Raw genomic sequence first — 144,179 nt, forward strand, 5'->3', positions numbered from 1 at the left:
ACGAGGCTACAAGACTGTTTTGCTAGGACAGACTGGGATATGTTCTGGGATTCATCCGATAGCATTGAGTAGTTTACCACAACAGTCATGGGCTTCATCAATAAGTGCATAGACGATGACGTCCCACAATGACTATAAGAACGTATCCAAACCAAAAATCAAGGATTACAGGCATTATCCGCGCTGGGCTAAAGACTAGAGCTACCGCTTACAAGAAACGGGACACGGATGAATACAAGAAAGCCCGCCTCTGACGAGACATCAAACATGCAAAAGGACAATATAGGAGGAAGGTGGAATCCTATTACACCGGCTCTGACGCTTGTCGTATGTGGCAGGGCTTGCAGACAATAACAGATTACAAAGGAAAACCCAGCCATGAGTTGCCCAGCGATAAAGAACTCTCAAACGAGCTAAATGCCTTTTATGCTCGCTTCGAGGAATAGAACATTTCGCCTTGTGTGAAAGCCCCTGTTTTTTTAGATGACTGTGTGATCTTGCTCTCTGTGGCCGTTGTGAGAAAAACAGGTTAACAATCACAAGGCCTCTGAGCCAGACGGAATACCAGGGCACGTTCTCAAAGCATGCGCAGACCAGCTGGCAAGTGTCTTCACAGACATTTTAAATATCTCCCAGTCTGTAATCCCAACATCTTTTAAGATGACCACCATTATCCCTGTTCCAAAGAGCTCCAAGGTAACCTGCCCAAATGACTATCGCCCTGTAGCACTCACATCTGTAATTATGAAGTGCTTTGAAATGTTGGTCATGACACACATCAACACCATCATCCCAGAAACCCTGAACCCACTCCAACTGACATACCACCCCAACAGATCCACAGATGACACAATCTCTATTGCACTTCACACTTCCCTCTCCCACCTGGACAAGAGGGGAAATAACTACACTAAATGATCAAAAGTATGTAGACACCTGCAAGTCAAACATCGCATTCCAAAATCATGGGCATTAATATAGAGTTGCCCCCCCCCCCCCCCTTTGCTGCCATAACAGCCTCCACACTTCTGGGAAGGCTTTTCACTAGTTGTTGGAACATTGCTACGGGGACTTGCTTCCATTCAGCCACAAGAGCATTAGCGAGGTTGGGCACTGATGTTGGGCGATTAGGCCTGGCTCGCAGTTGGCATTCCAATTCCCAAAGGTGTTCGATGGTGTTGTGGTCAGGGCTCTGTACAGGCCAGTCAAGTTCATACACACCGATCTCGACAAACCATTTCTGTATGGCCCTCGCTTTTGCTTCCGAGTGGCGCAGCAGTCTAAGGCACTGCATCGCAGTGCTTGAGGAGTCACTCCAGACCCGGGTTCGATCCCAGGCTGTGTCACAGCTGGCCGTGACTGCGAGACCCATGAGGCGGCGCACAATTGGCAAGCGTCATCCGGGCCCTTGTCCCATCGCACTCTAGAGACTCCTGTAGCCGGGCGTATGCACTCTGACACGGTCGCCAGGTGTACAGTGTTTCCTCGGACACATTGGTGAGGCTGGATTCCGGGTTAAGCAGGCATTGTGTCAAGAAGCAGTGCGGCTTGTCTGGGTCGTGTTTCGGAGGACGCACGGCTCTCGGCCTTCGCCTCTCCCGAGTCCTTACGTGACTTGCAGCGATGGGACAAGACTGCAACAACCAATTGGATGCAACAAAATTGGGGAGAAAAAAATATGTAAAAAAAAAAGAAGATATAAAATAAAATACGTTAAAAAAATATATATATGACTCGCGGGCCGGATTGAAATGCCTGGCGGGCCGTACTTTCCCCCCCCCCCCCCCCCGGTCTAGAATGTCATTGTATGCTGAAGGCGATGAGTCAGCCTATAGGACGGAGGTCAGAGACTTAGCAGTGTGGCTAAACTGAGCACCTGGGGGAGAAAGGCCTTGGTCAGGGAGGTGACCAAGAACCTTAAGGTCACTCTGACAGAGCTCCAGAGTTCCTCTGTGGAGATGGGAGGACCTTTCAAAAGGACAACCATCTCTGCAGCACTCCACCAATCAGGCCTTTATGGTAGAGTGGACAGACGAAAGCCACTCCTCAGTCAAAGGCACATTACAGCCCGCTCAAAGTTTGCCAAAAGACAACTAAAGGACTCTCAGACCATGAGAAACAAGATTCTCTGGTCTGATGAAACCAAGATTGAACTCTTTGGCCTCACATCTGGAAGAAAACTGACACCATCTGTACAGGGAATCATGGTGGTGGCAGCATCATGCTGTGGAGATGTTTTTCAGAGGCAGGCCTGGAAGACTAGTCAAGATCGGGGGAAAGATGAGTGGCGCAAAGTATAGCGAGATCCTTGATGAAAACCTGCTCCAGAGCGCTCAGGACCTCAGACTGGGGCAAAGGTTCACCTTCCAACAGGACAACGACCCTAAGCACACAGCCAAGACAATGCAGGAGTGGCTTCGGGATAAGTCTCTGAATGTCCTTGGGTGGCCCAGCCAGAGCCCGGACTTGAACCTGATCGAACATCTCTGGAGAGACCTGAAAATAGCTGTGCAGCGACGCTCCCCATCCAACCTGACAGACCTTGAGAGGATCTGCTGAGAAGAATGGGAGAAACACCTCAAATACTGGTGTGCCAAGCTTGTAGCATCATACCCAATAAGACTTGAGGCTGTAATCGCTGCCAAAGGTGCTTCAACAAAGTACTGAGTAAAGGGTCTGAGTTCTTATGTAAATGTCTTATTTCCGTTTTTAATTTTTAATAAATTAGCAAAAAAATCTAAAAACCTGTTTTTGCTTTGTCAATATAGGGTAGTGTGAAAATTGATGAGTAAAAAAACAATTGAATACATTTTTCGAATAAGGCTGTAAGGTAACAACATTTGGAAAAGTAAAGGGGTCTGAATACTTTCTGAATGCACTGTACATACGCACACACACACTTTTACACTCACCATTGGCTGCTGCTACTCTGTTCTTTATTTTACTCTTATTATCTATCCTGATGCCTAGTCACTTTACCCTGCCTTCATGTACATATCTACCTCAGATACTTCCTACCTCTGCACCTTGATCTGGTACTGGTACTCCCTGTATATAGCTCCATTCTTGTGTATTTTATTTTAGTCCTCGTGTGTTACTATTTTATTTGCATTATTAATTTTAAACTCTGCATCATTGGGATGGGCTGGTAAGCAAGCATGTCACGGTAAAGTCTACACCAGTTGTATTCCGCATGTGAGCATTTTGAACGAAGAGACATTTAGGAGCCAAATGAGCCAGCTCTTTTACCTGAACGGAGCCAAATGAGCCCACTCTTTTACCTGAACGGAGCCAAATGAGCCAGCTAACCAAAAAGACTCTGAATGACAATCACTACCATGTATCCTCACATGCTGACCACACCGCTCGCATCACGAGCGTTGCAAAATAAATGTACACATACATGTTATTCAATCATTGCACCCACACTCAGTGATGCCAACTTAGCAATTTTGTTGCTAGATTTAGCAACTTTTCATAGTACCCTGGCAACTTTTTTCAAACAGCACCTAGCAACAAAGTTAGCTACTTTTAAAAATGTATTTGGAATTTGTAGCAACTTTTGAAAAGTCACTCAAAGGCTAAAATGCATGCATTTTCCCTCTAAATGACACAAAACCGATTTTCTCTGTTACACACTCAGTCACAACACACGTGCCTGGCTGCAAAAGTGCATTGTGAGTGAAGTCAGCAGCAGGCGCTCAGCTCGTGCACAGGCAGCAGCAGGCGCTCAGCTCATGCACAGGCAGCAACAGGCCAGCAGCAATTTCAGCAAATTGCAAATCATTGTTAGCTGACTGCAGCAGCAGTAGTATGCGTTCGACGAGACAAACCCAATGAATATAGTTGGTCACGAATGTTTGATCTTGAACAGAACTTACAATCAACATGTCTCAATCAAAATTGTACAGCCAGAAGTACAGAAAAGAGTGGGAGTCTGCATCTGAATTTAAAGGGTGGCTGAAGCCAGTAATTGGGGATGATTGTTGGGCATACTGTGCGTACTGCAAATCAGATATGCTTGCAAAAATGTATGACATCAAAAAACATTGTGCTACAGCAAAGCATATAAATAAATCAAAACCGTACAACCCCACAACGCAGTCTACATTACCACAGTTGGTTAAGAAAGTGGATAACTGCAAAAGCGCAGAAGCTACTATGGCAATGGCCATTGCGGAGCATTGTTCGCTGCTAGCATGCCACCATTAGGTATGGCTTGCAAAGCTGCCTTTTCAGATTCTGTGGCAGCAGCAAACTTCCAAATGCACCGCATCAAGTGCACAGAAATTATTAAAGGAGTACTGGCTCCTTATTTTCTCAAAAGGGTAACATCAGATGTGGGGGATGAGAAGTTCGGTCTCCTTCTGGATGAGTCCACTGATGTCAGTGTCTTGAAATACCTGGGTGTGGTGATTCGGTATTTCAGTGCTAAAAAAGAACCGTTGTGTCCACATTTCTCGGGTTGGTTGAATTGGAGGGGGGCGATGCCAGATCAATAGCAAAGGTGGTAGTTGAGTTTCTTGAAAAGTGTAACCTTAAAAAAGAGAATCTTCAGGGTATTGGCACTGATAATGCGTCCGTGATGACTGGGGTGCACAACTGGGTGCACAACATTTTAAAGGAGGAATGTGCATTGCCCAATTTGGTACTCATCCGCTGTATGTGCCATTCTTTACAATTGGCTCTCAGTGCAGCATCCAAAGAAACCATCCCTAGGAGTGTTGAGTACTTAATCAGGGAAACCTATAACAGGTTTTTGATTTCCCCAAAACGGCGCGAGGCGTACAAAGCAGTGTATACCACCATTAATTGTGTCCAGAAACCCCTACAGATCACCAAAGTGTGTGCCACACGTTGGCTATCGATTGAGCCTGCGGAAAGAACTGAAACTCCACTTTGAGGTGACCAAGGCCAGTGAGCATTGCTACATGGCGGATGTGCTCCACGCCATGTACATGGACAAGACCAACTATGTCTACCTGACATTCTTGAAATCAATCCCTTTCCGACGTACAAGTTGCAGTGAAGTAATTTGAGGGAGAGCAAACAGATCCTGTCAAGCTTTTGGACAATCTGGTACACCTCTTAACATCAATTTGCAGCAGAGTAGTCAACCCTATGGCAAAAATTGATGTCCTGAAGGATGCCATTGATGGACATCTCAGTCCATCACCACACCTTGGGTACCTTTTCGAGAGCACGGTGTACCAACTCAGTCTTGCACCAGAGGACAAAAGGTAATTCGGAGACAGTGCATCAACTACATTGTTGCTTTAAGCAAGGAGCTGCAAGCAAGGCTCCCAGACAACCTTGAAGCCTTGCGAAACATGGCCTTGTTCAGTGTTAAGGAAACGCTAAAGCACAATAAAGGCACCACTGAAATGATTAAAGTAGCTGAGCTACTGGGGTACCAGCCCCAAACAATTGATATGATTGTTTCCCAATGGAGAAACATCCATTTGTTTAGGTGGGACTCAACTGAAAATACAGTCCAGTTTTGGAGTGAAGTCAATAACTACACGGACTCTTCCAGGTCAAATCCATTTGAAGAACTGTGCAAAGCTGCACTCGCTGCCCTCTCCTTGCCACACTCAAATGCGGAGGTTGAACGGCTGTTCAGCCAAATGAGTGTGGTCAAATCAAAGTTAAGAAATAGAATGTCACTGCACACTCTCAGCTCCATACTCCTGGTGCGGTATGGACTGAAGCTAGCTAGTGATACCTGTTATCAGCATAAACTACTAAGTGAAGTTCTGCAGCAGTTTGGCACCACAGCAGCATACAGCTTTAAGGCCACTCCATCCTCTACTGCTGGTTCCAGCTCCGTGACAATGCAGTTGGACAGTGAAGATGAAGAGGATTTCCTTCCCAATCTATGATTCATCATATTTACAGTACGTATGCAAGGAGTGGACTTTCTGGAATTTGCGGAGACACACAGCTGATGGTGGCAGTGTGTACTGCAGTGTGTGCAAGAACAGTGGCAATATCTGGAGGAAACCATTGAGCAGCTAGCCAGCCAAGCAGCACAACAACCTGGAGAGAGCTGGAGAGAGATTTCTAGAGCACACATCATTATTTGAGTTAAGTTGCTTGTTCAATAAGATAGCATATATACCTTGTTATTAGCTTGTACCTATAATTGCTGATCAGTTAGGTAGCATGTTAACTAACTACCAATACACTGCTTAAAACTATAATTGTTCAGAATGTGTAGGTTTACTAGTTAAAAAGAAAATAAATCAAATGCATTTGTTCAATAATGTGTAATTGTTCAATAATTCAATGTGTTGTGTTTAAAAATAAAAATATCTGATAATATAAAATGTGTTGTGCTTTTATTACTTTTACAAATAAAAATCTAGGATAATAAACAAACAAATCTAAACTAACAAATGTCAAATCATATTTTTCGCCGAGATGGCCAGTCAATTTGAGTAACGTTATTATGTATTCTACGTATGTCACGCCCTGACCTTAGAGATCCTTATTTATTCTCTATGTTTGGTTAGGTCAGGGTGTGACTCAGGTGAGAGAATCTATGTTTTCTATTTCTTTGTTGTTTTTGCCTAGTGTGGTTCCCAATCAGAGGCAGCTGTCTATCGTTGTCTCTGATTGGGGATCATATAATAGTTGTCATTTTCATGTTGTTTTCCGTTTAGTATCTGTGCCTGACGGAACTGTTCGCTTTCGTTTTTGTATTCGTTATTTTTGTTTGAGTGAGTCTTGACAATAAAGATCATGAACACTTTCCACGCTGTGCTTTGGTCCATTCTTCCTTACGACGACAAGCGTTACAACGTAATGATGCAGTTTTACGTTATTGCGTCATGACGTCATCACGCAATGACATCACAACGTCATTTAGCAACTTTTAGTAACAAATCGACCTGGCTCTAGCAACTTCCCCTGAAAATTTGTTGGCAACACTGCCCACACTGCTCGCGTGCACCAACAAGCGTCTGCGTTGCCAAGCGCTAAATGGAAGTCAGTTCTATTTGTGACGCTGAACGCGGTGCAAGTCCTGCCTCTCCCATCTCCTCATTGGTTTATAGAAGCATATACCCACGTGCCATCTCCCAATTGATTATACCCACATGGGTGATTGAAAGATGAACTGAGGTCGGTCGGTTGTGGTAATTCACCTTATTATGAAAGTTAGATGCCAATCGCCATATAAAGTCCAAAGAAGAAAAATCCTGGAAGGAGGAGAGATGACTAGAAACAATTCGGTTGACCTTTGTATGTGTGGATTAATTGTCGGCGTAGAGGACCTTGTGCATTTCAGGTAAAATAACAACTCAACGTTTATATCTCAGGACAAATTAGCTAGCAACTGCAAGCTAACTAGCTAAATTGCCATAAATGTTTAATGCTTTTCGACCTGTCCCCAAATCAATATAATTGGTTCAGAGTTTGTTTTGATGATTTAACCTGCGTGTCGTGATCGCGTTTGGTGTGGGGGGATAAAATCATTTTACGTGCACGCATCAAGTTTGGCCATGGTGTCAGACTCTTCAACAACGTACTCATTCCTTCTCCAAACTCTTGACACATGGCCAAACTTTTTACACTAGCGATATTGTAATGGTTTGGACACAAAACACTCTTACCGTGTATCTCACATACCCCAGCTTTACGAGAAACTCATCAAGCATCAATAAAACCAATAGGCTTACCTCCTTCTATCCATCCACCTTTCGGGTCAAGTGATGTGCATCCACGGCTCCTGGAATGTTCCGCCTGAGAAAATCTGCCTCAATTTCCGACGAGACTCCAGAGATTACACTTTACACCTGCTCTGAAAATCAAGGCTCTCCACTTCATATGATGATAATTCACATGATGACTTCAGTGTTAACTTGTTAAGCCACAATGCCTTTTCCTTCTGCTCTTTCGACACACAGGAAATGAAAACCACTTCTGGTCACTCTGACCGACTCCACCTTTCCTACTGCCTAGAAGGCAAGCATCCCGGAGTCGCTTCTTCACTGTTGACATTGAGACTGGTGTTTTGCGGGTACTATTTAATGAAGCTGCCAGTTGAGGACTTGTGAGGCGTCTGTTTCTCAAACTAGACACTATAATGTTCTTGTCCTCTTGCTCAGTTGTGCACCGGGGCCTCCCACTCCTCTTTCTATTGTGGTTAGAGTCAGTTTGCTCTGTTCTGTGAAGGGAGTAGTACACAACGTTGTCCGAGATCTTCAGCTTCTTGGCAATTTCTCGCATGGAATAGCCTTCAATACTCAGAACAAGGATAAACTGACGAGTTTCAGAAGAAACTTCTTTGTTTCTGGCCATTTTGAGCCTGTTATCGAACCCACAAATGCTGATGCTCCAGATACTCAACTAGTCTAAAGAAGGCCAGTTTTATTTTTCTTTAGTCAGAACAACAGTTTTCAGCTGTGCTAACATAATTGCAAACGGGTTTTCTAATGATCAATTATCCTTTTAAAATGATAAACTTTGATTAGCTAACACAACGTGCCATTGGAACACAGGTGTTGTGTCTGTGACTATCATTAAATGTGAAGACTGTTATTTATGTTTATCAAATCAATTCTCTACGTGTAATTATTATTACGTGATTAAAACTAATCATGTAACTTTAATTAGGAAGTGGGGGCACCACAGATTTTTTTTTATAGAGTCTCTAATTCCCGAATCGACTCTTCAGATATTTTCATATCTTATCAATTAGTCTTCCATTAAATGATTATTAATTGCTACCTCATTAGTCTCATTCCAAAAGTTGTAAAATTCTTGGTTATCTGCACGAACCCTAGTTTCCATAATGAATCAGTAATATAGAAATTGGTTAATTATTTATTTACTAACTAAGAAAATAATCAAAGAAATACATAAACAAACAGTAGATATTGGTTACTAACAATGATAGAAAAGTCCCTAGTGGGCTAAGCCGATATGACGGCTTGGTAGACAAAAGGAAAGGGGTGGGGACTGAGAAAGAGCGGGAAAGACAAAATAGAATTAGAATTAGAATTAGAATTGAATTGTTTCATATTACAGTGTAAAGCAAGCAGGTTAAAGAAATAATCTAAAAATAATGATTATCTTTGTAAGTAAGAATCTTCAATGGGCTTATAGTAAAATAACACTAAAATAAAATAACACTGCATTCATGACAAGTTGGAAACTCGGAACTTCTGAGTTAAAATGAACATACTTTATTTGCATAGAGCTTCATATTGGTTGATTCAGATACTGTCCAATTGGGGAACTCAGGTATCGTCTTTCTACAATGAGTTTCCAAGTCGGAAATTGTTGAGTTTCCTAGTTCCGACATATCATGAATGCTGCATTAAATCCACTCTCCTCTGCCTATTCTTCAGCAGCTTTATATTAACCTCAGACTCTCAACTTTAAATGGATAGTTCACCCAAATTACAAATTAACATATTGGTTTCCTTACCCTGTAAGCAGTCTAAATATGACAGCTTTCCATGCTTTGGCTTAGTTTCACTGGCACTGTTTTGAAATGCCATTGTTTCAGCATTTGTGGCACAAATCCCATGCAAGTCATGGTACCTATATTAGCCTTTTTTGTGCATCATATCCAAATCCTCCTAAAGTATCTTAAATTGGATTATGGAGCTCAGAAACATCACTCAGATGACATGGACTTAATGAGAGAAAAATGCTAATATAGGTATCATGACTTGCATGGGATTTATGCCACAAATGCTGAAAACGTTAGCACTTGGAAACATACCTTGTATGCCATACAGAGTACATTGACTGCTTACAGGGTAAGGAAACCAATATGTAATTTTGTGTAAGTTGGGTGAACTATCCCTTTAAGGAAAGATTTGATTTGTCTCAAAAGTAGCCTACTTACTAGTTATTGTTATCTGTTATTCACTCTATATTTATTCCTAGTGTCACTATTTATATTTCTGTTTAATATTTTTTTACTTTATATTTTATTTCTGCATTGTTAGAAAAGGACCTGTAAGGAAGTATTTTACTGTTAGTCTACACATGTTGTTTATAAGGCATGTGACAAATAACATTTGATTTGATTTATAGTAACCTGACTCATAGGCTCTAAGAAGCTTCATACATATGGCCCATGTTCTACTATATGTTTTTATTTGGACATTTTACAACGTTGCACCCTCCTGAACAAGTCCTATGTATGTGCCACATGTGCACCAATTTCCTCTGGTGGCCAAAGCTCCAGTCGGAGGGATGAAAAACCAGGGTGGGAGGAAAAGGCGACTGTGCTTGAATCCGAAAGTGCAGCAAGTGATGTGTATGATAATGAATGGAAGATAGTGAAATCAAAGAATGGAACAAAACAAGCAAAAGTTGTAGTAGAAAGAAGACAAGGACCGGTCCATTAATGCATTTCTCATTGGGCTGTGTTTTTAGGACAAGGAGATTCATTTGGGAAATCCATTTGTAATATTGAGGACTGTGAAGAAAGCAGTGGGAAAGGTAGATCCAATCAAGGTGACTAGAAGTGGCCTTGTTTTGGTTAATTGTGTTGACGAAGAACAAAAGAAGCGTTCACTGGATCTGGCAAAATTGTCCATGTCAGAAGAAACATGTATTGGATATAGATGATGAGTACCTTAGTCAGAAAATCCCAGGAGTGGTCAGTGCACGTCACCTGACCCGTATGGTAAATGAAAGGAAGGAGAAAAGCCTGTGGATATTATTGTTGTTTGAGGAGACTCTATCTGAATATGTGAAGCTTGGATATGTGAGGTATGCGATGGGATCAATTGTGTACAAACCATTAGTGTGGGAATTGTAAAGGATATGGTCACGTGTCAAATGTTTGCAGACGGGAGAAGTATGATATTGAATAATCTGTGAATGGAAAATGTTGTAACTGTGGTCATACTCTGGACTTCCTTGAGTGCCCTGTTAGGGTGAAGGAGGTCGAGGGGTCAAGGATCAGGCTGCGCAGCAGATCTCCAACAGTGTTGAAGATATGGAGGTAGATGCATTGCAACCAGTTGCTAGTGTTTTCAGTCAATCGAGTGATCTGGATACACTCATTGTGAAGAAAGTAGATTTTGTGGCATTTATAGCCACAGTGATTCATTGTACAGCACAAGTGTCTAACAAGTCCAAGAACCTGGATATCATTATATCTGCAGCAGAGACATTTTTGAGGCTCCAAGACTTCACAGCAGAAGCACTACAAGGACTTTTGTCGCTAGGAAATGTTCCACCCTCACAAGAGGCTTATGAGACTGTGTTGGAACCTGATTAGAATATGTTTTTTTTACAGAAAAGCAGGTTGATTTTGTTTAGCTAATTTCTATTTTGGTAGTTTGTGTGATATTTTCTTTATTTTTACCCAAATGTTTTTTGAGATCCTTATTATCCACCCACACAGTAGGTGGCGGAATGCACATTTAATTGCTGCGAACGCCATTATACCATAGCAGAAGCAGAAGCGGGAAACTTCCCCAAAAAGGAGGTTGTAAGTCCAACATGATTGTGTTCAAGTGCTTTAAAAGTCAGAACAATTCTTCAACCAATAAGTTTTTAGCTATCTAGATAAGCTAGCTAATGTTGAGAATAATACAGTTAGCTAGCTGACTTAGAATTGGCAACATTATGCTCAACCACCTACAGGCTTTGGTTTTTCCATTTATGTTTTGAGGTTGGACTTTAGCAAGTATAGCTTGTTAGAGCTTAGGGAGCACCGATTGCTGTCACCTCGTTTGGTGTCACCTAATCAGTATGTTTTACGCCTGTGCTGGTTGCCGTCTCGTTCGTGGGAAAGTGTTTCACCTGTGCTGGCCCAGGTGCTATTTAAGAGTGGCTGTCCCAGTGCTACTTTGGTTGTGAGAGAAGTGGCGCGTCAACAACATTAGTTAGCGCTCCCTATTTGATTTCTAGAAAAACTGATTTTGTTTTACTGCATCTTTTTGGTTTGCTTCCTGTCTTTTAAGTTTGGTGTGCTTTAATTTTGCTTGCCTGTTGTTTGACAAATTTGTGGGCACTAATGTGGGCACTAATGGTGGGGGTCTTTTAGGTTCCAATTGTTGTTGCTATGCAACTTTCAGTGGACACCCCCATGAGTGTCTTTCAGAACCCCTCCTAAAACCCAACCTGTTTCGTGTCGGTTGTTGTCAGTGACTCTTTGTTAGTTCCCCCTTCTGTTTGAGTGACATTTGGTTTTCCTGCTGGGGAATGTAACAAGCCACAATAAGTTTGTAATTGTCAAACTGATTTGTTGTAATTTTTTGGGGTTGAAAATGGGAATGGTCAGTGGTTAAATGTCACAACTTGGCAACTGAGGTAACACAATTTCTCAGAGTTTCCCACTTGTAATTACAATTTGGAGGGTCGTTCAAGAGAAACTATCCATTTGGAACTCCGTACTTCCAATAACTCCGACAGCACTCCCATACCAGAAAGTTTGTAGTAATAACAGCGACAACTCGAGAGTCCTATCAATCAACAACAATTCAGCTTTATTTAACATAGATTAATCTCTCTACGTAAACATTAACTTGTACCATAAAATCTGTCGGGAAGGAATTGGATGCGTGGGATAACGAGCAGCAGTAGTTCCGTTGTTTGGGTTTTTCATCACTGATTATTTGGACAAATCATGGTTTCTCAGGTGTTAGCATCTTTTGAATTTCGGAAGGGGAGGGGGCATTTGGCCTGTAACTTGCAAAAAGAGAGGGTGGAGCTCTCTTAATCCCTTCTCTTAACACGTATGGACCCAGAATTTAATCGAGCAGCTGACCAATTACGTGAGACTTTCTTTCTGGGTTAACCAAGATTAAACATATGTACATCATTGTATTTTGGGACATACAGTATGATAGCAGGACACAATGCATATACAGACAAAGTGGACGACCGAGAGGACAATGTCCTGTGTAGCTAGCTACTAGACAACACCATTACATTGTAGCTAGGTAGTCCATCAGCAGGACTATCATTTTTATATCTGAAAACCTGTAATTCTTCCCCTATCTAATTTGTTAGTTATATTTTTTGAAGATTACATATAGCATGGTGTTTAGCTCGCTATCTATGAGTCAATCGCAGCTGGCTGAATTTGGCTACTTTACTGCTTGGATGCGGCGGGGAGACCGCTTCTCCTCAGACATGGCGGTGAAAGCTTTGCTGAGAACCCATTGGCTATCGAACACACAATGGAGTGAGGCATGGGTCTTGATGGCCTGGGAGGTTCTCTGAAAGAATAGTTTGGTTAGCTGCTACCAGCTACTCCTCCTTGCTCTTTGTACCGCTTTCATTATCATGCCCATTGGCATTAGCCCCATTAGAGCTAATCTTCCCCTCGGCCGTCAGTCTACGAATGCAGTCGAGGGGGCCCTTCCCTTCGAGAACCGAGGGGTTTTGGTAAGACCCACCAATGCGGTCCCACAAGGTGAAGTACTGGCCGTAGTTGACGTTGAAGAAGAGGTGGTGGTCCGTGTGGTGAGCCGCCCCGTTGACCACCTCCTGCAGTGGACCGGGCATGCGGTAGTCGCCGTCGTGGATAGACACGGTCCAGATGTTGACAAAGATGTAGAGGACCAGGTAGAGCACCTTGTGCAGGGGGAAGAGGAAGGGGTAGACATGGTAGGGCATGCTCGACAGGAAGCCATCCAGCGGGTGGAAGGCGTGGCTGGCGAACGGCGTGGGGATCTTCAGCACATGATGCTTCTTGTGGAAGTGCTGAGGGGAGGGAACATGTCACAGAGATGATCCATTCAAGTGAAGGGATTCAAAAAAGGAACTGTATTTAAAAAACATTTGCTGAGGAATAGATAACATACAAAACATAAAACCTACTGTATATGGATGTGTTTGATCACATTCAAGTGTGCCAGCTATTGAGGATAGGACCAGCAGACGATAACACACACTGTACCGAAGATATAGCACTGGCTTTGTTCTACCTCTGTACATTACATACACAAGAACTTAGCAACAACATGTATGCCAAGACGTGGAGGGAAAACGGTTAGATTGTTAACCAACTTTAAGACAATGTCAACTGCCTTAATCTCAGTAAGATAATTAGTTGACTTAATATACAGTATTTGTCTGTCATGGTGGACTGATTTGTAATACTGGGCATCTCCAACATCACATCTACAGCAACAATCCATGTCCAATTGACAGTGAAAGGACCTACCCAGTACCACACATTCCCATTGGTAACAAGACTTTGTAATGCCCACCTTGTAAATACATCTGTGGTGAAGAAACCGATGAATCCAATAGATGCACCCATCCGTGAATAACACAAAGGAAATCATGCTGAGAAGCAAAAAGGGCCAGTCTGATAAAACAAACCACCATTAGTATCAAAATGACAATCCCGTTTGACAAACATTCCAGAACGTCTGAGCGTCAGTGAACGCAGCGTTGTCTTACCCATGGGAGATTCTTCAACGTTGTCATAGAGCTTACTGTATCCTTTGACCTCAATGAAAAATAACGCCACGGTGGGGATACTAATAATGGGTAGCGAGGTCATGGCATGTCTGATCTCCCGCCACACCTGGTTCTGAGGACCAACAATGATATATGATCAATTTTCATCAAGAGAACACTTGGGAAGAAAGAATAGTAAACAAAAAGCAAATGCCAACTCTCAAGTAGTAACCTCACAGTATGTTAATAAACCTAAGTTGTTTGTCGCAGACCAACTTCATACAACTATTGTAGCCTGGTCCCAGATCAGTTTGTGCTGTCCTACAGGTATTGCGACATTAAACAAGATCTGGGACCAGGCTACAAGTATTGAGTATAATAAAGAAGGACATACCTTTAGAAACTGTGGATGTTTCATGAGGTTGTGGTCAAAGATGAATTGGTAGCTCAGCCAGCCAAGGCCCAGGTAGAGGACCGCGATCCCCAGGTTGGTGACTACCAACAGGCTAATGATCTGGCGCAGCGCTGTGTCCTCGGGCCATGACAACGGGTACACGTAGGGGGTGAGGACATAGTGGTCGGCAACGTTCAGCACGAGATCCATGTCTGAATCAGTCAAGATGATAAGCAATGGCTTTGAGCAAAGCCTTCTATGCTCCGGTTAGAAGACTCCTCTTAGACTCCTCCTCTCAAGGAGTTAATCCAACCCACACATCATAAGTGACAAACAATTCTACTACATCTGCAAATTCCTCACTTATCAAAGCCAGAGAGAAGGCTTATCCAGAGAGAATGCTCTGGTTTTGATAAGTTAGGAATTTGCATGTGTAGCAGACAAAAATGTGACAAATGAATTGTGGGTAGAATAGACTCCTTGAGAATTACATGTAAACTGGATATGGCTTATAAATAGGGTGGGTAGTCAACTAGTCACTGTTAGATCTATAGACTATCAATTATAGTTTTTTCATACAGATACAGTATTATGTTGTAATAGAACTAACGTAAATAACAGTATGATAAAGGGTAAGGCCTAGTAATGTAGCTCTTTTTTTTTAAGCAGTGACATCTGGGAATGCTACTGATAATGCTTTTTTAAAGCAGTGACATCTGGGAATGCAACTGATAATGCTTTTTAAAGCAGTGACATCTGATAATGTCTTGAGGTAAACTGCTAGGTAGTCTTTTACTAGGCAATCTTTTAAGTATGCTGGCACCACCAAACGTTTTCCAGGAATGGGAACGCTTAACTGGGTACAGGCCTAGTCATTGTAGATTCTTGGTATTCCAGAAAGATGATAGCATGCATCTGTCTCCCATATGTTCGGTAATTTTGGAAGATGTATGTTATCCCTTTTTTCATTTAATGGAACACCAAGGCTCTAATTTGGTAGTCTATTCCAGACGGTTAGAGAAAAAGTGCAACATATAGAAATGTGTAGGATCTAGCAAACCTGCGCATTACAGCTAATATATTTAAAAGTAATTTTGAAGTCTCAGTCCAATAGAATGCATTAGTGTTAATTAATTAGTCTACATCAGGGATGGGCAACTGGCGGCGGTCTACGGATCAATAATAATAATGAAAAATTAACTTACTGTTGAGAGGTAGAATACACAATCTGTAATTTCGAAAATTGGTTGTGCATCAGCAGTTTTTCTCTTTTTATGTCAGTCACTCAATGTCAGTAAAACATTTTTAGATTGGTGAGTTAGCTTGCTTCTAGACTGTCTAAACTTGTAGTAATCATGGTTGAATTACCAACCGGAGCGCCCCCATTGATAATCAGATATTATATTAAAAACTGCAAACATGTGTAGAATTCAAATCAAATCAAATCATATTGGTCACATACACATGGTTAGCCGATGTTAATGCGAGTGTAGCGAAATTCTTGTGCTTCTAGTTCCGACAGTGCAGAAATATCTAACAAGTAATCTAACAATTCCCCAACAAGTACCTAATACACACAAATCTAAAGGGGAGAATGAGAATAGGTACATATAAATAAATATATGAAAGAGCAGTAGCCGAGCGGCATAGGTAAGGTGCGATAGATGGTATAAAATACAGTATATGCATATGAGTAATGTAAGATATGGAAACATTATTAATGTGGCGTTATTTAAAGTGGCATTGTTTAAAGTGACTAGTGATCAATTTATTAAAGTGGCCAGTAATTGGGTCTCAGTGTAGGCAGCAGCCTCTCTGAGTTAGTGATGGCTGTTTAACAGTCTGATGGCCTTGAGATAGAAGCTGTTTTTCAGTCTCTCGGTCCTAGCATTGATGCACCTGTACTGACCTCGCCTTCTGGATGGTAACGGTGTGAACAGGCAGTGGCTCGGGTGGTTATTGTCCTTGATCTTTTTGGCCTTCCTGTGACATTGGTTACTGTAGGTGTCATGGAGATGTGTCATGGAGGGCAGGTAGTTTGCCCCCGGTGATGCGTTGTAAAGACCGCACCACACCCTGGAGAGCCTTGCGGTTGAGGGCGGTGCAGTTACCGTACCAGGCTGTGATACAGCCCGACAGGATGCTCTCGTTTGTGCATCTGTAAAAGTTTGTCAGGGTTTTGGGTGACAAGCTAAATTTCTTCAGCCTCCTGAGGTTGAAGAGGCGCTATTGTGCCTTCTTCACCACACTGTCTGTATGGCTGGACCATTTCAGTTTGTCTGTGATGTGTAGGCCGAGGAACTTAAAACTTTCCACCCTCTCCACTGCTGTCCCTTCGATGTGGATAGGGGGCATGCTCCCTCTGCTGTTTCCTGAAGTCCACGATCATCTCTTTTGTTTTGTTGACGTTGAGTGAGAGGTTGATTTCCTGACACCACACTGAATGCCTCACCTCCTTCCTGTAGGCTGTCTCATCATTGTTGGTAATCAAGCCCACTACTTTTTTGTCATCTGCAAACTTGATGATTGAGTTGGAGGCGTGCATGGCCACACAGTCGTGGGTGAACAGGGAGTACAGGAGGGGGCTGAGCATGCACCCTTGTGGTGCCACAGTGTTGAGGGTCAGCAAAGTGGAGATGTTGTTTCCTACCTTCACCACCTGTGGGTGGCCTGTCAGAAAGTCCAGGACCCAATTGCACAGGGCGGGGTTGAGACCCAGGCCTCCAGCTTGATGATGAGCTTGGAGGGTACTATTGTGTTGAATGCTGAGCTGTAGTCAATGAAAAGTATTCTTACATAGGTATTTCTCTTGTTCAAATGGGATAGGGCAGTGTGCAGCATGATGGCGATTGCATCATCTGTGGACCTGTTGGGGCGGTATGCAAACTGAAGTGGGTCTAGGGTGACAGATAAGGTGGAGGTGATATGATCCTTGACTAGTCTCTCAAAGCACTTCATGATGACAGAAGTGAGTGCTATGGGGCGATAGTCATTTAGTTCAGTTATCTTTGCCTTCTTGGTACAGGAACAATGGTGGCCATCTTGAAGTATGTGTGGACAGCAGACTGGGACAGGGACTGGTTGAATATGTCCGTAAATACACCAGCCAGCTGGTCTGCGCATGCTCTGAGGATTTTTCTCTCTACCGCATGGCAAAATGAGTAGAATTGCATGAAATGGGTCATAATTTTTATTTATTTTTTCTCCGCTGTGGCAAAATGTGTCGAATTGCAGCAAACTTGCTTTAAAACTGCCACATTTTCTCTATGCCCCATGGCAAAATGTGTAGAATCAAGAGGGGCGCAGAGAGGGCACATTCGCTATGTAGGGCACATTCAGGCACATTCGCTTTGTGACAAAATCATAAGTAGAATTGAAAAATGCGAGGGAAATTCATTTAACAAATAATTTTATTCGGTACATGGGAATTTAACTGCAAAAGTATGTGCACTATGTCATCATGCCCAGCCTTTAATCCACAACAAATCAATTAGATGGAAACACATCTCTGGTGGGAAGTCACATTTATACAGATTTTAGAATATTCACATGAAAATCTGTCGCAAATTGGATGGAAACCTTGCTAGTGTGTGGAAATATTAAAAAACAAGAAAATCTCATTTTTTACTGTGTTGCCCCATAAACAGTGAATAGTAAACTAGAGCAATCTCTAAGCAAAGGACTTTATAAATATGAGACTGCTCCTGAGCATGTTGACAACAAAGCCAGTTAAAATAGTACCACTCACTTCTGTCCATGCACTCCCTCAAACATGTCCACTTGGAGAGACTGAGGAGGCTCTGATCTGAGCAGGCAGAAGGGCTGGCAGGTGTCCAGCCCCCTAGAAACCTGAGTCTAGCAACCTATCAGGTCACAGAGGGCACTGGGATTTTGAGGGGCAGGTTAATGAACCCCAGTCTCTCTGGCGCCATCTGGGGATGGGTGGAGTGAGGTGTGAGATGAATAGAGAGACAGCACCACTGGCAGTGGGAGTTCTCTACAGCATCAATGGTGTAAAGTACTTAAAGTACTTAGATAGAGAACATCCCTAGTCATCCCTAGCTTCTGATCTGGCGGATTCACTAAAAACAAACGCTCCGTTTGTAAATTATGTCTGAGTGTTGGAGTGTGCCCCTGGCTCTCCATAAATAAACAAGAAAATGGTGGGGTCCTGTTTGCTTAACATAAGTCATGTGAAATAATTTTTACTTAAGTACATTTAGGCAATTACATTTACTTTTGATACTTAAGTATATTTAAAACCAAAAACTTAGACTTTTACTCAAGTGGTATTTTACAGGGTGACTCACTTTTACTTGTCATTTTCTATTAAGGTATCTTTACTTTTACTCATATGACAAATCGGGTACTTTTTTCCACTACTGTGCAGCATATAACACAAAGAAAGAATTCCACCCGCCAGAATGTCAACAAAGTCTGCTGGGAGCCAACTATGTTCCACCACCCTGCCACTTCAAGTTGAATTTTGGCTACCACATAGAGCCTGAAAACACTGTACAACAGAATGGCACTTGAAAAGGAAAGAGACAAGTTAATCCACCGGATGGCGATGTAGGCACATGATATTCTTCATTTCCTGTCAAAAATAAAATCAGATCACAACTTTGAGGAAGTTTGGTTGAGGTCATTCAAATTAAAATAATTGGAAAAGTATCATAAAAATAGAAATGTCAAATTACATTTAATTCTAAATAGCCTATTTGCTCGAAACTGATGTTGACCCTAAACGACCAAGCCAGCATTAAATACTGTAACTACACCTTTCTGTTGAATCAGTCCTACTGAACACTTTTAAAAATAGCAATTAAAGTTCACACAGACACAAGACTGTATGCCTCCACTGCAGGTGAGTGTACCATTTCCTGCGGGGGTAGGTGAATCCCAGTAGGTGAATTTCAAGTTGGCCAAGGATGTGGAAGGAAGTGGCCCCTTCAGTGGCAAACATACACACCACACGCACATATGCACAGTCAAATTCATGACCAAAATTTATTGAGTGCAAAATAATATCATTCAATGATACGTACAGAGAGTCTTTAGAATAGGAACATAAGTCAATTTCTTGTTGATCTTGGAAGACTGCTTTTTCCATATCTGTTATATTGCAATCTGTGAAAAATCCCAGCACAGATACATATAAATACAAAAATGTGTATCATTTAAAATATCTTGTTAGAGTAGCAATTGTATTACAGTATAAGTAAATTCAAAACAGGATAACACCTAAGTCCCCAAAAAGTTTGACATATTTCAATATATTTAACTAACATTATAAGCTACATAGTGTTTCTAACAATAATGCTATTGCCTACTCAACCTTTCCTCAATCACATTTACCATCTCACTTTTCTGTTATCGTTCTACAGCACCAGCAATGCTCAACTCTACATTTCAAAATGTAAACATTGAAGTACTGATACATTAATAGAATGCAATTTGTTTTAACATGATTTGTGTTCAGTTAACGAAACAACAGAGCCTTATTTTATTAATGATTCAGTTCTACTTCACATCTCATCATTTTCGCTCTCCGTCTTTTAAATCGGTGTCCTTCAAAATTCAAAAGGCACTCTCACATCTTAGCTACCTTTGTTGCAGGTGCATGGTAACAATTGAAAAAGTAACCTGCACACTGCTCTTGCTAGTATCACTGCTCTTTATTGAGCTTTACGTATCGACCTCACGGCCTTTGTCAAAGCTTAAAAAAGAGCAGTGATACCTAGCAACAGCAGTGTGCAAGTTTCTTATTTTTTCTCAAATCTGCATCCTTGCAAATCTCTCTCATGCCCTCATACCCAATGCTCGAAATCTTACCAGCCAAGAGCCAAAACACACACAAGTTTGTGCATTTGTGTGTGTGTGTGTGCATAATCTCAGACCAGCTTGAGAATTGACACACCAAATTTCATAAGGCAATTTAGGCATACTTTTAATATTTGTCAGTAGTACAATATTTCATGACCTTGTCTGAGATTTGACGCCGGTACTGTAGACCAAGCCAGTCAATCATATATCACACAATCACTATGGCAGCGATGACCTCTATTAACTAAGGATTAGCTATGAGGGTAGTACAGTATCATATCTCCTGGATAATCATAACATTAAGGACGTTCATTATTTCGTCGCTGGCTGACATGCCTGCTTCTAACATTTAACAAAGAAAAGAACATGCAATGATAAAACAATATTCCATAAAAACACACATCCTGCAATTTTACCAGCAACTGCAACAAGTAATTCATAATAGATGTAGGCTATCACCCAGATAAAGTAATTGCTGTATATTTGCTATAAAGGCTATTTTCTGTCTGAAGAAAAAGTGAATGGACAGAACGAGTACATCACTAGATGGAACCATTGCAGACAAAAGTTACCCCTATCCACAGATCTGAGATCATCGTTCCCTCGACTTATCCTTTGCTTCACCACTAGGAGTTACAAACCAAAAACTGACCACGAATCTGAACTTTCAGACACTTTTGCAGTATGACCGTATAGACGGTCTGTCTGTGTCTGTACCAAGACTATTTCAAAGCCTTTATCCATCCTTATCCATCCTTTATGTGAGTGGCGTTTGCCCTCACGTGTGCTCCTTGAGTGCCATGTCCCAAAGGTTCACAAATAGAGCTGCAAAATAACCCCATCTGTCGCATTTCCTTCCCTCTTCCTCTCCTTTCCTCCTGTACTTAGACAAAGCTTTCCGCTTTGAGGACACCCTGCTAGACAGAAGATTCACCAAAAGGGGAAGTTTGTTTTGGCTGAACTCAGCATGGCTCAGCTTAACCCAGTTAGGCCCAGTTCAATCCAGTTAAACACAGCTCAGATCAGTTTTGTTGGATTACAGAAAGAATGTCCAGATGGGGGGTTTCCAGCCCTGCAGCCTCAGATAGATATGGAGTTGCCATTTTGCTGGTTGGGGGGTAGACTGAGGCTGAGACTGGGACCCAGGTTGAAGTTGGGCTGGGGGTCCGAAGGGGTTAAGGCTACATCATTGCGATTGGGCTCAGAGTCCGTGGTAAGGTTGACGTCATTGAGAATGGACTGGGGTTCAAGAGAGGTCACGTCCAGTTCATTGAGGTTAGCCACGCGACGGAAGACGAAGTGAAAAGGTGCAGCCTGGGGTCGACTGTGGAGCTCAGCTTTGATCTTCTGGGGGTATGTGTCAGGGGCTAGCTGCTGGCTCGAGCCCTCAGTGAGCAGGAACAGAGCGTAATTCTCAGGGTCGGGAATTTTGAATTTGTAGGCACAGATCTGGCAGACTTCCTCTGTGGTGGCGTAGGGCTGCACCTGCAGGGTTTTGGCCGTGCAGCCGCTGTCCAGCTCCTGGAGCGCCACTCGCAGGTAGTTCTGAGGTAAATGAAAACGATAGGGTTGTTTAGATGTATTTAGTCAAAGGGACTAAGAGTTAAGAATTACGTTTGTGTGTGTGTGTGTGTGTGTGTGTGTGTGTGTGTGTGTGTGTGTGTGTGTGTGTGTGTGTGTGTGTGTGTTACCTGAAAGTCGTCTACAGAGGGTGCAGTGCGCTGGGTGGTGCGGCGACGGTGCCACTGGTGGAGTGTGTTGCGTGTTTCAGAACTGAGTACACGAGCTGCTTGCTCCTCTTGGAAGTTCCTAATGAGGGACATGGCTCCGTACGCACTGGTCAGGTAGTATCCACCTGAAACAACACAGGAGAGAGAGGGTGTCAAACATCGCTGCAGCCTGACACTGCTGCAACAGCGGTCAATGATTGACACTCAAGATTTAGTTGAGTTTACTTGAACATTACGATCTACAATAACATGGAAGAAGAAAGGGAAGATTAGGAAGGACATACAGTACACATAAAGCAGATGTGTGTGTGTGTGTGTGCTGTACCTTCTCCATTGAGCAGAGAGGGGTCCAGCAGCTCCATCATGTAGAGGATCTCGTTATCTAGTTGAGGCATGTCACACTGGGCCAACACATAAGTCAGCATGGGCAGGAAGTCATCTGCCCCGTACAGACGACCTGAGACACACACAACACTACAATTAGAAAGAGAGAGAGTGTCGATGTGTTTGTGTGTGCATACATATGTAATTGGTCTTGTATATGCATGTGTCTGTACACTATGTACCTGAGTTGTCCTCCATGATGGTATAGATGAGTTTACACACGCGCAGCAGCATGGTCACTTTCTTCTCAGGGGAGTAGAGTTTACACATGGTGTGAAACTTGTGCCGGATCTTCTCTATGGCGACTGGATCTGGAGGGAGGGCGTCAGTCACGCCCATTTCCTGGGGCTGCCGGACCTTGGCCAATGAGAGGTTCTCCTTAAGCTCCTGCCACGCCCCGCTGCGGACCTGGAACTCCTGGAGGGCCACTCCCACCACACCTTTAAGGGGCTTCAGGACAATCTTATGCATGGCCTTCTCTAGGACATAGTCTATTTGGGGAAAGAGGGAGAAAGAGGGAGAAATACTATTATTTTGACAGCAAATACTGATAGGCACCATCCACTCTGTATGAATTCATTGCAGGAAGTCTTAATAGATTCTTGGTAGTAGTAGGAGTGGGATTCAATCCATATCATCAAGACATTATGCAGACCTCAGGTTTTACAAGCACTCTCAAAGAGACCGACTAATAGGAACCATGATATCATAATACACACAGGATGAATGCAGAGTGGGAGTCTAACCACAGAGCTGAATAAGGCAGAGAGAGAGAGAGCTGACTGTGCAGTTGAATGGGGCAAACTCAGCAGGATTATACTGGAGACATCTGCAGACTGAGGAACAGCTTCTTCCAACACAACATTTTCAACCCGTTCCCACATTGTCTCGACCCACTTTTCTTTCTTTCCGTTCTCCTGTGTCAGATTAGCTGCTTTCGAGGCTACTCTTCCTGGGGTCCAAACAGGAAACTACACAACAAATAAAATATAATATTTACTGAACAAAAATATAAATGCAAAATGTAAATAGTTGGCCCCATGTTTAATGAGCTGAAAAAAAAAAAAACTGAAATATTCTATATGCACAAAAAGCTTATTTCTCCCAAATGTTGCGCTCAAATGTGTTTAAAATCCCTGTTAGTGAGCATTTCTCCTTTTCCAAGATAATCCATCCACCTGACAGGTATGGCATATCAAGAAGCTGATTAAACAACATGATCATTGTGCTGGGGACAATAAAAGTTTATTTCACACAACACAATGCCACAGATGTCTCAAGTTGAGGGACCGTGCAATTGGCATGCTGACTGAGGGAATGTCCACCAGAGCTGTTGCCAGAGAATTTAATGTTCATTTCTCTACCAATGTCATTTTAGAGAATTTGTCAGTACGTCCAACCGGCCTCAAAACCACGGACCACGTGTAACAACGCCAGCCCAGGACCTCCACATCCAGATTTTTCACCTGCGGGATTGTTTGAGACCAGGCACCCGGACAGCTGATGAAACTGAGGAGTAGTCCTGTCTGTAATAAAGCCCTTCTGTGTGGGTGGCCTATGCTCTTCCAGGCCCACCCATGGCTGCGCCCTGCCCAGTCATGTGAAATCCATAGATTAGGGCCTAATGAATTTATTTCAATTGACTGATTTCCTAATATGAACTGTAACTCAGTAAAATCGCTGAAATTGTTGCATGTTACGTTTAGATGTTTTGTTCAGTCGTACCCCAACCACGTACCACATACATAGCACTACATTTACATTACAATTTAGCCATTCAGCTGGTGCTCCCATCCAGTGACCCACAGCTAGTGTAACGGTCATTCTCCTCCTCTTCGTCTGAAGAGGAGGAGTAGGGATTGGACTAAAGCGCAGCGTGGAATGTGGACATAATGATATTTATTAAAGTAAAGACGAAACACGAAAACACTTCAACAAACTACAAAACAAATAAACGATGTAGACAGACCTGGACTTGAGAACTTACAAAATACGAAGAACGCACGAACAGGAACAGACTACATACACGAACGACAACGAAACAGTCCCGTGTGGTGCGACATACACAGACACGGAAGACAATCACCCACAAACAAACAGTGAGAACAGCCTACCTTAATATGGTTCTCAATCAGAGGAAACGTCAAACACCTGCCTCTAATTGAGAACCATATCAGGCAACACATTAACCCCAACATAGAAACACAACACATAGAATGCCCACCCCAACTCACGCCCTGACCAACTAAACACATACAAAACAACAGAAAACAGGTCAGGAACGTGACAGCTAGAGCATTCATCTTAAGACAGCTAGGCTCGACCACATCACAGTCGTACCCCAACCACGTGTCACATACATAATGCAATGCATAAAAATGTTGGTGTCTCTTCACAGTCCCTGTCGTGCCATAGAGTGTTCTTTTATTGTTTTTTGTTATCTGGTTTCATTGCTAGCTTGAGTAGCCTGGGGTGGCAGTTCCATTTAGTCATGGTTCCATTTAGACACTATTTAATACTGTGTGTTTCCCAGCCTCTGTTCTGGACTTGGGAGACCTCTGGTTGCATGTCTTGTGTGATACCGAAGAGTGTCCGAACTGTGTGCCCACTGCTTGAACAGACAGCTCAGTACCTTCAACACATCAACACCTCGCACAAAGACCAATAGTGACAAAGTCAATCATTCCTCAACTTTGAGCCAGGAGAGATTGACATACATGTCATTGACATTTGCCCTCCTTGTACATTAAGTGTAATACGTGCTGCTCTGTTTTGGACCAAATACAATGTGCCTATGTCCTTCTTTACCGCACCTGACCACAAAACTGGACAGTAGTTCAGGTGCGACAAAACTTCTCAAAGTAGCCTAACCATTTGATCTGAGAATGTGTGTAATGCATATAAATATGTCTTTCTTCCTCGTAAGTCAAGATCAGCAACACATTTCCTTCCTTGTAGGTGTTACATCACTGTATCATTATCAAAAGTATTGTTTAAAAATAGACTGGTATTACAAAACATAATTCTTCCAGTAAGCAGAATAACCAACAGGTTAAACTAGACTTGTGACACTTCACTGGCAATTAGTCAGATTTGATCAAAGTCAACTTGTCATCGTCTATGAACAAGCCTGGTATTTTGTAATTATTAGGATCCCCACTAGGAACTGCAAGAGCATCAGCTACTCTTTCTCAGGTCCACATGAAACATGACATAATACATTAGTGCAGAACATTATTAGTCAAGGACAAATACATACATTTAAAACGTCACACAGTCTACATATCAGTACATACACTCAATATCCAGGTCTAATACATAGTACAATACAATATACACTGCTCAAAAAAATAAAGGGAACACTTAAACAACACAATGTAACTCCAAGTCAATCACACTTCTGTGAAATCAAACTGTCCACTTAGGAAGCAACACTGATTGACAATAAATTTCACATGCTGTTGTGCAAATGGAATAGACAACAGGTGGAAATTATAGGCAATTAGCAAGACACCCCCAATAAAGAAGTGGTTCTGCAGGTGGTGACAACAGACCACTTCTCAGTTCCTATGCTTCCTGGCTGATGTTTTGGTCACTTTTGAATGCTGGCGGTGCTTTCACTCTAGTGGTAGCATGAGATGGAGTCTACAACCCACACAAGTGGCTCAGGTAGTGCAGCTCATCCAGGATGGCACATCAATGCGAGCTGTGGCAAGAAGGTTTGCTGTGTCTGTCAGCGTAGTGTCCAGAGCATGGAGGCGCTACCAGGAGACAGGCTAGTACATCAGGAGACGTGGAGGAGGCCGTAGGAGGGCATCAACCCAGCAGCAGGACCGCTACCTCCGCCTTTGTGCAAGGAGGAGTAGGAGGAGCACTGCCAGAGCCCTGCAAAATGACCTCCAGCAGGCCACAAATGTGCATGTGTCTGCTCAAACGGTTAGAAACAGACTCCATGAGGGTGGTATGAGGGCCCGAAGTCCACAGGTGGGGGTTGTGCTTACAGCCCAACACCGTGCAGGACGTTTGGCATTTGCCAGAGAACACCAAGATTGGCAAATTCGCCACTGGCGCCCTGTGCTCTTCACAGATGAAAGCAGGTTCACACTGAGCACGTGACAGACGTGACAGAGTCTGGAGACGACGTGGAGAACGTTCTGCCTGCAACATCCTCCAGCATGAACGGTTTGGCGGTGGGTCAGTCATGGTGTGGGGTGGCATTTCTTTGGGGGGCCTCCATGTGCTCGCCAGAGGTAGCCTGACTGCCATTAGGTACCGAGATGAGATCCTCAGACCCCTTGTGAGACCATATGCTGGTGCGGTTGGCCCTGGGTTCCTCCTAATGCAAGACAATGCTAGACCTCATGTGGCTGGAGTGTGTCAGCAGTTCCTGCAAGAGGAAGGCATTGATGCTATGGACTGGCCCGCCCGTTCCCCAGACCTGAATCCAATTGAGCACATCTGGGACATCATGTCTCGCTCCATCCACCAACGCCACGTTGCACCACAGACTGTCCAGGAGTTGGCGGATGCTTTAGTCCAGGTCTGAGAGGAGATCCCTCAGGAGACCATCCGCCACCTCATCAGGAGCATGCCCAGGCGTTGTAGGGAGGTCACACAGGCACGTGGAGGCCACACACACTACTGAGCCTCATTTTGACTTGTTTTAAGGACATTACATCAAAGTTGGATCAGCCTGTAGTATGGTTTTCCACTTTAATTTTGAGTGTGACTCCAAATCCAGACCTCCATGGGTTGATAAATTTGATTTCCATTGATCATTTTAGTGTGATTTTGTTGTCAGCACATTCAACTATGTGAAGAAAAAAGTATTTAATAAGAATATTTCATTCATTCAGATCTAGGATGTGTTATCTTAGTGTTCCCTTTATTTTTTTGAGCAGTGTATATAAAATGGCTGTGTCTGTTCACAGTCCCCTTTGTGCAGTAAAGTGCAGTAAATCTGTTTTTTTGAATCTGGTATTATTGCCAGCTTGAGTTACCTGGGGTTGCAGAGAGTTCCATGTAGTCATGGCTCTATTTAATACTGTGCATTTACCAGCCTCTGTTCTGGACCTGGGGACTGTGGTAGAGCAAGCCTGGTACCTTGTAGTTCTGTTAAAGTGGTTAAAAGCCCTGGAATGCAGTGCCAGCACTAAAAGACCTCAGGCCTGCGGTTGGGCTCAGTGCATGTTTCCCAGTGGGAGCACACATGTACACACACACGCACCCATACAAATCCCCCGTGGCCTTTGTTTTTGCATGCACGTTATTTTCAAGTTTCGCTGGACTGGTCTTTAAAACAATGTGCCTCCAGCTACTGTCCTTCCTTACATACTGGTACCGCTCATAACTCTGGTCATTAGCACTGTGGAATGTAATAACATGGAACCGTGGAGGGTTAGCATGCTGTAGTGTACTAATGCACAGGGATGCAAACTGGTGAGGGCCCAAAAAGGTGACACTTTTTTATTTTTTGTTAACCTCACTAGGGTATGTGGGACGCTAGCGTCCCACCTCGTCAACAGCCAGTGAAACTGCAGGGCGCCAAATTCAAAACAACAGAAATCTCATAATTAATATTCCTCAAACATACAGGTATTTTACACCATTTTAAAGATACACTTGTTGTAAATCCAGCCACAGTGTCCGATTTCAAAAAGGCTTTACGACGAATGCACACCAAACGATTATGTTAGGTCAGAGCCAAGGTCACAGAAAAACACAGCCACTCCTCTATTTGGCTGGAAAAATGGCTGTGTTTTTCTGTGGCTATGTACTGACCTAACATAATCGTTTGGTGTGCTTTGGTGCTTTCGCCGTAAATCCTTTCTGAAATCAGACATGTTGGCTGGATTCACAACAAATGTAGCTTTAATTTGGTGTCTTTTATGTGTGATTTCATGAAAGTTTGATTTTTATAGTAATATATTTGAATTTGGCGCTCTGCATTTTTACTGGCTTTTGGCCAAGTGGGACGTTAGCGTCCCACATATCCTAGAGAAGTTAAACTCACAGACATCATTCAAACAGTTTTAGAAACACAGTGTTTTCTATGCAAATATACTAATTATATGCATATTCTAGCTTTTATGGCCGAGTAGCAGGCAGTTTAATTTGGGCACGCTTTTCATCCAAAATTCAGAATGCTGCCCCCTACCCTAGTCAAGTTAAACAAAGAATATAATCTACATGATCAGTCTGTGTGTAAAATAAAAGGTGGTTAATGTGAACCTAACTCACAGCTAAAATTTTTAAAGAAAGCAATCCAATGTTATTTGTTGCCTAGACTTTACTGCAAATGACACTCAAGGTCTTGAGAAAAAAACAATACACTAATATTACAGTTAGCCATGACAGCCTTTATAATAGAACACTTGAACACACACATAAATACTGCACTTGGGAAAAAAACATCTTAAAGTAGAAATAGAATGAAACAAACAGGCATTCTATTTCTGCTCTATTATAGTGGCCACTATAGACATTGATCAAGTGCACAAGGCTGCATGTGTGCAAAAATAACATTCACTGAGTTGAGTTCAAGTGAGTTCAAAAAATGAGTTCAAAAAATATAATCCCTCACACTCTCTCTCACACACACACACACACACACACACACACACACACACACACACACACACACACACACACACACACACACACACACACACACACACACACACACACACACACACACACACACACACACACACACACGTTACTGTCAAGTTCAATTTCAACACAACAAAAACAATATCTTTGGGCTACACTGCACATTATACACTTTCTGCCTGTGAACATCTGTTCTACAATGTGAGAAAGAGGGAAAGTGTGTGGTGTTCCTTTCACCTCTAGTGGCATCCAGTTTAAGCCAGGCCCAGCTACACTTGATCCCTGAATCCACTTGTTTAACAAGCAACGCCTCATTTTCACCTAATTCTCTCATTCTGAAAATGAACCACATAAGTTACTGTAGAGGGAAACATTAGTTCATGGTGATTAATTCGTTAGCTAGTTAACATTTCACAGATTGCCAGGGTCCAGTAAGCAACTAACGCGTTATAACTTGAATGCAAGGGGTCGTATACCAGTTAATACTGTAATGAAACAGGCAGGGAGCAGGTCTCGAACCCTCGACCTTGTAGCCCGAAGTCCAGCGCGCTATCGACTGTGACACAAAAGCATGCTCAAGTGGCAGAGTCGATATCCGCGCTTATGAACCCAGGGTCGTTACACTACTATAGCGAATTGGTTAGGTTACTAATGTTAGCGCATCTGATGTTGTAACGTTAGCTAGCTAACGTTAGCTGTCTGACTTTATTAGCAAGCTAATTTTCACACCATAAACTCAATTATTTGATCAGATGAGTTGGCTAATGTTGCTCAACATTTCTCTGGCTAGCTAACGGAGAATTCGATCCAACTTATCTAGCAAGATTCTTAACAATGCTAATACTTGTTCCACCACACTTTCTCCCTCACCTCAAACTTTCCAAATGGCAGTTATTTTTCGGTTACAGCTCATGAAGTACGCTTCATCACCTTCTCACCCCCGTCTCCGTGGTCAGGGTTCTCACCTAACGTTACCTCTTCGTTATTGTTCAGGGGACTCGCTGCTGTAACTGCCTTTCTACTCTCTGCTGTCTTTCCAGAGCGCACGCTGATGCTGTAACTAGCAAATTGGTTGTCTCTTCTCTCTTCAGTCGCTTGCTGCGCTGCATTCTGTTATATGAACGATTGGCTGAGCCTTGGATACAGCCAGTATAGCTCCAAAACGCGCATCACTCGTTTGCTTACAGCCAGTAGTGATCCCCCCAACTTTTCTCATCGGATCTACCCGAATCACGTAGGTCACCTATTTTGGATTCAAAACGGCGAATTTCGCCGAAAGGTGACTAGTTTGCATCCCTGAATGCAGTTGTTAAACTCACTGTATGGCTTACAACACATGCTAGATGAGTACATGCTGGATGAGCAGGTGGTCTTTAGAAAAGTCAGAGGTCAATGTGAGTAAGTGGGAGTTTGATGAGTGGTGTGAGAGGGGACACAGAGGAGCTATCCCACTTAGGAGGGACTTTTCATCAGCCATGGTCACACACTTATTTCCCATTAAGCCACTTAACAGACACGCAAACTCACGGTACGTACTGAGGGCCACTTCCGCTTCAAATACACATCTCCCCACCAAAACAACCTCCCTCACCCACAATCTCACTCAACACATCCTCCCTGCAGAGCTTGCACGTGAACCGGGTGGAGGAAGGGACAGACAGACGAGAAGTGAATCCATTCTCACATCCCACACCTTTCCAGCGCCATCATGCCGCCACATAGTGACAGATTGCCTCAATGTGCGTCACAGAGAGGCAAACACGGGTGCAGACTCACAGCGCAAACAGTAATCCCCTGACAGTATATTCACTATAGCTCTCAACACAACTTTGAATAGATCTCTAATAGCTCACACTATTCTTGTCACATTTCCCCAAAAATCACAGTGTGTAAAAATAGCCCTGTAATCTAGAGGTATGGTAAGGTCATCCAATCTGAGCTGTCGCCAAATTCAGGGCTGCAGCTGATATGGACTCTGTTTACTTCCTCGTGAGTACTCTGCCTGAAGATAGGCTACCCTCGTACATTTCCAACAGCCCCCAATCTTCCCCCTTCATGTCCCTATTGTTTTTTATCTATAGAAAAATGTACCCCTAGCCCCTACATAGTACTTGTGAGTCCTAAATTAATGGTGTTCATATGGGGAAATTTCCACCTAGCCTAACAGAGGGCCATGTGGAGCAAGCCATCGCTAATGTCTGTCCAATCCTTTCAGATCTACATGAAGTGCTTAGGGTCTAGGGGTGGAGTCGGAATTGGGCAATAGAGTCTCCCTTCCACAAACTCCTTACAGGCCTATAAACAGAGCTTCAAAACAACTTGTTGCTCAACTTGGCACTGAGCATAGCAATGAAGCCAAAACAAGGAAAAACTGCCAAGTGGGTTAATTTAAGGAGACACAAGGGTGCCATTCTCGCCCCTTCCTCTTCGCCCCTCTCTCTCTCCATGCTCTTGCCTCATACACCCACAGACAAATGCAAATGCTGTCAACACAGAAAGGGATAGAAAAAGAGGGAGAGATTTAGCGGTTTGCAACAAAGGCTCTGTCTGTGATTGGAAGTGGGAAAGTTGGAGAGTTGGAGAAGGATAGAAAGAGAAGAGAAGTGATGGTCGAGCGGGAGAAGTTTGCTTACTTGGCAAACAGCCAACTGAAGCACATCTGGAGAGGCAATTAATTCAGCTAAACTGAAAACACTTTTTGCTGCAACAAAAACATTGCGTAACAATTCCGATTACCAAACACTGCAAGAAAACGAATCGTGATGTATGAAATCCTTGGATTAGTTGTCTTTGTCTTAAAGAGAGCCATCTCTTTGATGATTGCTCCTGACACACAGTAAAACAGGAGAATGGTTTTGTAAGGATCAAATACACCTCCCATGTGTGTTACTGCCTCACAGCTCTATGGTATATTGTCTTCTTCCTCTGCCAACTTTGAAAAGGACCAGTGGGAACAGGTTAGTTCACAGAAGGATCCTCTCTGGCTGAAACATGTGTTTTCACTGTTTACATTTGGGCCAGTTTCTAATCCCAATAACTCCCACACATGAATACCATGGCCTTTCTCTAAGCCCCTCCCCTGGGCAGGTGTTTGACATGCCAGTGTGTCATAAAGGCCAAGAATAACACTATCTAAATGCTAGCACTGTTGTCTCACTAGCAATAAAGTATCACAATCTCTTGTATCCCATTGGTTAACCGGTTTGTCTGTAACTCAACTCCTCCTGCTTCACCGACCACAACCTCTATTCTGAGATGCATTCCAAAGAACTGTAATCATGCTGACCAAAACCGCCACCTCACACACAGACTTGCATACTGAGCTGCTCTCGCCCTGGCTATAGGCATACATAGTGTTGTCCAGTTGGCATATTTTCAGATATGACGGTTTATGATTTTCTTTAGTCGTTTGGTTGTTTCAATGTCAAATATGAACCATTTCAGAGATGACGATGGAACAACTTCCTAACAAGTTCAACGTACATTTTTACTGTAACATCTAGCAAACTATCAACTTTTATGCAACGGTTAACCAACATTGACTGGTGTGATGTCCAATAGATGCACAAATGTTGTATAACAGTAAAAACCCACACATTCTTACACACCCCTTGCTACTCACCGATCTGGTCCTCTGGGATGAGTGACTCGATGGGGGGCTCCAGCTCAGAGCTCTGCCGCAGGTAGCTCTTCATCTGGGTGATGAACTGGCGTAGCGTCTGCAGCAACTCCAGTCCTGATGCGTGGCACTGCCAGGCCTGGCTGCCGCCTCCCTCCTGCAGGAAGCTCAAGTAGTCCTGCACCAGGCAGCCGAAGTAAGAGCCCTTATCCCTCGACAGCTCCAGGACTCTCCGTATGGCCCGTTTCTCTGGGGTCATCAGCGAGTTGAACACCCCACTCATCTTACGGAGGTGGCCCCTGAGGGCCCGCTGGATGACCATGGCCCCGGCGCTGGCTCGCCGTTTGGTGCGCAGCCCGGGAGGGGTGATGGTCAGGTCCTGGTCTTGGTCGCTCTCCATGCTCCCGCCGAAGTCTGCTTCGTCTTCATCATCGTCATCTTCCTCCATGCTGCTATAGGGGTGGGTGAGGGGGGGCAGGACCAGGTTGTTGGTGGTGGGGGGGCTGGGTTCAGGGAGTGGGGGGAAGAAGCCCTGGGAAAAATCTAGTGAGTCGGCAGAGGATTCGGTGGAAAGGCTCATGTCGCTCAGGCGCTGCACACTGTCCCCTCTTCCTCCTCTTCCTTCCTCTCGACGGGAGGGGGCTGGGTCTTGAGTGGACGGACTGTTTCCCTCTGTGTTGTCGTCAGGGGTGGTGGCGTTTCTCAGTGACAGCTTAGCCAGACTGAGAGAAATGGCGTTCTCAATAGTCTGGTCATCGAGAGCAAGATGGCAGTCGACGTCGCTTGGCGGCGTGGGTTTCGGCCTACTTGGAGAGGAGGAGAGGGACAAGGGGATAGAGATGGGGGCACTGATGCTGAGCTTCTTAGGAGGGGAGGATAAGAGGAAAGAAGAGGATGGACTGATGCTGAGAGAGGAGCCCAGGCGGGAGAGAAGGCTACTGCCCTTCTCTCTTTCTCCTCCTTTCTCCTTCTCTCCCACCCTGTCCTTCTCTTTGGGGGGGTTGATCCAGGATATCTTCTCAGGCATGCTGCACTGGCGTCGAGGAGGGGCAGGGCGACGTGGGGCACAGTGGGGAGGTGGGGGGCGAGGCGGTGGTGGGCGGGACACGCTCTTAGCCTGGCTCACACTGTTGTTATGATGCTGGGGGATGTTACCAGGGCTAGGACTCTGAGGGCTGTTGCTAGGGGGTTGAGAGCTGTTTGTGCAGTTGATAAGTTGCTCTGGGTTGCTGGTACAGTGCTGTTGAACTTGTACCGTTGTTGCTGTAGTTGTTGTAGTACTATTGTTGTTTAGGTGGTGGGGGTTGTTGTAGTGGCTGGTGGAGGAGGGAGGGGTGTGGTTGCCCCCCTCTGGGTTGTGAACCTTCAGGAAGAGGGGGTTGATGAAGCAGAGAGCCCCGTTGGACTGGGAACACTCAAGCTGGGACGGGGTGCGGGTGACCAGGGGGCTGGGTGATTGGTCCTGGATGGTTGTCCCGGACAACCGGGAGACAGAACTCCTGCTCCTGCAGCAATGCTCAGAGTCCCAGAAGCCTGCAGGGCAGAGACAGGAGAGAGACAATCATAAGTCAGACACTACAACAGCAACATTACTGAAAGATATAGCGCTGAGTGATTAGTGCTTTTTGACGTCGGTTCGATTATAATTGTTTTTATATATATATAAAAAATCTGTTTTCTATTTCCATAAGTTTTTTAAACATTAAATGCACTATGCATTAGTGTTGCACGGTATACCTGTACCACGGTAATATCACGGTACCAAAACGTCATGATACAAACATTTTAGAATACCGCAGTACCGTTTCATATGATACTACCAACTTTTTCCAGCCCTACCAATCTAAAGAACCCGCTGGTGCCTGTTATAAAATGTTTAGAAAGTCAGTTTGGTTTATAAATCCAGTTGAATTTAAGCAACAGCCATTAGTCTCTAATATGCACAGGTCTAATAATATCCATTTCGCTTTAATATTAATATAACATGGCAGCTGTAATCAGCCAGCCCCATCCCCTACCAGCCCTCACTCACCTGCTTCTCTCCGTCCACTCTTTTTTTTTACCTGTATTTAACTAGGCAAGTCAGTTAAGAACAAATTCTTATTTACAATGACGGCCTACCCCGTTCAAACCCAGACGACGCTGGGCCAATTGTGCGCCACCCTATGGGACTCCCAATCACGGCCGGATATGATACAGCCTGGATTCGAACCAGGGACACCTCTTGCACTGAGATGCAGTGCCTTAGACCGCTGTGCCACTCGGGAGCCATCTGTGTCGATTCCTCCATCAGTTTTAAAAATATATAATTTAGTACTGATGGCGAGCGGGGATGCAGACCCTGATGAGTCTTCTGTTAGATTTGTACATTTGCTACATTGGAGCAGCGCAAAGCAAGCAATGTTGATACATTGTATCATTTCATCGTCTGTTATAACGAAGAGCACAGACCAGTCTGAGGAGACTTTGCAAGTTCCCCCGTGATGCAGCCTCAGTGTCAGAGGGGAAATGGAGCACGGCTTCGTGAAAGGCATGCTTGCAGCTTTACAGCGAATAAAACGACTTGTCTAGTCTAAACGGTTAAAACAAATATCACCCATATTACCGGAGATGCCTTTTTTCCCCTACCGTGATTCGCACGCATTTTACATAATTTCACAAACCATGTCGTGGGCCGTTTTAAACTAATCGCGGGTCGCCAATTACTGGTTTGATAACAAACAATGTTGTTCTAGCTAAAAACCTGGTAACTTGACAGTAGGTTTAGGCAAATTTGATTGACAGGAAGAAAGGAAAAGAATCTGATGTGCTTCAAAAGGTAGGATTCATATAGGCCGAATGTAAGCCTAAACTAAACCAAAAATCTATTTCTTTCTGGTGCTCCTTCAATTCTGTTTTGAGCCTATCGTTTTAAAAGTTGGGAGCAGTGTATGTATTGGTGGGAGATAGAGTGGTGTGTGTCTATATGAGAGTGAGGGAGAGAGTGTGTGTGTGTTAACTGAAGAGTAAAGAAGGTTTGATGCAGTGTTTTCCCCTTATACATGCATATAATGACATGCAGATCATTATCCACGTATACAGCGAGCAGGGGGTAAATCTGCCGTTTTGGACCCCGTTGCTATCCACCCAATTATCCTTGACTCCAGACACCCTCTTACCAGGCTCCTCATCAAGAGTTATGATGAGAGGCTTCTCCACCCAGGGCCAGAGAGGGTCTATGGGGAGATGAGGCAGAAGTACTGGATACTTGGAGGACGAGGAGCCATTCGTAAGCACCAATACGCCTGCGTAGAATGTCAGATGGCGGGCCGGAGCCACTGTGCCCAAAATGGCAGATTTACCCCCTGCTCACTTGTGCCTCCTCAAACCACCCTTTTGGTCAACAGGAGTAGATTGCTTTGGCCCCTTGACGATCAAGCTAGGTCGTCGAGTGGAAAAGCGCTGGGGCATTCTATTCAAGTGTTTGACAACTAGCTGTGTTCACCTGGACCTACTGGAGAGTTTGGATACTGAAGCCTTCCTCATGGCCCTACGGCGGTTTATCTCCCGACCGGGGAAACCCTACGAGATCCTGGCTGACAGAGGCACAAACTTCAAGGCAGGAGAAGCCAGGTTGGAGGAAGCCTTCCAAGCCATGGAACCCAGCCTCCAGGATCAGCTGATGGACCAACAAATCTAATTCAAATTTAACCCTCCAGGAGCTCCTCATTTTGGAGGAACATGGGAGCGAAAGATCAAATCTGTAAAGATGGCCTTACGAGTCGTCCTGGGGGACCAAACTGTCACTGAAACGGTCTTGCGGACCGTCCTGATAGAGGTGGAAGGGATATTGAACTCCAAACCCTTGGGATATCTCTCTGCAGACATCGCTGACCCCGATCCGGTTACACCGAATATGCTCGATGGGACGCCGAGATGCGTCACTTCCTCAAGCAATGTATGTTGATACCAACCTCGTTGGCAGACGCCGGTGGCGACACAGCCAGATCTTGGCTGACCATTTCTGGGCCCGATTCATTCGGGATTACCTACCAAGTCTACAGCACAGAGGGAAATGGCGGAGACCCTCAGCTCAGCTGCCTCGAGCCTCCTGGCCGGTGGGATGTATCACTAAGACCATGCCTGGGACCGATGGTCACGTTAGATCTGTGGAGATCCAGGTAAAGAACCGGCCATATATCCGGCCAGTTGCTCGACTAGTTCCTCTCCCTGAGATGACAGAGGACGGGGAGCAATGAGCCTTTTTGAGGAGTGTGGAATTTAACAAATTTCCAAGGTGGCTGTAGAAAAGGCCCATGGAGTTGGAGGAATAATCCTTTAATTCATGGCCACTTACTCAGCTGGGCCAGAGCGCTTTAATTAGGTCAGGTGGCAATGACCGACAGATCTCATCCACATAAAAGAAGGAAAACGGCATCGCCTGATCTCGCTGCTTTCTCTTCCTTAACTCCGTCTGCTCCAGAAGTTCTGTGCGTCCATGAATCCACGTAAGTCCACCGACTCTGTTACCTTTCATCTGAACTATCTGTTGCGATCGAGAGTGGGCCATCAGTTATTGTTTATAGTTATTACCGCGGAGAGCGGCTTGGAGCGCACGCTTCAAACATATTGTGTAATGTGAATGGTCAATGATCACAGCCCTACGGATCATCATAGGCCAATTATGCAATCGATATGGTTAATATGTACTGAAATGAATTACATGTACACATGAAGACAATGGAAAGGGTGAAATGAGAAACATCATTGTTTGCTAACTGATCGACTTTGATATCAAACTAAAGGGGATTATAGATTGAATGACCATTCACTGTTTGTATTTATTTCATGATTATGATAAATAGTTAAGAGCCTAAATGACTCACGGGTGATTACTATTGACTTCTTAATGAACTGGATTGTTGAATTCCCTAATTATGTTAATAATGAATGATTGTTATGATTTGATCTTTGTGATTATGAATTTGATTGGATACATGTTATTTTGTTTCCTTTGTTATGCAGCACAGACTACTCAGTAAATATACCACTTTATGGTTAAAGGAATTCCTGCCTCATTCTCATCCATTCCTCTGTCACCTGACACGTGACCACCTGTTCACCTTCACTGTCAGTCATCCTACCTGTCCAGCTACCCACACAGATTCCACTAATCTTTCAATTCCTACCTCCCATTCCTCCAGCCAAGTAACTGGTAGGCCTTAGCAAATATGAGCAAATCAGCCAGTCTATACAGTATTCTATTATACACTGAAAACTGTGAAGTTAAATTCAATGTGAAACTACTTGGTATTGTGATACTTGGCCTGGTATCGTGTCATTTGTAAAATGTTGGTATCCAGACAAGCCTACTATGCATTATGTGGGTTGAATGCTGTAACACAGACTAAAACAATTAATAAAAGTCAGATGATAGTAGTGGCTTCCCATTACTGCTTATCACTTAACCATCATTTATTCAAATCACTTTAATAAAATATTTCAGTTATTGTGTAAATGACATTTGTTTTATTTGATGACTATTATTTCATCCAACTCAACATCTCTATAGAGCTGCTGTCTGACAAAGTCACTATTTAGTAGTTCTTCAAAGTAAATAAGGCATACTTTTATACCAACATTCAATCACTTAGATCATGTATTTTCCCGGGGAGAAATGAAGCAACTGCTCTGTCGCGCATTCTTCTCTCTGTTCTCTCCCTCTCCGTGTCTGCCCCCCACACACTAATCTAACGTAGCAGGCATAAAAGAAACAGACAAGTAGGCGCGCAATAGATTATGGTCATTGTAGTTAATTACGTTTTCTGTGGGAATTATATAAAATATTGGCCTGTTGGAAACTATAACTCCCTACTACATTGCACATCTTATTCTAAAATGGATTCAGATTTCTTTCCTCAATCTACACACAATACCCCATAATGACAAAGCAAAAACAGTTTAAAAAAACCCTGAAATAACATTTATATAAGCATTCAGACTCTTTACTTTGTTGAAGCACCTTAGGGAGTGATTACAGCCTCTCTTCTTGGGTATGACACTACAAGCTTGGCACACCTGTATTTGGGGAGTTTCTCCCATTCTTCTCTGCAGATCCTCTCAGGTTGGATGGGGAGCGTCTCTGCACAGCTATTTTTCAGGTCTCGCCAGAGATGTTCGATCGGATTCAAGTCCGTGCTCTGGCTGGGCCACTCAAGGACATTCAGAGACTTGTCCCGAAGCCACTCCTGTTTTGTCTTGGCTGTGTGCTTAGGGTCGTTGTCCTGTTGGAAGGTGAACCTTTGCCCCAGTTTGAGGTCCTGGGCGCTCTGGAACAGGTTTTCATCAAGGATCTCTCTGTACTTTGCTTCGTTCATCTTTTCCTCGATTCTAACTAGTTTCCCAGTCCCTGCCGCTGAAAAACATCCCTACGGTGAAGCATGGTGGTGGCAGCATCATGCTGTGAGTGCCAGGTTTCCTCCAGACGTGACGCTTGGCATTCAGGCCAAAGAGTTCAATCTTGGTTTCATCAGACCAGATAATCTTCTTTCACATGGTCAGAGTCCTTTATGTGCCTTTTGGCAAACTCCAAGCAAGCTGTCATGTGCTTTTTACTGAGGAGTGGATTCGGTCTGGCCACTTTACCATAAAGGCCTGATTGGTGGAGTGTTGCAGAGATGGTTGTTCCAAACTTCTTCCATTTAAGAATGATGGCGGCCAATGTGTTCTTGGGAACCTTCAATGCTGCAGACATTTTTTGGTACCCTTCCCCAGATCTGTGCCTCGACACAATCCTGTCTCTGAGCTCGACAGACAATTAAATTCCTTCGACCTCGTGGCTTGGTTTTTGCTCTGACATGTACTGTCAACTGTGGGACCTTATATGGACAGGTGTGTGCCTTTCCAAATCATGTCCAATCCATTGAATTTGCAACAGGTGGACTCCAATCAAGTTGTAGAAACATCAAGGATGATCAATGGAAACAGGATGCACCTGAGCTCAATTTCAAAACTCATAGCAAAGGGTCTGAATAGTTATGTATTTAATTTTTAATTTTAATACATTTCTTAAAACCTGTTTTCGCTTTGTTTTTATGGGGTATTGTGTGTAAATTGCTGAGTATTTTGGGGTGGAGAAACTGTGCAATGTGCGCATTGAGCTCACTGAAAAAAACAATGAAATGGAATTCAAATAATGGAACTGACGTTGCTCCATTAGTTGTCTAAAAACCTAAAATCGCTCAGCAATAGTAAGATAACACTAACATCATGCCAATATTACGCCTACATTATTTCAATATTGCCCTAACTCACAATAACATTACTGGTCAAATGCTGCAGGAGTCAGTCATTCTGATATTACACTACAGAGCAACATTAGGATAGCATAATACTGTAATGTACAAAGTAACATGCAGTGATGTTCTACATTAACACAGAGGCTACAATAACCTGATAATAACAACGTAGTAACTGAAAAGTATGCTAATAAAACAATGCCAATACACAGACATTAGACCATCGAGTCAATTAAGCTACTGTCATCATACCACGTTGCCAATGCCTACATTACAGTATTAATACAAAAGCATATTAACACATTGTTGCAAATAAGTACCAGTCTACATAACAGCAACACAATAACATTCCAAATCAGTATGATATAACCATAGAAGACTTAGAAAGAACAGCGCTGGTCACTACTCAACACAGCCACCAACTTAGCAACCAAAGCCATGTACCAACCAAAGACACTATTGGTGCATTTCCATACAGGATTTACCCCAGTGTTTTACTCAAAAGGCTCCGAATTTTCTGTTCCATCTACGCGGGCCAGGACCCGAGTACCACTGGACATTGGCTCCGGCGGACCTTCTCTTACCTGGGGCCAAAGCCAGGCCACTAGTACTTTTCAGCTTTCATAAGAGGCTAACTGTGAACAACTTCTCACAAAGCAACTGTTTTGATTATGCAGAGGTTGTTGATTCGGCCCTTCACAAGTCCTCACAGTCAGCCCTAGCTACGGAAACACAATGTCCCTAGTATAACATAAGGGCGTATACACTAGTGTAACACTGGTGTTGCAGTCGAAAAGCAGCATATGACAGAACTAACCTACTGCAAGAAGAGACAGGTCCAACTGAAGAGCATATACTACAGAGCTGTACTAGACAGAGCCAACGCAGAGACTCTAGAACAATAAAAGACAAAGCCGTACCAGATTCAGCCAAAGTCACATCACAATGTAAGACCAGAGAAACATGGACTTACTGTTCTCACATCAGCAGACAAAGACCAGCTCTGATTTTAGTTTACTAGTGTGAGAGACCTCTAGAGCACACTGCCGTCCAGTCTGAAGCCTCGTTGTCATGTCTCACACACACACAGACTGTTATGACTCACACATGATAACGAGTGCATGGGGGCGGACTGTCAACAGAGCACTCTCTCCTCCCCCCGTTTCTCGCTCGCCAGCTCTCCGTCAGTTTTTCCTGCCCCATTCCTCCTTCAAGACTTATTTTTCTCTGCTGTTTTTGTTATTCTTCCATTTTGGCAGCTCTTGCACTTTTCACGGTTACTTTCTGGGGTGAACATTGGTTTTATAGGTGGGGTGGAGACCAAACCTGTTAGGGGGTACACCCCCAGAATTGATTTTCTCCACCTAAAGCTAATTTCCTGCATTTCTACACAATTTAAGTGATTCATAAGACTGAACTAGAGCAAATGTAATTCAATAATCAATATTTTGTTGCACCTTGAACAAAATTAACAGCTTTAAAAAAAAAAAAAGCAAACTTTAAGTACAAAGACTTAACTTTTGATGGTCTTAATGAAGACTCCCTCTATAGCAAACGTCTTCAAACTTAATTAGCCAGACAATATTTAATGTTTCTATGACTCCAGGATATCTTGTTTCAAAAGCCTCTGTTATCTTGAGCTAACTTTAGGCAACAATAAGCCAAAAAAACAAAACAATGGAAGTGATAGGGGCAAGCTCACCATGTTCAAATGTTGTGGCCAATTCACCTCTAAGTAACTTCAAACTAAGTATTTGAGTTGATTTGTTTTGCAATTTTGAACACGGTGAGCTTGCCACTATCCCTATGGTTTGTGGTTAATCTAGCTCAAGCTAGCAGTGGCTTTTGAAACAAAACAGTGGATGACAGCCTCTCCTGGCCCCATAAGACTTAATTCAGGGAAAATGGAGAAAAGAAGTAAAAAAAGTAATGATATCCTTTAACATTTTATTTGGTTCCCTCAAAACACCAATTATAAAAACATTAGCCCTGGAACATTTAGTGTCATACCCTCAGCATATGTTTAAATGATGTGCTCAAAACAGGAGCTAAACAAGAAAATCACATTTTGTCTCCGCTGTGCCTTTAAGAGTGATAACACGGACCATCACACTATTTTAGGACACTTGGGGGTATTTGTTGGGTTCTGGAAAATATTATTGTTGAAAGTTATCTGTTCCAAACATAAAATAATAGAGGCAAAATCACTTGTCTTGGACCAAAATGTCACACATTTATCCACAAAGTGTTAACAATAACTTTGATGTGGTGGGATGTGGGGAGGCAAGGCTTAAACTGGTTGCAACAGAAACCCTGTATCCCAGGTAACACACCTGGGTTGAGTTCAGTTTGATTAAACATTTGCTATGTTGCTTGTTGGTTTGTAATGAACGTTTCCCCAAAACATTCTTCAGTGTTCTTGAACAGACTGAGGTACGTTTGCTCCGTTTGGTGGGGTGTGGATTGAAGCAATAAGTGAGGTATTTAAAGGGCAGCGGAGTGTTCCCCAAACCACAACCCCTCCCAGTTTTTCAACTAATCGTTCAGAACATCACCGTTTCCGTTTAATTGAACGATGCAGTACATTTTTTCATCCTGAACACTGCCCTGAGACACTGAGGGTGTGGCCTAATGGGGGAAATGTCTTTGTCTAAAACTGGCAGCTGGGAAAATCTAGGGTGAGCTGAGGACAATGAGGGGAGGAAACCTGAAATTCAGACAGATAACAGACAAAGTGAATTCATTCTTGGCCAAAGTTTAGCCTCTTGGTAAAGAAAGACAGAAATGTCAGCTAATGGTTCGCTGCTTGAAAAAACTTCTTTATCAAGCCTTGCTAGTACGTCCAGCTACTGTGTACTTCTTTTTCAATCAACCTCATCTTCTGACAAAGGGTTGAATAGAGACCGACAGAATGAAAGAGTTGACTTTCTCTGAAGCATAGATGGACACATCCCCATTGTATTGAATCAGACCCACGTCACAGGTGCGGTTACCATTCCAGACGTCAGAACTCAGCACTGGTGTCTTTTGTTCTGTCCAAAGCCACATTTCAGTGACGCGACAGCTCATCTCCAGCATGGTCACCTATATGAATGTCATTAAAATCCATGTGAACCTTCACTGACGCTCATCTACGTCCACACACACACACACAATCATTGTTCAAGTCTCAATGCAGTCTGCTCACATTGATCATAGGGAAAAATAAACAGTGGGGCTGTTGTGTGTGAAGATCACTCGAAACCACACCAAAGGAAGGGTGTTATCAAAACAGTGTCTTTGCAGAGGCTAGTATATGCCTATACTGTATATCAACTCTTTCAGATGCAGCCAGGCAAAGTGACATCACGGCTTTGGCACAGAGAGCGGTTCATGACCGAGTCTGAGGTTTAATACCCCAGTGAGGCCTACTCAGGGGCTCCAGAGCCCCAGTGCTCTCCTGATTATGTGCCCAGCTGAGCAGCACTGATTTGGGGCTCAGAGGCATTGTTCTTATGGGTGACTCATTGAGCCATGTCACTTTGGGCTTTTACTAGTTTAACTTGGAGAATGTGGTTAAATGTGATTTACGAGAACACCCCGAGGAAGAAAAGCTTGGTTTTAAACAGAACAGATTAGACCTAAGGTAGTAACAATACTTTTCTAAAGCCACTACAGTCAACTAGCAGGCAGTCAATGACCATCCAGATACAAAGTGAGGCTACACTTTTAATCTTCATGCTTCAGACATGCATTATCAATACAAACGCACAGTATCAGTCTAGTGGACACTCACCTACTCCTAGCTTGGCCACCTCCTCCAAGTCTGTTGGTGTCCTGGCTGCAGAGATGGCTTCAGGAAGCTTTAGGGTGAATGGCAAGACATCCCTAAGAGAGAGAGGCAGACAGAGTCAATATGTGAGATGAAATTGAGTGAGAAAGAAAGACAAAAAGAAAATGGAGTGAGAGAGTAAGAAATATGGAATTAATCACTGTCCCTGCAGTGAGTCATTTAATTGGGGTGACCAAACAGCCCTTCCCTAACTAGTGTTTGTCCCATGTGTGGTTCCTTGGGCTGGAGAGAGAAGGAGTGGACACACACACACACAGCAAGAGAGAGAGCCAGACAGACACACAGGCCAAGAGGCTCAGCACCCCACCCTGTTTCTTCCTGTGTCTCAGATAACTTATGCGTCTGAAGTGCACATTTACTAAGCTCTAATTTACATTATCATGGGAAAAAAATGTAACCAACATCATTCCAAGAGGAGAATAAGGCTGCTATTTTGTCATAGGCTGTCATATATTTAATCTGAGCCTAGAAGGAAAGTCCTTATCCTCAGACCTGAAGGGAAGCCAAAGTAATTCCGCTACCCAAGAGTGGTAAAGCGCCTTTACTGGTTCTAATAGTAGACCTATAAGCTTTCTGCTAGCTCTGAGCAAACTGTTGGGGAAAAAATGGTGTTTGACCAAATACAATGCTATTTCTCTGTAAACATATTAACAACATACTTTCAGCATGCTTATAGAGAAGGGCACTCAACATGCACTGCACTGACACAAATGACTGATGATTGAAAGAAATTGATAAGATTGTGGGAGCTGTACTGTTAGATTTCAGTGCAGCCTTTGATATTGACCACAACCTGTTGTTGAAAAAACATATGCGTTATGGCTTTTCAACCTCTGCCATATTGTGGATTCAGAGCTATATATCTAATAGAACTGAGGGTTTTCTTTAATGGAAGCTTCTCTAATGTCAAACATGTAAAGTGTGGTGTACCGCAGGGCAGCACTCTAGGCCCTCTACTCTTTTCTATTTTTACTAATGACCTGGCATTAAACAAAGCATGTGTGTCCATGTATGCTGATGATTCAACCATACACATGTATGCATCAGCAAACACAGCTAATGAAGTCACTGAAACCCTTAACAAAGGGTTGCAGTCTGTTTTGGAATGGGTGGCCAATAATAAACTGGTCCTGAACATCTTTAAAACTAAGAGAATTGTATTTGATACAAATCATTCCATAAGTTCTAGACCTCAGCTGAATCTGGTAATAGGTGGTATGGCTGTTTAACAAGTTACTTGGCGTTACCTTAGATTGTAAACTGTCAAGGTCAAAACAAATTGATTCAATGGTTGTAAAGACGGGGAGAGGTCTGTCTGTAATAAAGAGATGCTCTGGTTTTTTGACACCACACTCCAAAAAACAAGTTCTGCATGCTCTAGTTTTGTCTAATCTTGATTATTGTCCAGTCATGTGGTCGAGTGCTGCAAGGAAATACCTAGTTAAGCAGCAGCTGGCCCAGAACAGAGCGGCACATCTTGCTCTTCAATGTAATCAGAGGGCTGATATAAATACTATGCATGCCAGTCTCTCTTGGCTAAGAGTTGATGAGAGACTGACTGCATCACTTCTTTTCATAAGAAACATTAATGTGTTGAATCCCAAATTGTTTTCATAGGCAACTTACACACAGCTCTGACACACACACACACACACACACACTTACCCCACCAGACATGCTACCAGGGGTCTTTTCACAGTCCCCAAATCCAGAAAAATTCAAGAAAGCGTACAGTATTATATAGAGCCATTATTGCATGGAACTCCGTTCCATCTCATATTGCTCAAATAAACAACAAACCTGGTTTAAAAAAACAGATAAAGCAACACCTCACAGCACAACGCCTCTCCCCTATTTGACCAAGATAGTTTGTGTGTATGCATTGATATGTAGGCTACGTGTGCCTTTAATTTAAAAAAAATATGTAATTCTGTCCTTGAGTTGTTCTTGTCTATTCATTTGATGTATTATGTCATGTTTCATGTATTGTGTGGACCCTATGAAGATAGCTTCTGCAACAGCTAAATGGGGATCCTAATAAAATACAAAAAATTCTGAACCGATTTGAGAACTTTGAGCCATGCACTCAGTTGAAATCATACTGTACAAAGTTCATGATAATCTTTGACCCCTTATGTTTTGTTTGCAGTTTTGTTCCAGTCTCTATACGTAAACACAAGCTACAGACAGTTCAAGGCCTGTTTTCTTCCTCATCGACACTTCCTGCTTTCCACCCCCCACCCCCATTGATTTGTGACCTTGACATGTTGCCATTCACCACCACCAGACAAGAATGTGTTTTCAATCAAGCTCAACCTCCAAGTTTTAGCCAAGCTTTAATAGCATTGTTTGAAAAGCCTTGAGTTTGTTCAACTAACCAAGTCAATATGTAATTAGAATTGTTATAGTTCAGACTCGACTGACATGGTTAGCTTTCTAAGAAAACAGAGCAATAGTCTCAGTGCAACAACATGAAGTGATGAGGTGGCCAGTAAATGCCATTCTCTGTACTTCAACTGAAGCATGGTTCTTTCAGTAACTTCTGGGGTCCATGTGTTCCTCTTCAAAAGGAATATGTGGTTAATAACTAGGATGAGAAAGGTAGTGTTTCTTGAGGTGTGTGTGTGTGTGTGTGTGTGTGTGTGTGTGTGTGTGTGTGTGTGTGTGTGTGTGTGTGTGTGTGTGTGTGTGTGTGTGTGTGTGTGCTACCTGCTGATGCAGCAGAAGGCCACAAGACGGAACAGGTCTGCGAACCCGAGGCCCGATCCCTCCAAGGAGAATGCTGTGAAGGGATACATTTATATTTAGGGAACTTCAAAATCAGGAGCAAGGCTGTACTTGCATAATCAGAACAAAAGCATGGCAATATTCCTAGATGGGAGAAGGGAGTTGGAGTGATGTTTTCACTTGGGAACTTATATGTCATATTATATACACACACACCACTAGCATTATCATGAGAGTAGCTAACTGTTGCTCACATATTTGCAGAAGGGTAAGTCTGTTTTCTTGGCATGCTGGCATGGCTGAGTGGGTGTGCCTACACCTAGTAGGCATTTGGTGCATTTACAAGCTGCAACAGGCCATCAGACTTACCAGGCTACATCGCATTAGTAAAGAAAGGCAAAAATCCCTGGTGAGACATTTTCTGGGATAACACACCCAACAAATAGCCTAATAAGATTTTTCTATTCACTTCAAGAACATCAACAAGATGTGGCTATATTAAGCCTTGTTAAAGGTTAGCTTTTGTGTGACTCTTAACTACATAACTACTTTCACTAGGTAAGTATTAGGAAATAGGTTTTTGGGAAACTCCAAATGCTCTCGGCATTGACCTCGGAGTAGGGAAAGTGAAGTGAAAGGGGGATACCTAGTCAGTTGAATGCATTAAACTGAAATGTCTTCCACATGTAAGTAGAAAGAGAGAAGAGAATGTTGAGGCCCAGGATGACGTCACATATTGTACTAGACAGCGGTAAACTGTGACAGCAACACTCAGCACTGGTGTTGATTCAGGAGGGTGAAAAACCCAAGGGGAAATGCACAGAGCAAAAGGAATAGATTAGAATAGAATATTCAAATGATCAGAGGGAAATTGTTATTTCTTTTTTTGGGTTGAGAATAAGCTTATAATAACCACAGGTATTTGCAGGATACATTTGGATGATAAAGATCCATAGTCGATGGGAATGAATAGGCCAGGTGCTTACTGTATTGACTCTCCTTCACAGGGAAGTCTTTGACGGGTGTCTCAGAGTCCTGATGCATACGCAGAGAGATCACCTTCCTCTGCAGGGTAGTCGACTTCCTCACCAGAAACGTCTGCAGCCAGGGTAAAAAAGCAACTTGAGAAACACAGACAACAATAAAAAAGTTGAAATGCAGAATATCAGATACTTCGAAAGTATATGTCTCCATTAGTCCTCCATTGTGTGAGATTGTCAAGGTGTCTTTGCGTATTGTGAGGTTGTTGTTGCATGAATAGGAGTTTAATGGTAGGGTCAAGTAACTGATGCACCTAAAACTTGTTTCTGTATTCCTCCTATTACCTACACGGAAATGGCTGTTAAATAAATGGCTCTGCTCTTTAAATGGAATGAAACAGCCGTGTGAGATGTTTTATGTTGTGTTGAACATCTATGTGAGATGTTTGATGTTGTGTTGACCATCTATGTGAGATGTTTTATGTTGTGTTGACCATCTATGTGAGATGTTTTATGTTGTGTTGAACATCTATGTGAGCTGTTTTATGTTGTGTTGACCATCTATGTGAGATGTTTTATGTTGTGTTGACCATCTATGTGAGATGTTTTATGTTGTGTTGAACATCTATGTGAGATGTTTTATGTTGTGTTGAACATCTATGTGAGATGTTTTATGTTGTGTTGAACATCTATGTGAGATGTTTTATGTTGTGTTGAACATCTATGTGAGCTGTTTTATGTTGTGTTGACCATCTATGTGAGATGTTTTATGTTGTGTTGAACATCTATGTGAGCTGTTTTATGTTGTGTTGAACATCTATGTGAGATGTTTTATGTTGTGTTGAACATCTATGTGAGCTGTTTTATGTTGTGTTGAACATCTATGTGAGATGTTTTATGTTGTGTTGAACATCTATGTGAGATGTTTAATGTCGTGTTGAACATCTATGTGAGATGTTTAATGTCGTGTTGACTATCTATGCAGCTTTAAAAAAGAGAGGGAAATCACAGTGTGACCTCTCTGGTTAAATAAAGGATCAACATTTTTTAAAATAAGTGATCAAAATGTAATGGTTGAGTGGTGAGATACATCTCATCTAAATACACAGTAGTTTAGAATTGTATCATTGATTATCTTGTAAAACAGTGTAAGCTTTATGCATGGAAACTCCATGTAAAACTTGAGTGACTCCTGTTTCACAATCAGTTTTTTGGAGAATAAAAAAATAAATAATATTAGAATGACTGAGTGTATCTGGTCTCACCCCGGTGGGCTGCGGTTCCAGTATGCTTGTGGAGTCTGCATGGTTAAGTCCCAGCTGCAGCCACACAACGTGCGTCTGCACCAGCCTGTCCAGCACACTCATCCTTCTACGCAACGAGTCGTAGCCTGAATCTCTAGCTCCAGCCAGCCGTGCCCCCACACCAACACAGGGAGGAGCCTGTAGGAACAGACCTCCCACTTCCCCATCCAGCCTGAGAGAGGGAGAGAGATGGGGAGAGGAAGAGATACAATTAGAAGTATACCTTTCAAATCCTATGTTTCCTGATGGTAATACCCACACGAACACGCACACAGAAAAGCAAGCATGCACAAGTGCACATACACAAATAGATACATACAGACTAATAATAAAAACTGGAATGTAATACATTAGCATGAGAGTCAACTAGTAATATTGAGATGAATCATAGTTATAAATGGATTTCAATACTGAGAAAAGCATAATGGCACAGGAGGAACAGTACTTCAGTGTAGAAGGACAAATGTAGCCAACAACATCTAACAATGAAATGACGCAAAGCAAGCACGCATACTGAGGCCCGTATCCCTCACCACTCATACTTCTTCAGAAATGGGTGCTGGGTACGCAGACCCACGAGCCACTGCGGCCCCTCATTAGGAGTTTTGTTTTTTGGGGGGCCCGAACCCCCATCAGCGTTGCCCATCCCTGATCTAAGTGACTGATAGTTAGTATTCAGCAGTCATAAAAGTATGCCTTATTTACTTTGAAGAACTACTAAATAGTGACTTTGTCAGACAGCGTAGGCAGCAGCTCTATAGAGATGAGTTGGATGAAATAATAAAGTCATCAAATAAAACAAATGTAATTTACACAATAACTAAAATATTTTTATTAAAGTAAAGTAATATGAATAAATTATGGTTAATAAGTGATAAGCAGTAATGGGCAGGCACTACCATCACGGGACTTTTATTAGTTATTTTATTCTGTGTTGTTACAGCATTCAACCCACACAATAAGTTGGTAGAGCATGGCACTTGCAACGCCGGGGTTGTGGGTTCAATTCCCACAGGTGACCAGTACGAAAATGTATGCACTCACAACAGTAAGAAAAACGCAATTCCCTTTTTATAATCGAACCGAAACGACCTCAAAAAAATCACTAATCGCTCAACACTAATATTTAGCAAACTACAAAATGAAGCCGATACTGGGTATATTTGATTATAATCTACATGTCATTATTATGTACCTAATGTCAGGTAACCTGTAACCCATTTTTGTAACCCATAATCTAATTTACACAAATATGCTTTGTGTTCACTTTGAAAATCCTATACTCTTATACTCTTTCCACTGTCAGATCCCTCTGACATCCTGTCAACACAATGACATGATGAAACTCCACTACGTGAATGACCAGAGCACACTATCCACACCTGCTGGTGGACACAGGGAATTACAGTGGAACTTTAATCAACGTTACTCAAACTGGCACTCATCCTCGTTATCATCATCATCCTCATCAATCATTCCTATCAAGCATCCAGTAACAATGAATTTAACAACTGTTATTACATTTGAACAAGCAACAGAGGTCTGAAAGGATATTCTACTCCTTCCTTAAGGAAACAATCACCGTTTGAATGTGTTCCACCGTTTCCTCTCCCTCTTACATGCACAGCTAACGTTAGTTCTCCATCAGCCCATGAAGGAGGCTGAAACAAGTCTGCTCATCATACTGGTACTAGAGTAAACGGATGTACAGGAAGAACAATTTTGTTAGTCAGTTTGCCTGTCTGTTTTAAACACACACACACACTTACCCCTGTAGTATGACAGGCTCTGGGTCCCTCTCTGCTGGCTCAGCCTTCTGCACCACCTCCCTCTTCAGAGTCCCGATCTCCCAGGCAAATGAGTCGATCAGCTACAGTACAGAAAGACGGGAGAATGATCAGTGATGAGGGATAAAGGCAGAGTGATAGACGCAACCAAGTTGAGAAAAAAATGAAACCGAGTGTGAGTACATTTCTTGTATTTGCGTGAGACTACTTTTCACTCATTCCTGCAGACTCAGGAACTGGGAGAATGTTAGTCACCTCCCAGTGTGTGTGTGTGTCCATCCTCTCCTCAGAAGAGCCACTTCCCCTTTACTGACTGGCCAAGACTACAAGGAAAGAGAAAAAAAGCCATTCCTAGACAAAACAAACCAGAAGAGACGCCAAACTCACATAACATCCTCTAGCCTAAAACATCTCACGCTGATACTGAACTTTACAAGATAAATAAATCCAGCCATGCAAAACAAATAGTTCAATTTTGAATTTTTCCACAGACCAGTCATATCCAGTATAGGTCACTGTTTCAAACACATGAACACAAAATTAACTGAGTTCACACACACACACACACACACACACACACACACACACACACACACACACACACACACACACACACACACACACACACACACACACACACACACACACACACACACACACACACACACACACACACAACTATGAAATCTGACTGGACTCTCCCAGACCCCATCCTCAGAGTCTATGCTTCTACAGCCATTCCTTGCTCCTTGTTAGTCTAACCATAAATGAACACCAGTCAGCAAACCACACACACACACGCACATGCACACACGCGCACGCACACACGCACTGCCTGCTACTCTCCCACTACAGCTCACTGCCAAGACACACAGCCGGAGAAGAGCAAACGGAAGCTTTAACACATGCTTAATCCTAGAATCCAATAGATCTAGACAATACAACCTTCCCTAAATAACCACATTAGCTATGCTTAAATGACATCAGCTTCTATACTGAATTACTTACATTAGCAATAGTTCACAATATCTAGTGTAAATCTCTGCTTACCTTGAAAGTGAGTTAGGTAAATGAAGCAATGGTCTAGCATCACTACCACCGAACAAAGACCCCAGTTTGACAACCGTCACCTCTGGGTGTTTTCATTTCATATGGAGGCGACAAATTTATTGCTCAATTACGTATATGGTTGATTCTAAAGAAGTGGTGTAAATTGCAGTCCCACACCCAAAAAACTATTTTAAAAAACCTAATTCAATCCAAGGCAATAGCAAACATATTGTTAAATTAATATAGTAATAAGTAAATGTTTATACACCTATTTCTATTAAAAAGGTGGTTGTCCCAAACCCCGACTACTAAACATGTTTGAAAATAAAGCAATTAATGCATTTAAAAAATATATATATTATTTCAAATAGAACATAGAGTATTCTTATTATATTGAAAGAAAGATACCGATCTAATTAGTCGTTTTGTTTATTTTTAAACATAAAAAAAATGTCCCACCGTCTGATGTCAATACTGAAACACACACATTAAAAGACTGTAGAATGAATGTGTCTTAAGCCACACCCCTACAAATATCACCTGGTGATGGGATTGCACCCCTCTCAACAATGGCCACATGGTGAGTAGTCCACTAATTTTCTCCAAAATGTTTGCAGGCAAGTTGACAAATCTTCAACTACCGGACATCTAATATATCAAGAAATATGTAAAGTACGGTTTTGGTACTAAAATAGGCTGTTTGCTGGGATGTACAGTCGTGGCCAAAAGTTTTGAGAATGACACAAAAATTAATTTCCACAAAGTTTGCTGCTTCAGGTTCTTTAGATATTTGTGCCAGATGTTACTATGGAATACTGAAGAATAATTACAAGCATTTCATAAGTGTCAAAGGCTTTTATTGACAATTACATGAAGTTGATGCAAAGAGTCAATATTTTCAAGACCTGTGCAATCCGCCATGGCATGCTGTCAATTAACTTCTGGGCCACATCCTGACTGATGGATGCCCATTCTTGCATAATCAATGCTTCGAGTTTGTCAGAATTTGTGGGGTTTTGTTTGTCCACCCGCCTCTTGAGGATTGACCACAAGTTCTCAATGGGATTAAGGTCTGGGGAGTTTCCTGGCCATGGACCCAAAATATTGATGTTTTGTTCCCCGAGCCACTTAGTTATCACTTTTGCCTTATGGCAAGGTGCTCCATCATGCAGGAAAAGGCATTGTTCATCACCAAACTGTTCCTGGCTGGTAGGGAGAAGTTGCTCTCGGAGGATGTGTTGGTACCATTCTTTATTCATGAACATCCGGCGCCGACAGAGATGGCCGCCTCGCTTCACGTTCCTAGGAATCTATGCAGTATTTTTTTTTTTTGTGTGTGTTATTTCTTACATTGTTACCCCAGGAAATCTTAGGTTTTATTACATACAGTCGGGAGGAACTATTGGATATAAGAGCAACGTCAACATTACGACCAGGAATACGACTTTCCCGAATCGGATCCTCTGTTTGGCCCACCACCCAGGACAATGGATCGGATCCCAGCCGGCGACCCAAAACAACGGCGCCGCAGAAGGGGCAGACGGAGCGGTCTTCTGGTCAGGCGCCGTAGACGGGCACATCGCGCACCGCTCCCGAGCATACTACTCGCCAATGTCCAGTCTCTTGACAACAAGGTAGACGAAATCCGAGCAAGGGTTGCCTTCCAGAGAGACAGAAACTGTACCGTTCTTTGTTTCAAGGAAACATGGCTCACTCGAGACACGCTATCGGAGTCGGTACAGCCACCTGGTTTCTTCATGCATCGCGCCGACAGAAACAAGCATCTCTCTGGTAAGAAGAAGGGCGGGGGTGTATGCCTTATGATTAATGAGACGTGGTGTGATCATAACATACAGGAACTCAAGTCCTTTTGTTCACCTGACTTAGAATTCCTCACAATCAAATGCCGACTGCATTATCTACCAAGAAAATTCTCTTCAATCATAATCACAGTCGTGTATATTCCCCCCCAAGCAGACACATCGACGGCCCTGAACGAACTTCATTTGACTATGTAAACTGGAAACCACATATCCTGAGGCTGCATTTATTGTAGCTGGGGATTTTAACAAGGCTAATCTGAAAACAAGGCTCTCTAAATTTTATAAGCCTATTGATTGCCCGACCCGGGCTGGCAAAACCCTGGATCATTGTTATTCTAACTTTCGCGACACATATAAGGTCCTCCCCCGCCCTCCTTTCGAAAAAGCTGACAACAACTCCATTTTGTTGCTCCCAGCCTATAGACAGAAACTAAAACAGGAAGCACCCGTGCTCAGGTCTGTTCAACGCTGGTCCAACCAATCGGATTCCAAGCTTCAAGATTGCTTCGATCACGTGGACTGGGATATGTTCCGCATAGCGTCGAACAACATTGATGAATACGCTGATTCGGTGAGCGAGTTTATTAGCAAGTGCATCGGTGATGTTGTACCCACAGCGTCTATTAAAACATTCCCCAACCAGAAACTGTGGATTGATGGCAGCATTCCCACAAAACCGAAAGCGCGAACCACTGCTTTTAATCATGGCAAGGTGACTGGAAACATGACCGACTACAAACAGTGTAGCTATTCCCTCCGCAAGGCAATCAAACAAGCTAAGCATCAGTATAGAAACAAAGTAGAGTTGCAATTCAACAGCTCAGACACGAGAGGTATGTGGCAGGGTCTACACTCAATCACGGACTACAAAAGAAAAACCAGCCCCGTCGCGGACAACGATGTCTTGCTCCCAGAAAAACTAAAACAACTTCTTTGCTAGCTTTGAGGACAATACAGTGCCACTGACACTGCCCGCTACCAAAAGCTGCGGGCTCTCCTTCACTGCAGCCATTGCAAACATTTAAACGTTGTGTTAACATGTTAACCCTCGCAAGGCTGCAGGCCCAGACGGCATCCCCAGCCGCGTCCTCAGAGCACGCGCAGACAAGCTGGCTGGTGTGTTTACGGACATATTCAATCAATCCTTATCCCAGTGTGCTGTTCCCACATGCTTCAAGAGGGCCACCATTGTTCCTGTTCCCAAGAAAGCTAAGGTAACTGAGCTAAATGACTACCGCCCCGTGGCACTCACTTGTCATCATGAAGTGCTTTGAGAGACTAGTCAAGGACCATATCACCTCCACCCTACCTGACACCCTAGACCCACTCCAATTTGCTTATCGCCCCAATAGGTCCACAGACGACGCAATCACAATCACACTGCCCTAACCCATCTGGACAAGTGGAATACCTATGTAAGAATGCTGTTCATCGACTACAGCTCAGCATTTAACACCATAGTACCCTCCAAACTCGTCATTAAGCTCGAGACCCTGGGTCTCGACCCCGCCCTGTGCAACTGGGTCCTGGACTTCCTGATGGGCCGCCCCCAGGTGGTGAGGGTAGGTAACAACATCTCCACCTCACTGATCCTCAACACTGGGGCCCCACAAGGGCGTGTTCTCAGCCCTCTCCTGTACTCCCTGTTCAACCATGACTGCGTGGCCATGCAAGCCTCCAACTCAACCATCAAGTTTGCAGACGACACTACAGTGGTAGGCTTGATTACCAACAACGACGAGATGGCATACAGGGAGGACGTGAGGGCCCTTGGAGTGTGGTGTCAGGAAAATAACCTCACACTCAATGTCAACAAAACAAAGGAGATGATCGTGAACTTCAGGAAACAGCAGAGGGAGCAGCCCCCTATCCACATCAACGGGACAGTAGTGGAGAGGGTGGAAAGTTTTAAGTTCCTCGGCGTACACATCACGGACAAACTGAAATGGTCCACCCACACAGACAGCGTGGTGAAGAAGGCTCAGCAGCGCCTCGTCAACCTCAGGAGGCTGAAGAAATTCGGATTGTCACTAAAAACATTCAAACTTTTACAGATGCACAATCAAGAGCATCCTGTCGGGTTGTATCACCGCCTGGTACGGCAACTGCTCCGCCCACAACCGTAAGGCTCTCCAGAGGGTAGTGCGGTCTGCACAATGCATCACCGGGGGCAATCTACCTGCCCTCCAGGACACCTATACTACCCGATGTCACAGGAAGGCCAAAAAGATCATCAAGGACAACCACCCGAGCCACTGCCTGTTCACCCCGCTATCATCCAGAAGGCGAGGTCAGTACAGGTGCATCAAAGCTGGGACCGAGAGACCGAAAAACAGCTTCCATCTCAAGGCCATAAGACTGTTAAACAGCCATCACTAACATTGAGTGGCTGCTGCCAACATACTGACTCAACTCTAAAAAATTTAATAAATGTAGCACTAGCCACTTTAAACAATGCCACTTTATATAATGTTTACATACCGTACATTACTCATCTCATATGTATATAATGTGCTCTATACCATCTACTGCATCTTGCCTATGCCGTTCGGCCATCACTCATTCATATATTTTTATGTACATATTCTTCTTCATTCCTTTACACTTGTATGTATAAGGTAGATGTTGTGAAATTGTTAGGTTAGATTACTTGTTAGATATTACTGCATGGTCGGAACTAGAAGCACAAGCATTTCGCTACACTCGCATTAACATCTGCTAACCATGTGTATGTGACAAATAAGATTTGTCGCTGTGCTCTACTATAGTGTACCCTACTCTACTGTACTTAAGATTCTTACAATTAAAGGGCCCATTGACTCTTGATCTAGTGGTATTGAGACCACTCAAGACCACAAATTCGGTCTTTAATTTGTCATGGTCTCAACTCACTGGGTCTGGGTCTTTCTTGGGACCAATATCCTGGTATAAATCTTGGCCTTGGCTCCTGGAAACCCAATTTGAAGAAGGAAATGATCTCTGATCATTGGCTGACAGATTATTTCACTTATAATTCACGGTATCACAATTCCAATGGGTCAGAAGTTTACATACACTAAGTTGACTGTGCCTTTAAACAGCTTGGAAAATTCCAGAAAATGATGTCATGGCTTTAGAAGCTTCTGTTAGGCTAATTGACATCATTTGAGTCAAGTGGGGGTGTACCTGTGGATGTATTTCAAGGCCTACCTTCAAACTCAGTGCCTCTTTGCTTGACATTTGGGGAAAATCAAAAGAAATCAGCCAAGACCTCAGAAAAATGTTTGCAGAACTCCACAAGTCTGGTTCATCCTTGGGAGCAATTTCCAAACGTCTGACGGTCCCACGTTCATCTGTACAAACAATAGTACGCAAGTAAACACCTTGGGACCATACAGCCGTCATACCGCTCAGGAAGGAGACGCGTTCTGTCTCCTAGAGATGAACGTACTTTGGTGCGAAAAGTGCTAATCAATCCCAGAACAACAGCAAAGGACCTTGTGAAGATCCTGGAGGAAACAGGTACGAAAGTATCTATATCCACAGTAAAACGAGTCCTATATTGACATAACCTGAAAGGCCGCTCAGCAAGAAAGAAGCCACTGCTCCAAAACCGCCATAAAAAAGCCAGACTACGGTTTGCAACTGCACATGAGGACAAAGATCGTACTTTTTTGAGAAATATCCTCTGGTCTGATGAAACAAAAATAGAACTGTTTGGTCATAATGACCATTCTATAAATCATTCTTATTTATGTCAGCATACAGTCCTCACCATATGTACAGTATGTGTACAGTGAAGCTAAACGTGAATATACTCCAGTATTTTGGATTTGAGATCAAATTAGCAAAATTACATGATAGTACAGAATGCCACCTTTAATTTGAGGGTATTTTCATACATATCTGTTTTACCATTTAGTAGAGGTGTTAAAGTTAAACAAAAATTGGGATCGTTAACATTTAGAAAAAAATACAAAACTGAAAAACAAAGTATTGTTACAAATGTTTAAATGTAGCTAATTAAACCAATCACACGCCAGGCACACAACCAATCCCATTTCACGCAGATTTCCCCTCAGATCTGTGCCGCTCCTTTGTCAGCTAAGTAATAGCTAGATAGCAAGAACAATGAAATGTGGTGTAATTGAAGCTTTTTCTTTTACAAAAAAACAAATGAACATGATCAACCACAACCAAAAGAAGATGATGATTGTAGTGTCGGAGATGCTGCTACCGATCCACCTCCTCAGAAAAAGTTGAACATGTTTCGAGAGGGGTCGCTTCGCAATTTCAAGTGGCTGAGGGACAAAACTTGCAACACAATGTTCTGTGTGTACTGTCGAAAATGTGGAGTAATAGCAGTAGGGTAGACTTCTTTTGCCACTGGGTTCAACAACATAAAACACGAGTCGTTGCTAAAAATGAACTTAAGCCAAAAGCACATCGAGTGCCAGGACAAGTGCATCGGGGCAGGAGCAACATCACTACGTCTACTAGCTACCAGACATATATTTGACAGGCAAAACTAAAGATAAAATGTAACACTGCATTGCCAAAGAGGAGATGGTTTTTTACCAAATTCATGCCCATGTTTCTCAACCCAGTAAAATAATGGATTACAAATCAACCCGACATATGGAAGCATGGTGTCCTGCGCAAATGTTATTGGTAACATCGCAGACACTATCCGGTAAGAGGGTTAGTGCTATCTGGGATCCTTGACGTCCCTACCCTAAACCTAAAAGCAAATTTATTTATTAGCTATATTCTAGAGCAAAGAAATTGATTAGTTATTGTGAGAGGAGACTAAACATTTATTTCATAATCCAAGTATCAGTTCATAGTCAGCATGTTGCCTTGTTACAACATTATTTTTATCATCATCATCATCATCATCAGTTAGCCAAATGCAGTAATGGATAACAGTTCAGTTTTCTGTTATACTTTTGAATACAATCAATTTTATGTTTTGTATGTTACATATGTTTATCCAAAACAAATCACCTATGTAAATATGTTTGCAGTTGCACTTTTGAATAAAATTATAAAAAGTTGTTTTTATACTAATGTCTTGCCCACTCTCTAGTGATGTGTTCTACACAATCAAGGTAACAACTGATGACAATTGAGAATGATAGGAATGTCATTTGCAGTAAAAAAAGGGTGAAAAAAACATTTAGTCTGGTCCTTACTTTTTGAAGTTAGGAACATCAGTGCTACCAATGAAAAAATACATTTAGAGCCCTGCATACGTGGCGTTAACAGATTGTTGGACATCTATGAACACGCTGTCATATCATTGCAACGAGCCATCACATTGCTGAGAAGTGGGACATGTAGTCCCATGTACTGACCACTGAGAACATGGAGGAGGCACACAGCAAAGAACCTAAAAACAGCATCTAAAAACAGCGTTGTGTGTGGGGGACAGCAGTAAGGTCAGCTCCGTCTGGTAGCCATGACTGTGATAAATGGAACTGCACTGCTACCTCACGGTCATAACCAGGACCATATCTGCATTGTGAATTCACGTCATTTAATTTTAGGATTTAAAAAAAATCATTTAAACATTAAGAACATTTTTTTTATTTGTTACATCCCTACCTAGGGCTGAAGCGTTTATGCCATTTTGTCAGCCGGTGATTGTCAAGCAAATAACTGCCGGTCTCAAGGTAATTGACCGGTAATAAACATAAACACATTTAGCATCTCCTGGCTTCCACGCATAGCCTACAAGCTACTGAGGCAGACCTATGGAACATCTACATTTGAAAAAGTCTAATAAATCCAAGTAATATATACTACACAATAAATCCATTATTTATTTTAGGCATGTTTAAAGAAACATGACATGATGAAAATGTAGTCTATTTCAGAAGAACAGAATAGCATACTCTGATCTGGCTATGTCATATGGCTGTGGGCTACACTAGTTAATTTAGCAGACAAGATTTTCTTAGAATTCGGTGGCATTATTTTATAGTATGAAGAATAAAATTAAATAGCTGAATGAAATAGAAATGATATTTTCTCCAAACGATTTGAGGGAATGCTCACATGCGGCTATTCTGTGTTGAGCGGTTAACAAAGAAACAGGTACTCCTATATGCTTTATTTAGAGTTATTTATGTAACTTTAGTTGTGATACAAATGTTGGGCTATATGTTATGATTTTTAATACATTCTAAGGCTGCAGGATGCAACTAACGATGATTTGAAAAAAGTTGCATGAAAGGCTGAACACACTTCATCAGTCTCTTATTCACAGTTTGACAAGCACTTGATAATGCCTCAAATTTCCCGGCTGCATCCCGTGTGTGGCTGTAATGCTCCCTAAAAAAACAATGCCTTTTGCGGCCAGTGGGCGTCGTGCCCTTGGGCTGAATATATTAATTATAATTCCCTTCTCCTGGCTGTGTGCCGAAGCACTTCTAACCCACATGGGTCTTTCTCACAGGCAACAAGTGAAGACCGACACATCGGGAAGCAACTGCGCAAGGCACATATTGAAGATATTGGAAGAACTGTCCACATTTACTTTTTGTCAGCCGACAAGATGAGTAGGCCTAACGAACAGCAAAAGCTCCAGCCTGTCAACCAACTATCCCCTTAGTACAAAAGTTGACCTATTCTCTTCTGTGCCAGAAATAAATATTCCAAACATAGTCTGCGACAGTTGTGGGATGCGATAGATACCAAATTAATACAACCACTAGCATCAAAAAACCTGTTTTAAGCAATGAGTCTGATGCAAAGATAAGAACATTTAGATTAAAATGTTGATAAACTATTACGCTATTTCTTCACATTATAAGCACAGCAATGCGCACACGGAAGTAGGCTATAATCGCGAATGTTTCATTAGCAGGAAACCACCACGCTCCAAAGTGACCACAAATGCGATTATGCACGTAATGCTTTTTATTATAAAGGAGTATTTTTATGGTAAATTATCTTCCCCAAAATTGAAACTCACACGCTGCATATGTATGCCAGTTAGGCTCTACATCCGATGTAAAGTGGATTAATGTGTTTCATTTTAAGAAGTTATTTGGCCACTTTAGTTGTGATACAAACCTTATCATGAGGCGTGCTACATGAGGTGTGAGACCTATGATTTGAAAAAGTTGCGGCGTTAGGTTAGTATTTGGTCCCATATTGCTTGTACCCAATGACAACAAACGTCAATCTGTTGGGTGCATTTGCTGTTTGTTTTGGGATGTTTATGGGACATGTCTTGTGAATGGTGTCTGGAGGAATTTTCTTTCTAACAAAGCAGAGACAATGTTTCTGAACACTTCTAAATTCATCCTGATGCTGCAATAATTAAGACAATTAATAAAGTTACATAGGCTACAACAACAAATGCTAACCTCTAACCATTACCAGGGAAGGTTAGCATTTTTGGGGGTATCACGTTGTCATTATTCATGATTTTTCATAATCATACCAGCATCCAAGTGAATGTATGTGTTCAAACTAGGGCTGTCAAAATTAACAAACTAAAACGCATTGTGTTACATTTTTAATGCTGTAAATATTTTTGACTCCATTAATCGCATCTCTATTTCTTCACCGCACTGACCTTAACATGCACGTTACTGCACTCGATGACAGCAGCTGTTATGTAGCACCTTCCGTCTTAAAAATCCACTATGTGTGCAGTTGAGCAACAATTTTTAAAGGAGAACTTAAGAGTTCAACCATAAACACATTCCCAGGCGTTTCATTAGAGAACAGCAAAAACAATTTGTACAGAAGTAGCTAGCTAGTTAAGCTAACATTAGCTATCTAGCTAACCAAAATATTGTTTACTATGCCATGGCTGAATGCCTCTTAATATAGCTCTAATTTTCCACAATGGTTCCCCCCCATCCATAACATTCTAAGAAAGCTGACGCTCATTTACAGCATTTCTACACAATTTAAAAACTCTAAAATGCTGTTTGGAGATCTCAAAAACAAACAAAAATTACCCCAGCCATTATCACATTGGCTGGCGTGAATGAAGAAGCTACAACAACCAATCTACAAACAGATAGCCTATTAGCGGCTACATGAATTCCCATTAACTCATCACCGGATTAAAAACTATAATTTAACACGTACAGAAAAGTTAGCAGAAAAGGTACATTATTAACAAATAGTAAACAAATACATTTGCTTGAAATATTTATTTTTCAGATTTACTGCTAATTTCCTGCAATTCTACACATTTTGTCTGGAGCGGGGAGACATTTTTGCAGTTTTAAAAGCTAATTTCCTGCAATTCTACACAAAATGCCATGACTTATGCCATGTTAATATGACATCCGAGTAAACGCTCATGAATTACCGACCGGGCTCGCAGGGTTAGTTAGGGCCCCCGGGAACATGCCCTGTCGGTAATTCGCCCATGTTTACTACAAGTTTAAATAGCTGGCTAGACTAACTAGACTAATTTACCAATCTAAAAATGTTTAGCTGACATTGTCTAATTGAGTGACTGTCAGTGAGTGACATATAACAAGCGGAAAACTGCTGATACACAACCAAGTTTCGAAATTGCACCTTGTGTATTCTACTATTCTAATGATCAACAAGTTGAGCTGCCAACGGAGTTCCTAAATAAAAAAATACAAAGTCCCGACCTCGGGGTCCTCATATGTAGCTACGGCCGTGTGTGTGTGTGTGTGTGTGCAAGTGTTAACCTTCAAGAACATTGATAACAGGGAGTAGGTCACAGGTCGCTGCTGAGGGGAGAAGTGCTCATAATAATGGCTGGAACGGAGCAAATGGAATGACGTCAAACACATGGTTGCCATGTGCTTTATGTATTTGATACCATTCCAGCCACTACCATGAGCCCGTTCTCCCCAATGTTCCTAGGCCTTCATTGAAAATAAGAATCTGTTCTTAACTGACTTGCCTAGTTAAATAAAGGCAAAAATATATATATAAAAAAATATGAAGGTGCCACCAACCTCCTGTGGAGTAGGCCTACTTAAATATTGGGAGCATTTTGTTTATGATGCAGATTAATTTTGTTTCCGTCCCTGCAATGCACTGCTTTTTAAAAATGGATAAATCTTTCTTTAGGATCAAATTTGATCAAATTCAAAATAATTTGATTAATCACGATTCATTATTTTAATTGTTTCACAGCCCTAGTTCAAACATCTTCTATTCTCACTTACAAAAAATGTAATACAAAATTACACCTGACATCATTCAGTTACTATTGGGCAAGACAAACTGGGCGGCAGGTAGCCTAGTGGTTAGAGCATTGGACTAGTAACCGTAAAGGTTGCAAAATCGAATCCCCGAGCTGACAAGGTAAAAATCTGTCGTTCTGCCCCTGAACAAGGCAGTTAATCCACTGTTCCTAGGCCGTCATTGACAATAAGATTTTGTTCTTAACCGACTTGCCTAGTTAAATAAAGGTAAATAAATATATTTTTTAAATGCACCCAATGACTCACAGTCATTACGTGCAAGGGATATGAAACAAATACTAAACTTTAGACTAATTGAATACACTAAGTGAATTTGTCCAAAAACGTATGATTTCTTCAAACAGATCTGTATGAAAATACCCTCAAATAAAAAGTGACATTCTGTCCTATCACCTTATAGTAATCATTTGATCTTATAACCAAAATGCTGGAGTACAGAGCCAAAATTAAAATTTTAGCTTCACTGTCCAAAGTATACAGTGTAGCCTTTCATCTTTCTCTTGGTCTGGTAAGCCACATGAACAGGAACTGATTTGAATGGACTGATAAGACTCAGGTTGAAGTCAGACAGATTCCTGGAATTTCAGTCTGGAGTGGACCTAGTGACACTTCCCTTTTTTCCACTTTCCTCATCCTCCTCTCTATTACATTTTAATCATTTAACAGGACGTGCTTATCCAGAGCGACTTACAGTTAGTGCATTCATCTTAAGATAGGTGAAACAACCACTTATATTCACTGTTGTAGTAAGTACAGCAAAGTCAGTGACAGTACGAAAACACAAGTGCAAGGTTTTTTATTCTTATTTTTTAAATACATTTTTTGGGGGTGGGGGGGTGAAACATATGTCTTATTTAAGATACTCTTTGAAGATGTAGGTTTTCAGATGTTTTCGGAACATGGGCAGGGACTCTTCTATCGTAGCATCAAGGGGAAGCTGGTTCCAAAACTGAGGTGCCTGGACAGAGAAGAGCTTTGACTGGGCTGAGCAAGAGCTGACTTCCCATAAGGGTGGGATGGCCAACAGTTCCAGAGGTGGCAGAATGGAGTGCTCAGGTTGGGATGTAGGGTTTGAGCATTGCCTAAATGTAGGGAGGGGCAGTTCACATTGCTGCTCCGTAGGTGAGCACCATGATCTTGTAGTGGGTTTAGACTGAAGCCAGTGGAGTGTATGGAGTAGTGGGTTGACATGGGAAAACTGGTAAAGATTGCATACTAGACAGGCTGCAACGTTCGTTGCAGGATTTTATGGCACAAGCGGTGACCCCAGCCAACAGAGAGATGCAGTAGTCTTTGCTCTCTGGGAGGGGCACACAGTGGAGTTGTCGACTGTGATGGAGAGGTCATGGAGCAGGCAGGCCTTCCCCGGGAAGAAGAGCATCTCCGTCTTGTCGAGGTTAAGCTTGAGGTGGTGGGTCGACATCCAAGCTGAGATGCGTGTCGCCCCCTGGGTGTCAGAAGGGGCGAAGGAAAAAAGTAGTTGAGTGTCATCTGCATAGCAATGATAGGAGAGACCAGGAGAGAACATGACAGAGCCGAGTGACTTGGTGTATAGAGAAAAGAGGAGAGGGATAAATCTATGAAGATGAGAACAGAGGAGAGAGGCAGTCTCAACAGACTGACCCGTCTTGAAGCCTGACTGATTAGGGTCATGAAGATCATTCTGAGAGAGAACTAGATAGTTGGTCAGAGACAGCACGCTCAAGTGTTTTGGAAAGAAAAGAAAGAAGGGATTCCGGTCTATAGTTTGACAGAGGGATCGAGTGTTGGTTTCTTTCATTTAAGAAAAAAAAAGTTTGTTTTTACCCCCCTTTCTCTCCCCAATTACGATCTTGTTTCATCGCTGCAACTCCCCAGCGCGCTCGGGAGGCGAAGGTCGAGTCATGTGTTCTCCAAAACATGACCCGCCAAACCGCGCTTCTTAGCACCCGTTCGCTTAACCCGGAAGCCAGCCGCACCAATGTGCCGGAGGAAACACCGTTCACCTGTCGACCGAGGTCAGCCTGCAAACGCCCAGCCCGCCACAGGAGTAGCTAGAGCACTATGAGCCAAGTAAAGCCCCCCCCCCGGCCAAACCCTCCCCTAACCCGCTGGACCAATTGTGCGCTGCCCTATGGGACTCCCGATCTCGGCCGGTTGTGATACAGCCCAGGTTAACAAACAGATCAACGACCATTTCGAATCCCACCATACCTTCTCCGCTATGAAATCTGGTTTCCGAGCTGGTCATGGGTGCACCTCAGCCACGCTCAACGTCCTAAACAATATCATAACCGCCATCGATAAAAGACAGTACTGTGCAGCCGTCTTCATCAACCTGGCCAAGGCTTTCGACTGTCAATCACCGCAATCTTAACGGCAGACTCAATAGCCTTGGTTTCTCAAATGACTGCCTCGCCTGGTTCACCAACTACTTCTCAGACAGAGTTCAGTGTGTCAAATCGGAGGGCCTATTGTCCGGACCTCTGGCAGTCTCTATGGGGGTGCCACAGGGTTAAATTCTCTTTTCTCTGTATATATCAATGATGTTGTTCTTGCTGCTGGTGATTCTCTGATCCACCTCTACGCAGACAACACCATTCTGTATACTTCTGGCCATTCTTTGGACACTTATCTAACCTCCAAACGAGCTTCAATGCCATACACATATCCTCCGTGGCCTCCAACTGCTCTTAAATGCTAGTAAAACTAAATGCATGCTCTTCAACCGATCGCTGCCCGCACCCGCCCACCCGACTAGCATCACTATTCTGGATGGTTCTGACTTGGTATTTGTAGTTGTCCACATATTCTTAGGTATCTGGTTAGACTGTAAACTCTCCTTCCAAACTCACATTAAGCATCTCCAATCCAAAATTACAATTTCGCAACAAAGCCTCCTTCACTCATGGTGCCAAACATACCCTCATAAAACGGACTATCCTACCGATCCTTGACTTCGGCGAAGTCATTTAAAAAATAGCCTCCAACAATCTACTCAGCAAATTGGATGTAGTCTATCACAGTGCCATCCGTTTTGTCACTAAATCTTCATATACTACCCACCACTGCGACCTGTATGCTTTCGTTGGCTGGCCCTCGCTACATATCCATTGCCAAACCCACTGGCTCCAGGTCATCTATAAGTCTTTGCTAGGTAAAGCCCCGCTTTATCTCAGCTCACTGGTTCCCATAGCACCACCCAGCCGTAACACACGCTCCAGCAGGTATATTTCACTGGTCATCCCCAAAGCCAACACCTCTTTTGGCCGCCTTTCCTTCCAGTTCTCTGCTGCCAATGACTGGAACGAACTGCAAAAGTCACTGAAGCTGGAGACTTATATCACTGCACCAGTACACAGCCCATCTGTAAATAGCCCACCCAACTACCTCATCCCCATATTTTTTTTTTTGTTGTTGCTCTTTTGCACCCCAGTATCTCTACTTGCACATCATCATCTGCACATCTATCACTCAAGTGTTAATGCTAAATTGTTATTATTTCGCCACTATGGCCTATTTATTACCTTACCTCCCTAATCTAACTACATTTGCACACACACTGTATATATATTTCTCTATTGTGTAGACTGTACGTTGTTTATCTGTTAATATAACTGTTGTTATTGTCGCACTGCTTTGCTTAATCTTGGCCAGGTCACAGTTGTAAATGAGAACTTGTTCTGAACTGGCCTACCTCGTTAAATAAAGGTGAACTCAAATTAAAATACAACTGGAACTATGAACCAGGCCCAGACCATTATTCCTCCTCCACCAAACTTCACAGTTGGCACCATGTATTCAGGCAGGTAGCGTTCTCCTGGCATCCGCCAAACCCAGATTTGTCCGTCGGACTGAACGATGGTGAAGCGTGATTCATCACTCCAGAGAACGCGGTTCCACTGCTCCACGGTACAATGTTGGCGAGCTTTACACCACTCCAGCCGGCACTTGGCATTGCACATGGTGATCTTAGGCTCCTGCTCGGACATGGAAACCCATTTCATGAAGCTCCCGATGAACAGTTCTTGTGCAGACGTTGCTTCCAGAGGTAGCTCCTGCTCGGCAGTGAGTGTTCAAATCGAGGACATACGATTTTTAAGCACTCAGCGGTCCCGTTCTGTGAGCTTGTGTGGCCTACCACTTTGCGATGTGGCCTACCACTTTGCGGTTGAGCCATTGTTGCCCCTAGACGTTTCCACGTCACAATATCAGCACTTACAGTTAAGCAGGGCAGCTCTAGCAGGGCAGAAATCTGACAAACTGATTTGTTAGAAAGGTGGCATCCCATGACGGTGCCACGTTGAAAGTCACTGATCTCTTCAGTAAGGCCATTCTACTGCCAATGTTTGTCTATGGAGATTGCAAGGCTGTGTGCTCGATTTTATACACCTGTCAGCAACGTGTGTGGCTGGAATAGCCGAATCCACTAATTTGAAGGGGAGTCCGCATACTTCTGTATATATAGTGTAGCTGGCACTGGACCAAGGTAAGGTTGCGCTCTCCCTGGTGCACATCTACATTCAACACCTAGGTGCATTCTGCTGATTTCTCACATAGATACCCATCTTACATCAAGTTACAGACCAGCTAACTAGTTCTAAGACCCCTAGCGAGTGCAACAATTTTATCAGGCTAGTTATTGGTTTCGTAACAGCCACAAGTACCGACCATTCAGCAGTTCAAAGCAATGATTAAAGGTGTCCCCATGCTTCTTGTCTGAAAAAGTTCTTGCATATATTATGACAACATTTTGGTCTTCGGCAAGCGGTTTTTACGGCTGTTCATGCAGACTGTATTTTTTCCTGAGGCTAGCCGAAGTCCTGTAGCTGAAGTCTACGCCCCTTCATCTGATTTGTCAACAGTAGGGATTCTTCCATTAAGTGTTTCTCGTCATTCAACGAGAGACGACTTCTTTTCATGTACATTTTTTCTCTTGATAAATACTGCACCAAACACATCCCTGGAAAAATGTATTTGATTTCTTTAGTTATTTTAGATTAATTCCGATTATTTTGAGGAAATGTATACTGGCCACCGTGTCTCGAGGGACAAGTACTTTTGCCGCTTTTTTCTCATTTTTCAAGCGAAGGTCTTTTAAGGGAGTATTCGAGGCACAGATGTTCACTTCGCCTAGCCGAGATCTGCTAGGAGCAAACCAAACCTAGCATGCAGATGCCTTAAGTAGGCTAATATGTGGAAGGGTAGCACTTAGTATAGTCTGGCTCGGGCAATTCTAATTATCTCCTCTTTCTTTCTTTGTCATTTACCTCTCATCCCCTTTCCCTTCTTCCCTCCTCCCCTGCTAAAGCATCACATGTACGATAGGCTGTTACAGCAGCCTTACTGTATTTCCTATTGAACGCCACAACCCCATGAAAGCCCATTCAGAGTGAAGATCTATAGAGTGTTTATTGGAATCAGTAGATCTTCTACCCCTTTTCACAGCAATAAGGGGTGTGGTGTGGTGGTGCAGTGTGTAGGTCTATAATTACTCTTTCTCCCCCGAGTGAGATAGCAGGGTTTACACAGTTAACGCAGCCATAATATATGCCTGGCTGGGGATAGGGGTCCTTGAGTAGGCCTTTGACCTCCTGAAGCATTTTTAGGCTAAAGAGACTCACTAGCTAAAGTCCCAGCAAGTTCCCAGCACATAACCACCAGATTTATTGAAAGAGGAGCTTCTCACTGAGTTCACAGCTTAAATGTGGTAGATGTCATTACTACAGAGATTAGTCTCTGAGCTGTGAGTTTGTGACTCTATGGTAAGGCCTGCTAAACTACAACTAAATCACTTCAGCCTATGACATCACATTTCATATGGAGGGTATTTATAAATCTGATGCATGGACATTGAGAGGAGAAAAAGAAAGAACATGGGGACTGACTAATGTTAACATAACTAACCCAAACTTCCTCTCAAATAAGTATCAACTGAGTAACTTGACAAAACACAACTAGAACAGGTCGTTGAGTAACTTGACAAAACAGAACTAGAACAGGTCGTTAAGGACAGAACAAAACAAACCACAAGGAGTTTCAGGAAGGTGCCTCCTATCTACCCCCCTCCTAATCTTCTCCTTTGTTTATCTTCTCTCCCTCCATACCTTGAAGAAGCTCCCTTTCTTCTCCCTCAGGCTGGGTGGGATGAGTGTACTTGTTGACATGCTATCCTCCTGTCCTTCGTCGTGCCTGTGTTTGTTTCTGTGGGGGAGAAAAATGTCATTAGCTGGGTTTGTTTCCATACAATTGACAACAGATTTTCATTCAAATCATTTAAAATCTGAATTTTCCCATCAGCGGGGTGTTTACATCAAACTGACGTGTTGCGGATGAAAGGATGCACGTGATGACGTAGTGCATGTAAAGATAACTTAAAAAATACAAGTTTAAAAATAGGTTTCCATCGCAATTTCAACTATACGGGTGGTTTTGTCTGTAAAAATGTTACGTTAAATAGCGAGTGTGCCCTATCTAGCCAACAGCTCACAGATGCAGTGCAGTTATACCCTACATGATGAGTAAGGACAAAAGACTGAGATTATTTTTCATTGTCAAACGACAGTCAAGCATCGATCATCATGTCACCAGAATAAGACCCTCGGTATTTATTGGACAGCAGCATCAAGCTCATTACCGTGCACTTTCACCACCCAGTGAAGTTCATCATAACATATTTCATCTGTAGCCTAATAAACTGCACGCTTTCCCGAGTCGTAGTGGGAGAACCGCAAGACTCCAAGTTTACTTCAATATGATGGTTACTATATCAATATTTCTATTTTTCACATGATTTATTTTAACGACACAAAAAGATCGCACCCTAGCGTATTTTGTTTTGTCGACATTTGGAATGTTTACCGTAAATTTGCTGTTTCCATCAGGCCTGTCGTGACATTTTAAATCCAGTTAGGCTAGTGTCCGCCCTCCAGTACAGCCCAGTACTGTCTAGTTCAGGCGTCCCCAATTACATTCAGTTATGAGACGATTTTTCCAGATATAGTATTTGACAAAAACAGAATTATTTCAAACCTGGATTACATTGGGATACGATCACATACAGTACCTTCAGATAGTATTCACACCTCTAGACTTTTCCACATTTTGACATGTTACAGCCTGAATTTAAATAGGATTAAAAAAAAACGTGTCTACACACAATACCCCATAATGTGAAAGTGGAATTATTTTACACTTAAATGTCTTGAGTCAATAAGTATTCAACCCCTTTGTTAAGGCAAGCCTAAATAAGTTCAGGAGTAAAAATGTGCTTAACAAGTCATATAATAATGTAATGAAACAGCAGGGAGCAGGTCTCGAACCCTCAACCTTCTAGCCCGAAGTCCGGCGCGCTATCGGCTGTGCCGCAAAAGCATGCTCGTGTGGCAGAGTTGATTTCCGTGCTTATAAACCCAGGGTCGTTACAGTAACTTGCATGCACTCACTGTGTGCAATAATATATAACGTGATCTCAAAAGCTCGCAACTGGCGATGATTGAAAGACTGCTCCTGCCTGTCGATGCAATAGCCTACAGTCTTCCTCGATGCGCCCTGCAGAAATTGGGAGAACAGCAATACATCACATCCATAGGACATAATCCAATTCTGATTGGAGTATAAGTGTTTGATATGGTCATGTGTGATTATTTTACCTTCCATTTTTTTACTTGTCCCGGACAAGTGGACATGCAATAATATCGAGCCCTGTATCTGTTGTGCTCAATCATCGCAGAAGAAAATAATTACATGAGCTCCAGTACCATCATGTTCGTGCCTGCTGACTGGTTGCCTTGGTTAGGAGTAAGAACCAGAAGGTTACACTTGCAGCTCTATTGTTTTTGCATCTCAGGCTTCTTGTTTTTTCCTTTTTATGATTTGAGTGCAAGTACTGAGCACTATATCCATCAAAACAAACCCTTTGCTCGAAAGGCAAAAAATGCTGGGTCGTTCCACCAATTAGGTGCCTTTCACCCTTGGCAGAAAGCGGATGTTTGATTCAGGGATAAAGTATATTCAACCAAACTCTTCCCAGGTATCTTTCTAGGCCTGCTACAAGTTTGAGTAGTGTAACTTGCTGGGAAAAAAACGTTGATTTCACAAAAATTTTACATTGTCATAAAGTGCCATAAATCCAACATAAATCCCCTTGTCACAGGGGGAATGGAAGGAAGCGTGTTGTGTGCAACAGGGAGGGATAATTGAACGTAAGCTTTTTTTAAAAAATGTATTGTTAAATATTTCTAGCCTATCTATCTAAGGGTAACAGGGTTGACTTATGCTCGACCTGCTCAGTTTTCCACAACAAAACACCAGAAAATGGCCAAAGAGTAGAATCAGCTCTTTTATTAGATGTTCAATGTTTATTTAGACATTTTTTTTTAAGGAATAGTTTTACCATATTAAAAAGAGTTCAGTTCACATAACAGGGTTGACCTTAAAATGAGGGGCAGGTTGTATATATATTTTTTACCTTAAAATGACATCACTAAATCACATTAAATAAATCAATCATCAGGAATTACTTTTCATAGCAACAAATTAACTAGGGCTTTACAATGATGGTGAAAACTTGGGAGAAATGTTAAAATGAAGGAATGCTGAATTTTGGCACTTTACCAAGTCTTTATTCATATTATAAATTTGATTTATTGAATTTGAATGTTGCCTTTATTAAAAGAGCACTTCATTTAATATAACAGGCTTTTAAAATGCAATATTTGTGCACAATTTCTACCTAAAATATCAAAGGGACGCAAAAGGTACTCATTTAGTAGTAGTAGTAGTAGCAGTAGTAGTAAATGGGTGGAATATGCCATCTGAAAAGACAAAACAAGCCATTCATATGCTAATGTTAAGGTAGGGCTGGAGAATTGCAGTATCTTTATGTCCCTTCTCTATGTGAGGGCAGCCTTGTCATAAACATGCATTTCCTCTGAGCGGACAAGCTTTGATAAGTATTGTGGTTAACCAATTGTGAACGAGTAAACTCCCACCACTGGCCAGCACACAGTATAAGACATGACACATCTGAGACTGTGGACTGTAGTTAGAGGAGCAGACAATCTGAACTATCGCTCCAAGATCCAAGGACTAGTTCTACTTCTAAATAATATTCAGGAAGATTTGAACACAAGGAACCTGCTATTCTCTATCGGAGAGAGGGGAAAAACTATTAGCTAAGTAATTAACTGCCAGTCTTAGCACACTTCTTAAATTCCTTACTTCAAGTTATACTAGGACTTCAACAAAGCTCAACCGTAATATTGTGTGCCCTCAACATCTCACACTATCTCAACATGACAACTCGTCAAGACAAGCTTGATCTGTCCGCCTGTGTTTTCTGGAACATCGCTTCAGGGAAACGTTGTACTTTCTGATTATTTTTCTCCTCTCTCGGTTACCAGCTACCTACTCATTAGATTGGTGAGACTTAAAGGATGGCAGCAGTCCTGCACATTGTTTAAGAATTCATTGAGCTGTGGTCTTTGCAAAGCTTTGTTATAGCGTTCCCTGTGATCTACCATCTTCTGCTCAGACGTACTGTGATTTTAGGGGAATGGTGCACGGCACATTCTTTTGTTATGGTTACTGTGTTTTTTAGCTGATGACTATGGATCTCATGGCAGTAGAAATATGTGTTTTTTTCCACAGAATCCACTACCGGAGCAAAACTCCCAGGCACGTGTAGCTTGCCTTGGGGCTAATCTGGGTGCTGAGTGTCTGTGTTGGCAGTAATCATCTTGTCCTGCTCAAACCACAGGATGCATTCATTTTAACAGAGCCACTGCAGGGCTGCTCTGTGAGCCTGGAATTGTGAGAGCATGAGCTATGAGCTTCAGTGCTATGGAAATGGTACTGCTCTATGGCCCTCCCACTATAATCATGACTCTTTCAATAACAATCTACTGCTTCTGTTGTGGATGCATGTACTCGGAGGCACACAGGGCTGTGGCTCTCCAAATCTTGTTCAAAACTGTTTGTACCCTTCTATTTCTTCATGTTTTCACTGTAGCTGATGCCAATAATATACAGAGCAACCTGCATACTATTACTAGAGCAAACTATGTCCTTTCACTTGTCTCATCAAGGGTGTATGAAGCATATCACAATTCTATTGTTTAGCATTGTACCACCATTCATCAGCCCAATTGTCTATATCAGGTATTCCCAAACTGGGGTACGCCAAATAAAAATGTGATTCACATGTTTGTTTCTTTAAATACCAAAAAGATTGTAATAAAAGCTTTTTTTATTTTTTTATTCACATTTTCAAACAGTCCATTTAGTAAGGCCCGCGTCCATAGAGACACATACCAGCTCTACTGGTAGTACTGCTACTACCAGCACTACTCCACCTTCACCTGTCGACGACAAGTTGTTCTGCTTCCACGAGCACATCCAAAGCTAGCATCAGTAATTCTACATTTATTGTTAGCTCAGCTAGCATGGACACTGACAGTTGTGAATCTGATTCCCTTACCCGGGAAAGCACCAAACAACAGACAGGGACGTTGGACATCGAAGAGGCGCAAATATGATGAGAACTACATTGATTTGGGGTTCACTTATATTGGGAGTAGTGCCTTTCCTCAGCCACAGTGTGTTATATGTGCATTAGTACTATCTCACAACTCGATGAAACCTTCACTCTTGCGCAGACATTTATAAACAAAACATGCCAATTTGAAAGATAAGCCACGGGAGTTTTCTGAGCGAGAATTAAGACGACTTTCGAGTAGTAAGACATTTATAAAAGCAACAGATACCATTAATAAGAAGGGGCTAGAAGCTTCTTATATGGTGAGCTACCGAGTACCTAGGACAGGCAAGCCCCAGACTATTGTGGAGGACTTGATTCTTTCTGCTGCCGCAGATATGGCTGGGACAATGCTGGGGGAAAAGGCCCCCCAAAAAACTAGAGAGACAATGCCTTCATCAAACAACACTGTTTCACGACGCATCAGTGACATGGCAGGAGATATTGTGAAACAATTACTGCTTCGCATACAAGCCAGTGAATTCTATACGGTACAGCTGGATGAGTCAACATACGTGGCGGGCCTGACACAGCTCCTGGTATATGTCCGTTATGTTTATGGGGGGTCAATTAAGGAAGACATCCTCTTCTGCAAACCACTGGAAACCAGGACAACAGGAGAGGATATTTTTAAAGTACTGGACAGCTTTGTGACATCAAAATGGACTTGTGGTCAAGATGTATTGGTATCTGAACTGATGGCGCAAAAGCCATGACAGGGAGACATAGTGGATTGGTAACGTGCACACAGTTGCTCCCGACGCCACATGGGTACACTGCAGCATCCACCGAGAGGCTCTTGCTGCCAAGGGAAGTTTTGGACACTACAGTGAAAATAGTTAACTTTGTTAAAGCAAGGTCTCCTGAACTCTCGTGTATTTTCTGAATTATGCAATGATATGGGCAGCGACCATGTAACGCTTTTACAACATACATAAGTGTGCTGGTTATCAAGGGGCAAAGTATTGACACATTTTTTAAATTGAGAGACGAGCTAAAAGTTAAATTTACTGCCCATCATTTTCACTTGTCTGACTGCTTGCATGGAGTTTTACATGACTGGCCTATCTGGGTGATGTTTTTGTCTTGCCTGAATGATCTGAATTTAGGATTACAGGGATTCTCCGCAACTAAACTCAGCAAAAAAAGAAACTTCCCTTTTTCTGGACCCTGTGTTTCAAAGATCATTCGTAAAAATCCAAATAACTTCACAGATCTTCAGTGTAAAGGATTTAAACACCGTTTCCCCATGCTTGTTCAATGAACCATAAACAATTAATGAACATGCACCTGTGGAACGGTCGTTAAGATACTAACAACTTACAGACTGTAGGCAATTAAGGCCACAGTTATGAAAACTTTGAAAACTAAAGAGGCCTTTCTACTGACTCTTTTTCTGTATCCTTGCTTCCATAACACCCTTCCTGTCTCACTATCCCCCGGTTGTGGGGCCACCCAGTCAGGGATCCAACCACCAGTCCACCCACCTGGCTGCTTCCTCTGTGATCAAACCACCATACTCAGGGATCCATGTATTCTCCATCCACTCTGATGTCCTATCATGTGATTCCTCCACCTTTCCCCCTGGCTGTGACTGGATTCAATGTTGTTGTAATATTACATATATCCCATTTATCTGTTTATGGTTTTGTTTATTATTATTATTTTCGCTAAGCGTTTATATCCTTGGCATTTCAGTATAAATATTCATTTTTTTTAAAGAATGCCTTCTACAGAAATGGCAAGACAAGGGCTTTTTAAATCAAGAAGTTCATCCTTACATTTTATTTAAGAGTATGCCTACCTTAATGGGAAAAGTAAGCACCACAATTAAAGGGGAGGCCATCATACCCTTAATTTATCTACCAGTCACAGACTGGCCAGATAGGTTGCCTACCATAATGTATCCAATGCATCGGCTGGACCGGAGGCGGAAATGACACTCGCGCAGGAAATCAGTCCATGCCCTGCCGTAAACATTAGCCTACCACCAGACACAAAATTGGTAGCAAGTCATTTGAAGCCTCCCAAGAGAATCCAACACCCTCTCCAGACCTTGTGCTGTTGCTCCAAGGTCAGGGATTACAAAGACTAGTCATAACCTAACCTTGAGACAGAACTCAACCAAAACAGACATCTCAATGATAAAGAAAAGACTCACAGCACAAAAGCAAATGCACACAGTTGGTGCTGTGCCTTTCCTTTATCACTGAGGTGTATTTCTGTTTTCACTGCTTTGGTTGAGTTCTGTCTCAATTCTACAACATTAAATATATCTTGTGTAAATCTATAATGGACATTGCATACATGTTAAACATTTGAAAATATAGTCTTTTGATTATACCTTGTTGATGTTATGAGCTTATTTGTATTTTTGAAGTAATTGTGACTGAACAAGTTAAATATTTCATGTAAAATATTTAGGAAGAATAAGAAAATGGAATAATGAACAACATGTTAGCGATATGGTTGATAATGTGATAGTGTGTGTTGGTGCTGTGTCTTTTCTTCATCATTGAGATGTACAGTACCTGCAGAAATAATTCACACCCCTTGACTTTTCTACATTTTGTTGCATTACAGCCTGAATTTAAAATGGATTGAATTTAGATTTTTTTGGTCACTATATCCTATACACAATACCCGATAATATCAAAGTGGAATAACTTTTGTCAATTTTTTTACAAATGAATTAAATGGACCGATTACACTTTGGATGGTGTATCAATACAGTTGCCAGAGAGGAAGGAAACCATTCAGGAATTTCACCATGAGGCTAATGGAAGGATGGATCAACAGCATTGTAGTTACTCCACAAGTCTAATCCAATTGACAGAGTGAAAAGGAAACCTTTACAGAATAAAAATAAATATTCCAAAACATGCATCCTGTTTGTAATAAAGTACTAAAGTAAAACAGCAAAAAATGCAACAAAGCAATTAACTTTTTATTCTGAATACGAAGTGTTATGTTTGGGGAATATCCAATACAACACATTACTGAGTACCACTCCATATTTTCAAGCATAGTGGTGGCTGCATAATTTTTTATTTATTTTAGTAATTTAGCAGACGCTCTTATACAGACAGATTTTTAACCTAGACGGCTCGGGGGATTCGAACCAGCGACCTTTCGGTTACTGGCCCAATGCCTAGGCTACCTACCACCCATGTTATGGGTATGCTTGTAATCCTTAAGGACTGGGGAGTTTTTCAGGATAAAAAACAAAAAAACAAATGGAGCTAAGCACAGGAAAAATCCTATAGGGAAACCTGGTTCAGTCTGCTTTCCACCAGACACTGGGAGATACATTTACATTTCAGCAGGACAGTAACCTAAAACACAAGGCCAAATCTACACTGGAGTTGCTTACCAAGAAGACTGTTGGAAAAGCATTCCAGGTGAAGCTGGTTGAGAGAATGCCAAGAGTGTGCAAAGCTGTCATCAAGGCAAATGTTGGTTATGTAGAATGTAGAAAATAGAAAATAGTAAAAATATAGAAAAACCATTGAATGAGTAAGTGTGTCCAAACCTTTGACTGGTACTGTATATATTTGCAGACCCCTCTGGTTGAATACCACTGTGCTTCAGCATTAAATCTATATGATGTACTATATAAATAAAAACAGAAATAAAGCAACTATGTGGAACTGTTTGATAATTATTGTGTGTTGGGTTGTCAAAGCTTTTAGCCAAATGCGTCTCCCTCAAAGTCGCATTCAGCCTCTTATCACTTGGGTTGGGTGTGTACCTACTTGCATGGGAGGTCACAGCCAAAGAGATTCACAGGAATCACACACACACACACTTTTAGAGCAGACTGTAGCATAACTGTTTTCTTTCAATCAAAATACATTTTGTCTCGTGGTGCGAGCTGTTGAGTTTTGGACACATGAGAAAAATTACAGTAGCGTTATACTATGCTATTTAATTTGGTTCTGTTATGTAGAATACTATCATTATGTGATCTTGCAGACATTGATTCAGCGTTGACCTAACTAGACGAGGACCATTCTCCATTCATCACTGAAATTCAACAGAGTAGTCTTTTCCTTCAGAAACTGAAAGAGTAGACGCAAAAGCTTAGGATTTTTAGCTATAGGCAGAGCCCCACCCCCCCGGTTCTAAATTTCCGATTACTCTTTCAGCTATCAAAGCATCCCATGTAACACCCTAAAATCTCAGCTCCAGACCCAACTCCCTCCACCCCTCTTCTCCCCACACCCCAACAACCCACACCCCAAACTAATGTGAACAGACTGGTTTTCTTGCTCTGATAGCAACATATTTCCTGCACTGGCACATCTACAGTAATATTTAGTTGGGGCAAGCAGACAGATGTGTGAGGTGAAAGACCACAGGTTTATGAGCTGTGAGTGTTGTGACAGCTTGTTATGGTAGGCTTTAAACCAAACCCCGTATGACAGCATTTATGGCTACTATTTTCAGAAGTTGAAACGTTCTTCCTCTCTCAGGGCTGAATCCTAACTTGAGAAACTCCAACTTTTGACCGAGTCTCTCATAAAGCGTGTGTTTTGTAAAGTATATCTTAGGGTTTCTGTGGTTGGAGTCTCAAGTGATGACAAACACACTTCTCTATTGGTGATCTGCACACAAACACAGCAGACTGATGGGGGGGGGGGGGCTGCTAGACAAAGGAACGAGAGCTACAGCCAGTTACACTATGGTGATAGGGAGAAATACTGTCGTAGATGTGTGGCCTGTTTTGGGGGAGCAGATAACCACTAATAACTGTTCCAGGGGCAGATATGTCAGAATGTTATAGGGCAACAGTCCAACAGTGACAGGAACAATGTGTAGAGACAGCTGGCTATGTTATGCAGTTGGGCAATTCCACATTAATGGATTTACACACTCGCATTTTTCACTTTAAAAATGTATGTCAAAACAAAAAACATACAACTCTATGCACAATGACTACTTTGAACAATTGACAAAAAAACATTTGCTGGAAAAACTGCAGATGCAAAGTCTCTGTGCAGATACAAAGTTTGGAAACCATAATTATGTTACCAAACTTTATGTTTTTGTAAAATGTTCAGTGCATTCCAATATTTGAAACGTTATGTAGTTTGCCTTGCCATTGGCCAACTGAGGAGACCCGAGAGCACACACTTTGGCTCACACAATCTGCTCCTAAGCTACACTGTAACCTTGACAACACATGATTTAAAACAAATTGCCCATGCAGAGAGCTTTGAACACAGGGAACCTGCTAGTCTCTAAAGGAGAGAGGGTAAAAAACTATTTTCTAAGTAACGAACAGCCAGTCTTAGCACACTTCTTAAATTCCTAACCGGTGACGAAAGTTCTACAAAACCAGTCTGTTTTTCCCCCAAAGCTAAGCTTAAGCATATTAACATATTTTAGAGCAGACTGGAAAACGGGCACCTTGGCAAGTATGTAATTGGCAAAAAAAAAAGGTAACTGTTTTGCAGAGAAAGTGAGAGGTTTGAGAAGATCGTGGAAAATAATGAAAACAGGTTTTCAGTCTAGTTTGGAAATCTATAGGGTGACAGCTACCAAACTCTAGATAAAACTTTTTTTTATCAGAAACTGTAATAGTTGAACACTAGAACAGAAGTAATCTCTGTAAAAAATTTAACCGCTCCTTAGATCACACATTCAAGTGAAGGTCTATCTGTGACTCCCTCTTATGACTCACCCAGCTGAACAGAAAGCTAACCTCCCAGTACCGAGTCACAATGAGCTTTGTTCCACCTGTATAACTCCTTTGTATTCTCCATACTTTCTCTAAATTCACAGGGTGAAATAACACACCGCTGATCACTTAGTGGCAATTTAGAGGGTGGTGAGCGTAAATTGGGATAAGTACACACAATATCTATATTCTATTTATATTATTAGTAAAAGTTGGTTATAGCCTTCTGGGGGCTATGTCTTCATATATCTTATCAGGCCCACTACAGTAGGCTTACTTCAATATTCCAATGTACAGTTTACACTTGTTGATTGCAGCACACCTTGCTTAACTCACACAATATTCCCCTGTTGCCATTTTGAACTTTGCTTAGTGCCTATACTGTAGCACATTAATGACAGTCCATAGTCCTAGAGTGAATTGCACAGCATTGCAAACGTCTTCATACTTCTTCACATTTTATTGTGTTAAAGTGGGATTCAAATAGATTTAATTGTAATTTTTTGTCAACAATCTACAGAAGATACTCTAATGTCAGAGTGGAAGATTTTTTTTTTTTTTTTTTAAGATTCATAAAAATTAAATAGCTAAAATAGTTGTTGCATAAGTATTCAGCTCCCTGAGTCAATACATGTTAGACACACCTTTGCTATCGATTACAGCTGTGAGTGTTTTTGAGTAAGTCTATAAGTGCTTTACACACCTGGATTGTGCAATATTTGCTCATTACAACTTGTTATATTTAAAGTCAAGCTCTGTCATTATGTTGGAGGAACACGGCTAGACAGCAATGTTCAAGTCTTGCCATAGATTTTCAAGCAGATTTAAGTCAGAACTGTAACTTGGCCCCTCAGGGACATTCACAGTCTTCTTGTAAGCAACTCCAGTGTAGATTTGGACTTGTGTTGTAAGTTGAGAGATGAATTCCTCTCCCAGAGGAATGGTTTTCTTCTAAGATTTCACCTGTGTTTAGATCCATCCTGTTTCTTTTTATCCTGAAAAACTCCCCAGTATTTGCCGATCTCAAGCATGCTTAAAACATATATATATATATTTTTAAAGAGGCAGTGATGTGTTGTGTTTGCCCCAAACATAAGGCTTTGCATTTAGGCCAAAAAGTGTATTAATTTGCAGTATTACTTTAGTGCCTTGGTGCATACAAGATGCATGTTTTGGAGTAATATCCCTGAGCAGTTTCATACCTGTCCTGCAGCTCAGAAGGATGACTGTATCTTTGATGTGTCTGGGTGGTTTAATAAATCATCCACAGTAGGGCTGGGCGATACGACGATATATATCGCGTGACGATAGAAAAACGTCTATCGTTTCATATTATGCTCTATCGCTTATTTCGTTGTGTCGCAAATCACACACTTTACAGCAATATTTTTTGTCAATTGGACGACACGTTGTGTTCTTCCACATGGCAATTTGCAACAAAAAAAACTAAAAAGGAGAGTGAAAGTGACACAGAGCACGGAGACAGAGCTCGTACCTAAAAGAGGGGCTACTTCCGTCGCATGGATGTGGTTTGGGTATGAAAAGTCTGACAGACCAGAAAATCGTCCTCTGCAAAATATGCCGCAGGCCGGTCCCGACAACAGGCTCAAACACCACTAACCTCTTTTACCACCTACGCATGAATCATGTGAAACAGTACGGAGAGATTCTACAGATGAGACCCAAACAAGTACAGTAGAGTGCTCAAAACAAACCACCGACTCAAACGTTGCAAGAGGCTTTTGCCTGCAGCACACCATATGGCAAAGAATCAAAGATGGAAAGAGATAACAGCTGCCTTTACAACTTACATCTGCAAAGATATGGCCCCAATTTACACGGTCGAGAAACAGGGATTTAATGAGTTGGTGCTAACACTCGACCCAAGGTATTGATATACAGTCGAAGTCGGAAGTTTACACAGTCGTGGCCAAAAGTTTTGAGAATGACACAAATATAAATTTTCACAAAGTCTGTTGCCTCAGTGTCTTTAGATATTTTTGTCAGATGTTACTATGGAATACTGAAGTATAATTACAAGCATTTCATAAGTGTCAAAGGCTTTTATTGACAATTACATAAAGTTGATGCAAAGAGTCATTATTTGCAGTGTTGACCCTTCTTTTTCAAGACCTCTGCAATCCGCCCTGGCATGCTGTCAATTAACTTCTGGGCCACATCCTGACTGATGGCAGCCCATTCTTGCATAATCAATGCTTAAAGTTTGTCAGAATTTGTGGGTTTTTGTTTGTCCTCTTGAGGATTGACCACAAGTTCTCAATGGGATTAAGGTCTGGGGAGTTTCCTGGCCGTGGACCCAAAATATCGATGTTTTGTTCCCCAAGCCACGTAGTTATCACTTTGCCTATGGAAAAAGTGCTCCATCATGCTGGCAAAAGGCATTGTTCATCACCAAACTGTTCCTGGATGGTTGGGAGAAGTTGCTCTCGGAGGATGTGTTGGTACTATTCTTTATTCATGGCTGTGTTCTTAGGCAAAATTGTGAGTGAGCCCACTCCCTTGGCTGAGAAGCAACCCCACACATGAACGGTCTCAGGATGCTTTACTGTTGGCATGACACAGGACTGATGGTAGCGTTCACCTTGTCTTCTCCGGACAAGCTTTTTTCCGGATGCACCAAACAATCGGAAAGGGGATTCATCAGAGAAAATGACTTTACCCCAGTCCTCAGCAGTCCAATCCCTGTACCTTTTGCAGAATATCAGTCTGTCCCTGATGTTTTTCCTGGAGAGAAGTGGCTTCTTTGCTGCCCTTCTTGACACCAGGCAATCCTCCAAAAGTATTTGCCTCACTGTGCGTGCAGATGCACTCACACCTGCCTACTGCCATTCCTGAGCAAGCTCTGTACTGGTGGTGCCCCGATCCCGCAGCTGAATCAACTTTAGGAGACGGTCCTGGCGCTTGCTGGACTTTCTTGGGCGCCCTGAAGCGTTCTTCACAACAATTGAACCGCTCTCCTTGACGTTCTTGATGATCCGATAAATGGTTGATTTAGGTGCAATCTTACTGGCAGCAATATCCTTGCCTGTGAAGCCCTTTTTGAGCAAAGCAATGATGACGGCACGTGTCTCCTTGCAGGTAACCATGGTTGACAGAGGAAGAACAATGATTCCAAGCACCCCCTTCCTTTTGAAGCTTCCAGTCTGTTATTCGAACTCAATCAGCATGACAGAGTGATCTCCAGGCTTGTCCTCGTCAACACTCATACCTGTGTTAATGAGAGAATCACTGACATGATGTCAGCTGGTCCTTTTGTGGCAGGGCTGAAATGCAGTGAAAATGTTTTTTTGGGATTCAGTTCATTGCCTGGCAAAGAGGGACTTTGCATTTAATTGCAAATCATCTGATCACTCTTCATAACATTCTGGAGTATATGCAAATTGCCATCATACAAAATGAGGCAACAGACTTTGTGAAAACTAATATTTGTGTCATTCTCCAAACTTTTGGCGACGACTGTACACTTATGTTGGAGTTATTAAAACTCATTTTACAACCACTCCACAAATGTCTTGTTAACAAACTATAGTTTTGGCAAGTTGGTTGGCAAGTTGGTTAGGACATCTACTTTGTGCATGACACAAGTCATTTATCCAACAATTGTTTACAGACAGATTATTTCACTTATAATTCACTGTATCACAATTCCAGTGGGTCAGAAGTTTACATACACTAAGTTGACTGTACCTTTAAACAGCTTGGAAAATTCCAGAAAATTATGTCATGGCTTTAGAAGCTTCTGATAGGCTAATTGACATAATTTGAGTCAATTGGAGGTGTACCTGTGGATGTATTTCAAGGCCTACCTTCAAACTCAGTGCCTCTGCTTGACATCATAGGGAAATCAAAAGAAACCTCTGGTTCATCCTTGGGATCAATTTCAAAATGCCTGAAGGTACCACGTTCATCTGTACAAACAATAGTACGCAAGCATAAACACCATTGGACGACGCAGCAGTCATACCGCTCATCACAAAGCCCTGACCTCAATCCGACAGAACATTTGTGGGCCAAACTGAAAAAGAGTGTGCGAGCAAGGAGGCCTACAAACCTGACTCAGTTACACCAACTATGTCAGGAGGAATGGGCCAAGATTCACCCAACTTATTGTGGGAAGCTTGTGGAAGGCTACCCGAAACATTTGACCCAAGTTAAACAATTTAAAGGCTGCCAAATACCAATTGAGTATGTAAACTTCTGATCCACTGGGAATGTGATGAAAGAAATAAAAGCTGAAATAAATCATTCTCTCTACTATTATTCTGACATTTCACATTCTTCAAATAAAGTGGTGATCTAACTGACCTAAAACAGGGAATTTACACTAGGATTAAATGTCAGGACTTGTGAAAAACTGAGTTTAAATGTATGGGGTTAAGGTGTATGTAAACTTCTGACTTCAACTGTGTGATGTTTTAATGCGAAAATAACATGCAAAACAGGCAAGCCCCCAAAAATATATATTTTAGGCCTATATTTATTTTGTTAGCAACTATAGTTGAATTTTTTTCTATTTACATTTTATACATTAATAATTTATATTTTGTTACATGCTTAATTGAAAATTTGCCCAAAGGTTCTAAATAAAAGGAGAAATAATTAAATGAGTAAGTACCATTTATTTGTTGAGTATAATTCAACATGTAATAAGAAAAAGGCCTTTACATGTGGTCATTTTATATAAACTATTCATTTATTGAATTCACAGAAAATGTGCTACATCGTGATATGTATCATTATCGGGATATGAAATGACCTATATCGGGATATGAGACTTTGGCCATATCGCCCAGCCCTAATCGACAGCATAATTATTAAACTGACCATGCTTAAAGATATATTCAGTGTCTGATTTGTTATTGTTAGCCATCTACCAATCACTGCCCTTCTTTATGAGGCTTTCAAAAAGCTCCCTGGTCTTTGTAGTCGAATTTGTGCTTGAAATTCAATAATTGACTGAGTGACATTATATATGTTGCATGTATGGGGGACCGAGGAAGGTTTAGTCATTAATAAAAAATCATGTCAACCATGTCAGTCATTTTTCTTCCACTTTTACATTAGAGTATTTTGCGTAGATTGTTGACAATTAAATACATTTTAATTCCACTTTGTAACACAATCAAAAATAAAGACACCCAAGGGGTCTGAATGCTTTTCCAAGGCACTGTAATTGAGCAAATGAAGTTGGCCACTGTTCAATTTACAGTTACAATATCTCTATCCCTGACCGAAGTGTCTCAGCGCTCACTACATTGTATCTCTCTATCGAAACTAAAACAGCAGGCAATAAATTGGTGGTGAATAACCACACCCTAGCCGTTTTCGAATTACAGGACAATAGAATTAAAACTGCTAAATTCTATCTCCGCATCATTGCAAAATGTGTAGAATAGAATGAAATTCGCTTTCAAAATAGTATGAGATTAGCTTGGGGGGGCATGCTCGGCCTCGCTCCACTGTGTCCTAGCCTACAGCTTCAACAAACCATTTTTTAATATGTAAAATATATAAACACACTTTCACGCCATTTCGTAAGTGTCTCGAGCGACAAGTGTAGCTTAGTACAGTAGCGGAGGAAATATTCAGTTTCCATTCCTCAGAGAGAGATACGTGATGGAGGATTGTCAGGGACAATACTGGCAAACAAATGCAGTCGAACCTATTACTGTCAAAACATGCACTTTTAGACTGGCAGACAGGCTTGCTAGCATGAAAATTGAGAAATAATGAGAAAAAAAGTTGTGTGAGCTGAACCCTATTTGTCAACACACTGAAAACTTACCTCTTTCATAGGTGCACGCCCAGTCGGCAGAACTGAATTCCTAAACCGACAACCCTGCTGTATGTAGGCCTATATAATAGCCTATCATTATGAAGTTAAAAAATAAGTAAAAAGTTATTTATGTGTCATTGAAATGACGGTGTAGTTCATCGTAGAAAGTTGGGCTCCTTTCCCGAGTCGGCTCCGTCCAAGATTTGCCCTAGTGCCTTTCCATTTTCTTTCCTTCATCCACCGCGCAAGCGACCTCTCCAGGCATCAACGTCTGGAGAACAAAACAAAAGCCTGATGGAGTGGCAGGATAAGGAGTTTTGTATGTTCATTTGCAAACGCTACTTCTGCGCATGTGCATGTTTTTTTTTTTTTACGTAGCTGCTGTACTTAGTGCTCCGCTGCCGCCCACGTACTTGATTGCCTTTGTCTCGTCACAGAACTTTATGTTGTACTAAACTGTTCGAACTATTGCCTTCCATCAGTAAGCTACTAAGCCAAAGTGCGATTTCCTACACACTTGATGTTGTTCACAAAACTGTTTTTAGCTATTTAATTCCATGCCTCATTAAGCATAAGAACGATTTCATGTTCTTTTTTCATGAGGGGATAAGTTATTCACATGTTTTACACAAAATACATTATCAACATGTTCGTACAAACAGTTCTCAGCATTGCAAACATAAGCACGAATCAAACAGGCAGTCTATTGATTTCATGTTCTTAGCTGCTGTGTTAGTTATTTACTCTGCCATGATATCAGCGTATATGGCATAAATATGGCACTGGGCAACGATAACTACGATTTGGCAACAACTATAAAGATTAGCCTACATCATCAGACCAAACGCTGGTTGTTTTTGCCCCGTGTAAGGAATGTGTTTTGCTTGTGTAACTGCAATATGCGTTACAACAGACAGAAAGAGAAGGTTGTAACTTCATAAAAAAAACTGAACAAAAATATCAACGCAACATGTAAAGTGTTGGTCCCTTGAGATGAAATAAAAGATCCCAGAAATGTTCCATATGCACAAAAAGCTTATTTCTCTAAAATGTTGTGTACAAATTTGTTAACATCCATATTAGTGAGAATTTCTCCTTTGCCAAGATAATCCATCCACCTGACAGGTGTCGCATATCAAGAAGCAAATTACACGACATGATCATTACACAAGTGCACCTTGTGCTGGGGACAATAAAAGGCCACTAAAATGTGTAGTTTTGTCACACAACACAATGCCACAAATGTCTCAAGTTTTGAGGGAGTATGCAATTGGCATGCTGACTGCAGGAATGTTCACCAGAGCTGTTGCCAGATAATTTAATGTTCATTTCTCTAGTATAAGCCACATCCAACATCGTTTTAGAGAATTTGGCAGTGCGTCCAACTGGCCACACAACTGCAGACCACGTGTATGAGTTGAGCGATTTGCTGATGTCAATGTTGTGAACAGAGTACCCCATGGTGAAAGGTATAAGCGACAACGAACACAATTGCATTTTATCAATAGCAATTTGAATGCACAGAAATACTGTGACGAGATCCAATCAAATCAACATTGTATTTGTCACATGCGCTGACCACAACATGCGCCTTACAGTGAAATGCTTACTTACAAGCCCTTAACCAACAATGCAGTTAAGAAAAATACAAAAAACATATATTTTTTTAAAGTAACAAATAATTAAAAAGCAGCAGTAAAATAACAATAGCGGGGGCTATATACAGGGGTCCTGAGGCCCATTTTTTTTATTTTTATGTATCTGTGACCAACATATGCATATCTGTATTCCCAGTCATGTGAAAACTCCATATCGTAGCATATCTCAATGATCCGTAGGCACGGCCAAAGTTTAATCCCTGTTGCCTTTCACGTCACCACCTGGAATTGCGGTTTTGATTCGATGGAATACATTGTTTTTGTCAGACTATTTGACTTTTTGTAGCATGTTAGCATAATTAGGTTAAGGTTAGGTAAAATGCAAAAAATAAATCTAACTTTTGATTTGATTTTAATTTCACAAAAGCTGTATCCATTCTAGCCACGTTCTGGAATTACTTAGGCAGGGGTACTTGTTATTTTATACCTCAATCAGACAGAGAAGAAGAGGAAGAGGGTTAGGGTTAGGCCCAACTCAGCAGAAAAGTTCTCTTTCATTGTTTTGCCCACCAAGCAAGGAATTTTTGTATGGACGTCAATGAGACAATGTCAAATTTGGTCAGCAAAAAAAGTATGGCTTATTTGCTATGTGAGGTTAATTTGATCAAATACATTTTTTGCAATGCTTAAGTTGTTACGAGTGTACTGACATAAGTAGGACACGTGACATCCCTGCAACTTTAAGAAAAAAAAGTTTATATCGGAGTTGTCTCAAGATGGCTATGCATATTCATGGCATGAAGCTAGTAGCATAGCATCTCTCTCAATTGAATACAGGCTGTTAAAGTCAACAACCCTCATCGAATATTTAAAAAATAATTAGATGTATCAGGGAGGTGGGAGGTGTCCAAGAACCCGATGGTCACTCTGACAGAGCTCCAGAGTTCCTCAGTAGAGATGGGAGAACCTTCCAGAAGGTCTCTGCAGCACTCCACCAATCAGGCTTTTATGGTAGTGGCCAGACAGAAGCGACGCCTCAGTAAAAAGCATGACAGCCCGCTTGGAGTTTGCCAAAAGGCACCTAAAGAACTCTCAGACCATGAGAAACCAGATTATCTGGTCTGATGAAACCAAGATTGAACTTTTTGACCTGAATGGCAAGCGTCACGTCTGGAGGAAACCTGTCACCGTCCCTAGGGTGAAGCATGGTGGTGGCAGCATCATGCTGTGGGGATGTTTTTCAGTGGCAGGGACTGGGAGACTAGTCAGGATCGAGGGAAAGATGAATGGAGCAAAGTACAGCGAGATCCTTGATGAAAATCTGCTCCAAAGCTCTCAGGACTTCAGACTGGGGCAAAGGTTCTCCTTCCAACAGGACAACAACCCTAAGCACACAGCCAAGACAATGCAGGAGTGGCTTCGGGACAAGTCTCTGAATGTCCTTGAGTGGCCCAGCCAGAGCCCAGACCTGAAAATAGCTGTGCAGCGACGCTCCCAATCTAACCTGACAGAGCTTGAGAGGATCTGCAGAGAATAATGGAAGAAACTCCCCAAATACAGGTGTGCCAAACTTGTAGCGTCTTACTCGAGGCTGTAACCGCTGCCAAAGGTGCTTCAACAAAGTACTGAGTAAAGGGTCTGAATACTTATAAACATAAGGTATTTCTGTTTTAAATTTATTTGCAAACATTTCTAAAAACCAGTTTTTCAATTTTGTCATTATGGGGTTTTGTGTGTAGATTGATGAGGGAAACAGAGTATTTAATCCATTTTAGAATAAGGCAGTATTCTATATATTGGCTAGTGTATTTACGGACATATTCAATCTCTCCCTATCCCAGTCTGCTGTCCCCACATTCTTCAAGATGGCCAGCATTGTTCCTTTACTCAAGAAGGCAAAGGTAACTGAACTAAATGACTATCGCCCCATAGTACTCACTTCTGTCATCACGAAGTGCTTTGAGAGACGAGTCAAGGATCATATCACCTCCACCTTACCTGTCACCCTAGACCCACTTCAATTTGCTTAGCGCCCCAATAGGTCCACAGACGATGCAATCGCCATTACACTGAACACTGCCCTATCCCATCTGGACAAAAGGAATATCTATGTAAGAATGCTGTTCATTGACTATAGCTCAGCATTCAATACCATAGTACCCTCCAAGCTCATCATTAAGCTTGAGGCCTTGGGTCTCAACCCCGCCCTGTGCAATTGGGTCTTACAACGACGAGACAGCCTACAGGGAGGAGATGAGGGCACTCGGAGTGTGGTGTCAGGAAAACAATTTCTCACTCATCGTAAACAAAACAAAGGAGATGTTCGTGGACTTCAGGAAACAGCAGAGGGAGCAGGCCCCCTATCCACATCGACGGGACAACAGCGGAGAAGGTGGAAAGTTAAGTTCCTCGGCCTACACATCACAGACAAACTGAAATGGTCCAGCCATACAGACAGTGTGGTGAAGAAGGCGCAACAGCGCCTCTTCAACCTCAGGAGGCTGAAGAAATTTGTCTTGTCACCTAAAACCCTCACAAACTTTTACAGATGCACAATTGAGGGCATCCTGTCGAGCTGGATATCATAAGGTGAATGCACCAATTTGTAAGTCGCTCTGGATAAGAGTGTCTGCTAAATGACTTAAATGTTAAATGTAATTCCTAAAGAAAATGATGTACTTTTTACTCCATACATTTTCCCTGACACCCAAAAGTACTCGTAACATTTTGACAGGGAAATGCTCCAATTCACATACTTATCAAGAGAACATCCCTGGTCATCCCTACTGTCTCTGACTCGGCGGACTCACTTAACACAAATGCTTAGTTTGTAAATTATGTCTGAGTGTTGTAGTGTGACCCTGGCTATCGTTAATAAAAAATTAAAATTGTGCAATCTGGTTTGCTTAATATAAGGAATTTTTTATTATTAATACTTTTACTTTTGATACTTAAGTACATTTTAGCAATTCCATTTTCTTTTGATACTTAAGTATATTTAAAACCCAAATACTTTTAGACTTTAACTGAAGTAGTATTTTACTGGGTGACTCACTTGAGTCATTTTCTATTAATGGATTTTTACTTTTACTCAAGTATGACAATTGAGTACTTTTTCCACAATTCTGTAGAATACAAATGTATAAGCACTTTTTGAATGTGCAAATGCACGTTCCAGGTGTAAATGTTAGGGATTTCTGATAATTTGCTCACAAATCGATAAAATTGTAGTTTTATTTGTGCGTTATCTTGAATATACACACAGATCCTGGAAGACATACTTGCCAAATAAACAAATCTCACTCCATACAGGTCAGCCCAAAAAAGTTTGATGAACCGCACTCCAACAATAAACTGATGTTAATTTCCAACTTTTAGCTCCATTATTCTTTATCACCTTCGTCCACTCATTCTTACCAACAGAATAAAAAAAAAACATTGCTGATGCCAATGCTCTGGCCAGGGTCGTTCACCCCGCTTTGTTGGGATTGTATTGTTTTCTAGCAAAAGACCCACGTTTTCATTACAAAAACAAGGAAACAGGAATGAATGAGAAATATGTATTTTCAAAAATGTATTTATGGACATTTACAATGTATTATGTCTGTTACAAGAAAGCTTATATGGACATTTATATGACTAACATATAGTAAATTGCTTTCGCGTCTCTGACATTCAATCATAACACTGAGTGACAATGTGCAGAAAGGTGGTGATTTGAATAACCTGGAAGCCTGGGTTTCCATGAGGATGAAAACATATGCCTACTACAAACTGTAACGTCCATGGCATATTATGAGCTATGCAGGCCAAATGGGTTAACTATATATTTGCCAATACTCTCATTAGAAGAATTAGGCCAAATCTGCAGGAAAGCTTACTAATCAGTACCTTCAAAGCATTAAATGCAATACAACTTTTATCAACAGGTTTTGCAGCATATTTGGTTTGAATTAATTACACAGGTATTAACAGGGATAGCACACCACACCGGACAGATCTGTGATGGTGAGGAGCTTCATAGGGTGTGTCTATTGGAGACTGTGCATAGTGGGCAGAATTTTGAGAACTGTGTGAGAAACTGGACTTTGAGTAGAAATCCTCAATTTATATCAATGCATGATTCATGCAGGGGTCCAAGTTACTTAAGTAGATCACAGGTTCGGCCCTGTATGAAGTAATATGGGCCAACCTGCATGTATTCATTTATGTCTTATTTTACAAAATGTAACAAACTTAAAGAAAATACATCAATTTTAAACACTGGAATATATTTAAATACCGTAAAACTTCAATTAAAAGCTGAGTCTCAAATAGCCGCCTGTCCCTTTTAATAGCTGGGCAAAGACACATTTCAGCAAATAAACACCTTTTCAAATAAACACTGGGTTTAAATGTAATTGTTTATGGAGGTTACCATGAATTGTTTACGAGGATTCGTTGGATTTGTTACATTACATCATTGTTTAATGACTTTTAAAAACGGTAATCATACATTTTTATCGCTGGTAAGTAACAGCTGCTAGCTAACTGGCAAGCACAAAAACAGTCAACTTCAGGAGTAGACCTCCAGAAATGTTGGTTGCCCTCTAGTGGCGAATGTAAGAACTGAAAATGCAATCAGAGGAGAATAATTACAGTCGTGGCCAAAAGTTGAGAATGACACAAATATTAGTTTTCACAAAGTCTGCTGCCTCAGTTTGTATGATGGCAATTTGCATATACTCCAGAATGTTATGAAGAGTGATCAGATGAATTGCAATTAACTGCAAAGTCCCTCTTTGCCATGCAATGAACTGAATCCCCCCAAACAAATTCATTGCATTTCAGCCCTGCCACAAAAGGACCAGCTGACATCATGTCAGTGAGTCTCTCGTTAACACAGGTGTGAGTGTTGACGAGGACAAGGCTGGAGATCACTCTGTCATGCTGATTGAGTTCAAATAACAGACTGGAAGCTTCAAAAGGAGGGTGGTGCTTGGAATCATTGTTCTTCCTCTGCCAACCATGGTTACCTGCAAGGAAACACGTGCCGTCATCATTGCTTTGCACAAAAAGGGCTTCACAGGCAAGGATATTGCTGCCAGTAAGTTTGCACCTAAATCAACCATTTATCGGATCATCAAGAACTTCCAAGGAGAGCGGTTCAATTGTTGTGAAGGCGGCTTCAGGGCGCCCAAGAAAGCCCAGCAAGCGCCAGGACCATCTTCTAAAGTTGATTCAGCTGCGGGATCGGGGCACCACCAGTACAGAGCTTGCTCAGGAATAGCAGCAGGCAGGTGTGAGTGCATCTGCACGCACAGTGAGGCAAAGACTTTTGGAGAATGGCCTGGTGTCAAGAAGGGCAGCAAAGAAGCCACTTCTCTCCAGGAAAAACATCAGGGACAGACTGATATTCTGCAAAAGGTACAGGGATTGGACTGCTGAGGACTGGGGTAAAGTCATTTTCTTTGATGAATCCCCTTTCCGATTGTTTGTGGCATCCGGAAAAAAAGCCTGTCCGGAGAAGAGAAGGTGAGCGCTACCATCAGTCCTGTGTCATGCCAACAGTAAAGCATCCTGACACCATTCATGTGTGAGGTGGGCTCACTCACAATTTTGCCTAAGAACACAGCCATGAATAAAGAATGGTACCAACACATCCTCCGAGAGCAACTTCTCCCAACCATCCAGGAACAGTTTGGTGACGAACAATGCCTTTTCCAGCATGATGGAGCACCTTGCCATAAGGCAAAAGTGATAACTAAGTGGCTCGGGGAACAAAACATCAATATTTTGGGTCCATGGCCAGGAAACTCCCCAGACCTTAATCCCATTAAGAACTTGTGGTCAATCCTCAAGAGTCGGGTGGACAAACAAAAACCCACAAATTCTGACAAACTTTAAGCATTGATTATGCAAGAATGGGCTGCCATCAGTCAGGATGTGGCCCAGAAGTTAATTGACAGCATGCCAGGGTGGATTGCAGAGTTCTTGAAAAAGAAGGGTCAACACTGCAAATTGCATCTTTGCATCAACTTGATGTAATTGTCAATAACATTGACACTTATGAAATGCTTGTCATTATACTTCAGTATTCCATAGTAACATCTGACACAAATATCTAAAGATACTGAAGCAGCAAACTTTGTGGAAATTAATATTTGTGTCATTCTCAAAACTTTTGGCCACGACTGTATTCGGTCAAGGAAAATTCCCCCTCCCCCCAAAATAGAGGTATACTAAGACAAAAAAACATGACGTGTGTAAATGATAACAGTGCAGGAAATGCCGAAATTTATTCAGATGGAAATTAAAGCTGAAATTAAACAATTAACTATGTAAATAAGAAACTGCTTGTTGGGATCCCGAGTGGCGCAGCGGTGTAAGGCACTGCATCTCAGTGCAAGAGGCATCACTACAGTCCCTGGTTCGATTCCAGGCTGTATCACATCCGGCCGTGATTGGGAGTCCCATAGGGTGGCGCACAATTGGCCCAGCGTCATCCGGGTTTGGCCGGGGTAGGGCGTCATTGTAAAAATTGATTTGCCTAGTTAAATAAAAGGTTAAACTTTTTTTTTTAAACTCTGTATGCATTAAGGAAATAAATGCCTGTCTCTAATAAGCACCTGTTGTGTTCAGTGATTTAAGCAAATAAATGCCCGGGCTATGTAATTGAAGTTTTACGGTAAGCTGGTTGAGCGTTACTGTGGATGTGTAGGCAGATGTGTAGGCAGACCTACACATTCATTTGGACACAGGAAGTCAACAGGTGGTTTGTAAAGCCGTCGACCACTCCCTCCCTGTCTGAACGGGGTGTACCGCAGCCATTTCTTCACCACATCTGCAAACTGATGATGTGTGGCCTCTTTGCCCACAGGGGTTCTTTTCAGGGCACCTAAAGTGACAGAAGTAGAGGTCAGTGCTGCATCCAAATTAACTTCCGAGGTTTACTTTCCAAATGTCTCTTTTTGTCTGTATGGAGACTGATCGGAATCCTTCTAATGATCCATCCATCTATCCATGCATCCCTCCCAGTATGTGTAAGGTACACACACACTACCGTTCAAAAGTTTGGGGTCACTTAGAAATGTCCTTGTTTTTGAAAGAAAATAAAAAAATGTGTTCATTAAAAATATCAAATTGATCAGAAATAGACATTGTTAATGTTGTAAATGACTATTGTAGCTGGAAACTGCAGCTTCATTAAATAGTGACTGCAAAACACAAGTCTCAACGTCAACAAAACGTGACTCCGGGATGCTGGCCTTCGAGACAGAGTTGGAAAGAAAAAGCCATCTCTCAGACTGGCCAATAAAAAGAAAACATTATGATGGGCAAAAGAACACAGACACTGGACAGAGGAACTCTGCCTAGAGCGGCCAGCATCCCGGAGTCACTTCTTCACTGTTGACATTGAGACTGGTGTTTTGCGGGTACTATTTAATGAAGCTGCCAGTTGAGGACTTGTGAGATGTCTGTTTCTCAAACTAGACACCAATGTACTTGCTCAGTTCTCTTGCTCAGTTGTGCACCGGGTCCTCCCACTCCTATCTATTCTGGTTAGAGACAGTTTGCGCTGTTCTGTGAAGGGAGTAGTACACAGCGTTGTACGAGATCTTCAGTTTCTCTGCGATTTCTCGTATGGAATAGCCTTAATTTCTCAGAACAAGAATAAACTGACGAGTTTCAAAAGAAAGTTTTTTTGTTTCTGGCCATTTTGAGCCTGTAACCCAACCCCCAAATGCTGATGCTCCAGATACTCAACTAGTCTAAAGAAGGCCAGTTTTATTGCTTCTTTAATCAGAAGAACAGTTTTCAGTTGTGCTAACATAATTGCAAAAGGGTTTCCTAATGATCAATTAGCCTTTTAAAATGATAAACTTGGATTAGCTAACACAACGTGCCATTGGAACACAGGAGTGATGGTTGCTGATAATGGGCCTCCGTACGCCTATGTAGATATTCCATTAAAAATCTGCAGTTTCCAGCTACAATAGTCATTTACAACATTAACAATGTCTACACTGTATTTCTGATCAATTTGATGTTATTTTTAAATTGACATTTATTTGTTGCTTTTCTTTAAAAACAAAGACATTTCTAAACAACCCCAAACTTTTGAGCGGTAGTGTACATATATCTTTTATAGGGTCTTACGGAAGAGAACCCCTTGGAGGCGGGTGTTTCTGAAGCTCCTTTTCTGGCCGCGGCCCACCCAGTTGAGCTCAGAGCCCACAGCGAAAGATAGCACAGCCTGCATGAGCCTTCGCACCGCATCATCCACTGTGGCCCCGCCCATCCGTGACAGGTGAGACACCTGTCATATATATATATATATACACACACACGCCATTAATAACACAATCACTTACCATTATGTAACAGTATTATACCACAGTAGGTAGTGTGCTTGTTGCTGGTTCAAGCCCTATCGGGTCACTCGGTCCACCTACCATTCTCTTCTGTGCTCCGGCATCCTCCAGGTGCCTCTCTGTGTCATCTAGCTGCTCCATGGTCCTCAACGGGATGTCGATGTCTAGAGCCTCCACCTCCTCCTCTACCTCCGGAAAGCTCTGGCCCTGAACCCTGGCCTGCAGCTCCCTCAACACTGACCACTGTCTCTGCTGCTCCTCCTTGATCTCCACCAGCAAGGAGATGATCTTACGCTGGGCAGCCGTCTCTGAGGAACAGTGGACAGGAACGGATTTGGGTTGACACCAGGGTCAAGGTAGGGGCCCCAAAAAGTTGTGTTGGTCAGTTAGTTTGTTGATTTGTCATATTGTGTCACATTTTAGAACAGTAACAGAGCTGGTGTTGTTAGTCATTTCCCCCATCAATCTAAAACAGAGTGTAAGCGTCATTGGCTACTGTAGCTAACTCTTCATTCAACTTTTCTTTTGTTGCTACGACTAGTTCCTGCAAAGATGCTGGGAAATGCAGCAGTTAATGTCAGGAACTTCTTTGCGCGGTTCAAAACATGGACTTATTATCTTTCAGAGTTATCTGGCGTTTGTAGAACCACCTGCAACTGGACATTTATAAGACTAATGTTTTCCAGAATCGAGAATTGAGTGTCGGCAACACCAGATTAGTTGAAGAATCGATGGCGACGTTTTGTATAGGCAAACCTGTAACGTCCAGTACTGGACAACAAACATCTTTGGTTATATCACATTCTGGCGTACAAACTGTAGCAATTAAAACATTTAGCCTGAGATCGATTTTATTAATCATGCGAATCTGATTGGTCACACAGCTGAAAAATTAATGTAATTATTCGTTTTTTTCGCTGCTTGTTACTTCCAAGTAGGCTAGATACAAAACAAAGTGAAGAATTCGGTAATATTAGAACTACATTTAATCAGGGTAAAACGTTACCTGCTGATGACGAGGTGCCAGGCATCAACAACTTTTCCCCAACACCACCCGTGCTAAACGTCGCACTCAGCGACTCAACGTCAAAGTTGACATCAGGTCGTCTTGAAATATCATCTTTGGGAATATCCTCCGAGCGTCTCGAGACATGTTCCGCAAGATTGTTCATTTCGTCGGACACAGCTGAAAGTCTCTGCTGGAGTGTTTCTAGAGCTATGTCTGCCATGTGTTTGTTGACCAAACCTTCCATACGTCGCTGCATCGCCCAGCTAGAAGTATCTCCATTATTATGCTCCATAAAATTCCTCAAACAGTCGACCTCCTAAACTTTAGTTTAAACCAACAAAAACCTTTCTACAATGTCTTTCTATCTTTCAAGGTAAACGCAAATGTGGACTAGTGAGGGAAAAACGGAAGTGGTTATCAAACAGTCCACAGTCAGAGCACGATATCACGTTGCAACAACGTCACAGTAATGTTGCGAGAACATTGAGGGAGTTCGATTAATCTCACCCGGGCGCCCGTGTTGCGGCTGAAAGTTGATTGCATTCGATTTGGAACCGGGCTTCCTCTCGGGCGTGAGCCAGGTGCCCCGTTTTGTCCGACGGCGTAGTCGGCTCAAAACAAAAGTGATGTAATTAAAATCGTGTAGTAATGAATAAGATACTGTGTTTTCTCATGTTAAAGTGATTGCTTTAGTGGCATTCCCAATTAAAACTAGTTTGAAAATTCAAACATATTTTATACAATAATTGTATGTTTCTGGACAATGCACCATGCTGCCTTGTTGACAACATTATCAAACTGCGCAGATTACTGTTCAATTTGAGAAGGCCTGATGACGTGCCGGGCCATAGCTTGGTGTACCCCGGGCCAGATTAATCGAGCCCCCTCGTTGGGAAGGCCAGAATAACTACATTTCCCAATAGCACCAACAAAACAATAATTTCCAACGGGTTGACTGCATATTTTGCCGCGTTCAAAACAACTGGGAACTTGAAAATCTCCCGACTTCCGACTTCAGTGCGTTCAAGACAACTGGGAACTCTGGAATTTGTTTTAGCTGCGATTGGGAAAGTCGTTTTGAACGGTCATCCAACTCGGAATTCCAAGTCGGGGACTCGGGCCTCTTCGGGCCTCATCTTAAACATGTGAAATGGATATGTACAAGTGAATAGTCATGGATGTGAGCTGATAAAAATTGTATTCGATGTTATCCCGTTAACTGTTTTCATAAAACAGAGAACTAGACACTTGTAAAATTCCATAAGAATGTCAATACGTTTTAACCTAATATCTTAATAAGAGCAGCAAACCATTACACATAATTAGTCTTATTTAAGATGTATTTTTACCATGGGCTGGTTACTAGAATACAAAAATAAATATAATTGGCCTCAACAGTCCCAACATTGCATTTTACTACATTGTAATGGAATGTATGGGGCATGTTTATAGTCCCCATGATGAAAACAGTTAAAGGATAATTGATTGACATTGATTATCATTTTAACCTGCCCACATCCATGACTATTTAAATGTACAAATACATTTAATGTTTGAAGATTGATTAAATGATGTGAATAATTTATCATCTTTACATATCTGACACACCTGGCTCATTTGGTTGTGTATTCTACATCACCATGAACATCTTAAGACATCATTGAGCCTACTACAATTATATTTCATACAGGTATGGCCATGCTAAATTGATCCAATAAGACGCCATTGAGTTGTTTGGTGGCAATATTGGAAAAAGTTTCTGTGGGGTTAATATGTATATCCTGTGATGCCCTATATCTACAAATCTTTTTAAAATCCTGTTCTAGCTGTGTGTGAAATGTGGTGCCTCTATAACCAAAGTTACAATCCAAAAACATAGCTGCCCCAGGTTAGGGCTCTGTGCAGGCCAGTCAAGTTCTTCCACACTGATCTTGACAAACAATTTCTGTATTGACCTTGCTTTGTGCATGGGGCCATTGTCATGCTGAAACAGGAAAGGGCCTTCCCCCGAACTGTTGCCTCAATGTCATTGTATGCTGTAGCGTTAAGATTTCCCTTCACTGGAACTAAGAGGCCTGGCCCTGACCATGAAAAACAACCTCAGACCATTTTTCCTCCTCCACCAGACGTTACAGTTGCCACTGTGCATTCAGGCAGGTAGCATTCTCCTGGCATCCACCAAACTCAGATTTGTCCGTCGAACTTCAGATGGTGAAGCGTGAAGAACGCGTTTCCACTGCTCCAGAGTCCAACAACGGCGAACTTTACACCACTCCAGCTGACGCTTAGCATTGCGCATGGTGATCTTAGGCTTGTGTGCGGCTGCTTGGCCATGAAAACCCATTTAATGAAGCTCCCGACGAACAGTTCTTGTGCTGACGTTGCTTCTAGAGGCAGTTTGGACCTTGTTAGTGAGTGTTGCAACCGAGGACAGACGATTTTTACACATTACGTACTACAGCACTCGGTGTCCCGTTCTGTGAGCTTGTGTGGCCTACCACTACACGGCTGAGACGTTATTGCTCCTAGACGTTTCCACTCTACAATAACAGCACTTACAGTTGACCGTGGCAGCTCTAACAGGGCAGAAATTTGCCGAACTGATTTGTTAGAAAGGTGGCATCCTATGACGGTGCCACGACGGTGCCACGTTGAAAGTCACAGCTCTTCAGTAAGGCCATTCTACTGCCAACGTTTGGAGATTGCATGGCTGTGTGATCGATTTTACACACCTGTCAGCAATAGCTGTGGCTGAAATAGCCGAATCCACTAATTTGAGTGGTGTACACATACATTTGTATATATAGTGTACCAACATTCTATTGTCAATGGCACAATTAGTTATTTTTAAACAAAGTTTTCAAAGTTGGTTATATTATATATCATTTGAAAGGTAATTTCCTGACCTTTCAGAACCACTTGTCAAACAGAGGTTAAATGTATCAGCGTTTCCTTTTTTATGTTTGTTATATATACTACTGTTCAAAAGTTTGGGGTCACTTAGAAATGTCCTTGTTTTTGAAAAAACTTTTTTTTTGTCCATTTAAACAACATCAAATTGATCAGAAATACAGTGTAGAAATTGTTAATGTTGTAAATTGTAGCTATTGTAGCTGGAAACGGCTAATTTTTTATGGAATATCTACATAGGCGTACGGAGGCCCATTATCAGCAACCACCACTCCTGTGGTCCAATGGCACGTTGTGTTAGCTAATCCAAGTTTATCATTTTAAAAGGCTAATTGGTCATTAGAAAACCCTTTTGCAATTATGTTAGCACAGCTGAAAACCGTTGTGCTGATTTAAAGAAGCAATAAAACTGGCCTTCTTTAGACTAGTTGAGTATCTGGAGCATCAGCATTTGTGGGTTCGGTTACAGGCTCAAAATGGCCAGAAACAAAAAACTTTCTTCTGAAACTCGTCAGTCTATTTTTGTTCTGAGAAATGAAGGCTATTCCATGCGAGAAATTGCCAAGAAACTGAAGATCTCGTACAACGCTGTGTACTACTCCCTTCACAGAACAGCACAAACTGTCTCTAACCAGAATAGAAAGAGGAGTGGGAGGCCCCGGTGCACAACTGAGCAAGAGGACAAGTACATTAGAGTGTCTAGTTTGAGAAACAGACGCCTCACAAGGCCTCAACTGGCAGCTTCATTAAATAGTACCCACAAAACACCAGTCTGAACGTCAACAGTGAAGAGGCGACTCCAGGATGCTGGCCTTTTTGGCATAGTTGCAAAGAAAAAGCCATATCTCAGACTGGCCAATAAGAAGAAAAGATTAAGATGGGAAAAAGAACACAGACACTGGACAGAGGAAGATTGGAAAAACGTGTTATGGACAGACAAATCTAAGTTTGAGGTGTTCGGATCACAAAGAAGAACATTCGTGAGATTCAGAAAAAATTAAAAGATGCTGCAGGAGTGCTTGACGCCATCTGTCAAGCATGGTGGAGGCAATGTGATGGTCTTGGGGTGGTGGTAAAGTGGGAGATTTGTACAGGGTAAAATGGATCTTGAAGAAGGAAGGCAATGACTCCATTTTGCAATGCCATGCCATACCCTGTGGACGGCGCTTAATTGGAGGCAATTCCTCCTACAACAGGACGATGACCCAAAGCACAGCTCCAAACTATGCAATAACTATTTAGGGAAGAAGCAGTCAGCTGGTATTCTGTCTATAATGGAGTGACCAGCAGTCACTGGATCTCACACCTATTGAGCTGTTGTGGGAGCAGCTTGACCGTATGGTACGTAAGAAGTGCCCATCAAGCCAATCCAACTTGTGGGAGGTGCTTCAGGAAGCATGGGGTGAAATCTCTTCAGATTACCTCAACAAATTGACAACTAGAATGCCAAAGTTCTGCAAGGCTCTAATTGCTGCAAATGGAGGATTCTTTGACAAAAGCAAAGTTTGAAGGACCCAATTATTATTTCAATTAAAAATCATTATTTATAACCTTGTCAACGTCTTGACTATATTTCCTATTCATTTTACAACACATTTCATGTATGTTGTCATGGAAAACAAGAACATTTCTAAGTGGCCCCAAACTTTTGAACGGTAGTGTAGGTAATTCTGAGATGTACTCTGGAGGTCAAATTCCAGAAATGTATTTGATTGATAGCTGTGGTTCTAAGCTTTTCAATTATATATCAATAAAGGGAATACGTGAGCAATAACTTGTTGTATACTGACATTGTTTGTTATAGGGTAAAATCCCTATGGGAAAAATGATGGGACTAGCACACATTTTCCAACTCTAGGAACATAGACCTTCAAGAAAATCCCTATGAGACATCGTCGGCCCAAGTGAGCCCTGACTGACCCCCCTGGCTTGGACTAGTTGATGCAACGTTCTATAATGTTTTCACATAGCTCTGATGGAATGTTAAAAACATTATAATATGCTGAGACTGATTACTTGGGGGAACATCTACTTGAGTGTGGGAGTAGCAACATACTATTCTGCATTTTGAGAGTCTGATAGCATTTTTGCAGACTAGAGTGATGGTAACTACTTTGTGCTAATTTGTCCAATGTGTGCTCCAAAAGTTGTGAATTCCCCAAAACTCTGTACACAATATAGGAGGCAGTATGTATTGTGAAATTGTAAACCACGTGATTCAAGCCCTAAATGCTGATTGTCTAAAAGCCATGGTATATCAGACCATATACCATGGGTATGACCATTTAAAAAAACATATTTACTGGTCTAATTACGTTGGTAACCAGTTTATAATAGCAATAAGGCATCTCTGTGGTTTGTGGAATATGGCCAATATACACAACAGCTACAGGCTGTATCCAGGCACTCCACGTTGCACCTAAGAACAGTCCTTAACCGTGGCATACTGCCCATATACCACACCTCCTTGGGCCGTATTGCTTAATTATACATAAGGTAATTGACTCATGAAAATACAGTTTTAGTGAGTTTCTCTCTGTACCTTTCTCGGTTACATCTAAAGGTACATAATGGATTTTGTTGAACAAAAACAGCTTTTCTGGAGCTAGTGTGGATTCAAAAGTAACACGAGGATACATGCATTACCTTAAGCAAAAATTACTTTATTTATGCTCAAGTAGCAAAATTATTCTAAACATCTGAAACATTAGAATACAAAGTAAACCATTCTGTCTAGATCTCCCTGTTCAGGAGGCATACCTTGGGCCATTTGATTAACATTACGTCATTAAACTCAGCAATCCTAACAGCAACAATGCAGTCATCTAGGAAATCCAGTTTAACAGCTGCATCTAGTCCATCTTTAATATATATATATATATATACAGTACCAGTCAAAAGTTTGGACACACCTACTCATTCAAGGGTTTTTCTACATTCCAGATGACTACCTCATGAAGCTGGTTGAGAGAATGCCAAGACTGTGCAACACTGCCATCAAGGCAAAGGGTGGTTACTTTGAAGAATCTCAAATACAAAATCTATTTTGATTTGTTTAACTCTTTTTTTTGGTTACTACATGATTCCATGTGTGTTATTTCATAGTTTTGATGTCTTCACTATTATTCTACAATGTAGAAAATAGTCAAAATAAAGAAAAACCCTGGAATGAGTAGGTGTGTCCGAACTTGACTGGTACTGTATATAACTATGATTCAATGACATTATAATTACCATAAATAATGTATTATATTAAAATATATCCATGCGAGTTAACAAAGGATACAGTGATATCAATAACATCTCAAACACAAAACAAGGACTAAGGAGGGTAACAAGGTGGACGTAGGATCACATCTATGAAAATATATTCAACAGATAGATTGACTAAATATATAAATACATTTACATGTATGTATATCTATGTACATCAGCAATATATCACCATGTTTATATCACCAATTATTAAAATAGTCCTTTCTTCAAAACACTCATATCTGCAGATGAGCTCTTGGCAATAGTTTGGTTAATTTCAAGCACATGATCGTATAGTATATGTTTTTAGAACATAATCCTCTAACGTACTGTAGAAGCTGTAATACCGGGATAAATTAACAGCAACACATGACATCTGACCATATTGTCCATGCTATTATGGCCAATGATGAACTTGTCACTGGTTAACATTTCAGTTACAGTAGATGTGCCACTGAATATAGTTTTTTTTCAACATAAATACCTGTATATTGAATGCTGCATGGGATATTTGTATGATATTTGCCAAAAAAAGAGAGTTGGGAGCCTTTAACTTATAGGCTGGTAGATATTTAGATAAGTCCCATTTTCACAACAAGCTTCCAGTGCAGATTTCTGTAAACCATTTAGCCTGTTCTACAAGATAGATTTTCCTCTATTGACAGAGAGATGTGCTACTGTGTACGTGTATGTACCATCTAGAAAACTGTCATATGTGCCTTCAAACAAACAACATATTTACATTGTAAAGCTCATAATTATTGCATTATAAATAATTTGACATTTTAACGATAAACCCTGTTTTCCTTTGACATTAGAGTTGTGCTCTGTCTATACTAATCTCCCGAGAAAATATGATAAATATGATATGAACAAAAACAAACAAACATCCTTTAAAAACAAATGCAACCCTAAGACTTTGTACATTCTGAGACTTTTTTCATTATAACTTATGGATTTGAGATGTTGTGCTATTGGTCCATGAAATGAGTGTTCACAAGATAAGTAATTCAGAGCAGTTTGTAAAACAATGTTTTTTTTCTCCAATAAATGTGTTATTTGCATTTATGAAATAAACCCACCAGGTGACACATCAACATTTTAACAGTGTTCCCCTGCTTTCAGGAGAGGATAGAGAGAGAAATATAATACTTTCTGTAGGGCCAATGTAATTATGGTGCTTTGCTGGTTGGCTTGCCTTGAGCAACAGTCTCTCAGAATCCCCTGTAGGTCGACAGATGATGTCTGATATATTCCCTTTAAACTAAAGGCGTAAAGGACATAAGCATTGATTTAAATGTGGCACAACCTCTAAACATTGTGCATTACAAAACACAAATTACCACAGCCCAACCAACACCAGGTCAGGTCAAAGTTCAGATGCTTTATTCAAAGTGCATCTCTACCATAGAGATAGATCGAGGACTAATCTTTGTATCTGTGCCATTATAGCATCTGTGACAACATGAGCGCATCTCCATGTTTAAGTAGTACATTTTCTTCTTCATGATTGGCTGATCCCTCCTGATGACCCGGGTGGACATGATGCCAACAGGGTCACAAGGAGGTATCAGCCAATGAAGTTGGAAGTCCCACCCAGTTGACTATATTGAAATGGTGGAAGCCCTCAATGGCGCTGCCCATGCTAATATGACTTTTTGGCCACTAGAGGCCTCTGTCATTCTCAATGATCTCTACTCCTATGAATAATATCACTAGGAGTAATTAGTACAGATACGCCTCATTTCCTCTGTGTGCCAGCGGAACAGAAAATCCATCCTTTAAACAGGAAGTCCTTCCAGGCAATGTACATTTGGTAAAAGTTACTTTGAATAAGAGAAAGTCTGTAGGAATCCAATATTGTGCTGTTGTTCACGGTTGTGCCCCTAGGTAGCAGCACATCTCATTCTCTTGAGCTACACGAGTGGAAAAAAAGTTCACTGTTTGTCACAACCGCTTGCTTCATTTTACCAGGAGATTGTCCTAACAATCAGCAAGTAGGGACACTCATGGCCATTGAAACAGAGTCTCTCACCTTGGATAGGTACCACATATAATATACCTCAGTGCAAATAAATTCCCACTGAAGAGGTTTGACTTGCTAAGGAACAATACATTTTCTTCCATAAATTGTTACCATCTCAATCAAGTCCATCATAAAGTAAATGTTCAGAATAACTTAAGTAGAAATTCCTCTCTTGCAAGAGTCAAAAGAGTGTTGAAAGGATGTTTTTCCTAAAAGTGACTTTTGACTTGAGTCTCACAACATGCCAAGGAGTATTGGTGCCACTAAGCTCTGCAGACAGTATCTCCAAAATGAACTAATCTTTGAGACCAATATGGGTTGGTTTGGATTTAAAATGCAGACAGCCCCCCTCCAAATATGCATAAATAATGTTCAATAAGTTAATAAATAAAATATCTGTCGTCTGGGTGTATTTACAAAGGGTAAAAATTTACAAAACCCCTAATTCAACACATTTCATTATCTTTTAGAGATACCTTTCACTTTCCAACAGCATATCTGACCTCATATTGCTTTAGCCTATTCCAACCAAATGCACTCCATTTATCCTGTCCTCTCCTGAAATCGACTCTATACATTAAATCAAAAGGGACAGATTCAATAAAAGCTGCTTAAGCGATGTTTAAAAAGTATCTTTGTGTACTTACTGCTGCTCAACAACAGTGTCTGTGTGTGTGTTTGTAGAGGGGGGGGGGGGGGGGGGGGGGGGTAATGCCCACAGATCATGATGAGAAGTCTGGGGTGTCATTCAGCTAAATGTCCTCTGTCAACTATTTACATCAAGTCACCTGGCACTTTCACCTTAAATGATTTCCATTGACATGATCAACCGTAAGAATCATTGCTAATATTGTTCAAAGAACAACGCTATTCCAGTAGACTATCAATTTTCTTCCGGCCCGGCTGTCCTCTAAGCCAGTTAGCAGCTATCAAACACATTACATTATAAAATATAATCAAGATCACGCTGTAGAATATAACGCAGTTTCAATCACCTTTACAAAAAAATCCCAAACAAAAACAATCTTCACATCAAAGCAGGCAGTAGTCGACAAAAATAGCTTTGTTCACGAGTCCTCATGTGAGAGCTTTTTTACAAGTCAGTTTGTGCTCCCACATGTGTGTGCCCAATCATCTCCTCTCCTGTTTAAAAACCCCCACACACCAGAGCTGCTCCATATTACACTGACCATAAAGAAAAGAGACGAAATTCAAAAACGAATGATTTGAATAATAAAAAAATGATCTGAGCCGCAGACAGACAGGGGGTGACAGGGAGGAGAAAGAGCAGAGAGAAGCGAGCCTCAGCGGTCTCTGCAGGTGGGCAGGTTGACGAAAGTGAAGATGTTGTACTCTATGAGGATGGAGAAGCAGAGAAAGATGGAGTACATGAACAGACACAGCAGGCCCAGACGACGGTCCAGTTTCCACCCGTTCAGATGTACCCCCAGGACCTGAGAGAGAGAGAGGTGGGAAGAGATGAAGAAGTTCTATCTATAGTTGCTCAATTCAAATTCAATTGTGCATAAACTGTGTAAAATACAAAACACAAGTACATTTGAGTATTTTAAAAAGTACTAATAGGTCACTCACCGTGAGGAACACAGACCCCAACAGAAGTCCCACAGAGAAGATGAGCCCTTTGCTGTTCAGTTGAATCTAAGAGAAGAACGGGTTAAACAGAAAAAGATAAACCATGGGATTGGGAACTGATTTACAACACTTTTGCACCAGTGTAAAGTGTACACCTGCTATTTCCAAAAGAGAATAACAGTTTCAAAAACACCACCAACTTTACACGACCAAACTGATGCATTAGAAGGACGCCATCTCTTTTGAATTCGAGCCCCTCTGAAATGAATACAGTACATCAGCTGTTCTCTGTGTATCCTATTCTACACCCTCAATACACAGCTCAATTCTCTAACACACCGTCAAAGCCTTCATTCAGAATAATCATGTCACACTCCAAAAGTAGCAAAGCTGTATGTAGGCATTCCTTCACAGCACCCCCACGTGGGGTTATGCTGTGAAGGAATCTAGTGGGGTTATGCGCTAGTGGGGTTATGCGCTAGTGGGGTTATGGGGTTATGCGCTGCAGGTGCACTCAGCTCTATATTTCACTTGGACTGCCGACAGCTACTTTTCTCCTCCCTCTTTCAACTGTTAGGACCATCTCCCTCTCATGCCAAGCTGGAAGATATGTTTATCTACAGAGATCACAAATAACACATGCTCCAATGGCTATGTTAGCATGACATGACTAATATTGTATATAAACCTACATAACATTGGTACCATGTGACATGAGCAGAGAGGGCTCTGGACAGAAGATCAATTGTGTCATCTTTCACATGATAAAGAAACATCAAAATTACCTTCTCAGAATAGGCCGAGCATGTCTAAGTGTCACAGTGTACATGCTTGTTTTGATTGTGTATTGCTAGTAGAGGTTTACTAAAGACCTTACACAGTCAGGGTTAGGAGAAATGGTGTTTGCTACTTACGTAGGAGCCGTAGTTGATGGCCAGGGTCTGCAGGGCCCAGGGTAGTCCCAGTCCAATGAGGATATCAAACACATTACTGCCTATAGAGTTAGACACAGCCATGTCCCCGAGACCTGAGAGAGAGAGAGAGAGAGAGAGATGAGGCATAGGCCGAGAAATATAAATCAAAAGACAGAAGAAGATGGGAGAGGGAGGCAGAGAGAGAGAGATGTTGGTAAACATCTGTAACATCAATAAAGAATTCCAACTTGCTGAGGTATTCAGGTTGCCACAAACAACAAACACAACAACAACAAACAGACTGTCAGGGAATGTGGTTCCCATTTCCCCCTCTCAGACAGACTGATGAATATTTGACAGGGTTTGTTTTCTTCCGTCACTGCCACACGACTCTGTCACAGAGGTGGGAGGGGACCTGGGTGACACCCAGACTGCCTCATCCCTTCTCTCTTTCCCCTCTCTCTGTTGACCAGAGAGAGCACCGTATGGAGCTCTTTGATTCCTGGGTGTTGGTGCATGGGGCAGGTGAGCAGCAATGCAAACAGCCCTGGTAGAGAAAATACTCTGTGCGTCCTCACCTTGCCGTGCCACTATAAGACTGGCCATGCAATCAGGGACACTGGTGCCAGCTGCCAGGAAGGTGATGCCCATGATAACATCAGGGATACCCAGAGTAAACCCGATCACTGTCACCTGAAGGGAATAGACACACATCCATCAGTCTGTCTGTCTGTCTGTCTGTCTGTCTGTCTGTCTGTCTGTCTGTCTGTCTGTCTGTCTGTCTGTCTGTCTGTCTGTCTGTCTGTCTGTCTGTGTCTGTGTCTGTCCTCACCATCCAGACCATGACATAGGAAAAGCCAGCAATCCAGAGGGTGGAGTTGACGAAGGAGACCATGAACCATCTCTCCCAGCGAGGGTTGGCACAGTTAGGCACCGTGAAGAACAACAGCAGGCAAAGAGGCCAGGCTAACAGCCACTTGATCTTATTACAGCACCCAGCTAGAGAGAGAGAGAGAGAGAGAGATAGAGAAAGGAAGAAGAGATGTAGTTTCAATGTGTTCTTTGCTTAGATTACATTAAGTGTGATGCTTATATTGAGGAAATCTAAAAATACCTTTAGGTGGGTGTGAATGTGGCTGACCAGCACAATAAAGAGAGCTCAGAGAGACTGAAAATAGTTTGAAACCCTTAAATGTTATTTAAAAAAATTATACCTGGGGCGTGAAAGGGCACGAAAGGTCCCTCCCCTTCTTCCTCCTCCTCCTCTTCCTCGTCATTCTCATTATTCTCATTGTCTTCATTCTCGTTTTCCGTCTCATTGCCAGACTCCACCCCTCCCCTGTCGTCCTCTCCATGGTGACCACGGTGACCATTGACGCCCCTTTCGGGCCCGCCCAGTCCATTCTCCAGGCCCCGCCTACCGCCGACTTTCACCGTGACCTCCGAGTCTCCGTTCGTGAACGGCCGGGTGCTAATCAGACGCTGTCTCTGCACAAATGCATGCACACATCATAGATAAGGCCCTGTGTTTTGGTTAATCATGTCACATGACCTGGATTTTAAACTTCATTTAAAGCTTTTTCATCAAACTATCCCCTTTTCTTTTAATGTCAGATAGACCAGCACCACCCTCAGAAAATTGCTTAAATTTTTTGGTCTAATTCCCATTTCTGGAAAAGGTTAAAATAAAGGTTAAAGGTTAAAATCCATGTCATATGACATGACTCAACAAAAAACAGGTCTCTAGTCATAGCCTATACTGTACAAACACATGCCATATTCTGAACATGTATGTACAGCATAAGTATGCTGTAAGAATATCATTTCTTCATACCCACACAGCAAACAGAAATACCCACGAGTGCTGAAGGCCATGGCAAAGCGTGTGTGTGTGTGTGTTTGTGTTTGTGTGGTCCTACCTCAGTGATGAGCATGCGTGAGGCCATGGTGAGGCATGTGTGTGTGTGTGTGTGTGTGTGTGTGTGTGTGTGTGTGTGTGTGTGTGTGTGTGTCTGTGTGGTCCTACCTCAGTGATGAGCATGCATGAGGCCATGGTGAGGCATGTGTGTGTGTGTGTGTCTGTCTGTGTGTGTGTCTGTGTGTGTGTGTGTGTGTGTGTGTGTGTGTGTGTCTGTGTGGTCCTACCTCAGTGATGAGCATGTGTGAGGCCATGGTGAGGCATGTGTGTGTGTGTGTGTGTGTGTGTGTGTGTGTGTGTGTGTGTGTGTGTGTGTGTGTGTGTGTGTGTGTGTGTGTGTGTGTGTGTGTGTGTGTGTGTGTGGTCCTACCTCAGTGATGAGCATGCGTGAGGCCATGGTGAGGCGTGTGCGAGGGGAGAAGTGGCTGGTGATCATGATCCTCATGCCGGCATCAGAGAAGGACAGCTGGTGGGGGTAGGCTGACAGCAACTCATCTACCATCAACACTGACTGCTTTCTGTGTAAGTTAGCTACAAGAGAGCGTGAGAGAAAGAGAGAGAGGGAGAGAGACATGATATAAACACACACACACACAGACACACGTATGACAGAACAGGCAGACCATGCCTTTCTTCAGCAGGACAGCGGTGGCATCACAGTTGTCATCCAGGTCGGCGTTACTGGCTGTGCCATTCCCCAGGCTGGACGAGTTCTTCTTCCGCCTCTCCAGGAAACGCACAATGTTTGAGTTAAACCTATACACAGAAACGAACAACGCCACAGTTAAACCTAGACACAGAAATGAACAACGCCACAGTTAAACCTAGACACAGAAACGAACAACGCCACAGTTAAACCTAGACACAGAAATGAACAACGCCACAGTTAAACCTAGACACAGAAACGAACAACGCCACAGTTAAACCTAGACACAGAAATGAACAACGCCACAGTTAAACCTATACACAGAAACGAACAACGCCACAGTTAAACCTAGACACAGAAACGAACAACGCCACAGTTAAACCTAGACACAGAAACGAACAACGCCACAGTTAAACCTAGACACAGAAACGAACAACGCCACAGTTAAACCTAGACACAGAAACGAACAACGCCACAGTTAAACCTAGACACAGAAACGAACAACGCCACAGTTAAACCTAGACACAGAAACGAACAACGCCACAGTTAAACCTAGACACAGAAACGAACAACGCCACAGTTAAACCTAGACACAGAAACGAACAACGCCACAGTTAAACCTAGACACAGAAACGAACAACGCCACAGTTAAACCTAGACACAGAGGGACAGAACAAAGACGTGAATCCGACTTCATACCTCTAATTGTTTTGAAATGTGCACCGATGGTTTCAGACACAAGACTTACTTCATTATCAAAATGTAGCCGAAATACATCAGAACCAGTGTCAGAGACTCCCACCTGGAACAAACATCAAAAGGGATTCAATTGAAGCGGATTTTTAACAGCTATACAATACAACACATAACATATAGGTGTATGTACTGTATACACAAGAAAGTGAAAGCCATATTTACCACGAAACCTTTTCATCATATATGAACTGTAAGGAGAAAAAGAAGAATGATACTGAACACTTGGAAGAATGACTGGAAGTACGGTAAAAAAAACATTGTGGTTCACCATTCTCTGATGTAAACAGTATTGTATGGATCCACTGTAGTTGCACCCTCTGATCAACAGGATGCAACATACTAAAATCCAAATCCTACTCTGGGATTGCGATCCGGAGGCTCCGTATGGAGGGTGCCTCTGGAGCCCCAATTGAGCTCCGTACCGCATCGCCGTGCGCCTCCCAAATTTTGTAACAATGCGGAGGGCTCCGTATAGTTCCGCATTGACATGATTGGTTGACGGTAGGTGGGGGCGGGATGTCCTGTGTAAACACAAACTCGCTTCCTTGACAACTTCCTTCACAACAGCTCTGCTCTACGAAGCGCAAGAAGTAAGAATGGTCTGACTTCTGCGGAGGTCACTGCAGATCTCGGATTGACCTTGCAGAGCCATTACGGCTCACTTCACTGGTTTGCAATGGTCAGGCTCCACTCACCACTATGAGAGCAGCGATGGACAGGGTGTAATACACGGAGTCTCTCAGAAGAGACCATCGAGACAGATGCACCGCCTGAGAGTGAGAAAGAGAGAGAGAAAAAAGATAAAGAGAAGGGGAGAGTGGAATAGACAACATTTTACCCCGGGGTATTCATCCCTTCCGGTGTATGTGTGTATACCTGAGCAAGCCAAGGTACAGAAACCTACCTGGCCAGCAAATATTCCACACACTCCGATAATGCAGAGGATATTGAAGACGGCGGAGCCCACAATCGTGCCCACCCCCACATCCCCTTTAGTGATAAACACACCTGCACAGGGACAGAGAAAAAGAGAACAGAAGTTATACAATGGTTGGGAATGGAGTGTTACAAGCTTGTATATGTAAAGTATTGACATGGCCAACATACAGTGCCTTCAAAAAGTATTCAGACCCCTTGACTTGTTCTATATTTTGTTGCGTTACAGGCTTATTCTAAAATGGATTAAATAAAACAATTTGCAATCAGCAATCTACACACAATGACCCATAATGACAAAGCGAAAACAGGTTTTTAGACATTTTGGAAAAATGTATTCAAAACAAAAAAACAGAAATACCTTATTTACATAAGTATTCAGAACCATTGCTATGGGACTTGAAATTAAGCTAAGGTGCACCCTGTTTCCATTGATCATCCTTTTTTTTATACTCCTTTTCGCGGCAACTCCTGTACAGACCCGGGAGAGGCGAAGGTTGAGAGCCACGCAGCCTCCGAAACATGACCCTGCCAAGCCACGCTGCTTCTTGACACACTGCTCTCTTAACCCGGAAGCCAGGCCCACCAATTTGTCGGAGGAAGCATCGTCCAACTGACGACCGTGTCAGCGTGCATGTGCCCGGCCCGCCACAGGAGTCGCTAGAGCATGATGGGACAAGGACATCCCGGGCGGCCAAACCCTCCCCAAACCCGGATGACGCTGGGCCAATTGTGCACCGCCTAATCGTTTCCCGGTCGCGGCCGGTTGCGACACAGCCCGGGCTTGAACCCAGATCTGTAGTGACGCCTCTAGCAGTGCGATGCAGTGCCTTAGACCGCTGCGCCCCTCGGGAGGCCTCTTCCATTGATCATCCATGAGATGTTTCTACAACTTGATTGGAGTCTATCTGTGGTAAATTCAATTAATTGGACATGATTTGGAAAGGCACACACCTGTCCATATACGGTCCCACAGTCGGCAGTGCATGTCAGAGCAAAAACCAAGCCATTAGGTCGAAAGAATTGTCCGTAGAGCTCCGAGACAGGATTGTGACAAGGCACAGATCTGGGGAAGGGTACCAAAACATGTCTGCAGCATTGAAGGTCCCAAAGAACACAGTGGCCTCCATCATTCTTAAATGAAAGAAGTTTGGAACCACCAAGACTCTTCCTAGAGCTGGTCGCCCGGCCAAACTGAGCAATCTGGGGAGAAGGGCCTTGGTCAGGGAAGTGACCAAGAACTCAATGGTCACTGACAGCTCTAGAGTTCCTCTGTTGAAATGGGAGAACAACCATCTCTGCAGCACTGCACCAATTAGGCCTTTATGGTAGTGGCCAGACGGAAGCGAACTTCTCTGGAGAGACCTGAAAATAGCTGTGCAGCAACACTCCCCATCCAACCTCACAGAGCTCGAGAGGATCTGCAGAGAAGAATGCGAGAAACTCCCCAAATACAGGTGTGCTAAGCTTGTAGCGTCATACCCAAAAAGACTCGATGCTGTAATAGCTGCCAAAGGTGCTTCCACAAAGTACTGTGTAAAGAGTCTGAATACTTATGTAAATGTGATATTTCAGGTTTTTGTAATAAAATAAATTTGCAGAAAAAAAGTCATTATGGGGTATTGTGTCGAGATTGATGAGATTTAAAAAAATAAATTTTAGAATAAGGCTGTGACCTAATAAAATGTGGAAAAAGTCAAGGGGTCTGAAGGTACTGCATATCACTATCACTCATTAAAACATACTGGGACTGCTGATAAAGTAAAACATTAAAAAAGTATGTGTGTGTCCAATGAAAAGATCTGTCCATCTACGTGTCTGTACGTCTCACCGATGACAGAGGTGAAGAGTTCAGGAGCTGAGCTGCCGGCCGCCATGAAGGTTGCACCTGCCACATCCTCACTCAGATGAAGACGCTGAGAGAGCCAGAGCGACAGAGGCAGAGAGAGAGCGAAAGAGAGTGAGTATAGGGGGAGTAGAAAGCACATCTTGAATTGTGTGCTTAAAATGAATTCCAGTTGAATTGACCCCGACCCTGTTACAGAATAGTGTATTACATTCTTACCTCGCATATCTTCTCCAGAGACGGAACAAAGTAGTCATCACACACTAGGGCCAGCGCATAGAACATGTACATTGCCTATAGAGGAATTACACATAACAGAACATATAAGAACAAACAAATCTCAGCAGTGTTCTGGAACCTTTCAGATCCCAATGTGATGCAGTGATAGTGTCCCAATGTGTCAGTTTTTTTCTGAGGAGGTATCCTAAGCTGAGACACTCGGTGCCAGTGGCCTCATATGCCAGCTAAGTCTCTATACAACATCTGGCACCCAAGCCTGCCAGAGAGACGCTGCCCTCTTTATGATGGCTAGGCAACTTTGCCATGGTGTAAAGTACTTAGGTTAAAATACTTTAAAGTACTACTTAAGCCGTTTTTTGGAGTATCTTTTACTTCACTACATTACTAAAGACAATGATGTACTTTTTTACTCCATTCATTTTCCCTTACACCCAAAAGTACTAGTTACATTTCGAATGCTTAGCAGGACAAAACATTTGTCCAATTCACACACTTATCAAGAGAACATCCCTGGTCATCCCTACTGTCTCTGATCTGGCGGACTCACTAAACACGAATCCTTCGTTTATAAATTATGTCCGAGTGTTGGAGTGTGCCCCTGGCTATCCATATAATAATAAAACAAGAAAATAGTGACGTCTGCTTAATATAAGGAATGTTAAATAATTTATACTTTTATTTTGCTACTTAATTATATTTTCTTCAAGTAGTATTTTACTGGGTGACTTACTTTTACTTGAGTAAATTTTTATTAAGGTATCTTTACTTTTATGACAACTGGGTACATCCTCCACCACTACAGTGTTAAAGACACAATCCTGCTTGTCAATGCATTGCATCACACGGTCAATGGCAGGTGGCCATTGTGTGTAGAGTAGATAGTGTGTTGAGTGTAGAACGGGGAGGTGGTGGTGGTGGTGGTGGGGGGGGGGGGGGGGGGGTTACACTCACAAATAGGACATGTAAGGCCACCGCTCCCTCTGTGCGCTCCTTGTTGGTGAACAGGTCTGTGGGGAACTCATGTAGTGCTGGAGAGAAAACACACACAATATTACAGGGAAAACACTGTCTCATTTAGTGCAGCAGAAACTTGTGCAATGGCACTATCGTATATAGTCCATTTGAGTGACAGGACCTAAAAACAGCATTGCCATGAGTGTGTGTGTACACGCACACATGCCAGGGTGTGTTTGTTTGTGTGTATTTCTAAGTGGAGCCGTGTGTGTGAATGTATGTGCGTGTTGATGGCTGCACAATGTGCGGTGACATTCTCCCTCTGAACACCCAAGAGGTTGTGTGAGTCAGCGAGCTTCAGCCTGCCCTCAGTGCCCGAACATTTCAACTCATAAGAACTGACAAGGCCCGAGAGAGAGAGAGAGAGAGAGAGAGAGAGAGAGAGAGAGAGAGAGAGAGAGAGAGAGAGAGAGAGAGAGAGAGAGAGAGAGAGAGAGAGAGAGAGAGAGAGAGAGAGAGAGAGAGAGAGAGAGAGAGAGAGAGAGAGAGAGAGAGAGAGAGAGAGAGAGAGAGAGAGAGAGAGAGAGAGAGAGAGAGAGAGAGAGAGAGAGAGATAGAGAGAGAGAGAGAGAGAGAGAGAGAGAGAGAGAGAGAGAATGTGGGAATTGTGTAGGGTTGTAAGACATATCGTTGTGTTGGATTTTAATGGCCTCGTCCCTTAGAAAGTGTATAATATCTATCTCCCTACCTCCTTCCAATTTTACATTCCCATTTTAATCATTTAACAGACACTATTATCCAGAGTGGCTTTCAAATAGTGTGTTCCAGTAAGCTGAATCAACTACATAGTACGATCATGGTTAGAAAACCTGGCTTCAAAACCCTCAATCCATCCCTTCCTCCCACCATCCTTTTAGTACAGTACAGAGATATTCTCCTAGTAGGCACTACTGTACCATTCAGTTGGCAGGTCAGCAACACACCGGAATGCATTTCACACTGTGGCTCTGCAGCCAAAGCAACCAGTGCTAGGGCTAGTGCCCACTCTTTGCCCAGTGCTGCCCACTCTCATACAGGGCAATCACTCAGGGAGCCACTCACCCAACCAACCCTGCTGCCAACAGCGCAACTAGCAAGTATGGCTCCACTAAACAAAGCTCCACACACAGGCACACACACGGTGCGAGTAATTACAAATACCTCAACCACACTCAAACCAACAACAAACAAATAACAACATCAACAAACACCAAAACAACAGTTGGCTAGACGCTTAGGTAAACAAGATGGCTCCCTTACCCAATTTTGTGTTGGAGTTCACTTCAGCTTAGTTCAGTGATTCTTGGTAAAAATAAAATAAAATTATTGGTCACATACACATTAAGCTGATGTAATTACGAAATGCTTGTGTTTCTATCTCTAACAGTGCAGTAATATCTAACAATACACACAAATCTGAAATAAATGAATAGAATTAAGAATATATAAATATTTGGACGAGCAATGTCGGAGTGGCATAGACTAAAATAGAATACAGTATATACATATGAGATGAGTAATGCAAAATATGGAAACATTACTAAAGTGGCCAGTGATTTCAAGTCTATGTATATAGGGCAGCAGCCTCTAGGGTGCTAGTGATGGCTATTTAACAGTCTGATGGCCTTGAGATTGAAACACAGCTTCTGTCTCTCAGTCCCAGCTTTGATGCATCTGTAGTGACCTCGCCTTCTGGATGATAGCAGGGTGAACAGGCAGTGGCTCGGGTGGTTGTTGTCCTTGATGATCCTTTTGGCTTTCCTGTGACATCGGGTGCTGTAGGTGTCCTGGAGGGCAGGTAGTGTGCCCCCGTGATGCGTTAGTCAGACCGCATCACCCTCTGGAGAGCCCTGCGGTTGCGGGCGGTGCAGTTGCCGTTCCAGGCGGTGATACATTTGTGCATCTATAGAAGTTTGTGAGGGTTTTAGGTGCCAATCCAAATTTCTTCAGCCTCCTGAGGTTGAAGAGGCGCTGTTGTGCCTTCTTCACCACACTGTCTGTGTGGGTGGACCATTTCAGTTTGTTTGTGATGTGTACTCAGAGAAACTTGAAGCTTTCCACCTTCTCCACTGCGGTCCTGTCAATGTGGATAGGGGCGTGCTCCCTCTGCTGTTTCCTGAAGTCCACGATCAGCTCCTTTGTTTTGTTTACGTTGAGTGAGAGGTTATTTTCCTGGCACCACACTCCCAGGGCCCTCACCTCCTCCCTGTAGGCTGCCTCGTCATTGTTGGTAATCAGGCCCACTACTGTTGTGTCGTCTGCAAACTTGTTGATTGAGTTGGAGGCGTGTGCGTGGCCACGCAGCCATGGGTGAACAGGGAGTACAGGAGTGGGCTGAGCACGCACCCTTGTGAGGCCCCGGTGTTGAGGATCTGTGAAGTGTAGGTGTTGTTTCCTACCTTCACCACCTGGGGGTGGCCTGTCAGGAAGTTCAGGACCCAGTTGCACAGGGCGGGGTTCAGACCCTGAGCCCCGAGCTTAATGATGAGCTTGGAGGGTACTATGGTGTTGAATGGTGAGCTGTAGTCAATCAACAGCATTCTTACATAGGTATTCCTCTTGTCCAGATAGGATAGGGCAGTGTACAGTGCAATGGCGATTGCATCATCTGTGGATCTATTAGGGTGGTAAGCAAATTGAAATGGGTCTAAGGTGTCAGGTAAGGTAGATCTGCTATGATCCTTGACTAGTCTCTCAAAGCACTTCATGATGACAGAAGTGAGTGCTACAGGGCGAGAGTCATTTAGTTCAATTACCTTTGCTTTCTTGGGTACAGGAACAATGGCGGACATCTATAAGCATTTGGGGACAGCAGACTGGGATAGGGAGAGATTGAATATGTCCATAAACACCAGCAAGCTGGTCTGCGCATGCTCTGAGGAAGCGGCTAGGGATGCCGCCTGGACCTTCGAGGGTTAACACGCTTAAATGTCTTAATCACGTCAGCCATGGAGAAGGAGAACCCACAGTCCTTGGTGGCTGGCCGCGTCGGTGGTACTGTGTTATCCTCAACGTGGGCGAAAAAGGTGTTTAGCTTATCTGGAAGCAAGACGTCAGTTCCTGTGACGTGGCTGGTTTTCCTGTCTGTAGACCCTGCCACATACATCTCATGTCTGAGCCGTTGAATTGCGACTCCACTTTGTTTCTGTATTGACGTTTTGCCCTTTTGATTGCCTTACAGAGGGAATAACTACACTGTTTGTATTTGGCATTATCCCCTGTCAACTTGCCATGGTTAAATGTGGTGGTAGTGGCCAGGGTTGGGGTCAATTATGTCCATGAATCAACTGAATAAATCCCTCATTGAAAAGAGACAGCCCAGTTAGGATTAAGCCCTAAGCGGTGTGAGGGTGCAGGGTTGGAGAAGAGAGCGTGTGTGGAGGGCTGGAGAGGAGAGGGGGCTAGTCTGACAGGTCATGCCCACAGAGACTCATCTCTGCTCAGCCTGGCACAGGGAGAAAACACCCCTGCAGGAAGGGCAAAGCTCCACATCCACATACATTACAGTAACTGCTGACCGAGACCCCACCCCCATGTAGAAAAAGTTATTGTTACCATGGCGATGAGGCATCACACACACACACCCCGCGAGTAATCTCATCATAGATTCTGTAAATATTCTGATGCCACAGTAATAGCTTTCAGTGCCCTGGCCCTTATTTAGACATCCTCATGTTTAAATCCCTACGCTAAAGTCTACTCAATGTCCTGTCTGACGGCTCAAAACAATATGCTTTCGGCTGCATTAACCATTGCTGGAAATACATAATCGATTCTACTGTACATACTGCAACAGTCTGGCTAAGTGCGTAGTGCCATACTGGAAAAAGCTTGATCCTCTGGTATGACTAGGGAGAATGACATGGTATTAGGACAACACAAAGTGCTGTAAGGGGTGATAGAGGAGCTACGGCTGTTGTATCTGCTCTTAAAAACCGTCAGAGAGGTAAGATACGATTTGGTTTTACTCGAAAGCACATTACACATAGTAGCTAGCACGAGATAAACGCACACGCTCCACGGACTCTCTCATAGCACATGATGGTTACTATAACCAAGGGTCAAAGAGCAATCGATTCCAATGTAAAAAGTCATCTGGAAAGCTTTTTCATTTGGACACATAATTCCAATCCAATACATTGAGGCTTCAGAGGTGGTTGTAGTTATTGTATAGTTTAAGACTGTTGAACACCTCTTTCGTTTATTGCATTGTCAAGCTAGAAGTCAATCCTTTCAGTCCCTCAATCGATTTCTTCTGAAGGTTTCAGGCATGGTTAAATATATACTGAACAAAAATATAAAACGGAACATTTCAAAGATTTTACTGAGTTACAGTTCATATGAGGAAATCAGTCAATTGAAATCAATTCATTAGGCCCCAGTCTATGGATTTCAAATGACTGGGAAAATGGATATGCATCAGTTAGTCACAGATACCTTAAAAGAAATGGGCCTCACAATGGGCATCAGGATCTTGTCAAGGTATTTCTGTGCGTTCAAATTCAATTGTGTTTGTTGTCCATAGCTTATGCCTGCCCATACCATAACCCCACTGCCACCATGGGGCACTCTGTTCACAACGTTAACATCAGCAAACTGCTCGCCCACATGACCCCATATACATTGTCTGCGGTTGTGAGGCAATTGGATGTACTGCCAATTTCTCTAAAACGATGTTGGAGGCGGTTTATGGTAGAGAAATTAACATTAAAGTCTCTGGCAACAGCTCTGGTGGACATTCCTGCAGTCAGCATTCCAATTGCACGCTCCCTCAAAAAATGAGACATCTGTGGCATTGTGTTGTGTGATAAAACTGCACATTTTAGAGTGGCCTTTTATTGTCCCCAGCACAAAGTGCACCTGTGTCAGCTTCTTGATATGCCACACCTGTCAGGTGGATGGATTGTCTTGGCAAAAGAGAAATGCTCACTAAGAGGGATTTAAACAAATTTGTGCACATAATTTGAGAGAAATAAGCCTTCTGTGCGTATGGAACATTTTGGGGATCTTTTAGTTCAGCTCATGAAACATGGGACCAACACATTACATGTTGCGTTTATATTTTTGTTCAGTGTAAGTAACAAAAAAAAGCCAACACCTCTGATAGGGCTTTGTGTTTTGTTGTGTGAGAGGGGTTTTAAATCAGTGATAACTTTGCTCCATGGGACAGTATGTGAAGTTAAGATAACCTGTCACTTCTGTGTGGCATCACAGTGTGGATGGTGTGCGCACACACACACACCTCAAATCCCTGACTTTGAAATCTGGACTGGATCAGGCAGGATTGAACTGAGCTGTGAGCTGTGATGGCTTGCTGGGGGCAGAGGGCTGCTGAGGAACAACAGAGACTTGACTACTCTCTCTCTCTTCTTACATAAGCATCACAATCATTACATAAGGCGGTGTGTTGGAGAGAGATAGAGACGAGTCCTCCAAATTCTCTGCATCATTACAGAGATCTCAGGAGGTTTGAACAGTAGAAAAGACCACATTGATGGTTTTCACCTGGCAGTGTGGTTTGTTTACCTTCGTGATGGGAATATAGAGGTGCATTGTTAGAGAGATAACAGAGCTAGCTGTCTTCCGTGTCTCACAGAACGCATACACACCTATTTATAGTTTATTTCCTTTGGGGGAAGCACATTGGATTGCACATGCTTTGTTTTAAATGTGCTATATGAATACAGATTGTGCCTGCAAGCCCAAATCACTCACACACACACACGTGCCAGTGTACGCTGGATCAGGTGTATGCATATGTGTGCGTGTTATATTAGCGGTGTCATACAGTGTTGCATGTGGCTTTTGAAGTTCATCTTTAATATGAATTTTAAAAATCAAGCAGCTTTAGAAGCACAAATCCAGCACTCATCTATGAAACACTCTTGTTTCTGACCTCTATGGACACCCACTGAGTGCTGTGTGGTCCTTATGCTCCCAGATGGGACAAAAGCGACCACCAACAAAGAAATAGCCAAGGTAGTTGAACTAAGGCAGCCGTGCCATACACACCGAAATGAACAGTCACCCTCGAAAAGGGATCACAGCCTCCCACCCTTTGCATTTTCCACCTCTCCGTAGCGCTCCTGAAAACATGTGTACACGGAAACATGTGGTTGCATTTCATTTTCACCACGTGCTTAAAAACAACTGGGTGGCATTACCTAATGTGTCGGACATTCATCTAATTGTGCAGAAACGGGAAGAGGATGGGGGGGGGGGGAGAAAAAGGGGAAATAGTGAGTGAGTTTAGTGATGGTATGCTCTCCAGTTGTGACATTAGGATATGAGTCTGATCATCCCTCAGGAATGGAAAGGAATTAAATGAGAGTAAAGGGTAGAGGGTCAGCCGCACAGGTTGAATATCCCCAGGCTCTACCACTCTGTAAAGTGCTCCTATGAATGTCTCCAGCTATGAGCTGCAACTAGCACCAGGGGTGACTCTGAGAGAGGGTGAGATGGTTCATCTTAGCCCAGCTCCGAGCTCCTCTGGCTGCGTTACTGACCTCGCACAGCCCTGCTCACTAACTCAGACATCCAGAGCCCCAGATCATGCCAAAACCACCACTCCTCAATTAGCTCCTGTCAATCATTTAGTCACTCATTAAATGCAGTGGGCACGAAAGTGTGAAACAATGGATGGTAATCTCTCATGTGTGAGATTTTCAAATAATATAACCCCCGTTTTCCTGGAACTAATTAAAGCAAGTGTGATTCAATGGTTTAGTTTTTCTATTAATTGTTTTGTTTGCATACGCTGCAAAATTAATTTCCTCATTGAGGTTAATACCATTTGTGATCTAATCTAATGTATGCCAGGCTCAACAACATATTTATCTAACGTTCCACACTCATTATGATTCACTTCTCCACGTCTCCCTTAATGGAACAGCTAACATCTAAATTAGAGTATTGCGTCATACGACTTGTAACACAACCATACCCCCAGAGTTCAATCTCTGTCAATTATCAGCGTCTCCGTGGCGACAGGTTTAAGGCTCCAGTCCGCTCCTGAAATAGGCACTTCTCCTCGTCGGAAGTTACAGCGTTCTGGTCTCCAAGGAGGCTTGTTCCCTAGAGACGTCATATTCATGGAAACGCGTCTATTTCCGACTCAGAGAAGAGAGAACATAAATCATGCAACACAAGGATCAGGTCAGCAGCAGCGCATCAGGAGGGAGTGTGTGTGTGTGTGTGTGTGTGTGTGTGTGTGTGTGTGTGTGTGTGTGTGTGTGTGTGTGTGTGTGTGTGATAGAGAGAGAGCGAGGGCGAGGGCGCAAGGGAGCAAGAGAGTGCGAGGGAGCGAGAGAGAGCAAGAGAGCGAGTGTGAGACACCGACAGATAGTCAGAGAGAGAAAGAAAGAAAGAGAGCGAGAGAAAGGGATTGAGTCTGTATCTGTGTGCACGGGCTTGTGTGCGTGAGGAAGCAGGTCGACTGTGTGAGGGAAAGGAACGCGCTTGGTCAGGGGGACCAGCAACCAGCGAAAGGTTACATGGTAATGCTGCCATTTAATCAGAGTGCCAGCCAACGTGCGTAGAAAGAAATCATGGTGCTGAGATCGCTCCACTGACCTAGGCAACAGGAACACAGTTGAAGAGTGCAGTCTCACAAAGAAAGTCACTGCTAAATACATTGTTCCCAGGCAGGGCACACAGGCCCCCTGACAAAACATTCTAGGACGCAAACTCTATAGATTTTCGAGTGCTAATTGCATGATTTTGTTGTCCTTATTAGGATACATTGCTTGTGGTTTACTGCAGGTGAGTGACGTCACCAGCACACCCGTGGTCTCTCTTGTCTAAGTAATGATAGAGGAAACGCTGCTCTATGATCTAACTATCTAAATTCAGATTACATCCCACAGTGTTATGCTACAATGTAGGATAAAGGGTGTCTAAATGAAAGTGTGTAAATTATGAACGGATGACATTAATCCCTCAGTAAACCAGTAAGCCCTCTACAGCTCTAGTAACTCTCAGAAGAGTGCAGCTCATAAGAGAATACAAAAATGCCGTCGTGGTGAATAATATAACATCAAAGATTACAAGAGCCATCCTATGAAAACGGCTTACCCTGAAAGTACAATTCAAATATAGTACGTTTGCATAGCTATTTGATTGATACAACAGAAATATATCACAGAGCTGGAAATCAGAAGCCAAATCCTAACCTTAACTGGTGGGAAAAACACAAAACTGACCTCCTGTCAGTGTCTAGGGGAAACTAACATAATTCTTCAGTAGCCTACTCATTGCTCCCCATAAAGGCCCCAGTGGAGTGTAGGGACTTAAGGGGACACAGATTTTGGGTGGGGATATGCTACTTTACTCTACTGTGTCTGAGTTGTTTTGAGGGATTGGAGGAATCACGTGACAGTCCTAGTGCTTAATTGCAAACACATTTAAGGAAGTAGAATGCTTGTAAAGAAAAGGTTATGTGCCAGAGTGGTATGTGGAGAGAGAGAGCGAGAGAGAGAGAGAGAGAGAGAGAGAGAGAGAGAGAGAGAGAGAGAGAGAGAGAGAGAGAGAGAGAGAGAGAGAGAGAGAGAGAGAGAGAGAGAAACAGACAGGCAGAGGGAGAGAAACATGTACCGTTATGCATCTGTAGCAGAGTTGTTATTCTGATGAGATTGTGTGTTGCATCTAAAAATGAGCATCAGAAAACATCCTACAATACACACAAACATCTTAGCATATTTCAGCCTGGTCTCATAGACTAGACATAACATAGGAAATGAAAATCAGGGACACTCAAATTAGTATGATATGCTAAGTTTGGTATAGCTACATAAGACAGATTGTTACTTTAGGCAAAAGCGTAAGGAGGTTTGTTGGTCGGGGTGGGCGTATAATGTGAATCTCATCACGGACAACTTTTGTATTTTAGCACCTTTGCAACTATTACTACTTTTTAGCTACTTTGCAACTACTTAACATGGTTAGTTAAATGGTTAGGGAAAGGGTTAGCTAACTCCTAACCCTAATCTTAACCCTAACCCAGAGCGTAGCTAACGTTAGCCACCTAGCTAAAGTTAGCCAAGACCAATTGAAATTTGTAACATATCATACGTATTGCAAATTCGTTACATATTGCAATTCGTAACATATCATACGAATTGTAATTAACATTATCATACGAAATGAATGATGGACATCCACAAATGAATACATACCATAATAAATGCAACATATCACACTGGATATTGTTTGACTATGTTATGTCTACCTCTGAGTCCAGGTTGCATATTTCCTGTGGGAGAGTAACTAATAGAAATATCTCACTGTCTCCTGACCACTTCCCTTCTCTCTCAACCATGTGGCCCATTAGAGAGAGGTGGGAGCATCAATGAGGAAAACAACAAGATCAATCCCTGCAGTTTAAACATAGCACGGATAGCCTGTCGTAAATTAGCAACACATGTATGCATGCACACACACTCATGACATGATGTAATCAGCTCAAAATTGGTCTGGCTTGTTTGAAAGCCACTTAAGAGCATTAACATATAATTTTTTATTAAGAGGCTGCAGTTCCCTTCTGGGCAAGGGGCATGGGTCGTGGAGAGCTATGTTGGTTTTCACAGAGACATTTCCGTTGGAAATGGGACTAAGAGTACATGGGACTAAGAGTAGATGGGACTAAGAGTACATGTAGTGATGGAGAGGAGGATGGAAGTGTTTGTACTATGGATAGACGTTAGACACACACATACGTAACGCATGCATGACACATAACGCTGAGCTATTCACCAAAATGTATTTAAAAAAAAAAATGTTATTAACAACTAATTGACAGACGTCTGTTCAATTACTTGAATTCCATTCAGTTCATTTTTTTGTGAGCCCAACACTCCACTTCTCTGGAGAGAAATCAGATCATTCATGAGCGAAATCAAGTCAACTGTGGGACGTTGGGCTGAAGGGAGTTGTAGTTTTCATTAAGTAAATGTTCAACCAAGTTCAGCGCATAAACATGGTAATTAACTACAATGACCATAATCCACTGCGCCTGTTCTTTCTAGCTCAGACAGAAATGGATACACTTTTGTGCCTGCTACAATAGGTTAGAAACACACAGACCGCATGAAAGAGGAATGTACACAACACAATGGATGAGAGAGAGGGATAGCGACAGTTCGTGAAAGTATGCCTCATCTACTTTGAAGAACTAGCTAAATTATTTTTTCAGACAGCTCTACAGCATACTTAAGCAGCAGTGGAGGTCGGCGATGTTTAAGATGAGGGAGGACGATATTTTTTTTTATGAGCGTGGCCTTATTTATATTACACCATATTGGATGACTGTCCTTCATATTCCATTCACCCAGTTCAATGTAACATCGATAGGTTTAGACTACTACATGATACTCACATGTTTCCTATACCCATCATGAGGTTGCTACAACCTAGCCTATTAGTGAAAGTTTAAAAAGTAGGTGCACAGGTTGAGAAGAAAATGTGAGCAATCAAGGTGACAGTGACACATTCAATACTGCCTTGCACACTCTTGCCTGTATCTAGGGATCTATGGTGTAATCATTAGTACAAGAGTTTCTATTGGACAAATTCAGGTATGTTTATCCCTGTTTTGTTCTGTTTAATAAATGTTTTTCAACAGACTTGGTGGCATGAATACACCCCTGATCACACGCAAACACAGTTCACTTTCATAGCAGCCACATACAAACAGCATCATCACTTTGCTCGTTGCATAATTTGTTCTACTCACTCTCCTCCTCTCACATTTTCCCTTTGCTTGTGGACTTTAGAGCATAACACATAAGCTGTCCGTGACCAGGCAAAAAAAACTTTCCAAACCTTCATACCATAACCGCTAACCGCTACACACAGCCTACATCGGTGTCACCATATAAGCTAACGTCATAGCTCCTAGAATTAATGCATTAGTAAACCCAGTACAATCATGCAGTACAGTCAGCCAGCAGTTTAGCAGTTACACCAGTGGGCACTGGTGGCAATAAATTAATAAAACCAAAACCAAAATCTTACCTTGACTTGGAATAGTTCCAGTGCTGGATAGCCATAGCCAGCTAGCTTACATAGCATCCCACTCTGTTTCAGACATGTGTTTGAGTAGGCTAAACTAGGTAGTTGCATTCGCTAGCTAAGTGAAAAAAAATACAATGAAATATAGCTAGCTCTTTAGTGCTTGCTTCTTAATTTTTTAAGAAATTAATTTGTTCAAAACTGTTCAACTACTGTCTTTCGAGTCAACTACTCACCACATTTTATGCACTGCAGTGCAGGCTAGCTGTTGCTTATGCTTTCAGTACTAGATTCATTTTCTGATCATTTGAATGGGTGGACAATGTCAGTTCATGTTGCAAGAGCTCTGATAGGTTGGAGGACGTCCTCTGGAAGTTGTCAATTACTGTGTAAGTCTATGGAAGGGGGTGAGAACCATGAGCCTCCTAGGTTTTGTATTGAAGTCAATGTACCCAGAGGAGGACTGAAACTAGCTGTCCTTCAGCTACAACATGGTGCTACCCTACAGAGTGCTGTTGAGGCTACTGTAACCTTCATTGCAAAACAGTGTGTTTTAATAAAATATTTGGTGACGTGAATATGTTTAGTATAGTTTGATCTAAAAAGGATAACTTTAATGTTTCACTATTTTTATGAAATTCACTGAGGTGGATGGTCCTCCCCTTCCTCCTCTGAGGAGCCTCCACTGTTAAGCAGGCTAGCCTAACTAAAGCTAGGATGACCAACGACAGTACTGTATGGGGAGCAATGAGATAACGTTGTCTGGCTGGCTGGCTGCTATGGCCTGGGCAGAGATGAGATGACTATATAACAGTGGTGGGCCGTCAGGGCCAGCAAGGCCTTCTCTGCTGGCCTAAACATCATCAGAATATAATTTTTTTTAAAATATATTTTCCCACAAATATGTATTAAATTATTCCCCAGAGTAAGAGTTATACTCTTCATTTCATAGCTTTCCTCTTGGTTGCACTGCTTCCAGCCCCAGGTTGAGATTTGGAGGGCTGGTCTTTATGTTAGATCTTTTATCCAATCATATTCAGCCATCATGTGTTGCCAGGGGTCTAAAATCTGCCCTCAGGCCTTCAGAATCAACAGTGCGGGCGCTTGTAGCTTATAGTGAATGGAAATGAAAATTTAGTGTCAACCAATCAGCTTTAGAGTTGGCTATTGTACGCCTGCTGGCTGGCTCCAGTGTTACACAGGAGCCAGCTAGCAGGCGTAGTGCGTGCACGTCTTTTGATTGGATTACCAATATTGAGAGGCAGGTCCTATGCAGATCTAGGAAACTGAATTTGATAAACAAATTAATTCGCGTACTACTAAGCTGTTTTTTCAACCCACAATGGCGGAAGGAGGAGAAGATATCGATTTGGTCGAGGATATAATTATAACACCATTCTCAAGACTAACTTTTCAAGAAAAGTTAGACATTGTAAGGAGAGGTCGCCCGACGCCGACCAACAGCACTATCAATGGCTCACAGGCTCCGAGAAGCACTGCAAACTGTACTGCTGGGAATGCCTATTATTTGCAAGTGATCGATTTGGTGTTTGGAGCCACACTGGCTTTGCAAACTTGAGTTGTCTAACCAAGGCAGCAACGAGACACCAAAGTACGGCTGGGCACTTACAAGCAATGGTGCTTTTGAAAACTTTTGGGGACACCGGAGTGGATCTACAGCTCAACGAACAAACGCGCAGGGCAACGGAGCTGCACAATGAAAAGGTGAAGGGAAATATTGAAAAGACTCATTGATTGTGTCATGTTTTTGGGTAAACACTGTTTACAAAAAATGTCAATTTGTCAATTTCAAGGTGACGCAACGCCTGGTTATACTGCGTTTCTGTCTAAATGTATAGTGTCTAGAGCCATGGCATCATAATGATGGTAATAAGAGGTGGATTAATTCGGGTGGGACTGTGTAGTACCTCACTGAAGGCCCAGGCCCCAGGCCCACGGCACGCCACTGCTATATAAGGACTGAAAATTAATAAAGCCATCAAATAAAAAAGTAATATACACAACTGAAATATTTTATTATTTCATAGTAATTTCATATTTTTTATTGATGTTTACCCAATGTAAAACAAGACAATGGAATATTTTAAATGTTTTGGCAATTGAATGTTAACTGTTTTGGGCTTTGGAATTTCCATTAAAAAGCTAAAAAATATATTTTTCAATTAATTTTTAAAACAATTATCGAAACCAAAATCAATTTTGTTTAATCGAACAGAAACCGAACCGAACTCAAAAAGCACTAATCACTCAGCAGTAGCTAGCACAGAGTAAAACGCACACACACACACACACACACACACACACACACACACACACACACACACACACACACACACACACACACACACACACACACGGGGAGCAGAAAGAAATGTCCTCATAAGACTCAGTTCATAATTCAGAGAAGTGTTAATAATTAAGCAGTGTTCTCGTTTTAAATCATGTAGCTACAGTCCAACACTCCACTACACCTGAGCCCTTGCAGCTCTCACCATACTGGCAAGAGATCATTATGTGCTATGCAGAGTCAGCCCATGAAGTGTGTGTGTGTGCAAAAGAGCCATCATTACTGTGTGTGTGTGTGTGCGTGCGTGTGTGTGTGCGTGCGTGTGTGTGTGCGTGCATGCCTGCCAAAAAAAGCGCAAAGTAGCTGGCAAGGTATTGCTCTGTGTCAGCTGCTGAAGAAAACGTATCTCTACGAACTCTGTTTTCAGGTTCCAGACATCGGTAACTTTTGAAATATGTTTCTTTTCTCACTTACGTGTGTGTGCGCGTGCGCCCTATTGCATTTTCACTCATACATTTCACAAGTGTGTAGTTACATTAGATATATATTGCCAGATAAACATATACATAAAACTAAAACAAAGGGGCTCCCGAGTGGCTCAGAAGTCTATGGCACTGCATATCAGTTCTAGAGGCATCATTAGAGACCCTGGTTCAATCCCGGGCTGTATCATAACCAGCCGTGATCGGGAGTCCCCATAGGGTGGCGCACAATTGGCCCAGCGTTGTCAGGGTCAGAGGAGGGTTTAGCCGGAGTAGGCCGTCATTGTAAAATAAGAATTTGTTCTTAACTGACTTGCCTAGTTAAATAAAGGTTCAATTTAAAAAAGATATACATCTAATATGCCTTTTATTCCATAGGATTAGATTACCGTCCAATCCCTCTTTACTCCCCTGTCCTCGCTCTCAATGATGACATCATCCCTAGCGTTGAGCCTCGGTGTGTTGCGTAATCACAGTGATCTGATCTGGCTACTCGGCACAGACGGCTCAAACAGAGCTGCAATCGTGATGACATCTTACCAGAACTGGTTGTCTTGGTAACATACATTCAATGAATGAACGCACGGGCGATTTTGAGGATGGAATCTTATAAAGGCGACTGAAGGCTACATCAGCTATTTTAAGTTTGGCTTAGGGGAGAGTGAGAGAGAGAGAGCGGGAGAGAGAGAAAGGGTGGGAGACAGAGAAAGAGGAGAGAGCAAGAGTGAGACTAATACAGAGAGTACAGCATAAGAGTACAGTCTTCAAATGCGCAGATCCCTTTTCCTTTTTTCTTGGGTCCTCTACCCTCTCCAGTTCTACCTCCCTTCTGCCGTTGTGAGTTGCTGAAAGGAAAACATCCCCTGCGGGCCAGCATGGAGGTGGAATGTAGAGAGGAGAGGCCCGGCAAGAGGTAGTGAATGCCTGGGTGCGTGAGTATCACAGCTGGCACTCTGCAGTGGTGTGAGGGTCATGTCCGTTAACTTATGTGCCAGCGCACATGTGCATGAGCACACGCATACATGCACGCATAATCACACACACACACATCCTGGCAGGAGACAAGGGACATGGCAGGTTGCCATGGTAACTGGAGGGGGACTGAGGGGTTGTTCAGTGCATCGGCCAGGCTGCCCGTGTGCATACCTGATGGGAGATGCTGACTCGTCTGAGCAAGGAAATAGAATATACTGTCCTTAGATCAGTCACATATACACACCAATAATAATAAAAAACTCACAAGTCCTCAAAAGAGAGAGAGGGAGAGAGGAGGAGAAAAAAAGAGAGTGTAGGTCATCCTGTCAAGAACATGAGGTGTTAAAGGTCAACAGACAGAAATCCTGACTGAGTGTGGAGAGATGCAGAAGAATGGATTGGCAGGGAGACATAATGTTCCTCAGTGCAGGAACAGGTGTGTGTGTGTGTGTGTATGTGTGTGTGTGTGTGTGTGTGTGTGTGTGTGTGTGTGTGTGTGTGTGTGTGTGTGTGAGTAGGGCTGTGGCGGTCATGACATTTTGTCAGCCAGAAACTGTCAAGCAAATTACTGCCGGTCTCACGGTAATTGACCGTTAATTAACATAAACATGTTTAGCATCTCCTGGCTTCCACGCATAGCCTACAAGCTACTTATGTGGACCTTTGGAACATCTACATTTTAAAAAGTCTAATGAATCCATTTAAAGGGTAACTCTCAACCCCAAATTCAGCCTTTGCCCAACCCCCTCATAAATGTAGTTGTACCTGATCCCAAACCCTTTCTCACTAAAGCATACTTACCCGCTCTGACAATAAAATTGTGTGCATCGCAAGCACACAATATACTCTTATAATCTCCCCCCCGGCACAGCCAGAAGAGGACTGGCCACCCTTCAGAGCCTGGTTCCTCTCTAGGTTTCTTCCTAGGTTCCTGCCTTTCTAGGGAGTCTTTCCTAGTCACCGTGCTTCTACTTCTGCATTGCTTGGATTTCTTTATAAGCACTTTGTTGATGTAAAAGGGGATTTAAAATTACATTTGATTGATTGATTGAAATATGGCTCTGGACAGTTCGCTCACAGTGGCACCAAGTTCCTGACATCTATTGACACTTGCGGTATATACAGTACCAGTAGGAAAAGAGCTACTGCGTAAATACTTCAATGTGGGTTGGATTGAATTGAGCCCCTAATCTTCATTTTCAAGTTGATGATTGCACTTTTCTTCCCAACACAATACTGATGTGTATGAAACTGTAAGCATTAACTTTGAATTCGGTCACATGTAGAAATGTGCCTTAATGCCTTTTGAATTTTGTGGAACGTCAGTAGTTTAGTCAAGGAAGCATCATCCAAAATATAATGGCACACTCCACGTACTGAGACCATTGCCAAATAAGGAGCGCTATCTCCTGATTTAATAGTAGGCCTTGAGGTGGTACGACACAGCACATCTAGAAGGGAGTGGATTTCATTCTCCATTGAGATGATGTAGAGGGAGGGACCTTCTCAAAGTGCCTCTACATCAACATTTCAATGACAGAGTTGAACCTCTAGGGGCAAAAAGAGCTAGATTTACTACTAAAAGACCAAAATATATAACTTTTGCAAAGCAGTGTCAAAATAAAGATCAGAATTGACGTGTTTGACTATAACTAAGCATAAAACATCTGGTTTTCAATGTTATTTTCATGATTACTCTTTACTATAAACTGGGTGGTTAGAGACCTGAATTCTGACTGTGTGACAGCTGTAGTATATCAGACCATATACCACGGGTATGACAAAACATTTATTTTTACTGCTCTAATTACATTGGTAACCAGTTTATAATAGTAATTAGGCACCTCGGGAGTTTGTGGTATATGGCCAATAAACCACGGCGAAGGGCGGTATTCAGGCACTCAGGGTTGCGTCGTGCTTAAGAACAGTCCTTGGCAGTGGTATATTGGCCATATTTATTCATTTATTTAACCCTTTTATTTACCACACCTCCTCGTACCTGTGAAGGATGGTTTTGTTCTCTTTTTAACAAATATATATGCCTTATAGAAATAGGACATGTTAATCACTGTAACGGTCGTCATAGTCGTTCTCCTCCTCAGACGAGGAGGAGCATGGATCGGACCAACACGTAGAGTGGGTAGTGCTCATGATAATTTATTAAATCGAAACTGAACACTAACATGAAACAAAATAACAAAATGAATACAACCGACAACAGTCCCGTGTGGCACGAATACAAACACGGAAACAAACACCCACAACACACACGTGAAACCCAGGCTGCCTAAGTATGATTCTCAATCAGGGACAACGATTGACAGCTGCCTCTGATTGAGTATCATACCCGGCCGAACACAAACATCCCAACATAGAAAATCACACATAGACAAACCCACCCAACTCACGCCCTGACCAACTAAATAAATACAAGACAAAAGAAAACAGGTCAGGAACGTGACATAACCCCCCCCCTTAAGGTGCGAACTCCGGGCGCACCAGCATAAACTCTAGGGGAGGGTCTGGGTGGGCGTCTGTCCACGGTGGCGGCTCTGGCGCTGGTCGTGGTCCCCACCCCACCATAGTCAAACCCCGCTTCCGTGGCCTCTTCCCAATGGCCACCCTCCATATAAACCCCATTGGATTAAGGGGCAGCTCCGGACTGAGGGGCAGCCCCGGACTGAGGGGCAGCCCCGGACTGAGGGGCAGCCCCGGACTGAGGGGCAGCACCGGACTGAGGGGCAGCACCGGACTGAGGGGTGGATCCTGGCTGGCTGGCTCTGGCAGATCCTGGCTGGCTGGCTCTGGCGGATCCTGGCTGGCTGGCTCTGGCGGATCCTGGCTGGCTGGCTCTGGCAGCTCCTGTCTGGCGGAAGGCTCTAGCGGCTCCTGTCTGGCAGACGGCTCTGAAGGCTCAGGACAGACGGGCGGCTTTGAAGGCTCAGTACAGACGGGCGGCTTTGAAGACTCAGTACAGACGGGCAGCTCTGACGGCTCGGGACAGACGGACAGCGCTGGGCAGGCAGGCAGCTCAGACAGCGCTGGGCAGGCAGGCAGCTCAGACAGCGCTGGGCAGGCAGACAGTTCAGACAGCGCTGGGCAGGCAGACAGTTCAGACAGCGCTGGGCAGGCAGACAGTTCAGACAGCGCTGGGCAGGCAGACAGTTCAGACAGCGCTGGGCAGGCAGGCAGCTCAGACACTGGCTGCGCTGGAGAGGAGGAAGGCTCTGACAGCGCTAGACAGGTGGGAGCAACTGGAGAGAGAAGACGGAGAGACAGCCTGGTGCGGGGGGCTGCCACCGGAGGACTGGTACGTGGAGGTGGCACCGGAAAAACCGGACCGTGAAGGAGGACACGCGCTCTTGAGCACCGAGCCTGCCCAACCTTACCAGGTTGAATGGTCCCCGTAGCCCTGCCAGTGCGGCGAGGTGGAAAAACCCGCACTGGGCTATGCTGGCGAACCGGGGACACCATTTGTAAGGCTGGTGCCATGTACGCCGGCCCGAGGAGACGCACTGGAGGCCAGATGTGTTGGGCCGGCTTCATGACACCCGGCTCGATGCCCAACCTAGCCCGGCCAGTGCGGCAAAGTGGAATAGCCCGCACTGGACTAAGCACGCGTACTGGGGACACCGTGCGCTTTACCGCATAACACGGTGTCTGACCAGTACGACGCCCTCTCACTCCACGGTAAGCACGGGGAGTTGGCTCAGGTATCCTACCCGGCATTGCCACACTCCGCGTGTGCCCCCCCCAATACATTTTTGGGTCTGACTCTCGGGCTCCCAACCGCGTCGCCGCGCTGCCTCCTCATACCAGCGCCTCTCTGCCTTCGCTGCCTCCAACTCCGCCTTGGGACGGCGATATTCCCCTGGCTGAGCCCAGGGTCCTTTGCCGTCCAGGATCTCCTCCCAACTCCACGAGTCCTGTGTCCTCGGTCTCTGCTGCTGCTGCTGTCTGTTCCCACTCTGCTTGATCCTTTTGGGGTGGGTGTTTCTGTAACGGTCGTCATAGTCGTTCTCCTCCTCAGACGAGGAGGAGCATGGATCGGACCAACACGCAGAGTGGGTAGTGCTCATGATAATTTATTAAATCGAAACTGAACACTAACATGAAACAAAATAACAAAATGAATACAACCGACAACAGTCCCGTGTGGCACGAATACAAACACGGAAACAAACACCCACAACACACACGTGAAACCCAGGCTGCCTAAGTATGATTCTCAATCAGGGACAACGATTGACAGCTGCCTCTGATTGAGAATCATACCCGGCCGAACACAAACATCCCAACATAGAAAATCACACATAGACAAACCCACCCAACTCACGCCCTGACCAACTAAATAAATACAAGACAAAAGAAAACAGGTCAGGAACGTGACAATCACAAAACATAGCGTGACTGCAGAAAAGCTGTTGTTAATCTAGGGTGTCGACTGTGCTAACCAGAAGGTTGAGACAAGATGGAAAAATGCTGAATAACAAGAAAACAGGAACTGAGCAGTGTAGCCACCGACAACTTAGCTCAAACTTCACAACAAACAGATATCTGGATCCTGTGTGCTGTGAGGCTGGGACCAGCTTGGGCACCACCGATATGCTAGCAAGTTTAAACCACGCTAAGCCTCTACTGTGACAGGCCAACTCTAAAGTTGGAACTACATCTGTCACAGTATAAAAGAAGATGTTTGTACTATTTCAGTCAGTTCTCTGCTTTACCCTGCGTGGTGATACAGTGAACCCGTATATACGAAAATTGCATTTACCATTTATAGCTTATGTTAAATAAAAATATTTAAAGTATATTCGGTGACTCTGAATCACATTTTATCCTGATACCAGATTCGATTGACACAACCTTTTACATACCTTACTGCTTTAATGTAGCCAACACCATCATAATAAATCCATTGTTTATTTTAGGCAGGCCTAATTTTGTTTTTACATATCCTAAATAATATGTGTGAAATTAGTTTTGATTTAGAATGGGACATTATCACCCACCTGTCGGAAAAGGGCCAGGGAAAAAAATACGTCATCGGTATGCATGCACTTGAATAGCGAATGGAGGACCCTTTTCCCGCGGTTCATTTTCATGTCAGCCAGGTAGGCTACTCCGGCTGTAAAGCGAAGCAATGTGCTTAATATATGGAGAGCCTAGCCTATAGAAAGCTGATGGGATCCTCTTTTTAAGAGGCCATCTAAACTCTGTTTTCTCACGCATAGCCTAGGCTAAATAAAAATGTTGCGCAACATAGGCTTGCTTTTCGGAACACATGTCATTCCATGCATCAACCAGCTATGAGGAGCTGGCTCTCACTGCGCAACAGGTGATCCTATTCCGCTCAAACTTAATGTCAGGGATCTCATGATGTGTTCGATGACTTTCCTTTAGCAAGTTTGGTAGGCTACTAATGACCATCAGAGGCATCAGAGAGCGGTTTTGGAGAAGCCTATACTGTAGGTCATGATTTGTGACTCCTGGTGTCGTGGTAATACACCGTAACAGGCCTATGTGTGCGCATGTGTGATTTATTGCTCTAGTTTAATTGTAGATCAAGACAGGCCATCCTAATTAGACAACCTTGGTGTATTTCTGGTATACAGGCCAAGGTCATATAGTGTCATACACCTACCAGAGTGATGGATGTTTAATCATTAATACATGCAGGAATGTGATAAATAACTATGTTCAACAGCAGAGGACACAAATTGATATGCCAATGATTGAACAGCATTATAGTAGAATTCTGCTGAACCCTATTTGATATGTTTTAGGTACCGTCTGTTACGGTATAGTAGCAGTTCTAACTTCAAAACGTTGAACTGGAAATGTAAGTAACAGATGGTTCCTTTAAGGTGTGGTAGGTGTGTTGGGATGTCAATCAGTGTTTTTGGTTGTTTATACTCGTTTTATAAGCTCAAGGCCAGGAAAAACAATATGTATTTTTTACCTGTACCTCTGAATATATTTTTTCTCTTCTGTGTTTATTTGTTGCAATAAAACACACACACACTCCGGGTCATCGCAGCTAGCTAGCTGCTACCGAGTGGCCCAGCCCCGAAGCTAGCCTTGAGCCAGGCCCATCTCCCGGCCTGCTCAGTGGACCCAATGATCACACGGCTACACAGCTGACGCCTCCTGGACTCTTCACTAACACGACTAGAAGCCACTACATCACCGGATTCCTGCCGTAAGCTCTGGACCTTTGCATCGGATCATCGCAGCTAGCTAGCTGCTACCGAGTGGCTATAGTGGCTAACACCCTTGTCCCGAAGCTAGCACCAGTTAGCCTCGAGCCAGGCGCATCTCCCGGCTAGCAAACAAAATTACTCCAGCTACAATACCTCTTTTGCCAATTGGCCTGGACCCTTTCTCGACACGGAGCCCCGCCGGTCCATCACGACTGGACTGCCGACGTAATTCCGTTCGATGTGCCCTCAACCGGCATTTGCCGGATGTCGGTGAAGACGCTTCTGCTACTCCCGGCCTGCTAACTTTATGAACATAACGGCTTCCCTGTTTCATCTATTGCTTATCACTGGACCCTATGATCACTTGGCTACATAGCTGATGCCTGCTGGACTGTTCATTAATCACGGTACTCTATTTTGTTTATTTTGTTTATCTGTCGGCCCCAGCCTCGAACTCAGGCCATGTGTGTAGTTAACTGACCCTCTCTGCCCATTCATCGCCATTTTACCTGTTGTTTTTGTCTTAGCTGATTAGCTGTTTTTGTCTTACCCGTTGTTGTCTTAGCTAGCTCTCCCAATCAACACCTGTGATTGCTTTATGCCTCGCTTTTTGTCTCTCTCTAATGTCAATATGCCTTGTATACTGTTGTTTAGGATAGTTATCATTGTTTTAGTTCACTGTGGAGGCCCTAGTCCCACTCAACATGCCTCAGATAGCTCTTTTGTCCCACCTCTCACCTAGCATAACTAGTGCCTCCAGAGATGCAACCTCTCTTATCGTCACTCAATGCCTAGGTTTATACATCCACTGTACCCACAGCCTACCATACCCCTGTCTGTACATTATGCCCTGAATCTATCCTACCACGCCCAGAAATCTGCTCCTTTTATTCTCTGTCCCCAACGCGCTAGACGACCAGTTTTGATAGCCTTTAGCCGTACCCTCATCCTACTCCTCCTCTGTTCCTCGGGTGATGTAGAGGTTAACCCAGGCCCTGTGTGTCCCCAGGCACTCTCATTTGTTGACTTCTGTAACCGTAAAAGCCTTTGTTTCATGCATGTTAACATCAGAAGCCTCCTCCCTAAGTTTGTTTTACTCACTGATTTAGCACACTCCGCCAACCCTGATGTCCTTGCCGTGTCTGAATCCTGGCTTAGGAAGGCACAACATTTTCCGTCAAGATAGAACTGCCAAAGGGGGAGAAGTTGCAATCTACTGCAGAGATAGCCTGCAAAGTTCTGTCATACTATCCAGGTCTATGCCCAAAGAGTTCGAGCTTCTAATTTAAAAAATGAATCTCTCCAGAAATAAGTCTCTCACTGTTGCCGCTTGTTTTAGACCCCCCTCAGCTCCCAGCTGTGCCCTGGACACCATATGTGAATTGATTGCCCCCCATCTATCTTCAGAGTTCATTCTGTTAGGTGACCTAAACTGGGATATGCTTAACACCCCGGCCGTCCTACAATCTAAACTAGATGCCCTCAATCTCACACAAATTATCAAGGAACCCACCAGGTACAACCCTGAATCCGTAAACATGGGCACCCTCATAGATATTATCCTGACCAACTTGCCCTCCAAATACACCTCTGCTGTTTTCAATCAGGATCTCAGCGATCACTGCCTCATTGCCTGCATCCGTTATGGGTCCGCGGTCAAACGACCACCCCTCATCACTGTCAAACGCTCCCTAAAACACCTCTACGAGCAGGCCTTTCAACCTTTCAAATCGACCTGGCACGGGTATCCTGGAAGGATATTGACCTCATCCCGTCAGTAGAGGATGCCTGGTTGTTCTTTAAAAGTAATTTCCTCACCATCTTAAATAAGCATGCCCCTTTCAAAAAATGTAGAACTAAGAACAGATATAGCCCTTGTTTCACTCCAGACATGAATGCCCTCGACCAGCACAAAAACATCCTGTGGCGTACTGCACTAGCTGTCACGCCCTGACCTTAGAGAGCATTTTTTATGTCTCTATTTGGTTTGGTCAGGGTGTGATTTGGGGTGGGCATTCTATGTTTTGTTTTCTATGTTTCTTTATTTCTATGTTTTGGCCGGGTATGGTTCTCAATCAGGGACAGCTGTCTATCGTTGTCTCTGATTGGGAACCATACTTAGGTAGCACTTTTTCCCTCCTTCAGTGTGGGTAGTTAACTTTGTTTGTGGCACTAATGCCCTTAAGCTTCACGGTCGTTTTGTATGGTTTATTGTTTTGTTGGCGACATTTCTAAAATAAAGGGAAAATGTACGCTCACGACGCTGCACCTTGGTCCAGTTCTTTCATCAGCCCGTGACAGAACTACCCACCACAAACGTGGTCAGGAGGAGAGGACAGGACGGAAACCCGAGAGGCAGCCCCAAAACATTTTTTTGAGGTGCCGATATGCAACTTTTCAGGGAAGTCAGGAACCAATACACACAGTCAGTTAGGAAAGCAAAGGCTAGCTTTTTCAAACAGAGATTTGCATCCTGTAGCTCTAACTCCAAAAAGTTTTGGGACACTGTAAAGTCCAAGGAGAATAAGAGCACCTCCTCCCAGCTGCCCACTGCACTGAGGCTAGGAAACACTGTCACTACCGATAAATTCACGATAACCGAGAATTTCAATAACATTTCTCTACGGCTGGCCATGCTTTCCTCCTGGCTACCCCAAACCGGCCAACAGCTCCGCACCCCCCGCAGCTACTTGCCCAAGCCTCCCCAGCTTCTCCTTCACCCAAATCCAGATAGCAGATGTTCTGAAAGAGCTGCAAAACCTGGACCCGTAGAAATCAGCTGGGCTAGACAATCTGGACCCTCTCTTTCTAAGAGGTTCCATTGTTGCAACCCCTATTACTAGTCTGTTCAACCTCTCTTTCACATCATCCAAGATTCCTAAAGACTGGAAAGCTGCCACGGTCATCCCCCTCTTCAAAGGGGGTGACACTCTAGACCCAAACTGTTACAGACCTATATCCGTCCTGCCCTGCCTTTCTAAAGTCTTCGAAAGCCAAGTTAACAAACAGATCACTGACCATTTCGAATCCCACCGTACCTTCTCCGCTGTGCAATCAGGTTTCCGAGCTGGTCATGGGTGCACCTCAGCCACGCTCAAGGTACTAAACGATATCATAACCGCCATCGATAAAAGACAGTACTGTGCAGCCGTCTTCATCGACCTGGCCAAGGCTTTCGACTCTGTCAATCACCGTATTCTTATTGGCAGACTCAACAGCCTTGGTTTCTCAAATGACTGCCTTGCCTGGTTCACCAACTACTTCTCAGATAGAGTTCAGTGTGTCAAATCGGAGGGCCTGTTGTCCGGACCTCTGGCAGTCTCTATGGGGGTACCACAGGGTTAAATTCTCGGGCCGACTCTCTTCTCTGTATATATCAACGGTGTCGCTCTTGCTGCGGGTGATTCCTTGATCCACCTCTACGCAGACGACACCATTCTGTATACTTCTGGCCCTTCTTTGGACACTGTGTTAACAAACCTCTAAACGAGCTTCAATGTCATACAACACTCCTTCCGTGGCCTCCAACTGCTCTTAAACGCTAGTAAAACTAAATGCGTGCTTTTTAACCGATCGCTGCCTGCACCCGCCGCCCGACTAGCATCACTACTCTGGACGGTTCTGACTTAGAATATGTGGACAACTACAAATACCTAGGTGTCTGGCTGGACTGTAAACTCTCCTTCCAGACTCATATTAAGCATCTCCAATCCAAAATTAAATCTAGAATTGGCTTCCTATTTCGCAACAAAGCGTCCTTCACTCACGCTGCCAAACATACCCTCATAAAACTGACTATCCTACCGATCCTCGACTTCGGCGATGTCATTTACAAAATAGCCTCCAACACTCTATTTAGCAAACTGGATGCAGTCTATCACAGTGCCATCCGTTTTGTCACCAAAGCCCCATATACCACCCACCACTGCGACCTGCATACTCTCGTCGGCTGGCCCTCGCTACATATTCGTCGCCAGACCCACTGGCTCCAGGTCATCTATAAGTCTTTGCTAGGTAAAGCTCCACCTTATCTCAGCTAACTGATCACCATAACAGCACCCACCTGTAGCACGCACTCCAGCAGGTATATTTCACTGGTCACCATAACAACACCCACCCGTAGCACGCACTCCAGCAGCTATATTTCACTGGTCATCCCCAAAGCCAACACCTCCTTCCAGTTCTCTGTTGCCAATGACTGGAACGAATTGCAAAAATCACTGAAGTTGGAGACTTATATCTCCCTCACTAATTTTAAGCATCAGCTATCTGAGCAGCTTACCTCTCGCTGCAGCTGTACACAGCCCATCTGTAAATAGCCCATCCAACTACCTCATCCCCATATTAATTTTATTACATTTTTTTTGCTCTTTTGCACACCAGTATTTCACTCCAGTATCTATCACTCCAGTGTTAATTTGCTAAATTGTAATTACTTCGCTACTATGGCCTATTTATTGCCTTACCTCCTTACGCCATTTGCACACACTGTATATAGATTTTTCTGTTGTGTTATTGACTGTACTTTTGTTTATCCCATGTGTAACTCCGTATTGTTGTTTATGGTCGCACTGCTTTGCTTTATCTTGGCCAGGTCGAGGTTGTAAATTAGAACTTGTTCTCAACTGGCCTACCTGGTTAAATAAAGGTGAAATTTAAAAATTTAAAAAACACACCCCATAGATGCTAATGAAGTGATACATCTCATGATAGTTAGCGTTGCTTCCCGTCACTGTGCTGAGTAATATGACATTTAAGCCTCCTGTCTGTTGTTGACATGCAGCTGATTTGAAACAGATGAGTCCCTATGAATATTGAATTCATTTTCGCAACAGGAATACAGCTGACACTTACATTTTCTTGCCACTGTTAGTTTGCTGAGTGACAGTGTCATGAAGCAAATACACCAGAAATGCTGACAAAATCCCTGATTATAACGCTGAAAATAAACCCAAATTCTGAATCAGGTGCAGAGTAACACAAATCTCCCTCTAATCCTTCTTGTCCACATGGGTCAATAGAAACAAGACGTGAACGATTAGCAGGTTCAATTCCCCCAGTCAGCATGGATACAGCTGACCCACAGGTTAAACTCACACACGGGCAGTCAAGCAGGCAGGCAGAGTGTGCATGCGTGTGTTTGTATGTGTTTTACTGCACATTGTGTGATTTTGTGTCCTTCTGTGTCCTACAGTGGGAAAGTTCTGGAAGGAATAAGGCCATACTCAATGAGAATTGACTGGTTCCAGTGAATAGAAGGAGATCTGATTGATATTGAGATCATTGTCAATTTGTTATCATTACTAATGAAGCGAATGGGCACTCACATTAATTTGTAATGATGAATATCTGATCTCTCCCTTTGTATGCATACATACATACATACATACATACATACATACATACATACATACATACAGTGCCTTCAGAAAGTATTCAGACCCCTTGACTTTTCCCACATTTTGTTAGGTTACAGCCTTATTCTAAAATGTATTAAATCGTTTTTTCCCCTCTCATCAATCTACACACAACACCCCACAATGACAAAGCAAAAACAGGTTTAAAAAAACGGAACTATTACATTTACATAAATATTCAGATGCTTTACGCAGTACTTTGTTGAATCACCTTAGGGAGCGATTACAGCCTCTCGTCTTCTTGGGTATGACGCTACAAGCTTGGCAAACCTTTGGATGACAAGAAATACGTAGGTCCAATCCAAGATGGCAGCATGTCAAGTCGTTTGTTTGTGACTAGTACATTTTAACCTACTAATAATCTATTTATTTATGGTTGCGTAACTTCGTTGTTGCGTAGTGCAAACTATTTCATTTTTGCTGATGTAAAGATCACGGGTCCTCCTCAACTCGGAACTTCATTACTTGAAGTTTACCAAAGTAACCCTATCTCTGGCTGGCCTGAGTTCCTCCTTCGTCCGCGGAGTGTCTTGTCCAAGCTGCTCCTTGCTCTTCGCCTGGCTGTCAGTGGCAGCTCAACCCGTTCTCTCTATCGCCCTCAACACCCAATCTACTCACACGCGCTAACACTCACATTGACTCACATACACGCTGTCCCTCTCTCCACTTACCTTCGTTGGCCTCTTGTTTTTTGGTCAGAGAAAATGACAATTTACGTTGTATTGCTTTGTGCACTGACTTTACTGAACTCTGGAGAAAACGAACATTGTCGCAGGGTGAGTACATCTGACAATGTACTCTCGCGTCCATTAGACATTTTGTCTGCAGGAACTCGCTCTTTTTCACTCGGTCCACTCGTCCAAGTGCCGATGCATTTGTGGCATGATGTGAACAGTACGAATTTGTGTCACTACCAAAGTCTAATGGTTTTAAATGACTGTTTTGTATTGTCTGGAAACTCACTTGTAGAATTCGCTTGCAGTAGGTCTCTTAAAAAAGAGAAGCCGTGCAAGGTTATTAAACAGAGGTGCCTAGTTATTCTTCTGTTGTTGATATCAGGTAACGTGCAACCTAACCCTGGCCCTGATATGCAATGTCTCCAAACCCCCTCTGATTTTAAATCAAGATCTGGTTTTGGTATTTTTCATTTAAATGTACGCAGCCTGTTGTCAAAAATTGATGGGGTTAGGATTTGGGCTAAATCAACTGATGCTGATGTAATTGTTTTTTCTGAAACCTGGCTCAGCAAGTCTATTTTTGATAAGGATATTTGTATAAGTGGTTACAATGTTTATCGCACAGATCGGGTTAAGAAAGGTGGGGGTGTGGCTATATATGTAAAATCTAAATTCCATGTAAGTGTGGCAAAGTCTGAAACTATTTGTAAACAGTTGGAATTTCTTGCTTTGAATATTGAGGTTTCAAAGGGCCTCTCTATAACTGTGATTGGCTGTTATAGACCCCCCTCTGCTCTTGGTGATGCATTTTCTTCTTTGACGCACCTTATGTCTAAACTTCTTTACAGTGAAATGATCTTGATTGGTGATCTCAACTGGTGTTGGTTAAAGCCGGTGTCTGATGATTTAAAAATGTTTTGTAATTCTATGAATCTTACCCAGTTGATTAATTCACCCACTCGCCCAAATCTTAAATGCCCTGATAAATCTACCCTGATTGATTTGATATTGACAAATGTTCCACATAAATATTCTGCAGTTGGTGTTTTTTGTAATGATTTAAGTGACCATTGTGCTGTTGTTGCTGTTAGAAATACTAAGGTTCCAAAGACAAATCCACGTTTTATTCGTAAGAGAAATTTGAAGTGTTTTAATGAGCAGGCTTTCTTTCATGATTTGTTTTATTTTGACTGGAGCAAGATTGAGCTTATCCCTGATGTGGAAACTGCCTGGATATTCTTTCATGATGGTTTTTTCCAAATAGTAAACAAACATGCACCATTCCGCAGGTTCAGGGTTAAAGGGCGGGATAATCCATGGTTTTCTTCTGAGCTGTCTTGTATTATTCACGACCGTAATCTAGCCTGGGCTAAAGCAAGGAAATCTTGTTCTGATGCTGATTGGCTTATTTTTAGGCAGTTAAGAAACAAGTGTTCTTTTCTTCTCAGGAAGGCCAAGTCTGAATATTTTATGTCTGTTACCACTGATAACCTGAATGACCCTAGAAAGTTTTGGAATGCTATTAAGTCTATGTCTGGTAACAGTAATATTAATGAATTACCGTCATGTGTTTTGAAGGACTCTGTTGCTATATATGACAAAACTGAAATGCTGAATTGTTTCAATGAGCACTTTGTATCATCTGGTAGGCTGTTTGATTCAGTGTCCTCTGTCTCTGTACAACCCTGTGTGGATGAACCAGTGTCCTCTGTCTCTGTACAACCCTGTGTGGATGAACCAGTGAGAGCTGGTCAAACTTTTAGCTTTCTGCCATTCTCAGTGCTGAAAAACACCCCCACAGCATGCTACCATGACCATGCTTCACCGTAGGGATGGTGCCAGGTTTCCTCCAGATGTGACGCTTGGCATTTAGGCCAAAGAGTTCAATCTTGGTTTCATCAGACCAGAGAATCTTGATTATCATCGTCTGAGAGTATTTAGGTGCCTTTTGGCAAACTCCAAGTGTGCTGTCATGTGCCTTTTACTGAGGAAAGGCTTCCGTCTGGCCACTCTACCATAAAGGCCTGATTGGTGGAGTGCTGCAAAGATGGTTGTCCTCCTGGAAGGCTCTCCCATTTCTACAGAGGAACTATGGAGCTCCATCAGAGTGACCATCAGATTCTCGGTCACCTCCCTGACCAAGGCCCTTCTCCCCCGATTGCTCAGTTTGGTCAGGTGGCCAGCTGTGTAGATTGCTGAGGAATTGTTCTTATTTAATCCATTTTAGAATAAGGCTGTAATGTAACAAAATGTGGAAAAAGTCAAGAGGTCTTAAGACTTTCTGAAGGCACTGTAGCCTGGTCTACTGGCCCAAGTTGAGAGATGTGCAAGGAAGTTGGATTGGAGAAGTAGTGGAAAGGAGAGAGAGAGAGAGAGAGATGGAGAGAAAAGGGGGGAAGGGGGGAGAACGATCAAGAGGGAGTGAGAGATGAGACAGGCTCTTGTGCAGAAAAGCAGGAATAATCCCTATTAAAATAATTACAGCGTTTCAGGAGGCAAAACGATTTAAGCGGAAAACAGGCTATTAAGTATTTCTGTCTAAATATAACTCCCATATAACTCACTCAGAGGGCAGGGTTTGGGAGCAGGCAATACACTCCTAGAAAAAAAGGTGCCAACTAGAACTTAAAAGGGTTCTTTGGCTGTCCCCATAGGATAACCCTTTCCCCAGAGGTTCTACATGGAACCCAACATAGTTCTACCTGGAACCAAAAAGGGTTCTTCAAAGGGTTATCCTATGGGGACAGCCGAAGAACCCGTTGGAACCCTTTTTTTCTAAGAGTGTAGGGTAAAGAGTTGCTTATGTGCATCTGTGTGTGTGAGTGAGTGATTGACTGTGCGCGCGTTTGACTTAGGTGTGTGTTTGGTTGGTGTCTGTGTGTTGCATCTAGGACAGGGGCGAGATTTGGGAGGTGGTGTGTTAACAGTGAGATCAAGAGAATGCTTGGCAGGAACGCAGTCTCGTTAAACCCCAGGATTCCACATGGAAAACCCTCACACACAATGGCCCAGAAAAACACACAAGTGCCCAGAAAAACACACACGCCCATGGAAAAAACCAACACGCCAACCAACCCACGGGCAATGCAAACACACCAAGTGCCATTAGAATACAGCGTACATATCTGCACATCCTCACAACACACACGTGCACTCACACACAAAACTCACTCCCCATACACACAGA

General features: G+C 42.8%; 4 protein-coding genes and 1 non-coding gene across 6 annotated transcripts; all 5 read right to left on the minus strand.

The window, feature by feature from the left end:
* Nucleotides 1–13,230: 13,230 nt before the first annotated feature.
* LOC120017780 (lathosterol oxidase-like) lies at nucleotides 13,231–14,995 on the minus strand. The gene is made up of 4 exons (XM_038960757.1): nucleotides 14,786–14,995; nucleotides 14,392–14,524; nucleotides 14,196–14,296; nucleotides 13,231–13,686 (listed from the first exon to the last, which is right to left on the minus strand). Exons 1-4 carry the CDS (start codon nucleotides 14,993–14,995, stop codon nucleotides 13,231–13,233), a joined length of 900 nt encoding a protein of 299 aa, XP_038816685.1.
* On the minus strand, nucleotides 13,831–13,967 carry LOC120017996. The gene has a single exon (XR_005472172.1). It is a non-coding gene; the product is annotated as a small nucleolar RNA SNORA57 (small nucleolar RNA).
* Nucleotides 14,996–19,771: 4,776 nt separating the features above from the next.
* Nucleotides 19,772–85,242, minus strand: rin2 (Ras and Rab interactor 2). Its single transcript, XM_038960541.1, has 12 exons — nucleotides 84,939–85,242; nucleotides 69,020–69,116; nucleotides 50,846–50,946; nucleotides 49,038–49,248; nucleotides 47,779–47,890; nucleotides 46,775–46,847; nucleotides 44,009–44,100; nucleotides 32,960–34,489; nucleotides 22,908–23,216; nucleotides 22,667–22,798; nucleotides 22,303–22,466; nucleotides 19,772–22,156 (listed from the first exon to the last, which is right to left on the minus strand). Exons 2-12 carry the CDS (start codon nucleotides 69,077–69,079, stop codon nucleotides 21,692–21,694), a joined length of 3,249 nt encoding a protein of 1,082 aa, XP_038816469.1. The 5' UTR covers nucleotides 69,080–69,116; nucleotides 84,939–85,242; the 3' UTR covers nucleotides 19,772–21,691.
* A 7,779-nt stretch (nucleotides 85,243–93,021) lies between these two features.
* Nucleotides 93,022–96,325, minus strand: si:dkey-187a12.4. 2 transcript variants are annotated; one of them, XM_038960880.1, is made up of 4 exons: nucleotides 95,888–96,324; nucleotides 94,963–95,189; nucleotides 94,667–94,826; nucleotides 93,022–93,404 (listed from the first exon to the last, which is right to left on the minus strand). In XM_038960880.1, exons 1-4 carry the CDS (start codon nucleotides 96,180–96,182, stop codon nucleotides 93,211–93,213), a joined length of 876 nt encoding a protein of 291 aa, XP_038816808.1. In that variant the 5' UTR covers nucleotides 96,183–96,324; the 3' UTR covers nucleotides 93,022–93,210. The 2 variants fall into 2 exon arrangements, with proteins under 2 accessions (XP_038816808.1, XP_038816809.1); XM_038960881.1 differs by lacking the exon at nucleotides 94,667–94,826 and having other exon boundaries at nucleotides 93,301–93,404; nucleotides 95,888–96,325.
* A 9,060-nt stretch (nucleotides 96,326–105,385) lies between these two features.
* Nucleotides 105,386–116,252, minus strand: slc24a3 (solute carrier family 24 member 3; the record flags this gene model as incomplete). Its single annotated transcript, XM_038960173.1, has 16 exons — nucleotides 105,386–105,535; nucleotides 105,675–105,740; nucleotides 106,589–106,701; nucleotides 107,167–107,281; nucleotides 107,421–107,587; nucleotides 107,803–108,076; nucleotides 108,877–109,037; nucleotides 109,135–109,262; nucleotides 109,901–109,954; nucleotides 110,071–110,096; nucleotides 110,604–110,678; nucleotides 110,813–110,916; nucleotides 112,676–112,760; nucleotides 112,910–112,984; nucleotides 113,882–113,958; nucleotides 116,240–116,252. Coding segments are annotated over 16 exons (1,683 nt in total), but the record flags the coding sequence as incomplete, so codon positions are not given.
* Between the last annotated feature and the right edge of the window lie 27,927 nt (nucleotides 116,253–144,179).

Source organism: Salvelinus namaycush, chromosome 22, assembly GCF_016432855.1.
Source record: "Salvelinus namaycush isolate Seneca chromosome 22, SaNama_1.0, whole genome shotgun sequence".
Classification (NCBI taxonomy): domain Eukaryota; kingdom Metazoa; phylum Chordata; class Actinopteri; order Salmoniformes; family Salmonidae; genus Salvelinus; species Salvelinus namaycush.

What these genes read in the sequence shown, in the direction of transcription:
- si:dkey-187a12.4 (XM_038960880.1), bottom strand. Translation starts at nt 96,182, where the DNA reads ATGGAGCATAATAATGGAGATACTTCTAGCTGGGCGATGCAGCGACGT. An exon ending in TGGCACCTCGTCATCAGCAG is followed by an intron (nt 95,190 to 95,887) that starts GTAACGTTTTAC and finishes ACTGTTCCTCAG; the next exon opens with AGACGGCTGCCCAGCGTAAG. An exon ending in CCGGAGCACAGAAGAGAATG is followed by an intron (nt 94,827 to 94,962) that starts GTAGGTGGACCG and finishes TATATATGACAG; the next exon opens with GTGTCTCACCTGTCACGGAT.
- rin2 (XM_038960541.1), bottom strand. Translation starts at nt 69,079, where the DNA reads ATGTCAACAAGTACACTCATCCCACCCAGCCTGAGGGAGAAGAAAGGG. An exon ending in AGAAAGGGAGCTTCTTCAAG is followed by an intron (nt 50,947 to 69,019) that starts GTATGGAGGGAG and finishes TCTGTACTGTAG; the next exon opens with CTGATCGACTCATTTGCCTG. An exon ending in CTCTCTGCTCAATGGAGAAG is followed by an intron (nt 22,467 to 22,666) that starts GTACAGCACACA and finishes GTGTTGTTTCAG; the next exon opens with GTGGATACTACCTGACCAGT.
- LOC120017780 (XM_038960757.1), bottom strand. Translation starts at nt 14,995, where the DNA reads ATGGATCTCGTGCTGAACGTTGCCGACCACTATGTCCTCACCCCCTAC. An exon ending in AACATCCACAGTTTCTAAAG is followed by an intron (nt 14,525 to 14,785) that starts GTATGTCCTTCT and finishes GTTGGTCCTCAG; the next exon opens with AACCAGGTGTGGCGGGAGAT. An exon ending in ACCACAGATGTATTTACAAG is followed by an intron (nt 13,687 to 14,195) that starts GTGGGCATTACA and finishes CCCTCCCCTCAG; the next exon opens with CACTTCCACAAGAAGCATCA.